At 49.4% G+C, this 144,179-nt stretch overlaps 2 long non-coding RNA genes across 2 annotated transcripts; both read right to left on the bottom strand.

The window, feature by feature from the left end:
- Nucleotides 1–2,723: 2,723 nt before the first annotated feature.
- On the bottom strand, nt 2,724–5,004 carry LOC140400123 (uncharacterized). The gene is made up of 2 exons (XR_011938057.1): nt 4,733–5,004; nt 2,724–3,358 (listed from the first exon to the last, which is right to left on the bottom strand). It is a non-coding gene; the product is annotated as an uncharacterized lncRNA (long non-coding RNA).
- A 26,310-nt stretch (nt 5,005–31,314) lies between these two features.
- Nucleotides 31,315–120,044, bottom strand: LOC140400122 (uncharacterized). The gene is made up of 3 exons (XR_011938056.1): nt 120,010–120,044; nt 69,385–69,469; nt 31,315–31,385 (listed from the first exon to the last, which is right to left on the bottom strand). It is a non-coding gene; the product is annotated as an uncharacterized lncRNA (long non-coding RNA).
- Nucleotides 120,045–144,179: the final 24,135 nt, after the last annotated feature.

Genomic DNA, 144,179 nt, shown 5'->3' with positions numbered 1-144,179 from the left:
TGAAAACGCTGTGATTTTTAGCTTTTGTCGGAGGGCTTGGGCAGTGAATAGTCGAACACTGTCCATATTATTTCACTCCTCGCTGTACTTGCCACTAAATTCCGAGTGAGAAACTTTCTCTTCCTCAGTTTGAAACTCACAAAGAGGTGCAAAATTTGCGAATTTATTATTGCGATGGCAGAGAATCGAACCCGGGTCAACTGCTTGGAAGGCAGCTATGCTCACCACTATACCACCATCACTCACTGATTAGAACGTATCCTTTTGGTTCTTTAGATCAGTTTGATTTACTGTTTCGTAACAAATACTTACTTTGCGTCAGTTATTTCACTCCAATTTAAAATGCTCCTGAATGAAAGTGTCCGTGTCGCACGGCTCCTGTTCAGCCAGGAGATGGCACCAGTCCACAATAAATGTACTTTCTATGTGTCATTACATAGGACACTTACTCTGGCCTGAGACCTTAACTTGTCCTTGTGTCCTGGATGCTGCCATTTTCACCCTATTTCAGTAATCATAGAATGCCTCCAGTGCGGAAGGAGGCCATTCGGCCCATCGAGTCGGCACCGACCCTCGGAAAGAGCACCCGATTTCGGCCCAAACGCACCTTACCTTTCGAATAAGTCAGGATGGCCGAGCGCAGGTCGCAGTCTCCTCTGGAGGTCAGGGCTCGAATCCCACTCCTGAAATTGACTTTTCCTCCGCGAGGCACCATCCAAACCTGGAACCCCTCCCTAACAGCACTGTGTGTGTACATACACCATATGGACTTGCAGCGGTTCCAGAATCCCCTCACCGCCCATTCTCGCGGCCAATTAATGAGAGATTGTAAATGTTTGGCCGAATCAGCGACAATCACAGCCAGAGAGACCTGCAATAACCCTCAGAGCAGGAAAGGCAACTCATTGTCCTTTGACCCAAAACCAAAATACTGCGGATGCTGCAAATCTGAAACAAAGACAGAAAATGCTGGAAATATTCAGCTGATCCGGCAGCTTCTGTGGAGAGAGAAACAGGTCGTTCCAACGCAAGGTCAGGTTGTGAAATGTTAACTATTTCTCTTTTCACAGATACTACAGATCCGTACAGTATTTCCAGCATTCCCTTGTGATTAGCAGAACATCCTCAGACTCTGTAGCTTCGTCCGGTAAAGTGTCTGTTCACTGAAGAAAAATCTGGACTCAAATCCCAGCCCAGCCTTATTCCGTTTGACCACCTGTGCGATTGAGAACTTGTTCCACAACAGGGGGAAATGTGTTGGAGTTCTAGTTGGAAAATATGCCTTTTGCAGGTTTCAATTCAGTAGAATATCTACAGAGATTGTAACGCGAGGACTGATTTCAGCTGCCATCATCCAGTTGTTAAATCTTTCCACTAGAAATCCACTGGATTTTCCCCTTTGACTTGAGTCCTGCTCCCAGAGGATCAGTTCAGTATTTTCAGTAATATTATATTTTGAATGCTCTATTTCCGCAGAATTGTGACGCTGAAATTGCTCACACTTCTCTCCATTTTTATCTACTCTGCAGGTATTGACGACACCGTCTAATGGAGACATGCTCGCAGGGCTGTGAGAGAGGCTTTCTTTCAGGCTTGAGACCTCTTTTGGTCCATCACCAGCAACCGGATGTACGCAGAGGAACTCGGAATACGGAGCCCCTCTTCCCAGGATGGACTTAATCAGGGACAAGGTGTTGTTTGAAGAGAGAATCAAAGGTCTGAAGAATTGGTCTGAGATTCCTGGCGTTTTGTGAAGAGACCAAGGTGGTGGAGCAATGTGACAATAGCAGGATACGAGTTTGGGATATTATCCAGTTTGTGCTGGGGGGCCTGCGGGAAGGACGTTGTCTTGTCTGCCCACCCAAGCTGAATGTTGGGATTGAGGTGGTGATCAGATTCCGAGAGGAGGGTGAAATCCTTTCACTGAGTTTCAAGCTCACAGTTCGGTTGAGTGTCTTGAGTTACAAGAAGATACAGACGGGATGGTCAAATGGGCAGAAAAGTGGCTGATGGAATTTAACGCTGAAAAATGAGATGTGATCCATTTGGTAGGGGGTTTTCATAGTAACTTCATTGCAGTGTTAATATAAGCCTATTTGTGACAATAAAGAATATTATATTATTATTATTGGATTAATGTGAATGGCCTGACACTGGGAAGTCCTGAGGAACAAACGGACCTTGGAGTGTTTGTCCAGAGATCTCTGAAGGCAGAAGGACAGGTTAATAGGGTGGTGGAAAAGACATTTGAGATACTTGTCTTTATCATTCGGGGCATGGATTACAAAAGCAGAGAGGTCATGGTGGAGTTGTATAGAATGTTGGGGAGGTCACAGCTGGAGTACCGTGTGCAATTCTGGTCACCACATTCTAGGAAATATGTGACTGCACTGGATGGGGTGCAGAGGTGATTCAGCTGGATGTTGCTTGGGATGGAGCATTTAGGATATGAAGAGAGGTGGATAGGCTTGTTTTCTCTCTCTCGCGGCAACAGAGATGATTGAGGGGTGATCTCATCGAGGTGTACAAGATTATGATAGGTATAGACAGGGCAGATAGGGAGCACCTGTTCCCTCAGTCACAAGGGGACACTATTGTTCTGTGATTCTGTTACAGATCAGATCTTGGAGGTATCGCTGCTGTATTCCCAGGAGGCGGTGGTCTGATTCGGAGAGCAAAAGCTTCCATCGAGGACGGGGTTCTCAATAAGAACAAACTGGAGGTGTGGGATGTTAGAATCTGCTCAGCACTGATTCATTTTTATTCATTGTTGTGTCCTAGAATAAACACGTGGATTGTAGCTGTCCATTCAAAACAAAAATAGAATTCGGAAGTTTCTGGCCAGTAACTTCGCCATGTCCACGTTACATCACTCAGCATCCTCAGCTGCATCACATCTGGTCCACGTTTCCACAGCAGAGAGCACAGTTTCACAGCAGAGAGTACATTTCCACTGGAGAGATCGCAGTTTCTCAGCAGAGCACACAGTTCACGGCAGAGAATACAGTCCCACAGCAGAGAACACAGTAACACAGCAGAGAGCACAGTTTCACAGCAGAGAACACAGTCCCACAGCAGAGCACACAGTTCACGGCAGAGAACACAGTCCCACAGCAGAGCACACAGTTCACGGCAGAGAACACAGTCCCACAGCAGAGCACACAGTTCACGGCAGAGAGCACAGTCCCACAGCAGAGAGCACAGTAACACAGCAGAGAGTACATTTCCACAGGAGTGGTCGCCGTTTCCCAGCAGAGGCACAGTTCACAGCAGAGATCATATTCCACAGCAGAGAGCAGTTACACAGTAGAGATCTCGGTTCCACAGTAGAAATCACAGTTCAGCGGGAGAGAATATACTGAAATATCGGAAAGCAGTTTAATTAACATCAGGGAAGACCTTTCAATAACAGAGTGAAGATGCAGATAACACAGTTACACAAGAGGAAAGAGGGGAGATTTTACAACAAAGAACAAAGACAAAGAAAAGTACAGCAGAGGAACAGGCCCTTCGGCCCTCCAAGCCTGTGCCGACCATGCTGTCCATCTGAGCTAAAATCTTCTAGTCTTCCTGGGTCCGTATCCCTATATTCCCATCCTATTCATGTATTTGTCAAGATGCCCTTAAATGTCACTTCCACCACCTCATCCGGCAGCGAGATCCAGGCACCCACTACCCTCTGTGTAAAAAACTTGCCTCGTACATCTCCTGTAAACCTTGCCCCTCTCACCTTAAACCTACGCCCCCCAGTAATTGACCCCTCTACCCTAGGAAAAAGCCTCTGACTATCCACTCTGTCTATGCCACTCACAATTTTGCAGACCTCTTTCAGGTCACCCCTCAACCTCCGTCGTTCCAGTGAGAACAAACTAAATGTATTTAACTGCTCCTCATAGCTAATGCCCTCCATACCAGGCAACATCCTGGCAAATTTCTTCTTCTGCACCCTCTCTAAAGCCTCCACATCCTTCTGGTAGTGTGGCGACCAGAATTGAACACTGTACTCCAAGTGTGGCCTAACTAAGGTCCTATACAGCTGCAACATGACTTGCCAATTCTTATAGTCAATTGCCCGGCCAATGAAGGCAAGCATGCCGTATGCCTTCTTGACTACCTTCTCCACCTGTGTTCCCCCTTTCAATGACCTGTGGATTAAACTCCATCTGCCATCTCTCCACCCAAGTCTCCAAACGATCTAAATCCTGCTGTATCCTCTGACAGTCCTCACGCTATCCGCAATTCCACCAACCTTTTTGTCGTCTGCAAACTTACTAATCAGACCCGTTACATTTTCCTCCAAATCATTTATTTATGCGACTAACAGCAAAGGTCCCAGCACTGAACCCTGCGGAACACCACTAGTCACAGCGCTCCAATTAAAAAAGCATCCTTCCATTGCTACTCTCTGCCTTCTATGACCTAGCCAGGTCTGTATCCATCTTGCCAGCTCACCCCTGATCCCATGTGACTTCACCTTTTGTACCAGTCTGCCATGAGGGACCTTGTCAAATGCTTTACTGAAGTCCATGTAGACAACATCCACTGCCCTCCCTGCATCAATCATCTTCCAAAAACTCTATCAAGTTAGTGCGACATGACCTCCCCTTCACAAAACCGTGCTGCCTCTCTCTAATACGTCCAATTGCTTCCAAATGGGAGTAGATCCTGTCTCGAAGAATTCTCTCCAGTAATTTCCCTACCACTGACGTAAGGCTCACCGGTGCGTAGGTACCTGCATTATCCTTGCTCCCATTCTTAAACAAAGGAACAACATTGGCTATTCTCCAATCCTCCGGGGCGTCACCTGAAGGCAGAGAACACTGGAACTTAATGGGAACACTTTCTATATATGATCAGTCAGTCGATGCTTGTGTGCGTGTAAAGTGACAGTGTCCAGCTGCTGCGTGTGTGTGTGTGTGTTCAATTGTTGGTGAGTTACACAGTGGAATTGTGCCGCCAGGGTGCGCTGTCGAGCACATGTCGTCCTGATGAACAACACTGCCGAAGTGAGGAATTGTGTCGCTTCAACGCAATAATAACCATTAGAGCTGAGTGGCGCAGCGGAAGCGTGCTGGGCCCATAACCCAGAGGTTGATGGATCGAAACCATTCTCTGCTAGTTATTTTTTATACTTTACGTTACTGTAAAAAGAAACATTTATCTTCTTGCCACAAGTATATCTGACATTTCTTTCCAGGAAACGGGTTTTTTACTCGGCTGGAAGGGGGTTCCATCAAACACTTAATTTGTGCAACCAATGTCTGAAATGGCATTTACTCCCACAGGGACACGCTGTAAATGCTGCAAACACACACAGGCTTTCCATGATTGCAGAATGTTCAGCACCATTCACAACTCCTCTGTTAATGAAACAGTCCATGTCCAAATGCAGCAACCTGGACAATATCCAGGCTTGGGCTGAAAAGTTCCAGGCAAAGACCATCTCTAATAAGTCAGAATCTAACCATCGCCCCTTGACATTCACCGGAATTCCCATCACTGAAACCCCACTGCCAACATCTGACTGATTGCCATTGGCCAGAAACTGAACTGGTCATATAAACACTGTGGCTAGAAGGCAGGCCAAAGACTCGGACTCCTGTGGCGAGGCACTCACTCCCTGACTCCCCAAACCCTGTCGACACAGCATAAATCAGGAATGTATTGGAATAATTTCCATTTCCTTTAACAGTTGCAATTTCAACAACACTGAATAGGTTTGACACCATCTAGGACAAGGCATCCTGCTTGATCGGTACCCCATCCATAAACACTCACTCGCTCCACCACTGATGCAGAGTGGCAGCGTGTATACCAGCTACAGGATTTACTGCAGGAAGTCACCAAGGCTCCTTTGGCAACACCTTCCAAACCCACATCCACCACCATCGAGAGAGAACAAAGAACAAAGAACAAAGAAATGTACAGCACAGGAACAGGCCCTTCGGCCCTCCAAGCCCGTGCCGACCATGCTGCCCAACTAAACTACAATCTTCTACACTTCCCGGGTCCGGATCCCTCTATTCCCATCCTATTCATGTCTTTGTCAAGATGCCCCTTAAATGGCACTATCATCCCTGTTTCCACCACCTCCCCTGGTAGCGAGTTCCAGGCACCCACTACCCTCTGTGTAAAACACTTGCCTCGTACATCTACTCTAAACCTTGCCCCTCTCACCTTAAACCTATGCCCCCTAGTAATTGGCGCCTCTACCCTGGGGAAAAGCCTCTCACTATCCACTCTGTCTATGCCCCTCATAATTTTGTAGACCTCTATCAGGTCTCCCCTCAACGTCCTTGGTTCCAGTGAGAACAAACCGAGTTTATTCAACCGATCCTCATAGCTAATGCCCTCCATACCAGGCAACATTCTGGTAAATCTCTTCTGCACCCTCTCTAAAGCCTCCACATCCTTCTGGTAGTGTGGCGACCAGAATTGAACACTATACTCCAAGTGTGGCCTAACTAAGGTTCTATACAGCTGCAACATGACTTGCCAATTCTTATACTCAATGCCCCGGCCAATGAAGGCAAGCATGCCGTATGCCTTCTTGACTACCTTCTCCACCTGTGTTGCCCCTTTCAATAACCTGTGGACCTGTACTCCTTGATCTCTTTGACTTTCAATACTCTTGAGGGTTCTACCATTCACTGTATATTCCCTACCTGTATTAGACCTTCCAAAATGCATTACCTCACATTTGTCCGGATTAAACTCCATCTGCCATCTCTCTGCCCAAGTCTCCAAACAATCTAAATCCTGCTGTATCCTCTGACAGTCCTCATCGCTATCCGCAATTCCACCAACCTTTGTGTCGTCTGCAAACTTACTAATCAGACCAGTTACATTTTCCTCCAAATCATGTATATATACTACAAGGGCGGCCGACACATAGCGACACCGCGACCTGGAGGCTCTACTCCAGCCACTCACCATCCTGTATTAGAACTGTTACTTCACTGTAGCTGGATTAATTTTATTTCTCTGATGTAATGTATCTGTCTCTGTCTGTGTGCACATGCGTGTTTCTATATATATGTGTGTATCTGAGAATATGTGTGAATGTTTATGTGCCTGTGTCTGTATACCTGTGTTTGCGGGTGTGTACAACTGTGTGTGTATAATGCGTGTGACTCTGTGTACTGTGTGTGTACACGTGTATATACCTGTGTGTGTATGTTTGTGTATCTGTGTGTGCGCAACTCTGTGTATAATGTGTGTGGGCCTGTACACTGTGTGCATACGTGTGATTGTATGTCATTATTGTTTCCTCTCTGAGAGTCTTTTAACCATTTCTAAATCTCTCAGAGGCACAATTGTTGAGTCTGATTGCTTTTTGTGATTGCTATTTATGAGTGAGTACAGTGTATTTCAGCATTTTACTCTGAACAACCGTTTGAGAATAATCCTGAATCTGTCATGCTCCACGACTCAGTGTCATGATGGATCTTAGTCTGAACATGTGTTTGAGGATTATCCTGTACCTGTCAGGCTCTGTGACTCAGTGTGAAGATGCGGTTCAGGATGTGACCTTTCAATCTCTGGGACAGTTTATAAGTTTGCCTTCATTCCACGTAATTTTCCAGCACAGAAAGAAACCATTGCTGTGGGAGGCTTGAAGCAAACAATGTGAGAGTTTTGGACCAGCATTTAATATCAGAACACAATTGTGAAAGATAATGTAACCTTCAACCTGATACTGGATTGCTCTGGAAGTTTAACTCAGGCTGGACACATTGATTTGATCTGTGAGACTCAGTCTGATTCTGAGTCAGAATTTTGACATGAATGTAAAATGGACCACAGCCTGGAATTGCTGCAGTATCTTCCATCCGGAACAGAGTGAGTGAGGATTTTGCAATAGTTTGCAAGTTACAGCTCAGTTCATAGTCAGCGAAATTATATTGCATCTTTTATTTTCATAAATTAGGTGAGTTTTAAACGAGAATCAGAGTTTGTATCTTTGTCGCTTTCAGCATATCTCAATCTGAGAATGCACCTGATATTTGTGTTTGCAGCTAATGTATTTGTGAGGACACAGTCTGAGGATTAGTACAGCCACCCCTGATGTGAGTGATGTGGCTGGTATTTCACTCTATTCACAGAGTACATTATTACGGTTAATTGTGTAATTCTAAACCGGAATCCATGTGTCAGTTTTCTCTGATATTGATTATTTCACTAAGCTGCTCCATTGTGGAACTGATACAGTGATGATGAGAATGGGTGAGAATTTGCACTGGGATTTATGGGGCCTCCTGTCAGTGGTACTGTGTTAGGGTGACATGGACACAGCATCTGTCTCTCCTGCTGTTTGATTGATGGGTTGAAATGTGTCTCTAGAACTGTTTCTGCTGCCTGAGTCTGTGGAACTGATAACCTGTCTGTGTCTCTTTGCTCTGTCAGTGACAATGTACGGATTGTGTGTGGGAAGGAGCTTGCGACACTCTTCCCTGTAACTTGTGTGGAGGAAACATCACATTTATTCATCTTCAGAATATTCTGTTTTTTGTCTGTGGAAACAAATTATATTTTAAAACTCAAGTACAGTTAACAATTAACCAATCACAGGCCAGGGAGCAGAATGTGGAGGTTTTGATTGGCTGACATTTTCAAATTCGAAACTCCCGCCAATTTCAGTGCAGGAAAATCCCAAATAACGGAACGGCTCAATGTTCAGGAAACTATTTGAATCTCCCACTTGGTGATCTGTTTATTGATTTTTCCATCCCAGAATCCGGGCGCTATTTTCGGAACAGTTTTAATTTGTCAATCTCTTATCTGTAACCGGCGGTAATAAGACCCCGTTCAGCAATTTAAAACGGAGCAAATCTCAGCTCACTGCAAAAGCAGAAACAGATTACCAACCAACTCCTTCACACAGGCTTCACAGGGACAGGGAGAAAGGGCTGATTTCTGAGCCTCTCCTGAAAGCGGCCGGGAATGTTACACTGGGAAGTGTGGAGAGAATCCCCGACTCTATCCAGCCGGTGGAACAGGCAGCTTTGTGTCCGGAGAATAGGGAGGGCCGGGGAGAGGCAGATCTTAAAGCGCTGCAATGGACTCAGGTCCTGTGTGTGCTCAAATCTTGATGATTCCGTCCCTGGGAAAATTGCGGAATAAACAGATCAGCGCGAAAATAACCTCTTCATTCCCGCCTTTACTGTGTCCCGAGAGCGGGAAACACATCACCCGAGAGAAAAAATAATAATTTCCTTATGAATTTAACTCACCAGTTGTTAAACTCTGAATATAGGGACCATTAAATTTAAATAATTCCCTCCTGAAATTGTGTTTCTCCTCATTGTCCGTCACAAATGCCAGACTGGGTTTAAAATCCGCTCTCAATTCTGTTTGATTGTCTCTTCTGTGTGAAACGGTCTGTGACGGGCGGGTATGAAGCCACATTCACAACATTCTGGAACGGGACAAATCTCTATCCTCCACAAAGAGTTTTCTCATCAAGTCAATGCGGGAAAAGATGGTGCAGCTTTTTCACAGAGATTGTGGGTGGCTCTTAAAAGAGCCGTTGTGTTTGGGGTGGTTTTGAGTCCATTGTGGAGTTTTACTTGGAGCTGGTGTACTTGGTCACCGCCTTTGTCCCTTCCGACACGGCGTGCTTGGCCAGTTCCCCGGGCAGCAGCAGGCGCACGGCGGTCTGGATCTCCCGGGAGCTGATGGTTCTGCGCTTGTTGTAATGGGCCAGGCGGGAAGCCTCACCCGCGATGCGCTCGAAAATATCGCTGACGAACGAATTCATGATGCTCATGGCCTTGGAGGAGATGCCAGTGTCGGGGTGAACCTGCTTCATCACTTTGTAGATGTAGATGGAGTAACTCTCCTTCCTCGACCTTCGCCGCTTCTTGCCGCCCTTTACTGCCGGTTTCTTAATGACTTTCTTGGCTCCCTTCTTGGAAGCTGGTTTCGATGTTGGTTTCTTCTCGTCAGCCATCGTCAATTTCACCCAGAAATAAAGCAAACCCCTTCCGAGCGCTGATTAAATAGACAGAGCCTCACATCTATGCTAATGAGGAATGGGGAAAGGAATGATTGTGATTGGACATTGTGAGAATGAGGACAGCCAGTTATGTTCTGTTTATTTGATTGGATATAACAACAGACCAATCGGATTTAGGATTTTCCACCAATCAGAAACCAGCTTACTACAAACAGGAAATCCATTTCAGAAAGAATGTCTCCATTCCCAGTTTGTCAGTGTGTAAAGATTCACCGGGAAAAGTGACTTGGCTGTCGGTGAGAGGGACCCTTCACCACAGAGGGACTTACAACACCAGGTTAAAGTCCAACAGTTTTGTTTCGATGTCACTAGCTTTCGGAGCACTGCACCTTCCTCAGGTGAATGTAGAGGTATGTTGCAGAAACATATATATAGACAAATTCAAAGATGTCAGACAATGCTTAGAATGTGAGCATTAGCAGATGATCCCGTACCAGCCTCCCCGAACAGGCGCCGGAATGTGGCGACTAGGGGTTTTTCACAGTAACTTCATTGAAGCCTTCTTGCGACAATAAGCGATTTTCATTTCATTTTTTTCATTTCATTAAATCTTTACAGATCGAGACATGGGGTAACCCCAGGTTAAAGAGGTGTGAATTGTGTGAAGTGAATTGTGACACAATTCAACCCCCTTTAACCCGGGGTTACCCCATCTCTGGATCTGTAAAGATTGTCTGGCATCTTTGAATCTGTCTATATATATGTTTCTGGAACATACCTCTTCATTCACCTGAGGAAGGAGCAGCGCTCCGAAAGCTAGTGACATCGAAACAAACCTTTTGGACTTTAACCTGGTGTTGTAAGACTTCGTACTGTGCTCACCCCAGTCCAACGCCGGCATCTCCACATCATCACAGAGGGACTGTGCAGGAGTGTGGGATTCCTTCAGGAACTGTGAGTGTCTTGTAAAATGTGAGAGTGTGGGATTTACTCACTCTCTGATCCAGTGTGTGTGTGGGATTTACTCACTCTCTGATACTGTGTGTGTGAGTGGTATTTACTCACTCTCTGATACAGTGTGAGAGTGTGGGATTTACTCACTCTCTGATACAGTGTGTGAGTGTGGGATTTACTCACTCTCTGATACAGTGTGAGAGTGTGGGATTTACTCACTCTCTGATACAGTGTGTGTGAGTGGGATTCATTCACTCTCTGATACAGTGTGAAGAGTGTGGGATTTACTCACTCTCTGATACAGTGTGTGAGTAGGATTTACTCACTCTCTGATACTGAGAGTGTGGGATTTAATCACTCTCTGATACAGTGTGTGAGTGTGGGATTTACTCACTCTCTGATACAGTGTGTGAGTGTGGGATTTACTCACTCTGACAGTGTGAGTGTGGGATTTAATAACTCGCTGATACAATGAGAGTATGGGATTTACTCACTCACTGATATTGTCTGAGAGTGTGGGATTTACTCACTCTCTGATACAGTGTGTGTGTGTGGGATTTACTCACTTACTGATACAGTGTGCGAGTGTGGGATTTACTCACTCTGATACAGTGTGTGTGTGGGGGATTTACTCACTCTCTGATACAGTGTGTGAGTGTGGGATTTACTCACTCTGATACAGTGTGTGAGTGTGGGATTTACTCACTCTCTGATACAGTGTGTGTGTGGGATTTACTCATTCTCTGATACAGTGTGTGTGTGTGGGATTTACTCACTCTCTGATACAGTGTGTGTGTGGGATTTACTCACTCTCTGATACAGTGTGTGTGTGGAATTTACTCACTGTGATACAGTGTGTGAGTGGGATTTACTCATTCTCTGATACAGTGTGTGAGTGTGGGATTTACTCACTCCCTGATACAGTGTGAGAGTGTGGGATTTACTCACTCTCTGATACAGTGTGTGAGTGGGATTTACTCACTCTCTGATGCAGTGTGTTAGTGGGGGATTTACTCACTCACTGATACAGTGTGTGAGTGTGGGATTTACTCACTCCCTGATACAGTGTGAGAGTGTGGGATTTACTCACTCTCAGATACAGTGTGTGTGGGGGATTTACTCCCTCTCTGACACAATTTGAGTGCGGGATTTACTCACTCTCTGATACAGTATGTGTGTGGGATTTACTCACTCTCTGATACAGTGTGTGAGTGTGGGATTTACTCACTCTCTGATACAGTGTGAGTGGGATTTACTCACTCTCTGATACAGTGTGTGTGGGGGATTTACTCACTCTCTGATACAGTGTGTGAGTGTGGGATTTACTCACTCTCCGATACAGTGTGTGAGTGTGGGATTTACTCACTCTTTGATACAGTGTGTGAGTGCGGGATTTACTCACTCTCTGATACAGTGTGAGTGGGATTTACTCACTCTCTGAAACAGTGTGTGTGGGGGATTTACTCACTCTCTGATACAGTGTGTGAGTGTGGGATTTACTCACTCTCCGATACAGTGTGTGAGTGTGGGATTTACTCACTCTCTGATACAGTGTGAGTGTGGGATTTACTCACTATCTGATACAGTGTGTGAGTGTGGGATTTACTCACTCTCTGATACAGTGTGAGTGTGATTGTATTACTCCAGCTGTGGCCTAACCAACGTTTTACAGTTCCAGCAGAACCTGCCTCTTCTTAACTCTGTGCCTCGGCTAATAGAGACAAGTGTACCATCGGCCTGGCATTTTTAAGCTCAGTGTCGTGTCCTGTGGGTGGATCTCGGGAAGGTTCCAGGATGTTGGCGGTAATCAAGATTGCAGAAGGAATGGCCAATGGTCACGACCAGCTTTTAAAAGTGCTGGCCGTGATGGCCGTTTTAAGATTAACGGCCATCCCGCGCGTTCCTGCCTTATCAAGTAGTGCGCAAGGTGGACAGGCTCCTCCTGATGTCAGTGCACAGTCCCACGCCAGTTATTTTCAGCAAATTCTGGACTCCTCCCACCGGAGGCGGCGCCAGCGAGCAGGTCACACGCCCCATACGCTGACATCACGTGTTCTGGGCCCGAGCCAGATTCCTCCATTTTGCAGCTGCCAGCAGTGCTGGAGTGAACTCCAGGGCCTCTGGTGAACAACCCATGAAGAAGCTGAAAACAGGAACAAAGCAGCACAATGATGAGTATTTGAGGGGTGGGTTTATAAATTGTGCCACTGCAATCAGGAGTCAAATTTCATGGGTGTTACATGTCGGGAATTACTGGCAAATGAAAGTTTAAAACCTCAAATTGTCAAAGACATTTGAAGAGTAAGCAGGGCGAGTTCCAGGACAAACCTCTGTATTTTTTTCAATGGATGCAGTGAGATCTTAAATCATCAGCTGGAGTCATTATCAGAAATGTAACATTGAATAACAAAGCAAGTGAGATCGTGGGGACCAAGCAGGCCCACCTGTCACATTAAAGTCAAGTGAAAATGGTGGGTCGCGATGATCAGCCGGAGATGGTCGCAAAGGCCGCCCAGCGAGGGTCCCGAAGGATGGCAGGTTGGTAAAAATGGGACCCCAGTTAAAAAGTTTGATCCACACTGCCATAGGCTTCCTTAACCAATGTATCCAGCTGCTCTGCTACCTTAAGGTACTGGTGTACATGCACACCAAGATCCCTCCGGTCCTTCGAGCCTCCCAGCGTCCTGCCATTTATCATGTATTCTCTTGTCTTGTTTGTCCTGCCCAAGTGCATCTCTTCCAGATTGAATTCCGTTTGCCACTGATCAGTCCATCTGTGTCCTCCTGTATTCAGAGGCTATCCTCCTCAACATTTACCACCCCACCAAATTTCATATTTGCAGCAAACTTACTGATCAACCCTCCTATATTCATATCTAAAGCATTTGTATCAACCACAAACAGCAAGGGCCTCAACACTGATCCCTGTGGGAAACCACTGGACACGATCTTCCAATCAGAGGCTAGGGGCTGGTTTAGCACAGTGGACTAAACAGCGGAACAATGCCAGCAGCGCGGGTTCAATTCCCGTACCGGCCTCCCCGAACTGGTGCCGGAATGTGGCGACTTGGTGCTTTTCACAGTAACTTCATTGAAGCCTACTTGTGACAATAAGCGATTATTATTATTATTAGAAAGACACTCCTCCACCAACAGCCTCTGCTTCCTGCCACTCAGCAATTTTGGATCCAATTTGCCAAATGTCCTTCGGTCCCTTGGGCATGTGTCTTCACATCAGTCTCCCATGTGGTACCTGATGAAAAGCCTTGCTGAAGTCCAAGTAGATTACGTCAAATGCATTTCACTCGTCTACACACCTGTTCACCTCTTTGAAAAATTCAATCAAGTTGGTCAGACATGTCCTCCCCTGAACCAAACCACGCTGACCTTTTAATCTCTGCCTCTACAAATGCAGATTAATTCTGTGTCTCAGATTTGCTTCCAATAGTTTCCCCACCACACAGGTTAGACTGACTGGGCTGTAGTTTCCTGGTTTATCCTTTCCTCCCTTCTTCAATAATGGTACCACATTGGCGATCCTGCAGTCCGCCAGCGCCTCTCCTGTGGCCAGAGAGGAATTGAAAATTATTGCTAGTGTCCCTGCTATTTCCTCGCTTGTCTCACTCATCAGCCTGGGACACATTTCATCTGGCCCTGGAGCTTTGTCTACTTTGCAGCCTCCCACTCAGAACCTCCTCTCTGTCTATATTAATCTCTTTAATTTTATTACAATCCTTCTCCCTGATTTCTATACCCACACTGTCCTTCTCACGGGTGAACACTGACACAAAGTACCCATTGAGAACCCCACCTACATCCCCCGGCTCCACACACAAGTTACCACTGTGATCCGTCATGGGCCTTACTCTGCCCCAAGTTATTATTTTACCCTTAATGTACTTGTAGAACAACTTAACAACTTTATTTTACCTGCCAGTATCCTTTCAGTATCTGGTGTGACCGCATTTGGAGTATTGCGTGCAATTCTGGTCGCCGCATTATAGGAAGGATGTGGAAGCATTGGAAAGGGTGCAGAGGAGATTCACCAGAATGTTGCCTGGTATGGAGGGACGATCTTTTGAGGAAAGGCTGAGGGACTTGAGGCTGTTTTCGTTAGAGAGAAGGTTAAGAGGTGACCTAATTGAGGCATACAATAGGGCAGCACGGTGGCACAGTGTGTTAGCCCTGCTGCCTCACGGCGCTGAGGTCCCAGGTTCGATCCTGGCTCTGGGTCATTGTCCGTGTGGAGTTTGCACATTCTCCCCATGTTTGCATGGGTTTCGCCCCCACAACCCAAAGATGTGCAGGTTAGGTGGATTGGTCCCACCAAATTTCCCCTTAATTAGAAAAAATGAATAGGGTACACTTAAAAAAAACAAAAAAAAATTGAGGCATACAAGATGATCAGAGGATGGACAGTGAGAGCCTTTTTCCTTGGATGGTGATGTCGAGCACGAGGGGACTTAGATTTAAATTGAGGGGAGATAGATATAGGACAGATGTCAGAGGTAGGTTCTTTACTCAGAGAGTAGTAAGGGTGTGGAATGCCCTGCCTGCAACAGTAGTGGACTCGCCAACACTAAGGGCATTCAAATGGTCATTGGATAGACATATGGACGATAAGGGAATAGTGTAGATGGCATTTAGAGTGCTTTCACAGGTCGGCACAACATCGAGGGCCGAAGGGCCTGTACTGCGCTGTAATGTTCAATGTTCATGTCTCCTTTTTATTCTCCTCATTTCCGTTTTAAGTCCCCTCTTGCACATTCTGTACACCTCTAGCACTTCTGCTGTTTTGAGCCCATGATATCTGCCACAAACCTCCCCTTTTCTACTTATCCAACACTGTATATCCCTCAATATACATGGTTGACTGGATTTGTTGGTCCCACCCTTTTCTTGATTGGTACATGTTGGCCGTGTACTCTCCCTATTTCCTTGTTGAATGTGTCCCACTGTTCTGTCACAGATTTACCTAAAGGTGTCTGCTCCCTATCAACTCTGGCCAGATCATATCTGATCTTATTAAAATCAGCCTTCCTCCACTCGTGAACTTTGATCTCAGGTCCATCCATCTCCTTTTCCAGAACTATCTTGAATCTAATGAAGTTATGATCACTGTCTGCAAAATGCTCCCCCAGCGATACTTCAACCACATGTCCAGCTTCGTTACTGAAAGTGAAGTCCAAGACCGCTCCTCTCTTGTCTGTCCTTCTACGTACTGGCTTAAAAAGTTCACATGGATGCATTTTAAGAATTACGCTCCCTCTAAACCGTTCACACTATGACTATCCCAGTTCATATTGAGGAAGTTGAGATCCCCCACTGTTCCCACTATCACACCCCTATTACTTTTCCACTTCTCTGAAATTTGCCTCCATATTCACTCTTCTTTTTCTCTCGGATGGTTAGGGGGCAAATGGAACACTCCAGCAATGTGATTGCTCCTTTTTGGTTTTTAAGTTCTACCCATTTGGCTTCAGTATAGTTCTAATATCTGGGCCCCGCAAGGCTGCCTACTTAGCCCCTTACTATCCTCCTTGTACACACATGACTGCGTGGCAAAATTTGGTTCCAACCCCATCTACAGGTTTGCTGACGATACGATCATAGTGGGCTGGATCGCGAAAAATGACGAGTCAGAATACAGGAGGGAGATCGTGAACCTAGTGGAGTGGTGTAGCGACAACAACCTCTCCCTCAATGCCAGCAAAACTAAAGAGCCGGTCATTGACTTCAGAAAGCTAAGAACTGGACACACCACTGTCAGCATCTATGAGGCCGAGGTGGAGATTGTTCGCAGTTTCAAATTCCTAGTACACCGCTCCAAAAATCTGTCCTGGTCCACCCACATCAACGCTATCACCAAGAAATCTCAACAGGGCCTTTACTTCCTCAGGAAACTAAGGAAATTCAGCATGTCCACATTAACTCGTACCAACTTTTACAGATGCACCATAGAAAGCATCCTAGCTGCTGCATCACGGCCTGGTATGGCAACCGCTCGGCCCAAAACCGCAAGACACTTCAGAGAGTCGTGAACACCGCCCAGTCCATCACACGAACCTGCCTCCCATCCATTGACTCCATCTACACCTCCCGCTGCCTGGGGAAAGCGTCAAGCACAATCAAAGACCCCTCCCACCCGGCTTACTCACTCTTCCAACTTCTTCCATCGGGCAGGAGATACAAAAGTCTGGGAACACGCACAAACAAACTCAAACAGCTTCTTCCCCACTGTTACCGGACTCCTAAACCACCCTCTTATGGACTGAACTCATTAATACTACACTCCTGTATGCTTCACCCGATGCCGGTGTCTATGTAGTTACATTGTGTACCTTGTGTTGCCCGATTATGTATTTTCTTTTATTTCCTTTTCTTTTCATGTACTTGATGATCTGTTGAGCTGCTCGCAGAAAAATATTTTTCACTGTACCTCGGTCCACGTGACAATGAACAAAATCCAATCCAGTTGAAGAGCTTTCTAAGATGTCATCTCTCCTTACTGCTGTAATTCATTCTCTGATCAAAATTGTGACATTCCCTCCTCTTTTACCTCCTGCCCTATCTCTGCTGGAGATCCTGTATCCTGGAATATTGAGATCCCAATCCTTCCCCTCTCCCAAGCGTGATACAGTGACAGCAAATACATCATAACCCCATGTTCTCACTTCATCTGCCTTGTTCGTCAGACTCCCAATCTCGCTGTGATACATAAAGCATACTTACTGTTTACTGCTAAGTTAGTGGTGTGTGTGAGTTTTATCCTCAATGTCCCTGTGATATATAATGCATATTTTACTGCATCCTGCTCAGTTACTGGTGTGTCAGAGTGAGAGAATGTGAGTGTGTGCGTGTGTTTTATTTTCAATGTCACTCTATGATATATAACACGTATTTTACTGCTTACTGATCAGTTATTGATGAGTGAGTGTGTGTTTGTGGGTGTGAGAGAGTGTGAGTGACCGCATTAATGTGTGTGAAAGTGTGTATCACCCTCACTGTCTCTCCTTGATACAGAACACATATTTTACTGCTTGCTGCGCAGGTACTGGTGTGAGTGTACGTGAGAGAATGTGTGTGAGAGAGAGGGCATGTGTGTGAGAGCGAGCACGTGCGTGTGAGAAAGCGGGCGCGCGTGTGAGAAAGCGGGCGCGCGTGTGAGAAAGCGGGCGCGCGTGTGAGAAAGCGGGCGCGCGTGTGAGAAAGCGGGCGCGCGTGTGAGAGCGAGCGCACGTGAGAGCGAGCGCGCGTGAGAGCGAGCGCGCGTGAGAGCGAGCACGCGCGAGAGCGAGCACGCGCGAGAGCGAGCGCGCGCGAGAGCGAGCGCGCGTGTGAGAGCGCGCATGTGAGAGCGCGCATGTGAGAGCGCGCGTGTGAGAGCGAGCGCGCCTGTGAGAGTGAGCGCGCCTGTGAGAGGGAGCGTGCGTGCAAGAGGGAGCGCGCAGGGGCGTGCGATAGAGAGCGCGCGTGCGAGAGGGAGCGCGCGTGCGAGAGGGAGCGCGCGTGCGAGAGGGAGCGCGCGTGCGAGAGGGACCGCGCGTGCGAGAGGGACCGCGCTTGCGAGGGGGAGCGCGCGTGCGAGGGGGAGCGCGCGTGCGAGAGGGAGCGAGCGTGCGAGAGGGAGCGCGGGTGCGAGAGGGAGCGCGGGTGCGAGAGGCAGCGCGGGTGCGAGAGGGAGCGGGTGTGCGAGAGGGAGCGCGTGTGTGAGAGTGCGTGTGTGTGAGCATGTGTGTGTGAGCATCTGTGTGTGTGAGCATGTTTGCATTTTACCCTCTTTATCTCTCTTTGATATATTACACATATTTTACTGTTCATGCCCAGTTACTGGTGTGTGTGAGAGAGAGAGTGCGAGCGTGTGTTTTCCCATCATTGTCTCTCTATGATAGATGATGCATTTTTTACTCAGGAACTGTTGTGTCAGAGAGTGTGAGTGTCAGAAAGTGTGTGAATATGAAAGAGTGCGAGTGTGTGAGGGAGCGTGTGCAAGTGAGTGTGTCAGTCTGTGTCAGGGAGAGTGAGAGAAATAGTCTGCAGGAGTGTGAGCGTGTGGGGAGAGAGTGTGTGTTTTACCTTCATTGTCTCTCTGTGATATATAACATATTTTACTGCTCAGTCACAGGTGTGTGAGTGTGTTTTATCCTCACTGTCTGTCTATCAGAAATAACATATTTCACTGCTTACTGCTCAGTAACTGGTGTGTGTGTGAGAGATTGTGGGGAGAGCGCGTGTGAGCATGTGTTGTACCCTCACTGTCCCTCTGTGAAATCAGCAAGAAGTCTTGCTGGAGAGGGATAGGGCCATACGGCAGGGCAAGGTTTATAATTGGGGGAGGGGGGAATTTCCGGTTGCGGCTATGCGGAGCTAAGTCGCACATTCGGCGGTTCCCGCAAAAACAGACTTTTGGGCTCTTTTCAGGGCCCCTAACGGCACTTTTTCGACGTTTCCCGGTGTGGGAAGGAGTCTACAACAGCTCCCCGTCAGTATATGGCTTCAACTAGGAGCGAGGCGAAAAAAAAGGTGGTGGTGGACCTGACGAAGGTGTGAGGGAAGAAGGACAAAATGGCGGCGGGCGGAGACCAGGCAGCGTGGATGCAGTGGGCGGAAGAGCAGCAGGAGGGTATCCAGCGCTGCTTCAGAGAGATTAAAACGGACCTGCTAGAGCCGATGAAGGCGTCGATTGATAAGCTGCTGGAGACACAGACGGCCCAGGGAGTGGCGATCCGCGAGGCTCGACAAAAGATCTCTGACAATGAAGACGAGATCTCAGGCCTGCCGGTAAAGGTGGAGGCGCACGAGGCGCTCCACAAGAAATGGCAGGAGCGGTTCGAGGAGATGGAGAATCGGTCGAGGCGGAAGAATCTGCGGATTCTGGGCCTCCCGGAGGGGCTGGAGGGGCCGGACGTGGGGGCCTACGTGGTCACCATGTTGAACTCACTGATGGGTGCGGGGTCCTTCTAGGAGCCCCTGGAGCTGGAAGGGGCCCATCGAGTGCTGGCGAGGAGGCCCAAGGCTAACGAGCCTCTGCAGGCGGTGCTGGTGAGGTTCCATCGGTTCGTCGATCGGGAGTGTGTGTTCAGGTGGGCCAAGAAGGAGAGGAGCAGCAGGTGGGAGAACGCGGAGGTTCGGATATATCAGGACTGGAGAGCGGAGGTGGCGAAGAGGAGGGCCGGGTACAATCGAGCGAAGGCGGTGCTGCACAGGAAGGGGGTGAAGTTTGGCATGTTGCAGCCGGCGCGACTGTGGGTTACCTACAAGGACCGGCACCACTATTTTGAGTCTCCGGAGGAGGTGTGGGCCTTTGTTCAGGTCGAGACGTTGGACACAGATTGAGGGTCGGGACGAGCGATTGGGGACTACGGTTGATATGCTGTGTTTATTTTTGTTTCGAGGGGGGGGCTTTTGTATTGCTCCGGGTTTCTTTTTCTTTGTGTTTTTCCTCTTTTGGGTCGGAGAAGGTGGCTGGGGCGGGTTGGGCACTGTTTTGGTTGGGTTGGTCGGGGGGGCTCTTGAAGGTGAGATGGGGCCTTGCGGGGGAGGGGGAGGCCCGAGTCAGGGGTGAGGGGAGAGGGCCTGTAAAAGGAGCTGCGTCAGAGGTGGCGGGACCTGGTAGGTAGAAAGCGCGGGCTTTATCCCACGCTGAAGACTGGAGGGGGCGGGGCCGGGGCAGGGAAGTGAGGGTTGTTTCCCGCGCTTAGAACAGAAGGGGGAGGGGGAGAGCCTATGGATGGGGACGTGAGAGGAGGGTGTGCCACACAATGGGAGGAGTCGAAGGAGAGGCGGGAGTGGCCGGGGTCAGCAGGCGTCAGCTGACTTGCGGAAGGGCAATGGGGGGAGTAAATCAGCTAGGATGGGTCCTAACCGGGGGAGGGGGGTTGGGTGGGGGGGGGGGGAATCGAGTTGCCGCTGCTATGGTCAAGGAGGGGCTGGAGCGAGTGAGGGGGGGTCGAGACGGGGGTATGCCGCTGTGGGGAACGTTCCGGGTGTGGGGTGTGGGCACGTGGCTGGCCGAGGAGGGGTCATGGCTCGTCGGCGGGGGAGGGGGCGGGTAGCCCCCTGATCCGGCTGATAACCTGGAATGTAAGGGGACTGAATGGGCCGGTTAAGCGGGCCTGCGTGTTCGCACACCTGAAGGGGCTCAAGGCGGATGTGGTTATGCTTCAGGAGACACACCTGAAGGTGGCAGACCAAGTAAGATTGAGGAAAGGGTGGGTAGGTCAGGTGTTTCACTCGGGGCTGGATGCCAAAAATCGAGGGGTGGCGATCTTTGTGGGAAAGAAGGTGTCGTTTGAGGCGTCGAGCATTGTGGGAGATAATGGCGGCAGGTAAATAATGGTAAGTGGTAAGTTGCAGGGAGAGAGGGTGGTACTGGTCAATGTGTATGCTCCGAACTGGGACGATGCAGGTTTTATGCGGCGTATGTTGGGTCGGATCCCAGACTTGGAAGTGGGGGGCCTGATAATGGGGGGAGACTTGAACACGGTGCTGGACCCGGCACTGGATCGCTCCAGGTCTAGGATGGGTAGGAAGCCGGTGGTGGCTAGAGTGCTGAGGGGGGTTTATGGACCAGATGGGAGGGGTGGACCCTTGGGGATTTGCAAGGCCGGGGGCTAGGGAATTTTCATTCTTCTCACATGTCCATAAGGCTTATTCCCGAATCGACTTTTTCACCTTGAGTAGGGCGTTGATAGCGAGAGTAGAGGATACTCAGTATTCGGCAATAGCCATTTCGGACCACGCCCCGCATTGGGTGGACTTGGAGATGGGGGAGGAGAGGGACCAGCGCCCGCTGTGGCGCTTGGAGGTGGGGCTGTTGGCGGACGAGGAGGTGAGCGAGTGGATCCGAGGAAGTATAGAGAGGTACGTGGAGACCAACGCCAACGGGGAGGTCTGAGTGGGGATGGTATGGGAGGCACTGAAGGTGGTGGTGAGGGGAGAGCTGATCTCCATTAGGGCCCACAAGGATCGGAGGGAGTGGGGGAAGAGGCTGGTGGGGGAGATGGTGAGGGTAGACAGGAGGTATGCGGAGGAGCCCGAGGAAGGATTGTTGAGGAAGAGACGTAGCCTCCAGGCAGAATTCGACCTGGTGACCACCAGGAAGGCGGGGGTGCAGTAGAGGAATGCCCAGGGGGCGATTTAAGAGTATGGGGAAAAGGCAAGCCGGATGCTGGCGCATCAGCTTCAGAAGCGGGACGCAGCTAAGTTAAGGACAGGGGGGGGGGGGGCGGAGTGGAGCTGGCTTCAATGGGGTCTTCAGGGACTTCGACGAGGAATTGTACTGATCCGAGCCCCCACGGGAGGAGGGAGGGATGGGCCGCTTCCTGGACCAATTGAGGTTTCCAAAGGTGGAAGAGGGACTGGTGGCGGGATTGGGGGCCCCGATTGGGCTGGAGGAGCTGATCAAAGGGATAGGAAGCATGCAGGCGGGGTATGCACCGGTGCCGGACGGTTTCCCGGTCAAATTCTACAAAAGGTATATGGACCTGTTGGGCCCGCTGTTAGTTGTTAGTTAGGACCTTCAATGAGGCAAAGGAGGGGGGGGGCCTTGCCCCCGACGATGTCCCGGGCACTGATCTCCTTGATCCTGAAGCGGGACAAGGATCCCCTGCAGTGTGGGTCTTACAGACCGATTTCCTTGCTAAATGTAGATGCCAAGGTGCTGGCGAAGGTCTTAGCCTTGAGGATTGAGGATTGTGTGCCGCAGATCATCCATGAAGACCAGACGGGGTTTGTGAAGGGGAGGCAGTTGAACGCGAATGTGCGAAGGCTTTTGAACGTTATCATGATGCCGGCGAGGGAGTGGGAGGCGGAGATAGTGGTAGCGATGGACGCTGAGAGAGCCTTCGATAGGGTAGAGTGGGGGTATCTGTGGGAGGTGCTGAAGAGGTTCGGGTTTGGGGAGGGGTTTGTCAGGTGGGTTAGGCTGTTGTATGAGGTCCCGATGGCGAGTGTGGCCACAAACAGGAAGAGGTCCGAGTACTTTCGGTTGCACCGAGGGACGAGACAGGGGTGTCCCCTATCCCCCCTGCTCTTCGCACTGGCGATTGAACCCCTGGCTTTGGCACTGAGGGAGTCAAGGAACTGGAGGGGGTTGGTGCGGGGTGGGGAGGAGCATAGGGTGTCACTTTATGCGGACGACCTGCTGCTGTCTGTGGTGGACCCGGTGGGAGGAATGCCGGAGGTAATGAGGATTCGTAGGGAATTCAGGGACTTTTCAGGGTACAACCTCAACATGGGGAAGAGCAAGCTGTTCGTAGTTCACCCATGGGACCAGGAGATGGGGATTGGCGAGCTCCCACTAAAAAAAGCAGAGAGGAGCTTCAGGTATCTGGGAGTCCAGGTGGCCAGGAGCTGGGGGGCCCTGCATCGGCTTAACTTTACAAGGCTGGTGGAGCAAATAGGGGAGGAGTTCAAGAGGTGGGACGCGTTGCCGCTGTCCTTGGCGGGTAGGGTGCAGTCAATCAAAATGAAGGTGCTCCCAAGGTTTTTGTTCCTGTTCCAGTGCCTCCCCGTGTTTATCCCGAAGGCTTTTTTCAGGCGGGTTAACAGGAGTATAATGGGGTTTGTGTGGGCGCGACGAACTTCGAGGGTGAGAAGGGTGTTCCTGGAGCGGAGTACAGATAGGGGGGCACTGGCGCTGCCCAACCTCTGTGGATACTTTTGGGCCGCCAATGCGACGATGGTGTGCAAGTGGGTGATGGAGGGGGAGGGGGCCGCATGGAAGAGGCTGGAGACGGCATCTTGTGTGGGTACGAGTCTGGGGGCGATGGCAACAGCGCCGCTTCCGCTCCCTCCAAGGAGGTATACCACGAGCCTGGTGGTGCTGGCTGCCCTCAAAATTTGGGGGCAGTGGAGGTGGCACGGGGGGGAAGTGGCGGCCTCGGCGGGGACCCCATTACGGGGGAACCACAGGTTCGCCCCAAGAAGAACAGGTGGAGGGTTTGCGGGGTGGCACAGGGCAGGGATATGAAAGTTGGGGGACCTATTTGTGGACAGGAAGTTTGCGAGCCTGGGTGAGCAGGAGGAGAAGTACGGGCTCTCCCCAGGGAACACCTTCAGGTACTTACAGGTAAGGGTGTTTACATGACGGCAGGTGACGGAATTCCCACGGCTACGGCCACACACAGTACAGGACAGGGTGCTCTCGGGGGGGTGGGTGGGAGTTGGGAAGATCTCGGAAACTTACCAGGTGATGCAGGAGGAGGAGAAGACCTCGGTGGTGGAGGTAAAGGGTAAGTGGGAAGAGGATTTGGGAGAGGAAATTGAGGAAGGGACGTGGGCAGACGCCCTGGGGAGGGTGAACCGTTCCTCATCGTTCGCGAGGCTCAGCCTCATACAGTTTAAGGTGCTGCACAGGGCACACACACCGGGACAAGGATGAGTCGGTTTTTTTGGGGTGAGGACAGGTGTGTTAGGTGCTCAGGGAGCCCAGCAAACCACACCCATATGTTCTGGGCATGCCCAGTGCTGGAGGAATTTTGGAAGGGCGTTGCGAGGACGGTGTCGAGGGTGGTAGGATCCAGGGTCAAGCCGGGCTGGGGGCTCGCAATATTTGGGGCAGCAGAGGATCCGGGAATGCAGGAGGAGAAAGAGGCCGGAATTCTGGCCTTTGCGTCCCTGGTAGCCCGGCGAAGGATTCTTCTTCAGTGGAAGGATGTGAGGCCGCCAAGCGTGGAATCCTGGATCAACGATACGGCGGGGTTTATTAAGTTGGAGAGGGTGAAATTCGCCTTGAGAGGGTCGGTACAAGGGTTCTTTAGGCGGTGGTAACCGTTCTTAGACTTCCTGGCAGAGCGGGAGACATTGGTCAATGGCAGCAGCAACTCGGGGGGGAGGGGGTCACTTTATTTTTTTGTTTTTGTTATTTACACTGGAGGGTCTCAGGGGTTGTATATACTTGTTGTATTAAGTCAGGGCGTTAATCTTAATTTATTATTCATGTACAGGGTGGGGGGGGAGGGGATATGGAGGGTTGTTTTTCTGGACTGTGTTTTGTACTTAACCCTGGTGGGTTTCTTTTTCATTTTGTTATTGATAGTTTATGAAAACCTTTAATAAAAATGTTTTAAAATAAAAAAAATAATTGTGGGAGGGTTCATGATGATGTGATTAGGCAAGAATTAGGAAGCATAAGATGGGAACAGAAACTGTCAGGGAAAAGCACAAATGAAAAGTGGAGCTTGGTCAAGGAACAAATACTGCGTGTCCTTGATAGGTATGTCCCTGTCTGGCAGGGAGCAAATGGCCGTGTGAGGGGACCATGGTTCACAAAAGAGGTTGAATGTCTTGTCAAGAGGAAAAAGGAAGCGTATGTAAGGATGAGAAAACAAGGTTCAGTAGGGTCGCTTGAGGGTTAGAAGGTGGCAAGGAATGAGCTTAAAAAAGGGCTTAGGAGAGCTAGGAGGGGGCAGGAGAAGTACTTGGCGGGTCGGATCAAGGAAAACCCCAAGGCATTTTACTCTTATGTGAGAAATAAAAGAATGACCAGGGTGAGGTTAGGGCCGGTCCAGGACAGTAGTGGAAACTTCTGTGTGGCATCGGGATAGGAGAGGCGTTGAATGAATACTTTTCTTCAGTATTCACCGAAGAGAACGGCTATGCTATTTGTGATTTTAATAAATGACTTGGAGGAGGGGACTGAAGGGTGGGTCAGTAAATTTGCTGCTGACACCAAGATTGGTGGAGTAGTGGATGAGGTGGAGTGCTGTTGTAGGCTGCAAAGAGACATTGATATGATGCAGAGCTGGGCCGAAAAATGGCAGATGGAGTTTAACCCCTGCTAAGTGCGAGGTGATTCATTTTGGTCGGACAAATTTGAATGCGGATTACAGGGTCAACGGCAGGGTTCTGAGGAATGTGAAGGAACAGAGAGGTCTTGGGGTTCATGTCCACAGATCTCTGAAGGTTGCCACTCAAGTGGACAGAGCCGTGAAGCAGACCGATAGTGTGTTAGTGTTTATTAACAGGGCCTTGAGTTTAAGAGCCGTGCGGTTATGCTGCAACTGTACAGGACCCTGATGAGACCACATTTGGAGTATTGTATGCAGTTCTGGTCACCTCATTATAGGAAGGATGTGGAAGTATTGGAAAGGGTGCAGAGGAGATTTACCAGGATACTGCCTGGATTGGAGGGTAGGTTTATGAGGAAAGGTTGATGGATCTAGAGCTTTTCTCATAGGAGTGAAGGAGGATGAGAGGCGACTTAATCGAGGTTGAAAGATGATGAGGGGGATAGATAGAGCGGACGTTCAGAGACTATTTCCTCGGGTGGATGTAGCTGTTACAAGGGGGCATAACTATAAGGTTTGGGGTGGGAGATATAGGAGGGATGTCCGAGGTAGGTTCTTTACTCAGAGAGTGGTTAGAGTGTGGAGTGGACTGCCTGCTGTGATAGTGGAGTCGGACATTTAAGAACTTTCAAGCGGTTATTGGATAGGCACATGGAGCACACCAGAATGACAGGCAGTGGGATAGCTTGATCTTGGTTTCGGACAAAGCCCGGCACAACATCGAGGGCCGAAGGGCCTGTTCTGTGCTGTGCTGTTCTATGTTCTAACAACACCAGGTTCAAGTCCCACAGGTGGTGCTTCGAAACAAACCTTTTGGACTTTAACCTGGTGTTGTAAGACTTCTTACTGTGCTCACCCTAGTCCAACGGTGGCATCTCCACATCATTTCTGTGATATATAACACATTTTACTGCTCAGTAACAGGTGTTGGAGAGTGTGCGAGTGTGTGTTTTACCCTCACTGTCTGTCTATCATACACAACATATTTTGCTGCTCCCTGCTCAGTTGCTGGAGTGTGTGAGTATGTGAGAGTGGCGAGAGTGTGTTTTACCCTCACTGTCCCCCTGAGACATACAATGCATATTTAACTGCTTACTGCTCAGTGACTGGTGTGTGTGAGAGAGCTTGAGTGTGTGTGAGAGACAGTTTCTGTATGAGAGTGTGAAGTTGTGATTTGCCCTCATTGTTTCTCTGTGATATATGATGCTTACTGGTGTGTGTGAGAGTGTGTGTGAGTGAGAGAGTGTGTGAGATCTCTCAGTGATGTCTAACACATTGTAATATTCTGTTACCGGTGTGTGTGTGAGCGAGAGAGTGTGAGCAGAAGTGTGTGTGTGGGTATCAGTTTTCTCCTCACTGTCTCTGTGATATATAATGCATATATTAGTGTCTGCTGCTCAGTCACTGATATGTTTCAGACTGGGTGTGCGTGAGAGAGAGCTGGTGTGCATGAGGAGAGCGGGTGTGCGTGAGAGAGAGCGGGTGTGCGTGAGAGAGAGCGGGTGTGCGTGAGAGAGAGCGGGTGTGCGTGAGAGAGAGCGGGTGTGCGTGAGAGAGAGCGGGTGTGCGTGAGAGAGAGCAGGTGTGCGTGAGAGAGAGCGGGTGTGCGTGAGAGTGGGTGTGCGAGCGAGTAAGTCTATGTGTATTTAACCCTCATTGTCTCTCTTTGATATATAACACATTTTGCTGTTGCTGCTCAGTTACTGGGGTGTATGGTGAGTGTGTGAGAGAGAGTGAGAATGTGTTTGACCATCACTGACTCTGTGATATATGATGCAGATTTTACTGCTCACTGCTCAGTTACTGTTGTGAGAGTGTGTGAATATGAGAGTATGTGAATATGAGAGTGTGTGTGAGAGAATGTGTCACTGTGTGTTTGGGAGTGTCTGAGTGGGAGAAATAGTCTGTGTGAGTGTGTGTGTGTTTTACCTTCATTGTCTCGGTGATAAAAAACACATATTTTACTGCTCAGTTACTGGTGTGCGAGTGTGTGTTTTACCCCCACTGACCCTCTGCGATATAAAACGCATATTTAACTGCTTACTGCTCAGTGACTGGTGTGTATGTGTGTGTGTGAGAGAGAGTCTGCGAAAGAAGCAGCAAGAGTGAGAGAGAGAGACAGCGTGAGTGTGTGGGAGAGTTAGTGTTTGCAAGAGAAATAGAGTGTGAGTGTGTGTTTTACCCGCACTGTCTCTCCGCGATATATAATGCATATTTTTCCGCTCAGTTACTGGTGTGAGTGTGTGAATGAGATAGCGTATGAGTGTGTGAGAGACAGAATGTGTGTGAGAGAAGTAAATATGAGTTATATAGCATAAAGAGTCAGTGAGGGTAAAGACACACTCTCACTCTCAACATTCACTATCTCTCACACACACAGACCTGTAACTGAGCAGGAAGCACAAGAATATTCATTATATGTCACAGAGAGACAGTGAGGTAAAAACACACACTCATGGATAGATAGTCCCAAAAGACGTGCTGTTAGGTAATTTGGACATTCTGAATTCTCCCTCCGAGTACCCAAACAGGTGCCAGAATGTGGCGCCTAGGGAATTTTCACAGGAACTTCATTGCCGTGTTAATGGAAGCCTATTTGTGACAATAAAGATTAGAGGATAGAGTCATATTAACCTCAATGTCTCTCTGCGATATATAATGAACATTTTACTGCTTACTGCTCAGTTAATGGTGTGTGTGGGAGAGCATGAGTGAGATAGTGTGTGTGAGATGGAGGGAGTGTGGGTGAGATTTTTATCCTCACTGTCTCTCTATGATATAGACACATATTTTACAGCGTACTGCTCAGATAATGGTGTGTGTGAGTGCCAGTGTGTGTGTGGGAGAGATTGAGTGGAAGTTTTATCCTCACTGTCTCTGTGATGTATTACACATATTTTACTGCTTATGGCTCAATTCCTGGTGTGAGAGAGTGTGTGTGAGAGAGTGAGTCTGTGAGTATGTGTGAGGGATGGTGAATGTGTGTGAGAGCAACAGGGTGAAAAGTTGATGTGCTGTTGATGGGCAGCAGGGTGGCACAGTGGTTAGCACTGCTGCCTCACAGCACCAGAGGCTGGGTTTGATTCTGACCTCAGGCCCCTGTCTGTGCGGAGTTTGGGTTTCCTCCGGGTGCTCCAGTTTCCTCCCACAGTCCAAAGAAGTGTAGGTTAGGTGGATTCAATATGCTAAACTGTCCCTTGGTAGGGTTACAAGGAGATGGTGGGAGATTGGTCTTCGGGTAGCATGCTCATTCAAAAGGTCAATCCAGACACGATGGGTTGAATGGCCTCCTTCTGCACTGTAGGGTTTCTATGAGAGAGAGTGTTTTACCCCCTCCCCCCCCCCCACCCCATCTCCTTTGATACACTTCGTCCTGAGTGCTAAATCTATCTGTTTCTTAAAAAGGGCAGCACGGTAGCATTGTGGATAGCACAATTGCTTCACGGGTCCCAGGTTCGATTCCGGCTTGGGTCACTGTCTGTGCGGAGTCTGCACATCCTCCCCGTATGTGCGTGGGTTTTCTCCGGGTGCTCCGGTTTCCTCCCAAAATCCAAAGATGTGCAGGTTAGGTGGATTGGCCATGATAAATTGCACTTAGTGTCCAAAATTTCCCTTAGTGTTGGGTGGGGTTACTGGGTTATGGGGATAGGGTGGAGGTGTGGGATTAAGTAGGATGCTCTTTCCAAGAGCCGGTACAGACTCGATGGGCTGAATGGCCTCCTTCTGCACTGTAAATTCAATGATAAAAAAAAAGACCCTCACTGATTCTCTCTGATTTATAACAAATATTTTACTGCTTACAGCACACACACACTCTCTCCCTCTCACACACACACTCCAGTCACTGAGCAGTAATCAATTAAATATGCAATATATACCACAGAGATACAGCGAGGGTAAAACATGCACTCACTCTCTCACTCACACTCACTCAGTCACACAGCAGTAACTGAGCAATAAGCTGTAAAATATGTGTTATACATCATAGAGAGACAGTGAGGGTAAAGCACACACACACATATTTTACAGCTTACTGCTCAGTTACTGCTGTGTGACTGAGTGAGTGTGAGTGACAGAGTGAGTGCATGTTTTACCCTCACTGTATCTCTGTGATATATGTCACATATTTAATTGATTACTGCTCAGTGACTGGTGTGTGTGTGTGAGAGAGGGAGAATGTGTGTGTGAGAGAGAGAATGTGAGTGAGTGTGTATTAACCTCACAGTCTCTGTGATATACAATTAATATATTCTTGATTACTGCTCAGTTATTGATTTGTGAGTGTGTGGGAGAGACAGTGCGTGGGTGTGTGTGAGAGTGTATGAGAGACAGAGTGTGAGTGAGTGTGTATAAACCTCTCTGTTTCTGTGTGCGATATATGACATATTTTACTGCTTAATGCTCAGTTATTGGTGTGTGTGTGTGTTTCACCCTCAGACTCCCTGTGATATTCACTGCATATATAGTGCTTCCTGCTGAGTTACTTGTGAGTGAGCATGTGCATGAGAAAACGTGAGTGTGTGTTTTACCCCCACTGTCTATTTATGATATATGGCATATTTTACTGCTTACTGCTCAGTTGTTGGTGTCTGAATGTGTGAGAGTGTGTTTTCCACGGTAGCTGTCTGTCTCAGTTATGGGTCAAGTGTTAGGGGGAAACTTAATTTGACTCACTAACACTCTGTCTCTGTGCTTGCATTTGTAGCTGTCTGTCTCTGTTATGGGATTCTGGGTTTAATCTCCGTCTGTAATATTATTTACATTTACACGAGAAGACAGGTAATCTCAGTCTGTCCACCTCTCTGATGTGCAAGATTTTATTGTGTTTTCTGTACTTGTCAATACCTGTTTTGTGAGTTAAGGGTGAACATTCTGTTCAGTATTCATCCTCCATTATTACTTTTAGTGATAACATTGATATGTTAAATGATCTATTTCCATGTCTGTTTCATGAGAATGACACTGTACCATTATATCTGAGATTGTGTGAGATATTTGGATGGGAATTTTATATTTTGTTTTGGGAGGTGTCTCGGTAGAAGTTTATGATTAATTCGGCACTTTTCAATAAGCTGTACTATCCGACCTTTTACTTGTACCAAAGGTTCACAACTTGTGAGATGAAAGGATGGCCTGACAATTTGATAAGTGTCCCTTTGGAGAACAATTTAAATGTATCATTTTTCTGTTAATGCCTTATTCAAGTGCTTTGCTTCTGAAATATTTTAAACTAAGAAAGTTACAAAAAAGTGCCAATGGATACTTGCACATTGATTGCTGAATCTATAGCCTAATTAATACTATACTGATTACTTTACAGATGAAACGCTGTTGTCAAAAGTTGATCCAACATTCCATGAGAGAGTAGGGGTGAATTGTGGAAAATTATCCCACCTGCCCTCTCGTGTATCTGTAAATAATATTTACATTTTCTCCAGAAGTCCAGATTTACTTGAATTTCTTCAATTGGATAAAGAGGACTGTTGGATTGGACATGTTCATCTGGGACTTGAGGTCTCTGCGAATCTGACTGCTTCTGCTCAGTGACGGTGGAGATGATGTTGTGTTTGTGTCTCTGCAATGTTGCATTAATATTGTACTTACTGTCAGTTAGAAGGAGACGGCTGCACATTCACGTTGCTGAGGAATCATCATCATCATCTTGGAACTCATCTTTTCGTCTGTTGAACGAGGAAGAAGAAAACAAATTTCTTGTAAGTTAGGGTCAGATGAGGTCAATGATAGATCAATCCATTCTTTCAACTGATAATCAGTAAAATAAAGAAAATACTCTCCAAAACCTGACCCAGAATCAGACAAATAAACCAGGCCCAGAAAAAGCTCTCCCTCCGCCCGCTCACTCCAAGTCCCGGAACAAGATCGTGCTCCGCTGCGCCTCTTGCAAACAGCCCCCGATTTTCCCTGAACACCCCCCGAGTCAGTAATGATCTCTGAGCCTCTTTGCTCACACTCCCAGATGGAGGTGCTGCTGCAATGAGAACGCTGTTTCCTCGCTGACCTGGGCCCTGACATTGACATTTCCCTCAGTTTCAACAAAGCGATTCCACTCACTGACCAAATGGAGTGTGCGGGAGAGGGGCTGCGCATGCGCTCTAAATACCTGAATGACGACAGGCAAGCGGTTACGCCGGGCATGCGCAGATCCCCAAGCAATTCCGCGTTGAGAATCAATGGGAGTATTCCCCATTTCACTGTCATCGCATAGAGAGCAAAACCTCCTACCGAGCCCGTGTTGGGGGGACTGTGTGTGTGTGGCTGCAAGTGGCCCTGCGCCCTCGGGCTCAACCAATCACCTTTGTAGCTGTGTGTTTGTCCCAATGAGAGATTCAATTTGCAGTCATTGCCTGCAGCTTGTTTGTTATTACTCTGTCACTCAGCCCCTCAAACTCACACTTTCTGCAAACTACCATTTCACTGACTGACTTCATTTTTCATAGAAGCACACAAGTTATTTTCAAAAATATACTTCATTTATAAAATCCCTTGAAATAAACATGGTCAAACATTTCAAATTGTCATCACAATAACATCGTTTCGTACAATAATATTTACATTTTCTCCAGAGGTCCAGATTTACTTGAATTTCTTCAGTTGGATAATGAGGACATTACACACATTTCAATATTTACATTACAATTCTTCTCAAAATATCTACATCAGTCATGTTCCACCCTGTAAAGCTTCAATAATTTTAAACATTTAGTGTTAATCACACATACGAGGTGGATTTTACACAGTTACCAGCCCCTCTTTAGGGTTACTCACACAGACCGAGGGGTTTTACCCGGTTACCAGCCTCTTGGTGTACATTTGCTGCAAGAACTTACACAGTGGCCTCTCCCCATTGAGCCTTGGTGCCGGGTACCCCAAGCTTGAGTGCGTCCCTCAGCACGTAGTCCTGGACTTTGGAATGTGCCAGTCTGCAACACTCAGTCGAGGACAATTCTTTACCCTGGAAGATCAACAGGTTACAGGCAGACCAAAGAGAGTCTTTCACCGAGTTTATGATCCTCAAGCAGCAGTTGATGTTTGTCTCAGTGTCCCCCCCTGGGAATAGCCCGTAGAGCACAGATTCCTGTGTCACAGAGCTGCTCGGGCTGAACCTGGACAAATCCCACTGCATCTCTCAAACAAAGAACAATACAGCACAGGAGCAGGACCTTCGGCCGTCCAAACCTGTACCGGTCATGATACCAAACTTTGCCAAAACCCTCAGCACTTCCTTGTGCCGTATCCCTCTCTACCCATCCGATCCATGTGTTTGTCAAGATGATTTTTGACCGCCGTAATGTAGCTGCTACCACAACCTCCCCTGGCAACGCGGTCCATGCTCTCCCCACTGTCTGTGTAAAAAAACCTGCCTCGCACATCCTCTGTAAACTTTACCCTGTACACCTTAAATTTATGCCCCCTGGTGACTGGCCCCTCCACCCTGGGAAAGATTGCCTGCCCATTCACTCTATCCATGCCGCTCATAATTTGGTCGGCCTTTATCAGATCACATCTCTGTCTTTCTAATGAAAACAGTCCGAGTCTATTCAGCCTCTCCATAAAGCTCACTTTCCAGACCAGGCAACAGCCTGATAAACCTCCTCTGCATCCTCTCCAAAGCCTGCACAGCCTTCTGGTAAGGTGGCGACCAGAATTGTGCACAATATTCCATTTGCATCCTTACCAACGTTCTGTACAGCTGTAGCATAACTTGCCAGTTTTTATATTTAATGCCCCGTCCAATGAAAGCTGGCATTCCGTCTGCTTTGTTGACGACCTTGTCCACTTCCATTGCCACCTTCAAAGATCTGTGGACCTGCGTGTCCAGATCTCTCCGACTTTCTATATTCCTAAGAGTTTTGCCATTTACGGTATATTTCCCCTCTATGTTAAACCTACCAAAATGCATTACCTCCCATTTGTCCAGATTAAACTCCATTTGCCATTTCTCTGCCCAAGTCTCCATCCTTTGTATGTCCTGCTGTATCCTCTGACAATCCTCAACACTCTCTGCCACTCACACCAACCTTGGTGTCATCCATGAACTTTCACTCTCCAGACCTTTTTTGGAAAGGCACATTCCACATGGAGGTGAGTGACCATTTCGCGCCTCCCCCCCCCCCCCCCCCCAGCCACTTCGCGAGCAGCGTGTGACGGCGTTGAGACTTCGGGAGTGCATGAAGGATCTGCCGGGAGAGCCCTGCTCACCACCAGCCAAGCTGGGGCTTGGTGCGTGTTTGAAAGTTCTGGTGATGAGATGATCTGCCAGATGCCTCTGAGAGTCTGCTCAGGGGAACCATCTGACATGATCCACCGTCTCTTTTTCCATAAGGGCCTCGAGGACATTACGTGCAGACCACTGCTTGACCGCCTTGTGGTCAAAGGTGTTTTCCAGAACAAATGTTTCCATGAGGGACAGGTGTTACGACATGGTCCAACTACCAGAGCATCCTGCGGCAATGAGGCCAGACACATCGTTCGTAACACCGGGGACACGTAGAACCTCAGTACGTAGTGACACTTGGTGTTTGTGTACTGGGGGTACACGCACAGCTTGATGTAGTCACACACAAAGGTGAACATCGGGGAGGCCGGCCTTGTGTATGTTTCTCCCTCCATTATCCAGAGATTTGTACATGCTGTCCCTTCTGTTTGTATATGGGTCCCTGTGATCTCCAGATGAACCTGATGATGACTCGGGTGACTGCTGCGCGCAGGACTGGGGAATGGGCCAGACCTGCGCCACGTCCAGCAACACCGAGATCCTTCCCATATAATTACTACAGTGCAGGAGGCCATTCAGTCCATCGAGTCCACAGCGACTCTCTGAAAGAGCAAACCTACCCAGGCCCACTCCCTCGCAACTCCACCTAATACACACCCGGAGACACAAAGGGTTAATTTAGCATGGCCAATCCACCGAATCTGCGTATCTTTGTGGGAGGAAACCCACACAGACACAGAATGTCAGGGTCAGAGTGAACCCGGGTCCCTGGCGCTGTGAGGCAGCAGTGCTGACCACTGTGCAGCCCATCATGTTGCAGTTGTACGTGTTGTTCAGCGCGCTCTTTTCACTTCTGTTTGGAATATAAAATGTGGGTTGGAGCAGGCAGGAGGAGGAGCTGGCTGATCAAAGACATTTCACTGCTCTGTCTGTCACTCAGTCTGTTCTCCGCCTCTCTTTCTCAGTCAGGTCGGGGCGGGCTGTATAATAAAGGAAAGAGCAGCAGCTCGTCTCTCATTCGGCAGCGATTTGACTGAACAAGCATCATGTCTGGCAGAGGGAAAGGAGGCAAAGGACTGGGCAAAGGTGGAGCAAAGCGGCACCGCAAAGTGCTTCGTGATAACATCCAGGGCATCACCAAACCAGCAATCCGCCGCCTGGCTCGCCGTGGCGGCGTCAAGCGCATCTCGGGTTTGATCTATGAGGAGACTCGCGGGGTGCTGAAGGTTTTCCTGGAGAATGTGATCAGGGACGCAGTCACCTACACTGAACACGCCAAGCGCAAGACCGTCACCGCCATGGATGTGGTTTACGCTCTCAAACGCCAGGGCCGCACTCTCTATGGATTCGGCGGCTGAGAAAATCCATTTGACAATTTAACAAATCCCAAAGGCTCTTTTAAGAGCCGCCCAAATCCTCACATTGAGAGCACTGACCTGAGAATGGCAGCAGCATAATGTACCGAGCTGGTTTACGAGTAAGGAGGCAGTGTAGCGTTAAAATACACCAATATTTCCCATCATTGATCTCTCTTTTCACATTCCAAGGCGACATGAATCTGCTGTAGAGTCTGAATCACAAAAGCTTTCTCCCAAGTCAGACCTGAACCGCACATAGTGAACATTGTAATGAGAGCGGGAATGAAATCTGAAACCCCGCTCACCCATTGCACATAAATGGTCAGTTTAGGAAAGCCTGCCCGCTAAAAATTGCCGTCCCCCGGTAAATACCAACAATACAGGGGAAGCTCATTCCAGCCGGAAGCCTCTGGGAAATTCTCACAAACACGGCACTAAGCGGATCGAGAACAGGTCACCCTTTTTCAGATAAAGTGAGTGGCTCTGAAAAGAGCCTTTGTGTTATTAGATTAAAGAATGGTCGCTTCACTTCTTGCCGGCGCCAGCGCTGGTTTTCTTGGGCAGCAGCACGGCCTGGATATTAGGCAGCACCCCGCCCTGAGCGATGGTCACCCCTCCCAGCAGCTTGTTGAGCTCCTCGTCGTTGCGGACGGCCAGCTGCAGGTGCCTGGGGATGATGCGGGTCTTCTTGTTGTCCCGGGCCGCGTTGCCGGCCAGCTCGAGGATTTCAGCGGTCAGATACTCGAGCACAGCAGCCAGATAGACCGGGGCTCCGGCCCCCACACGCTGGGCATAGTTGCCCTTTCTCAGGAGCCTGTGAACACGACCCACCGGGAACTGCAGTCCAGCCCGGGAGGAGCGAGACTTGGCCTTGGCCCGAGCTTTACCGCCGGTCTTTCCTCTTCCAGACATTGTCCCAATGTCACAAACACTTTCAAACAGAATGAGGAAACTCGCCCACATTCACTTCTCTTATAGCTTCAGGAGGAATGGCGGTGCACACATTGCTGATTGGTTATCTGAACAACATTGTGGAGCCTGGCACAAACTGACCAATCAGATGTCTGTTTGAAGCACCAATCAGGAGACTCCACGGTGCTGAGGGCGGAAAGTTTGGGCGCCAAATGTTCAGATTCCAACCGAATATTTATTTCAAAGCTTAAAAGAGCGCCAAAAGATAAGAGATAAAATTGAACAGGGACCGTAAAACATGTGAATAAATCATTTGAGTTTTGAGTATAAGATTGTTGGATTTTCTCTCTTTCCCGAGTCTAGTTTCCCTTTATCTGTCAGTTTCTGATTTCGGGTTTTCTCTCTAACAGAACAAACCAAAAATAAATTAAAGCAAAATAATGCGGATGCTGCAAATGTGAATTAATGAGAGAATGCTGGAAAAACTCAGCATATCTGGGAGAATCTGTGGAGAGAAACGTTTAAGATCTGTAGAAGGGACATTGAGATCCGAAACGTGAACTGTCTCCACAGGTTTAATCCGGCTGCTGTTTAAAACGCTCTCAGCCGTCGGCAGTGTCTAATTTAGATCCACCTGCAAACAATAACATTTGTTCCCATTGCAGACTGCTCCCGCTTCCTTAGTGTTAAAAGTGGAGTGAGCAGTTTGGAGCTAGTGTCAGTATTGAAATGGAGTTTTCCCACCACCGGGGTGCTCCAAATAAACTGATCGATTATTGAGAGTAAACCCGAACATAAATGCAAAGGGAGATTTTGGAGTTCTATTCTCTCCAAATCCAGCTACAGCGCCGAGTATGAACGAGTCAGAGGCCAAAGAGTCACCGAGCAGTAACTAAATGATGGGACTTTATAGACAAGACACAAAGATCGACAGGACGATAACTCGGCATTACACAGGATGCTGTTCTAGTGAAACGCTATTAAAACAGGTTTGGCTATTCATAATAGAAATAAACCAGTAATTAAAAAAATGATGGTTTGGCTGCTTTCCAGAAGTTGTGAGTGGCTCTTAAAAGAGCCGTTGGGTTTGATGAGTTTGAGAACAGTTTTACTTGGAGCTGGTGTACTTGGTCACCGCCTTTGTCCCTTCCGACACGGCATGCTTGGCCAGTTCCCCGGGCAGCAGCAGGCGCACGGCGGTCTGGATCTCCCGGGAGCTGATGGTGCTGCGCTTGTTGTAATGGGCCAGGCGGGAAGCCTCACCCGCGATGCGCTCGAAAATATCGTTGACGAAGGAGTTCATGATGCTCATGGCCTTGGAGGAGATGCCGGTGTCGGGGTGAACCTGCTTCATCACTTTGTAGATGTAGATGGAGTAACTCTCCTTCCTCGACTTTCGCCGCTTCTTGCCGCCCTTTACTGCCGGTTTCTTAATGACTTTCTTGGCTCCTTTCTTGGAAGCTGGTTTCGATGTTGGTTTCTTCTCGTCAGCCATCGTCAATATCACCCAGAAATAAAGCAAACCCCTTCCGAGCGCTGATTAAATAGACAGAGCCTGACATCTATGCTAATGAGGAATGGGGAAAGGAATGATTGTGATTGGACATTGTGAGAATGAGGACAACCAGTTATGTTCCGTTTATTTGACTGGATATAAAAACAGACGAATCAGAATTAGGATTTTGCACCAATCATGAACCTCAGATTACAATCATATTCCAGTACGAAGTCTTACAACACCAGGTTAAAGTCCATCAGGTTTGTTTCGATGTCACTAGCTTTCGGAGCGCTGCTCCTTCCTCCGGTGTACTCACTCTCTGATACAGTGTGTGTGTGGAATACACTTATGCTCTGATACAGTCTGTGAGGATTTAGTCACCTGAGGAAGGAGCAGCGCTCCGAAAGCTAGTGACATCGAAACAAACCTGTTCGACTTTAACCTGGTGTTGTAAGACTTCGTACTGTGCTCACCCCAGTCCAACGCCGGCATCTCCACATCATGGCAATCATATTACAAACAAGGAATACATTTCAGAAAGAATGGCTCCAGTCCCAGTTTGTCAATGTGTAAAGATCCACCGGGAAAAGTCACCTGGCTGTCGGTGAGAGGGACCCTTCAGCACAGAGAGACAGTGCGGGAGTGTGGGATTCATTCAGGAACTGTGAGTGTCTTGTAATATGTGAGAGTGTGGGATTTACTCACTTTGACACAGTTTGTGAGTGTGGGATTTACTCACTCTCTGATACAGTGTGTGAGTGTGGGATTTACTCACTCTCTGATATTGTGTGAGAGTGTGGGATTTACTCACTCTCTGATACAGTGTGAGTGTGTGGGATTTACTCACTCTGATACAGCTTGTGAGTGTGGGATTTACTCACACTCTGATACAGTGTGTGAGTGTGGGATTTACTCACTCTGATACAGTTTGTGAGTGTGGGATTTACTCACTCTCTGATACAGTGTGTGAGAGTGCGATTTACTCACTCTCTAACACAGTGTGAGAGTGTGGGATTTACTCACTCTCTGATACAGTGTGTAAGTGTGGGATTTAATCACTCTCTGATACAGTGTGTAAGTGAGGGATTTACTCACGCTCTGATACAGTGTGAGAGTGTGGGATTTACTCACTCTCTGATACACTGTGAGTGTGGGATTTACTCACTCTCTGATATAGTGTGTGAGTGGGATTTACTCACTCTCTGATAAAGTGTGTGAGTGTGGGATTTACTCACTCTCTGACACAGTGTGTGAATGTGGGATTTACTCACTCTCTGATAGTGTGAGAGTGTGGGATTTACTCTCTCTGATACAGTGTGAGAGTGTGGGATTTACTCACTCTCTGATACAGTGTGAGTGTGTGGGATTTACTCACTCTGATACAGTTTGTGAGTGTGGGATTTACTCACTCTCTGATACAGTGTGGGATTTACTCACTCTCTGATACAGTGTGGGATTTACTCACTCTCTGATACGGTGTGTGAGTGTGGGATTTACTCACTCTCTGATACAGTGTGTGAGTGTGGGATTTACTCACTCTCTGATACAGTGTGTGAGTGTGGGATTTACTCACTCTCTGATAATGTGAGAGTGTGGGATTTAATCACTCTGATACAGTGTGTGAGTGTGGGATTTACTCACTCTCTGATACAGTGTGAGTGTGGGATTTACTCACTCTCTGATACAGCGTGTGAGTGTGGGATTTACTCACTCTCTGATACAGTGTGTGAGTGTGGGATTTACTCACTCTCTGATAGTGTGAGTGTGGGATTTACTCACTCTCTGACACTGTGTGTGTGTGGGATTTACTCACTCTCTGATACAGTGTGAGTGTGTGGGATTTACTCACTCTCTGATACAGTGTGTGAGTGTGGGATTTACTCACTCTCTGATACAGTTTGTGAGTGTGGGATTTACTCACTCTCTGATACAGTGAGGGATTTACTCACTCTCTGATACGGTGTGTGAGTGTGGGATTTACTCACTCTCTGATACAGTGTGAGAGTGTGGGATTTACTCACTCTCTGATACAGTGTGTGAGAGTGCGATTTACTCTCTCTCTAACACAGTGAGAGAGTGTGGGATTTACTCACTCTCTGATACAGTGTGTGTGGGATTTACTAACTCTCTGATCCTGTGTGAGTGTGGGATTTAATCATTCTCTGACACAGTGTGTGTGTGTGGGGGGGGGGGTTACTCTCTCTCTGATCCTGTGTGAGTGTGTGATTTAGTCATTCTCTGACACTGTGTGTGAGTGTGGGATTTACTCACTCTCTGTTACAGTGTGTGAGTGTGGGATTTACTCACTCTGATACAGTGAGTGTGGAATTTACTCACTCACAGGTACAGTGTGAGTGTGTGATTTACTGACTCTCTGATACAGGGTGTGAGTGTGGGATTTACTCACTCTCTGATGAAGTGTGAGAGTGTGGGATTTACTCACTCTCTGAGACAGTGTGTCAGTGTGGGATTTACTCACTCTCTGATATAGTGTGTGAGTGTGGGATTTACTCACTCTCAGATACAGTGTGTGTCTGGGAATTACTCACTCTCTGATACAGTGTGTGAGTGTGGGATTTACTCACTCTCTGACACAGTGTGTGAGTGTGGGATTTATTCACTCTCTGATACAGTGTGTGAGTGTGGGATTTACTCACTCTCTGATACAGTGTGTGGGTGTGGGATTTACTCACTCTCTGATACAGAGTGTGAGTGTGGGATTTACTCACTCTCTGATACAGTGTGTGAGTGTGGGATTTACTCACTGTCTGATACAGTGTGTGTGTGAGTATTACTCTAGCTAAGGCCTAACCAATGTTTTATACAGTTCCTGCATAACCTGCCTTTTCTTAAACTCTGTGCCTCGGCGAATAGAGACAAGGATACCATAGGCCCGGGGTTTTCAAGCTCAGGGTCGTGACCTGTGGGTCGATCTCATGAAGGTTTCAGGAGGGTTGTAGTTATCCAGATCGCGGAAGGAATGGCCAATGGTCACGACTAGTGTTTACAAATGCCAACCATGATGGACGTTTGAGATTGTCGGCCATTCCGCGCATGTGTCTCTTATCAAGTAGTGCGCAGGCCTGGAGCCCAGCAAGTTGGACTGGCTCCTCCTGATGTCAGTGCGTTGTCCCGGGCCTGTTTTGTTCAGCAAATTCTGGACTACTCCCACCGGAGGCGGCGCCAGCGAGCAGGTCACACGCCCCGTACGCTGACATCACGTGTTCTGGGCCCGAGAGAGATTCCTCCATTTTGCAGCTGCCAGCAGTGCTGGAGTGAACTCCAGGGTCTCTGGTGAACAACCCATGAAGAAGCTGAAAACAGGAACAAAGCAGCACAATGATGATTATTTGAGCGGTGGGTTTATAAATTGTGCCACTGCAATCAGGAGTCAAATTTCATGGGTGTTACATGTCGGGAATTACTGGCAAATGAAAGTTTAAAACCCTCAAAATGTCAAAGACATTTGAAGAGTAAGCAGGGCGAGTTCCAGGACAAACCTCTGTATTTTTTTCAATGGATGCAGTGAGATCTTCAATCATCAGCTGGAGTCAGTATCAGAAATGTAACATTGAACAACAAAGCAAGTGAGATCGTGGGGACCGAGCAGGCTCACCTGTCACATTAAAGGCAAGTGAAAATGGTGGGTGTGTGTGAGAGAGAGTGGGTGTGTGTGAGAGAGAGAGTGGATGAGTGTGAGAGAGAGAGAGTGGGTGTGTGTGAGAGAGAGTGTGTGTGTGTGAGAGAGAGTGGGTGTGTGTGAGAGAGAGAGTGGGATTTACTCAGACTGTGACACAGTGTGTGCGTGTGGGATTTACTCACTCTCTGTTACAGTGTGTGAGTGTGGGATTTACTCACTCTCCAATAGTGTGCGAGTGTGGGATTTACTCACTCTCTGATACAGTGTGAGAGTGTGGGATTTACTCACTCTCTGATACAGTGTGTGTGGGATTTACTCACTCTCTGATACAGTGTGTGTGGGATTTACTCACTCTCTGATACAGTGCGTGAGTGTGAGATTTACTCACTCTCTGATACAGTGTGTGAGTATGGGATTTACTCACTCTCTGATACAGTGTGTGAGTGTGTGATTTACTCACTCTCAGATACCGTGTGTGTCTGGGAATTACTCACTCTCTGATACAGTGTGTGAGTGTGGGATTTACTCACTCTCTGATACAGTGTGTGAGTGTGTGATTTACTCACTCTCTGATACAGTGTGTGGGGGATTTACTCACTCTCTGATCCTGTGTGAGTGTGGGATTTAGTCATTCTCTGACACAGTGTGTGTGGGGGGGGATTTACTCACTCTCTGTTACAGTGTGTGAGTGTGGGATTTACTCACTCTCCAATAGTGTGTGAGTGTGGGATTTACTCACTCTCCAATAGTGTGTGAGTGTGGGATTTACTCACTCTCCAATAGTGTGTGAGCATGGGATTTACTCACTCTGATACAGTGAGTGTGGAATTTACTCACTCACAGGTACAGTGTGAGTGTGTGAATTACTGACTCTCTGATACAGGGTGTGAGTGTGGGATTTACTCACTCTCTGATGAAGTGTGAGAGTGTGGGATTTACTCACTCTCTGAGACAGTGTGTCAGTGTGTGATTTACTGACTCTCTGATACAGGGTGTGAGTGTGGGATTTACTCACTCTTTGATACAGAGTGTGAGTGTGGGATTTACTCACTCTCTGATACAGTGTGTGAGTGTGGGATTTACTCACTCTCTGATACAGTGTGAGAGTGTGGGATTTACTCACTCTCTGATACAGTGTGTGAGTGTGGGATTTACTCACTCTCTGATACAGTGTGTGAGTGTGGGATTTACTCACTCTCTGATACAGTGTGTGAGTGTGGCATTTATTCACTCTCTGATACAGTGTGTGAGTGTGGGACTTACTCACTCACTGATAGTGTGTGAGTGTGGGATTTACTCACTCTCTGATACAGAGTGTGAGTGTGGGATTTACTCACTCTGATACAGTGTGTGAGTGTGGGATTTACTCACTCTCTGATACAGTGTGAGAGTGTGGGATTTACTCAATCTCTGATCCTGTGTGAGTGTGGGATTTAGTCATTCTCTGACACAGTGTGTGTGGGGGGGATTTACTCACTCTCTGTTACAGTGTGTGAGTGTGGGATTTACTCACTCTCCAATAGTGTGTGAGTGTGGGATTTACTCACTCTCCAATAGTGTGTGAGTGTGGGATTTACTCACTCTCCAATAGTGTGTGAGTGTGGGATTTACTCACTCTGATACACTGAGTGTGGAATTTACTCACTCACAGGTACAGTGTGAGTGTGTGATTTACTGACTCTCTGATACAGGGTGTGAGTGTGGGATTTACTCACTCTCTGATGAAGTGTGAGAGTGTGGGATTTACTCACTCTCTGAGACAGTGTGTCAGTGTGGGATTTACTCACTCTCTGATATAGTGTGTGAGTGTGGGATTTACTCACTCTCAGATACAGTGTGTGTCTGGGAATTACTCACTCTCTGATACAGTGTGTGAGTGTGGGATTTATTCACTCTCTGATACAGTGTGAGAGTGTGGGATTTACTCACTGTCTGATACAGTGTGTGAGTGTGGGATTTACTCACTCTCCAATAGTGTGCGAGTGTGGGATTTACTCACTCTCTGATACAGTGTGAGAGTGTGGGATTTACTCACTCTCTGATACAGTGTGTGTGGGATTTACTCACTCTCTGATACAGTGTGTGTGGGATTTACTCACTCTCTGATACAGTGCGTGAGTGTGAGATTTACTCACTCTCTGAAACAGTGTGTGAGTATGGGATTTACTCACTCTCTGATACAGTGTGTGAGTGTGTGATTTACTCACTCTCAGATACCGTGTGTGTCTGGGAATTACTCACTCTCTGATACAGTGTGTGAGTGTGGGATTTACTCACTCTCTGATACAGTGTGTGAGTGTGTGATTTACTCACTCTCTGATACAGTGTGTGGGGGATTTACTCACTCTCTGATCCTGTGTGAGTGTGGGATTTAGTCATTCTCTGACACAGTGTGTGTGGGGGGGGGATTTACTCACTCTCTGTTACAGTGTGTGAGTGTGGGATTTACTCACTCTCCAATAGTGTGTGAGTGTGGGATTTACTCACTCTCCAATAGTGTGTGAGTGTGGGATTTACTCACTCTCCAATAGTGTGTGAGCATGGGATTTACTCACTCTGATACAGTGAGTGTGGAATTTACTCACTCACAGGTACAGTGTGAGTGTGTGATTTACTGACTCTCTGATACAGGGTGTGAGTGTGGGATTTACTCACTCTCTGATGAAGTGTGAGAGTGTGGGATTTACTCACTCTCTGAGACAGTGTGTCAGTGTCGGATTTACTCACTCTATGATATAGTGTGTGAGTGTGGGATTTACTCACTCTCAGATACAGTGTGTGTCTGGGAATTACTCACTCTCTGATACAGTGTGTGAGTGTGGGATTTACTCACTCTCTGATACAGTGTGAGAGTGTGGGATTTACTCACTGTCTGATACAGAGTGTGAGTGTGTGATTTACTGACTCTCTGATACAGGGTGTGAGTGTGGGATTTACTCACTCTCTGATACAGTGTGTGAGTGTGGGATTTACTCACTCTCTGATACAGTGTGTGAGTGTGGGATTTATTCACTCTCTGATACAGTGTGTGAGTGTGGGATTTACTCACTCACTGATACAGTGTGTGAGTGTGGGATTTACTCACTCTCTGATACAGAGTGTGAGTGTGGGATTTACTCACTCTCTGATACAGTGTGTGAGTGTGGGATTTACTCACTCTCTGATACAGTGTGAGAGTGTGGGATTTACTCACTCTCTGATACAGTGTGTGAGTGTGGGATTTACTCACTCTCTGATACAGTGTGTGTGTGTGGGATTTACTCACTCTCTGATACAGTGTGTGAGTGTGGGATTTATTCACTCTCTGATACAGTGTGTGAGTGTGGGATTTACTCACTCACTGATACAGTGTGTGAGTGTGGGATTTACTCACTCTCTGATACAGAGTGTGAGTGTGGGATTTACTCACTCTCTGATACAGTGTGTGAGTGTGGGATTTACTCACTCTCTGATACAGTGTGAGAGTGTGGGATTTACTCACTCTCTGATCCTGTGCGAGTGTGGGATTTAGTCATTCTCTGACACAGAGTGTGTGGGGGGGATTTACTCACTCTCTGTTACAGTGTGTGAGTGTGGGATTTACTCACTCTCCAATAGTGTGTGAGTGTGGGATTTACTCACTCTCCAATAGTGTGTGAGTGTGGGATTTACTCACTCTCCAATAGTGTGTGAGTGTGGGATTTACTCACTCTGATACAGTGAGTGTGGAATTTACTCACTCACAGGTACAGTGTGAGTGTGTGATTTACTGACTCTCTGATACAGGGTGTGAGTGTGGGATTTACTCACTCTCTGATACAGTGTGTGAGTGTGGGATTTATTCACTCTCTGATACAGTGTGAGAGTGTGGGATTTACTCACGGTCTGATACAGTGTGTGAGTGTGGGATTTACTCACTCTCTGATACAGAGTGTGAGTGTGGGATTTACTCACTCTCTGATACAGTGTGAGAGTGTGGGATTTACTCACTCTCTGATACAGTGTGAGTGTGGGATTTACTCACTCTCTGATACAGAGTGTGAGTGTGGGATTTACTCACTCTGTGATACAGTATGTGAGTTTGGGATTTACTCACTCTCTGATACAGTGTGTGAGTGTGGGATTTACTCACTCTCTGATACAGTGTGTGAGTGTGGGATTTACTCACTGTCTGATACAGTGTGTGTGTGTGGGATTTACTCACTCTTCAATAGTGTGTGAGTGTGGGATTTACTCACTCTGATACAGTGAGTGTGGAATTTACTCACTCACAGGTACAGTGTGAGTGTGGGATTTACTGACTCTCTGATACAGGGTGTGAGTGTGGGATTTACTCACTCTCTGATGAAGTGTGAGAGTGTCGGATTTACTCACTCTCTGAGACAGTGTGTCAGTGTGGGAATTATTCACTCTCTGATATAGTGTGTGAGTGTGGGATTTACTCACTCTCAGATACAGTGTGTGTCTGGGAATTACTCACTCTCTGATACAGTGTGTGAGTGTGGGATTTATTCACTCTCTGATACAGTGTGTGAGTGTGGGATTTATTCACTCTCTGATACAGTGTGTGAGTGTGGGATTTACTCACTCTCTGATACAGTGTGTGAGTGTGGGATTTACTCACTCTCTGATACAGAGTGTGAGTGTGGGATTTACTCACTCTCTGATACAGTTTGTGAGTGTGGGATTTACTCACTCTCCAATAGTGTGTGAGTGTTGGATTTACTCACTCTCCAATAGTGTGAGTGTGTGGGATTTACTCACTCTCTGATACAGTGTGAGAGTGTGGGATTTACTCACTCTGTGATACAGTGTGTGTGGGATTTACTCACTCTCTGATACAGTGTGTGTGGGATTTACTCACTCTCTGATACAGTGCGTGAGTGTGAGATTTACTCACTCTCCGATACAGTGTGTGTGTATGGGATTTACTCACTCTCTGATACAGTGTGAGAGTGTGGGATTTACTCACTCTCTGATACAGTGTGTGGGGGATTTACTCACTCTCTGATCCTGTGTGAGTGTGGGATTTAGTTATTCTCTGACACAGTGTGTGTGGGGGGGATTTACTCACTCTCTGTTACAGTGTGTGAGTGTGGGATTTACTCACTCTCCAATAGTGTGTGAGTGTGGGATTTACTCACTCTCCAATAGTGTGTGAGTGTGGGATTTACTCACTCTCCAATAGTGTGTGAGTGTGGGATTTACTCATTCTCCAATTTGTGTGAGTGCGGGAATTACTCACTCTCTGATACAGTGTGTGAGTGTGGGATTTATTCACTCTCTGATACAGTGTGTGAGTGTGGGATTTACTCACTCACTGATACAGTGTGTGAGTGTGGGATTTACTCACTCTCTGATACAGAGTGTGAGTGTGGGATTTACTCACTCTCTGATACAGTGTGTGAGTGTGGGATTTACTCAATCTCTGATACAGTGTGAGAGTGTGGGATTTACTCACTCTCTGATACAGTGTGTGAGTGTGGGATTTACTCACTCTCTGATACAGTGTGTGAGTGTGGGATTTACTCACTCTCTGATACAGTGTGTGAGTGTGGGATTTATTCACTCTCTGATACAGTGTGTGAGTGTGGGATTTACTCACTCACTGATACAGTGTGTGAGTGTGGGATTTACTCACTCTCTGATACAGAGTGTGAGTGTGGGATTTACTCACTCTCTGATACAGTGTGTGAGTGTGGGATTTACTCACTCTCTGATACAGTGTGAGAGTGTGGGATTTACTCACTCTCTGATCCTGTGTGAGTGTGGGATTTAGTCATTCTCTGACACAGTGTGTGTGGGGGGGATTTACTCACTCTCTGTTACAGTGTGTGAGTGTGGGATTTACTCACTCTCCAATAGTGTGTGAGTGTGGGATTTACTCACTCTCCAATAGTGTGTGAGTGTGGGATTTACTCACTCTCCAATAGTGTGTGAGTGTGGGATTTACTCACTCTGATACAGTGAGTGTGGAATTTACTCACTCACAGGTACAGTGTGAGTGTGTGATTTACTGACTCTCTGATACAGGGTGTGAGTGTGGGATTTACTCACTCTCTGATGAAGTGTGAGAGTGTGGGATTTACTCACTCTCTGAGACAGTGTGTCAGTGTGGGATTTACTCACTCTCTGATATAGTGTGTGAGTGTGGGATTTACTCACTCTCAGATACAGTGTGAGAGTGTGGGATTTACTCACTGTCTGATACAGTGTGTGAGTGTGGGATTTACTCACTCTGATACAGTGAGTGTGGAATTTACTCACTCACAGGTACAGTGTGAGTGTGTGATTTACTGACTCTCTGATACAGGGTGTGAGTGTGGGATTTACTCACTCTCTGATGAAGTGTGAGAGTGTGGGATTTACTCACTCTCTGAGACAGTGTGTCAGTGTGGGATTTACTCACTCTCTGATATAGTGTGTGAGTGTGGGATTTACTCACTCTCAGATACAGTGTGAGAGTGTGGGATTTACTCACTGTCTGATATAGTGTGTGAGTGTGGGATTTACTCACTCTCAGATACTGTGTGCGAGTGTGGGATTTACTCACTCTCTGATACAGTGTGAGAGTGTGGGATTTACTCACTCTCTGATACAGTGTGTGTGGGATTTACTCACTCTCTGATACAGTGTCTGTGGGATTTACTCACTCTCTGATACAGTGCGTGAGTGTGAGATTTACTCACTCTCTGATACAGTGTGTGAGTATGGGATTTACTCACTCTCTGATACAGTGTGTGAGTGTGTGATTTACTCACTCTCAGATACCGTGTGTGTCTGGGAATTACTCACTCTCTGATACAGTGTGTGAGTGTGGGATTTACTCACTCTCTGATACAGTGTGTGGGGGATTTACTCACTCACTGATCCTGTGTGAGTGTGGGATTTAGTCATTCTCTGACACAGTGTGTGTGGGGGGGGGATTTACTCACTCTCTGTTACAGTGTGTGAGTGTGGGATTTACTCACTCTCCAATAGTGTGTGAGTGTGGGATTTACTCACTCTCCAATAGTGTGTGAGTGTGGGATTTACTCACTCTCCAATAGTGTGTGAGCATGGGATTTACTCACTCTGATACAGTGAGTGTGGAATTTACTCACTCACAGGTACAGTGTGAGTGTGTGATTTACTGACTCTCTCATACAGGGTGTGAGTGTGGGATTTACTCACTCTCTGATGAAGTGTGAGAGTGTGGGATTTACTCACTCTCTGAGACAGTGTGTCAGTGTGGGATTTACTCACTCTCTGATATAGTGTGTGAGTGTGGGATTTACTCACTCTCAGATACAGTGTGTGTCTGGGAATTACTCACTCTCTGATACAGTGTGTGAGTGTGGGATTTACTCACTCTCTGATACAGTGTGAGAGTGTGGGATTTATTCACTGTCTGATACAGAGTGTGAGTGTGTGATTTACTGACTCTCTGATACAGGGTGTGAGTGTGGGATTTACTCACTCTCTGATACAGTGTGTGAGTGTGGGATTTACTCACTCTCTGATACAGTGTGTGAGTGTGGGATTTATTCACTCTCTGATACAGTGTGTGAGTGTGGGATTTACTCACTCACTGATACAGTGTGTGAGTGTGGGATTTACTCACTCTCTGATACAGAGTGTGAGTGTCGGATTTACTCACTCTCTGATACAGTGTGTGAGTGTGGGATTTACTCACTCTCTGATACAGTGTGAGAGTGTGGGATTTACTCACTCTCTGATACAGTGTGTGAGTGTGGGATTTACTCACTCTCTGATACAGTGTGTGAGTGTGGGATTTACTCACTCTCTGATACAGTGTGTGAGTGTGGGATTTACTCACTCACTGATACAGTGTGTGAGTGTGGGATTTACTCACTCTCTGATACAGAGTGTGAGTGTGGGATTTACTCACTCTCTGATACAGTGTGTGAGTGTGGGATTTACTCACTCTCTGATACAGTGTGAGAGTGTGGGATTTACTCACTCTCTGATCCTGTGTGAGTGTGGGATTTAGTCATTCTCTGACACAGAGTGTGTGGGGGGGATTTACTCACTCTCTGTTACAGTGTGTGAGTGTGGGATTTACTCACTCTCCAATAGTGTGTGAGTGTGGGATTTACTCACTCTCCAATAGTGTGTGAGTGTGGGATTTACTCACTCTCCAATAGTGTGTGAGTGTGGGATTTACTCACTCTGATACAGTGAGTGTGGAATTTACTCACTCACAGGTACAGTGTGAGTGTGTGATTTACTGACTCGCTGATACAGGGTGTGAGTGTGGGATTTACTCACTCTCTGATGAAGTGTGAGAGTGTGGGATTTACTCACTCTCTGAGACAGTGTGTCAGTGTGGGATTTACTCACTCTCTGATATAGTGTGTGAGTGTGGGATTTACTCACTCTCAGATACAGTGTGTGTCTGGGAATTACTCACTCTCTGATACAGTGTGTGAGTGTGGGATTTATTCACTCTCTGATACAGTGTGAGAGTGTGGGATTTACTCACTGTCTGATACAGTGTGTGAGTGTGGGATTTACTCACTCTCTGATACAGAGTGTGAGTGTGGGATTTACTCACTCTCTGATACGGTGTGTGAGTGTGGGATTTACTCACTCTCTGATACAGTGTGAGAGTGTGGGATTTACTCACTCTCTGATACAGTGTGAGTGTGGGATTTACTCACTCTCTGATACAGAGTGTGAGTGTGGGATTTACTCACTCTGTGATACAGTATGTGAGTTTGGGATTTACTCACTCTCTGATACAGTGTGTGAGTGTGGGATTTACTCACTCTCTGATACAGTGTGTGAGTGTGGGATTTACTCACTGTCTGATACAGTGTGTGTGTGTGGGATTTACTCACTCTCCAATAGTGTGTGAGTGTGGGATTTACTCACTCTGATACAGTGAGTGTGGAATTTACTCACTCACAGGTACAGTGTGAGTGTGTGATTTACTGACTCTTTGATACAGGGTGTGAGTGTGGGATTTACTCACTCTCTGATGAAGTGTGAGAGTGTCGGATTTACTCACTCTCTGAGACAGTGTGTCAGTGCGGGATTTATTCACTCTCTGATATAGTGTGAGAGTGTGGGATTTACTCACTCTCAGATACAGTGTGTGTCTGGGAATTACTCACTCTCTGATACAGTGTGTGAGTGTGGGATTTATTCACTCTCTGATACAGTGTGTGAGTGTGGGATTTATTCACTCTCTGATACAGTGTGTGAGTGTGGGATTTACTCACTCTCTGATACAGTGTGTGAGTGTGGGATTTACTCACTCTCTGATACAGAGTGTGAGTGTGGGATTTACTCACTCTCTGATACAGTTTGTGAGTGTGGGATTTACTCACTCTCCAATAGTGTGTGAGTGTGGGATTTACTCACTCTCCAATAGTGTGAGTGTGTGGGATTTACTCACTCTCTGATACAGTGTGAGAGTGTGGGATTTACTCACTCTGTGATACAGTGTGTGTGGGATTTACTCACTCTCTGATACAGTGTGTGTGGGATTTACTCACTCTCTGATACTGTGCGTGAGTGTGAGATTTACTCACTCTCCGATACAGTGTGTGTGTATGGGATTTACTCACTCTCTGATACAGTGTGAGAGTGTGGGATTTACTCACTCTCTGATACAGTGTGTGGGGGATTTACTCACTCTCTGATCCTGTGTGAGTGTGGGATTTAGTTATTCTCTGACACAGTGTGTGTGCGGGGGGATTTACTCACTCTCTGTTACAGTGTGTGAGTGTGGGATTTACTCACTCTCCAATAGTGTGTGAGTGTGGGATTTACTCACTCTCCAATAGTGTGTGAGTGTGGGAATTACTCACTCTCTGATACAGTGTGTGAGTGTGGGATTTACTCACTCTCTGATACAGTGTGAGAGTGTGGGATTTACTCACTGTCTGATACAGAGTGAGAGTGTGGGATTTACTCACTCTCTGATACAGTGTGTGAGTGTGGGATTTACTCACTCTCTGATACAGTGTGTGAGTGTGGGATTTACTCACTCTGTGTTACAGTGTGTGAGTGTGGGATTTACTCACTCCCTGATACTGTGTGAGAGTATGGGATTTACTCACTCTCTGATACAGTGTGAGTGTGGGATTTACTCACTCTCTGATACAGAGTGTGAGTGTGGGATTTACTCACTCTGTGATACAGTGTGTGAGTTTGGGATTTACTCACTCTCTGATACAGTGTGTGAGTGTGGGATTTACTCACTCTCTGATACAGTGTGTGAGTGTGGGACTTACTCACTGTCTGATACAGTGTGTGTGTGTGGGATTTACTCACTCTCCAATAGTGTGTGAGTGTGGGATTTACTCACTCTGATACAGTGAGTGTGGAATTTACTCACTCACAGGTACAGTGTGAGTGTGGGATTTACTCACTCTCTGATACAGTGTGTGAGTGTGGGATTTACTCACTCTCTGATACAGTGTGTGAGTGTGGGATTTATTCACTCTCTGATACAGTGTGTGAGTGTGGGATTTACTCACTCTCTGATACAGTGTGTGAGTGTGGGATTTACTCACTCTCTGATACAGTGTGAGAGTGTGGGATTTACTCACTCTCTGATACAGTGTGAGTGTGGGATTTACTCACTCTGTGATACAGTGTGTGAGTTTGGGATTTACCCACTCTCTGATACAGTGTGTGAGTGTGGGATTTACTCACTCTCTGATAGAGTGTGTGAGTGTGGGATTTACTCACTGTCTGATACAGTGTGTGTGTGGGATTTACTCACTCTCCAATAGTGTGTGAGTGTGGGATTTACTCACTCTGATACAGTGAGTGTGGAATTTACTCACTCACAGGTGCAGTGTGAGTGTGTGATTTACTGACTCTCTGATACAGGGTGTGAGTGTGGGATTTACTCACTCTCTGATGAAGTGTGAGAGTGTGGGATTTACTCACTCTCTGAGACAGTGTGTCAGTGTGGGATTTACTCACTCTCTGATACAGTGTGTGAGTGTGGGATTTACTCACTCGCTGATACAGTGTGTGAGTGTGGGATTTACTCACTCTCTGATACAGTGTGTAAGTGTGGGATTTACTCACTCTCTGATACAGTGTGTGAGTGTGGGATTTACTCACTCTCTGATACAGTGTGAGAGTGTGGGATTTACTCACTCTCTGATACAGTGTGAGTGTGGGATTTACTCACTCTCTGATACAGTGTGTGTGTGTGGGATTTACTCACTCTGATACAGTGTGTGAGTGTGGGATTTACTCACTCTCTGATACAGTGTGAGTTTGGGATTTACTCACTCTCTGATAGAGTGTGTGAGTGTGGGATTTACTCACTCTCTGATACAGTGTGTGAGTGTGGGATTTACTCACTCTCTGATACAGTGTGAGTGTGTGGGATTTACTCACTCTGATACAGTTTGTGAGTGTGGGATTTACTCACTCTCTGATACAGTGTGTGTGGGAGTTACTCACTCTCTGATCCTGTGTGAGTGTGGGATTTAGTCATTCTCTGACACAGTGTGTGTGTGTGGGGGGGGGTTTACTCTCTCTGTGATCCTGTGTGAGTGTGGAATCTAGTCATTCTCTGACACAGTGTGTGAGTGTGGGATTTACTCACTCTCTGTTACAGTGTGTGAGTGTGGGATTTACTCACTCTCCAATAGTGTGTGAGTGTGGGATTTACTCACTCTGATACAGTGAGTGTGGAATTTACTCAGTCACAGGTACAGTGTGAGTGTGTGATTTACTGACTCTCTGATACAGGATGTGAGTGTGGGATTTACTCACTCTCTGATACAGTGTGTGTGGGATTTACTCACTCTCTGAGCCTGTGTGAGTGTGGGATTTAGTCATTCTCTGACACAGTGTGTGTGGGGGGGATTTCCTCAGACTGTGACACAGTGTGTGAGTGTGGGATTTACTCACTCTCTGTTACAGTGTGTGAGTGTGGGATTTACTCACTTTCCAATAGTGTGTGACTGTGGGATTTACTCACTCTCCAATAGTGTGAGTGTGTGGGATTTACTCACTCTCTGATACAGAGTGAGAGTGTGGGATTTACCCACTCTCTGATACAATGTGTGTGGGATTTACTCACTCTCTGATACAGTGTGTGTGGGATTTACTCACTCTCTGATACAGTGCGTGAGTGTGAGATTTACTCACTCTCTGATACAGTGTGTGAGTATGGGATTTACTCACTCTCTGATACAGTGTGTGAGTGTGGGATTTACTCTCTCTGATACAGTGTGTGAGTGTGGGATTTACTCACTCTCTGATACAGTGTGTGAGTGTGGCATTTACTCACTCTCTGATACAGTGTGTGGGGGATTTACTCTCTCTCTGATCCTGTGTGAGTGTGGGATTTAGTCATTCTCTGACACAGTGTGTGTGGGGGGGGGATTTACTCACTCTCTGTTACAGTGTGTGAGTGTGGGATTTACTCACTCTCCAATAGTGTGTGAGTGTGGAATTTACTCACTCTCCAATAGTGTGTGAGTGTGGGATTTACTCACTCTCCAATAGTGTGAGAGTGTGGGATTTACTCACTCTCTGAGACAGTGTGTCAGTGTGGGATTTACTCACTCTCTGATATAATGTGTGAGTGTGGGATTTACTCACTCTCAGATACAGTGTGTGTCTGGGAATTACTCACTCTCTGATACAGTGTGTGAGTGTGGGATTTACTCACTCTCTGATACAGTGTGAGAGTGTGGGATTTACTCACTGTCTGATACAGAGTGTGAGTGTGGGATTTACTCACTCTGTGATACAGTGTGTGAGTGTGGGATTGATTCACTCTCTGATACAGTGTGTGAGTGTGGGATTTACTCACTCTCTGATACAGTGTGTGAGTGTGGGATTTACTCACTCTCAGATACAGTGTGTGAGTGTGGGATTTACTCACTCTCTGATACAGAGTGTGAGTGTGGGATTTACTCACTCTCTGATACAGTGTGAGAGTGTGGGATTTACTCACTCTCTGATACAGTGTGAGTGTGGGATTTACTCACTCTCTGATACAGAGTGTGAGTGTGGGATTTACTCACTCTGTGATACAGTGTGTGAGTTTGGGATTTACTCCCTCTCTGATACAGTGTGTGAGTGTGGGATTTACTCACTCACTGATGCAGTGTGTGAGTGTGGGATTTACTCACTGTCTGATACAGTGTGTGTGTGTGGGATTTACTGACTCTCCAATAGTGTGTGAGTGTGGGATTTACTCACTCTGATACAGTGAGTGTAGAATTTACTCACTCACAGGTACAGTGTGAGTGTGTGATTTACTGACTCTCTGATACAGGGTGTGAGTGTGGGATTTACTCACTCTCTGATGAAGTGTGAGAGTGTGGGATTTACGCACTCTCTGAGACAGTGTGTCAGTGTGGGATTTACTCACTCTCTGATATAGTGTGTGAGTGTGGGATTTACTCACTCTCAGATACAGTGTGTGTCTGGGATTTACTCACTCTCCAATAGTGTGAGAGTGTGGGATTTACTCACTCTCTGAGACAGTGTGTCAGTGTGGGATTTACTCACTCTCTGATATAGTGTGTGAGTGTGGGATTTACTCACTCTCAGATACAGTGTGTGTCTGGGAATTACTCACTCTCTGATACAGTGTGTGAGTGTGGGATTTACTCACTTTCTGATACAGTGTGAGAGTGTGGGATTTACTCACTGTCTGATACAGAGTGTGAGTGTGGGATTTACTCATTTTGTGATACAGTGTGTGAGTGTGGGATTTATTCACTCTCTGATACAGTGTGTGAGTGTGGGATTTACTCACTCTCTGATACAGTGTGTGAGTGTGGGATTTACTCACTCTCAGATACAGTGTGTGAGTGTGGGATTTACTCACTCTCTGATACAGAGTGTGAGTGTGGGATTTACTCACTCTCTGATACAGTGTGTGAGTGTGGGATTTACTCACTCACTGATGCAGTGTGTGAGTGTGGGATTTACTCACTGTCTGATACAGTGTGTGTGTGTGGGATTTACTGACTCTCCAATAGTGTGTGAGTGTGGGATTTACTCACTCTGATACAGTGAGTGTAGAATTTACTCACTCACAGGTACAGTGTGAGTGTGTGATTTACTGACTCTCTGATACAGGGTGTGAGTGTGGGATTTACTCACTCTCTGATGAAGTGTGAGAGTGTGGGATTTACTCACTCTCTGAGACAGTGTGTCAGTGTGGGATTTACTCACTCTCTGATATAGTGTGTGAGTGTGGGATTGACTCACTCTCAGATACAGTGTGTGTCTGGGATTTACTCACTCTCCAATAGTGTGAGAGTGTGGGATTTACTCACTCTCTGAGACAGTGTGTCAGTGTGGGATTTACTCACTCTCTGATATAGTGTGTGAGTGTGGGATTTACTCACTCTCAGATACAGTGTGTGTCTGGGAATTACTCACTCTCTGATACAGTGTGTGAGTGTGGGATTTACTCACTCTCTGATACAGTGTGAGAGTGTGGGATTTACTCACTGTCTGATACAGAGTGTGAGTGTGGGATTTACTCACTCTGTGATACAGTGTGTGAGTGTGGGATTTATTCACTCTCTGATACAGTGTGTGAGTGTGGGATTTACTCACTCTCTGATACAGTGTGTGAGTGTGGGATTTACTCACTCTCAGATACACTGTGTGAGTGTGGGATTTACTCACTCTCTGATACAGAGTGTGAGTGTGGGATTTACTCACTCTCTGATACAGTGTGAGAGTGTGGGATTTACTCACTCTCTGATACAGTGTGAGTGTGGGATTTACTCACTCTCTGATACAGAGTGTGAGTGTGGGATTTACTCACTCTGTGATACAGTGTGTGAGTTTGGGATTTACTAACTCTCTGATACAGTGTGTGAGTGTGGGATTTACTCACTCACTGATGCAGTGTCTGAGTGTGGGATTTACTCACTGTCTGATACAGTGTGTGTGTGTGGGATTTACTGACTCTCCAATAGTGTGTGAGTGTGGGATTTACTCACTCTGATACAGTGAGTGTAGAATTTACTTACTCACAGGTACAGTGTGAGTGTGTGATTTACTGACTCTCTGATACAGGGTGTGAGTGTGGGATTTACTCACTCTCTGATGAAGTGTGAGAGTGTGGGATTTACTCACTCTCTGAGACAGTGTGTCAGTGTGGGATTTACTCACTCTCTGATATAGTGTGTGAGTGTGGGATTTAGTCACTCTCAGATACAGTGTGTGTCTGGGATTTACTCACTCTCTGATACAGTGTGTCAGTGTGGGATTTACTCACTCTCAGATACAGTGTGTGTCTGGGAATTACTCACTCTCTGATACAGTGTGTGAGTGTGGGATTTACTCACTTTCTGATACAGTGTGAGAGTGTGGGATTTACTCACTGTCTGATACAGAGTGTGAGTGTGGGATTTACTCATTCTGTGATACAGTGTGTGAGTGTGGGATTTATTCACTCTCAGATACAGTGTGTGTCTGGGATTTACTCACTCTCTGATACAGTGTGTCAGTGTGGGATTTACTCACTCGCAGATACAGTGTGTGTCTGGGAATTACTCACTCTCTGATACAGTGTGAGAGTGTGGGATTTACTCACTCTCTGAGACAGTGTGTCAGTGTGGGATTTACTCACTCTCAGATACAGTGTGTGTCTGGGAATTACTCACTCTCTGATACAGTGTGTGAGTGTGGGATTTACTCACTTTCAGATACAGTGTGAGAGTGTGGGATTTACTCACTGTCTGATACAGAGTGTGAGTGTGGGACTTACTCATTCTGTGATACAGTGTGTGAGTGTGGGATTTATTCACTCTCTGATACAGTGTGTGAGTGTGGGATTTACTCACTCTCTGATACAGTGTGTGAGTGTGGGATTTACTCACTCTCAGATACAGTGTGTGAGTGTGGGATTTACTCACTCTCTGATACAGAGTGTGAGTGTGGGATTTACTCACTCTCTGATACAGTGTGTGAGTGTGGGATTTACTCACTCACTGATGCAGTGTGTGAGTGTGGGATTTCCTCACTGTCTGATACAGTGTGTGTGTGTGGGATTTACTGCCTCTCCAATAGTGTGTGAGTGTGGGATTTACTCACTCTGATACAGTGAGTGTAGAATTTACTCACTCACAGGTACAGTGTGAGTGTGTGATTTACTGACTCTCTGATACAGGGTGTGAGTGTGGGATTTACTCACTCTCTGATGAAGTGTGAGAGTGTGGGATTTACTCACTCTCTGAGACAGTGTGTCAGTGTGGGATTTACTCACTCTCTGATACAGTGTGTGAGTGTGGGATTTACTCACTCTCAGATACAGTGTGTGTCTGGGATTTACTCACTCTCCAATAGTGTGAGAGTGTGGGATTTACTCACTCTCTGAGACAGTGTGTCAGTGTGGGATTTACTCACTCTCTGATATAGTGTGTGAGTGTGGGATTTACTCACTCTCAGATACAGTGTGTGTCTGGGAATTACTCACTCTCTGATACAGTGTGTGATTGTGGGATTTACTCACTCTCTGATACAGTGTGAGAGTGTGGGATTTACTCACTGTCTGATACAGAGTGTGAGTGTGGGATTTACTCACTCTGTGATACAGTGTGTGAGTGTGGGATGTATTCACTCTCTGATACAGTGTGTGAGTGTGGGATTTACTCACTCTCTGATACAGTGTGTGAGTGTGGGATTTACTCACTCTCAGATACAGTGTGTGAGTGTGGAATTTACTCACTCTCTGATACAGAGTGTGAGTGTGGGATTTACTCACTCTCTGATACAGTGTGAGAGTGTGGGATTTACTCACTCTCTGATACAGTGTGAGTGTGGGATTTACTCACTCTCTGATACAGTGTGAGAGTGTGGGATTTACTCACTCTGTGATACAGTGTGTGAGTTTGGGATTTACTCACTCTCTGATACAGTGTGTGAGTGTGGGATTTACTCACTCACTGATGCAGTGTGTGAGTGTGGGATTTACTCACTGTCTGATACAGTGTGTGTGTGTGTGGGATTTACTGACTCTCCAATAGTGTGTGAGTGTGGGATTTACTCACTCTGATACAGTGAGTGTAGAATTTACTCACTCACAGGTACAGTGTGAGTGTGTGATTTACTGACTCTCTGATACAGGGTGTGAGTGTGGGATTTACTCACTCTCTGATGAAGTGTGAGAGTGTGGGATTTACTCACTCTCTGAGACAGTGTGTCAGTGTGGGATTTACTCACTCTCTGATATAGTGTGTGAGTGTGGGATTTACTCACTCTCAGATACAGTGTGTGTCTGGGAATTACTCACTCTCTGATACAGTGTGTGAGTGTGGGATTTACTCACTCTCTGATACAGTGTGTGAGTGTGGGATTTATTCACTCTCTGATACAGTGTGTGAGTGTGGGATTTACTCACTCTCTGATACAGTGTGTGGGTGTGGGATTTACTCACTCTCTGATACAGAGTGTGAGTGTGGGATTTACTCACTCTCTGATACAGTGTGTGAGTGTGGGATTTACTCACTGTCTGATACAGTGTGTGTGTGAGTATTACTCTAGCTAAGGCCTAACCAATGTTTTATACAGTTCCTGCATAACCTGCCTTTTCTTAAACTCTGTGCCTCGGCGAATAGAGACAAGGATACCATAGGCCCGGGGTTTTCAAGCTCAGGGTCGTGACCTGTGGGTCGATCTCATGAAGGTTTCAGGAGGGTGGTAGTTATCCAGATCGCGGAAGGAATGGCCAATGGTCACGACTAGTGTTTACAAATGCCAACCATGATGGACGTTTGAGATTGTCGGCCATTCCGCGCATGTGTCTCTTATCAAGTAGTGCGCAGGCCTGGAGCCCAGCAAGTTGGACTGGCTCCTCCTGATGTCAGTGCGTTGTCCCGGGCCTGTTTTGTTCAGCAAATTCTGGACTACTCCCACCGGAGGCGGCGCCAGCGAGCAGGTCACACGCCCCGTACGCTGACATCACGTGTTCTGGGCCCGAGAGAGATTCCTCCATTTTTCAGCTGCCAGCAGTGCTGGAGTGAACTCCAGGGTCTCTGGTGAACAATCCATGAAGAAGCTGAAAACAGGAACAAAGCAGCACAATGATGATTATTTGAGGGGTGGGTTTATAAATTGTGCCACTGCAATCAGGAGTCAAATTTCATGGGTGTTACATGCAGGGAATTACTGGCAAATGAAAGTTTAAAACCCTCAAAATGTCAAAGACATTTGAAGAGTAAGCAGGGCGAGTTCCAGGACAAACCTCTGTATTTTTTTCAATGGATGCAGTGAGATCTTCAATCATCAGCTGGAGTCAGTATCAGAAATGTAACATTGAACAACAAAGCAAGTGAGATCGTGGGGACCGAGCAGGCTCACCTGTCACATTAAAGGCAAGTGAAAATGGTGGGTGTGTGTGAGAGAGAGTGGGTGTGTGTGAGAGAGAGAGTGGATGAGTGTGAGAGAGAGAGAGTGGGTGTGTGTGAGAGAGAGTGTGTGTGCGTGAGAGAGAGTGGGTGTGTGTGAGAGAGAGAGTGGATGAGTGTGAGAGACAGAGAGTGGGTGTGTGTGCGAGAGAGAGTGGGTGTGTGTGAGAGAGAGTGGGTGTGTGTGAGAGAGAGTGGGTTTGTGTGAGAGAGAGTGGGTGGGTGTGAGAGAGTGGGTGGGTGTGAGAGAGTGGGTGGGTGTGAGAGAGTGGGTGCGTGTGAGAGAGAGTGTGTGTGTGTGTGAGAGAGAGTCGGTGTGTATGAGAGAGTGGGTGTGTGAGAGAGCGGGTGGGTGTGTGAGAGAGTGGGTGTGTGTGAGAGAGAGTGGGTGTGTGTGAGAGAGAGTGGGTGTGTGTGAGAGAGAGTGGGTGTGTGTGAGAGAGAGTGGGTGGGTGTGAGAGAGTGGGTGTGTGTGTGACAGAGAGTGGGTGTGTGTGAGAGAGAGTGGGTGTGTGTGAGAGAGTGGGGGTGTGTGTGAGAGAGACTGGGTGCGTGTGAGAGAGAGTGGGTGCGTGTGAGAGAGTGTGTGTGTGTGAGAGAGAGTGGGTGTGTGTGGAGAGTGGGTGTGTGTGAGAGAGAGTGGGTGTGTGTGAGAGAGAGTGGGTGTGTGTGAGAGAGAGTGGGTGTGTGTGAGAGAGAGTGGGTGTGTGTGAGAGAGAGTGGGTGTGTGTGAGAGAGAGTGGGTGTGTGTGAGAGAGAGTGGGTGTGTGTGAGAGAGAGTGGGTGTGTGTGAGAGAGAGTGGGTGTGTGTGAGAGAGTGGTTGTGTGTGAGATAGAGTGGGTGGGTGTGAGAAAGTAGGTGTGTGTGAGAGAGAGTGGGTGTGTGTGGAGAGTGGGTGTGTGTGAGAGAGAGTGGGTGGGTGTGAGAGAGAGTGGGTGTGTGTGAGAGAGAGAGTGGGTATGTGTGAGAGAGAGAGGGGATGTGTGTGTGTGAGAGAGAGTGGGTGTGTGTGAGAGAGAGGCGATGTGTGTGTGTGAGAGAGAGTGCCTGTGTGTGAGAGTGGGTGTGTGTGAGAGAGTGGGTGTGTGTGAGAGAGAGTGGGTGTGTGTGAGAGAGAGTGGGTGTGTGTGAGAGAGAGTGGGTGTGTGTGAGAGAGTGGGTGTGTGTGAGAGAGAGTGGGTGTGTGTAGAGAGAGTGGGTGTGTGTGAGAGTGGATGTGTGTGTGAGTGTGTTTGTGAGAGAGTGGGTGTGTGTGAGAGTGCATGTGTGTGAGAGAGTGGGTGTGTGTGTGAGAGAGTGTGTGTGTGTGAGAGAGACTGGGTGCATGTGAGAGAGACTGGGTGCATGTGAGAGAGACTGGGTGCAGTGTGAGAGACTGGGTGCATGTGAGAGAGAGTGGGTGTGTGAGAGAGAGTGGGTGTGTGTGAGAGAGAGTGGGTGTGTGAGAGAGAGAGTGGGTGTGTGAGAGAGAGTGGGTGGATGTGTGTGTGAGTGGGTGTGTGCGAGAGAGTTGGTGTGTGAGAGAGAGAGAGTGGATGTGTGTGTGAGTGTGTTTGTGAGAGAGTGGGTGTGTGTGAGAGAGAGAGTGGGTGGATGTGTGTGTGAGTGGGTGTGTGCGAGAGAGTTGGTGTGTGAGAGAGAGAGAGAGTGGATGTGTGTGTGAGTGTGTTTGTGAGAGAGTGGGTGTGTGTGAGAGTGCGTTTGTGAGAGAGAGAGTGGGTGTGTGAGAGAGTGCGTGTGTGAGCGAGTGAGCCTCTGTATTTTACATTGTCACTCTTTGATATGTAACACATATTTTACTCTTGCTGCTCTGTTACTGGGGTGTGTGTGTCTGTGAGAGAGAGAGTGTGTTTTACCATCACGGTCTCTGTGATATATGATGCATATTTTACTGCTTACTGCTCAGTTACTGTTGTGTCAAAGAGTGTGTGAATATCAAAGTTTGTGAATACGTGAGTGTGTGTGAGGAAGTGTGTGCGAGGGAATGTGTCACTATGTCTGCAAGAGTGTATGAGTGTGAAAAATAGTCTGCGTGAGTGTGTGTGTGTTTTACCTTCATTGTCTCTGTGATGTTTCACACATATTTTACTGCTCAGTTACTGGTGTGCGAGTGTGTTTATCCTCACTATCTGGCTATCACATATAATATATTTTACTGCTTACTGCTCAGTTACTTCAGTGTGAGAGTGGCGAGAGTGTGTTTTACCCTCACTGTCCCTCTGCGATATATAACACATATTTAACTGCTTACTGCTCAGTGACTGGTGTGTCCATGTGTGAGGCAGTCTGAGAGAGAGGGACTAGGAGTGTGAGAGAATGAGTGTGTGTGAGAGTTAGTGTTTGCCAGAGAAATAGTGAGTGTGTGTCACACTGTCTCTCATTGTCCCTCTATGATATATAAAGCATATTTTACCACTCAGTTACTGGTGTGTGTGTGTGTGTGAAGAGAGAGTGTATGAGTGTGTGTGAGAGAGAATGTGTGAGAGAGAGTGAAATACGAGTAATATAGCACAGAGACAGTGAGGGTTAACACAAACTTACACTCTCTCTCTCACACCATCTCTCATACACACGCACTCTCTCTCTCTCTCTCACACACCAGTTACTGAGCAATAAGCAGTAGAATATTCAATATATATCGCAGAGAGACAGTGGTTACTATCACAGAGGTTACTGCACACACTCATAGGTCGATTGTCCCGAAAGACGAGCTGTTCGGTAATTTGGACATTCTGAATTCTCCCTCCCTGTGCCCAAACAGGCGCCAGAATGTGGCGACTTGGGGCTTTTCACAGAAACTTCATTGCAGTGTTAATGTAAGCCTACTTGTGACAATAAAAATTATTATAAGACAGAGTCATAGTCTATCTGTGACCCTATCTGTGTGTATGTGTTAACTTCACTGTCTCTCTGTGATATATAATGAATATTTTACTGCTTACTGCTGTGTGGGTGTGTGAGTGAGACAGTGTGTTTGGGAGTGAGACAGTGTGTTTGGGAGTGTGTGTGTGAGTGAGACAGTGTGTTTGGGAATGTGTGTGTGAGTGAGACAGTGTGTTTGGGAGTGTGTGCGTGAGTGAGACAGTGTGTTTGGGAGTGTGTGCGTGAGTGAGACAGTGTGTTTGGGAGTGTGTGCGTGAGTGAGTCAGTGTGTTTGGGAGTGTGTGTGTGAGTGAGGCAGTGTGTTTGGGAGTGAGACAGTGTGTTTGGGAGAGTGTGTGTGAGTGAGACAGTGTGTTTGGCAGTGTGTGTGTGAGTGAGACAGTGTGTTTGGGAGTGAGACAGTGTGTTTGGGAATGTGTGTGTGAGTGAGACAGTGTGTTTGGGAGTGTGTGTGTGAGTGAGACAGTGTTTTTGGGAGTGTGTGTGCGAGTCAGACAGTGTGTTTGGGAGTGTGTGTGCGAGTGAGACAGTGTGTTTGGGAGAGTGTGCGTGAGTGAGTCAGTGTGTTTGGGAGTGTGTGTGTGAGTGAGGCAGTGTGTTTGGGAGTGAGACAGTGTGTTTGGGAGTGTGTGTGTGAGTGAGACAGTGAGTTTGGCAGTGTGTGTGTGAGTGAGACAGTGTGTTTGGGAGTGAGACAGTGTGTTTGGGAGTGTGTGTGTGAGTGAGACAGTGTGTTTGGGAGAGTGTGTGTGAGTGAGACAGTGTGTTTGGGAGTGTGTGTGTGAGTGAGACAGTGTGTTTGGGAGTGTGTTTGTTAGTGAGACAGGGTGTTTGGGAGTGTGTGTGTGAGTGAGACAGTGTGTTTGGGAGTGTGTGTGTGAGTGAGACAGTGTGTTTGGGAGAGTGTGTGTGAGTGAGACATTGTGTTTGGAGTGTGTTTGGGAGTGAGGGAGTGTGTTTGGGAGTGAGACAGTGTGTTTGGGAGTGTGTGTGTGAGTGAGACAGTGTGTTTGGGAGTGTGTGTGTGAGTGAGACTGTGTGTTTTGGAGTGAATGTGTGAGTGAGACAGTGTGTTTGGGAGTGTGTTTGTGAGTGAGACAGTGTGTTTGGGAGTGTGTGTGAGTGAGACAGTGTTTGGGAGTGAGACAGTGTGTTTGGGAGTGTGTTTGGGAGTGAGATAGTGTGTTTGGGAGTGTGTGTAAGTGAGACAGTGTGTTTGGGAGTGTGTGTGTGAGTGAGACAGTGTGCTTGTCAGTGAGACAGTGTGTTTGGGAGTGTGTGTGTGAGTGAGACAGTGTGTTTGGCAGTGTGTGTGTGAGTGAGACAGTGTGTTTGGGAGTGTGTGTGAGTGAGACAGTGTTTGGGAGTGAGACAGTGTGTTTTGGAGTGTGTGAGTGAGGCAGTGTGTTTGGGAGTGTGTGTGTGAGTGCGACAGTGTGTTTGGGAGTGTGTTTGTGAGTGAGACAGTGTGTTTGGGAGTGTGTGTGAGTGAGACAGTGTTTGGGAGTGAGACAGTGTGTTTGGGAGTGTGTTTGGGAGTGAGATAGTGTGTTTGGGAGTGTGTGTAAGTGAGACAGTGTGTTTGGGAGTGTGTGCGTGAGTGAGTCAGTGTGTTTGGGAGTGTGTGTGTGAGTGAGACAGTGTGTTTGGGAGTGTGTTTGGGAGTGAGACAGTGTGTTTGGGAGTGTGTGTGAGTGGGACAGTGTGTTTGGCAGTGTGGGTGTGAGTGAGACAGGGTGTTTGGGAGCGAGAAAGTGTTTTTGGGAATGTGTGTATGAGTGAGACAGTGTGTTTGGGAGTGTGTGTGTGAGTGAGACAGTGTGTTTGGGAGTGTGTGTGTGAGTGAGACAGTGTGTTTGGGAGTGTGTGCGTGAGTGAGTCAGTGTGTTTGGGTGTGTGTGTGAGTGAGACAGTGTGTTTGGGCGTGTGTTTGGGAGTGAGACAGTGTGTTTGGGAGTGTGTGTGTGAGTTTGACAGTGAGTTTGGCAGTGTGTGTGTGAGTGAGACAGTGTGTTTGGGAGTGAGACAGTGTGTTTGGGAGTGTGTGTGTGAGTGAGACAGTGTGTTTGGGAGTGTGTGTGTGAGTGAGACAGTGTGTTTGGGAGTGTGATTGTTAGTGAGACAGTGTGTTTGGGAGTGTGTGTGTGAGTGAGACAGTGTGTTTGTGAATGTGTTTGTGAGTGAGACAGTGTGTTTGGGAATGTGTTTGTGAGTGAGACAGTGTGTTTGGGAGAGTGTGTGTGAGTGAGACAGTGTGTTTGGGAGTGTGTTTGGGAGTGAGACAGTGTGTTTGGGAGTGTGTGTGTGAGTGAGACAGTGTGTTTGGGATTGTGTTTGTGAGTGAGACAGTGTGTTTGCGAGTGTGTGCGTGAGTGAGACAGTGTGTTTTGGAGTGTGTGAGTGAGACAGTGTGTTTGGGAGTGTGTGTGTGAGTGAGACAGTGTGTTTGGGAGTGTGTTTGTTAGTGAGACAGTGTGTTTGGGAGTGTGTGTGTGAGTGAGACAGTGTTTGGGAGTGAGACAGTGTGTTTGGGAATGTGTTTGGGAGTGAGACAGTGTGTTTGGGAGTGTGTGTAAGTGAGACAGTGTGTTTGGGAGTGTGTTTGTGAGTGAGACAGTGTGTTTGGGAGTGTGTGTGTGAGTGAGACAGTGTGTTTGGGAGTGTGTGTGTGAGTGAGACAGTTTGTTTGGGAGTGTGTGTGTGAGTGAGATAGTGTGTTTGGGAGTGTGTTTGTGAGTGAGATAATGTCTTTGGGAGAGTGTGTGTGAGTGAGACAGTGTGTTTGGGAGTGTGTGTGTGAGTGAGACAGTGTGTTTGGGAGTGTGTGTGTGAGTGAGACAGTGTGTTTGGGAGTGAGACAGTGTGTTTGGGAGTGTGTGTAAGTGAGACAGTGTGTTTGGGAGTGTGTTTGTGAGTGAGACAGTGTGTTTGGGAGTGGGTTTGTGAGTGAGACAGTGTATTTGGGAGTGTGTGTGTGAGTGAGACAGTGTGTTTGGGAGTGTGTGTGTGAGTGAGACAGTGTGTTTGGGAGTGTGTGTGTGAGTGAGACAGTGTTTTTGGGAGTGTGTGTGTGAGTGAGACAGTGTGTTTGGGAGTGTGTGTGAGTGAGACAGTGTGTTTGGGAGGGTGTGTGTGAGTGAGACAATGTGTTTGGGTGTGTGTGTGTGAGTGAGACAGTGTGTTTGGGCGTGTGTGTGTGAGTGAGACAGTGTGTTTGGGAGTGTGTGTGAGTGAGACAGTGTGTTTGGGAGTGTGTGTGTGAGTGAGACAGTGTGTTTGCGTGTGTGTGTGTGAATGAAACAGTGTGTTTGGGAGTGTGTGTTTTACCCTCACAATGTATCTGTGATATATAACACATATTTTACTCTTACAGGTGTGTGTGAGTTTTACCCTCACTATGTATCTGTGATATATAACACATATTTTACTCTTACAGGTGTGTGTGAGTTTTACCCTTACTATGTATCTGTGATATATAACACATATTTTACTCTTACAGGAGTCTGTGTGTTTTATCCTCACTATGTATCTGTGATATATAACACATATTTTACTCTTACAGGTGTGTGTGTGTTTTACCCTCACTGTGTATCTGTGATATATAACACATAATTTACTCTTACAGGTGTGTGTGTGTGTTTTACCCTCACAATGTATCTGTGATATATAACACATATTTTACTCTTACAGGTGTGTGTGTGTTTTACCCTCACTATGCATCTGTGATATATAACACATATTTTACTCTTAAAGGTGTGTGTGTGTTTTACCCTCACTATTTATCTGTGATATATAACACATATTTTACTCTTACAGGTGTGTGTGTGAGCTTTACCCTCGCTATGTATCTGTGATATATAACACATATTTTACTCTTACAGGTGTGTGTGTGTTTTACCCTCACTATGTATCTGTGATATATAATGCATATTTTACTCTTACAGGTGTGTGAGTGTGTTTACTGCTCGCTATGTATCTGTGATATATAACACATATTTTACTCTTACAGGTGTGTATGTGTTTTACCCTCACTATGTATCTGCGATATATAACACATATTTTACTCTTACAGATGTGTGTGTGTGTGTTTAATGCTCACTATGTATCTGTGATATATAACACAGATTTTACTCTTACAGGTGTGTGTGTGTGTTTTACCCTCGCTATGTATCTGTGATATATAACACATATTTTACTCTTACAGGTGTGTGTGTGTTTTACCCTCACTATGTATCTGTGATTATATAACACATAATTTACTCTTACAGGTGTGTGTGTGTGTTTTACCCTCACTATGTATCTGTGATATATAAAACTTATTTAACTGCTTACTGCTCAGTGACTGGTATTTTTGTGAGTGAGAGTGACTGAGTGTGTGTGAGAGAGGAAACATCTGTGTGTGAGAGAGAGTGTAAGTGTGTGTGACAGTCATGCGAGTGTGTGTATTGCCCTCATTGTTTCTCTGTGATATATAACAAATATTATACAGCGTACTGCTCAGTTAATAGTGTGTGTGTGAGTTAGATAGTGTGTGAGAGTTAGGTAGTGTGTGTGAGTGAGATAGTGTGTGTGAGTGAGATAGTGTGTGTGAGTGAGTGAGTGTGTGAGAGGGAGTGAGTGTGTGAGAGGGAGTGAGATAGTGTGAGAGAGAGGCAGGGAGTGATTGTGTGTGTGTGAGAGGGAGTGAATGTGAGTTAGATAGTGTGTGTAAGTGAGAGTGTGTGAGTGACTGTCTGTGATATCTACCACACATTTTACTGTTGACTGCTCAGTTATTGGTGTGTGAGTCAGTGTGAGAGTTTGTGTGAGAGTGTGCATGTGTGTGTGTGAAAGAGAGTGTGTAAGTTTGTGTTTTACCCTCACTGTCTTTCTCTGATGTATTACACATATTTTACTGCTTATGGCCTAGTTCCTGGTGTGAGAGTGTGTGTGTGTGTGTGAGAGAGAGTGAGTGAGTGTGTGTGTGAGGGAGAGTCTGTGTGAGGGCTAATGAGTGTATGTGTGTGTGAGAGCAATAGAGTGAAAAGTGGATGTGCTGCTGATAGGCAGCAGGGTGGCACGGTGGTTAGCACTGCTGCCTCACAGCATCAGAGACCTGGGTTTGATTCCGACCTCGGCGACTGTGCGGAGTTTGTACATTCTTCCCGTGTCTGTTTGGGTTTCCTCCGGGTGCTCCGGTTCCCTCCCACAGTCCAAAGATATGCAGGTTACGGGGGTTTGGATATGCTGAACTGTCCCTAGGTGGGGTGACAAGGAGGGGGTGTGAGATTGGTCTTAGCGTGGCGTGCTCATTCAGAGGGTCAATGCAGACACAATGGGTTGAATGGCCTCCTTCTGCACTGTAGGGTTTCTGTGAGAGAGAGAGTGTTTGTGAGTGTGTGAAAGAGACAGTGTGTGTGTGTTTTACCCTCACTGTTTTTCTCTGATATATAACAAATATTTCACTGCTTACTGCTCAGTTACTGCTGTGTGTCTGTCTGAGTGAGCAAGTGAGTGAGAGAGTGAGTGCATGTTTTACCCTCACTGTATCTCTGTGACATATGTCACATATTTAATTGCTTACTGCTCAGTGACTGGTGTGTGTGTGAGAGAGAGTGTGTATGTGGGAGAGAGTGAGTGTGAGTGAGTGTGTGTGTATTAACCTCTGTGATATACAATTTATATTTTCACAGAATTTACAGTGCAGAAGGAGGCCATTCGGCCCATCGAGTCTGCACCGGCTCTTGGAACGAGCACCCTACCCAAGATCCACACCTTCACCCTATCCCCATAACCCAGTAACCCCACCCAACACTAAGGGCAATTTTATTGATTACTGCTGTGTTCTGGATTTGTGAGTGAGTGTGGGAGAGACAGTGCATGGATGTGTGAGAGAGAGAGAAAGTGTATGAGAGACAGAGTGTGAGTGAGTGTGTACAAACCTCACTGTTACTCTGTGCTCTATATAACATATATTTTACTGCTTCAGTGATTGGTGTGTGTGTGTGTGTGTTTCCCCCTCAGACACTCAGCGATATATAATGCATATGTAATGCTTACTGCTAAGTTACCTGTGAGTGATCATGTGCATGAGAAAATGTGAGTGTATATGATATATGGCATATTTTACTGCTTACTGCTCAGTTGTTGGTGTGCGAGTGTGAGTGTGTGTTTTCCACTGCAGCTGTCTGTCTCTGTTATGGGTCAAATGTTAGGGGAAAATCTATTTGATTCTGTAACTCTGTCTCTGTTCTGTGTGCTTGCATTTGTAGCTGTCTGTCTCTGTTATGGGATTCTGGGTTTAATCTCTACCTGTCCACCTCTCTGATGTGTGTGATTTTATTGTGTTTTCTGTACTTGTCAATATCTGTTCTGTGAATTAATGGTGAACTTTCTGTTCAATATTGATCTTCCATTATTACTTTTAGTGATAACATTGATATAACAAATGATTTGTATCCACGTCCGTTTCCTACTTGTGACAATAAGCGATTATTATTATTATGTATTTTGACCTAAGAAAGTTGTAAAAAAGTGCAAATGGATTGCATCCACATTGATTGCTGAATCTGCAGCCACATTAATACTGTGCTGATTACTTTACAGATGAAACGCTGTTAACACAAGTTGATCCAACGTTCCATGATATGGAGGGGGGGGGGTGAATTGTGGAAAATTACCCCACCTGCCCTCTCGTGTATCACTGTTGGATTGGACATATTTATCTGGGACTTGAGGTCAATGTGAGTCTGACTGCTTCTTTTCTCTGTGACGGTGGAGATGATGTTGTGTCTGTGTCTCTGCAATGTTGGATTAATATTGTACTTACTGTCAGTTAGAAGGAGATGGCAGCACATAAATTTTGCTGAGGAATCATCATCTTGTTCTTGGAACTCATCTCTTCATCTGTTGAACTAGGGGGAAGAAAGCATATCTCTTGTAAATCAGGGTCAAATGAGGCCAATGATAAATCAATCTATTCTTTCAACTGATAATCACAGAATTTACAGTGCAGAAGGAGGCCATTCGGTCCATCGAGCCCATCTTTGTAAAGAGCATCTCACGCCTCCACCCTAACCCAGTAATCCATGCCTCCACCCTAACCCAGTAACCCATGCCTCCACCCTAACCCAGTAACCCATGCCTCCACCCTAACCCAGTAACCCCACCTAACCTTTTTGGACACTAAGTGCAATTTATTAGGGCCAATCCACCTAACCTGCACATCTTAGGACTGTGGGAGGAAACCGGAGCACCCGGAGGAAACCCACGCAGATACGGGGAGAACGTGCAGACTCCGCAGATAGCAACTCAAGCCTGGAAATCGAACCTGGTACCATAGAGTTGCGAAGCAGCCGTGCTAACCACTATGCTACCTTGCTGCCCCTAATCAGTAAAAGAAAGAAAATACTCTCCAAATCCTAACCCAGAATCAGACAAATAAGCCAGGCCCAAAAAGAGCTCTCCCTTCACATTGAATGTAATGTGACATGAATCCCAGGTATTACATTCATCCCCCACCATCTGGCCTGCAAAATCCTACCAACAGTCCTGGCTTGACATAATTCACACCTCCTTAACCTGGGGTTACCCCATCTCTGGATCTGTAAAGATTTAATCACCTGCTAATGGTCACATTCCAAGCATTGTGTGGCATCTTTGAATCTGTCTCTATTTATATTTCTGGAACATACCTCTTCATTCACCTGAGGAAGGAGCAGCGCTCCGAAAGCTAGTGACATCGAAACAAACCTGCTGGTCTTTAACCTGGTGTTGTAAGACTTCTTACTGTGCTCACCCCAGTCCAACGCCGGCATCTCCACATCACGACTAGCAGGGGCGGGGTTACACCGGGCATGCGCACATCCCCGCAGCAATTCCGCATTGAGAATCAATGGGAACATTCCCCATTTCATAGTCATCACATGTGGAGCAAAACCTCCTTTCGAGCCCGTGTTGGGGGGACTGTGTGTGTGTGGCTGCAAGTGGCCCTGCGCCCTAGGGCTCAACCAATCACCTTTGTAGCTGTGTGCTTGTCCCAATGAGAGATTCAATTTGCAGTCATTGCCTGCAGCTTGTTTGTTATTACACTGTCACTCAGCCCCTCAAACTCACACTTTCTGCAAACTACCTTTCCACTGATTTACTTCATTTTCCTGAGAACCATAGAATTACCACATTGCAGAAGGAGGCAATCTGGCCCATCGAGTCTGCACTGACACTCAGAAAGAGCAGCCCACCTAGGACCACTCCCCACCCGACCACCATAAATCTGTATCCCTACGTAATCTACACACCCTTTGATACAAAGCGGTAATTCAGCATCGCCAATCCATCTAACCTGCACATCTTTGGCTTGTGGGAGAAAAACAGAGCACCCGGAGGAAATCTACACAGACACAGGCAGAATATGCAAACTCCAGACAGACAGTCACCCAACGCTGGAATTGAACCAGGATCCCTGGCACAGTGAGGCAGCAGTGAAACCAATGTTCCCCCTCCAAATGTATTCACTCCCCTGGTTCACTCGCTCTCCAGGTTTACTCGCTATCCAGGTTCACTCACTCCCCTGGTTCACTCACTCCCCTGGTTCACTCACTCCCCTGATTCACTCACTCTCCTGGTTTACTCACACCCCTGGTTTACTCACACCCCTGGTTCACTCGCTCCCCTGGTTCACTCGCTCTCCTGGTTCACTCACTCCCCTGGTTCACTCACTCCCCTGGTTCACTCACTCCCCTGATTCACTCACTCTCCTGGTTTACTCACACCCCTGGTTCACTCGCTCCCCTGGTTCACTCACTCTCCTGGTTCACTCACTCCCCTGGTTCACTCCAAGATCGATACCGGCAGCCATCAGCAGAAAGAACAAAACACCATCCATCTGCATATTAATGAGCAATCCCCGGGAACAATGAGCAACATTTAGACACATGAAGCCAAACCAGACTCTTTGGCGCCAGCAGAAGCCTACACAATGGGAGGTGAACGACTACCTCAGACCGCCCATCGATCAGGGAACCGGTGCAGCATTGGAGAAAATCGAACCAAGTGATTGGGACAAAGTCCAATCACTTGGAACCAGGTACAGGGTCCGCCCCGAAAGGCGGGAAGCCCCTGGGGACTATCAGAATCAAGCTCAAGTTCAAATCGCCCCTCTGCTTGACCGGGTCACTCAGCAACGCGAACCAACCCTCGACAGTGACCGGTCCAGCCACCGCTGATATCTAGTAAGTCTCACTTCAACGCTCACTACGAGATAGGCGCTCCTAGCTACCAATCTGTACCAACTTCGAATCCCCAGGCTCAGAACACGAACGAAAGGCCATTCGTTTCCCTGACCTGGTGGGCCAGTTCCAAGTTAAGTATTGGCCTGTTCGTCGTAGAAGTAGCTCACACGGAGAATTTGTACATGAGTAGTGATTACTGTGTATAATAAATGTGCTTTGATTTAAATCTTACTAAGCGGAGTATTGGATTATTGATCATTACTCGGACTTGAACCACATGGCGGTATCAGAAAGATACCTGGCGACTCAAGAGCAAAGGTGATAAAAAAAAGAGCAATTAAACTAAGGCAAAAGTTAGCAACAGCCCTCACTGTGAACACTGGACACAGTGATAACACGTGTAACACTGGCCCTCACTGTGAACACTGGACACAGTGGTTACACGTGTAACACTGGCTCTCGCTGTGAACACAGCTGCCGTGTCGTGGGTGAAACGGTCACTGTCCCTCCTCTACACAGAAAGTCCAGGTCTATCAGATCATCTTTATTTTTAAAATTTGCTGTTTGTATCAGAATGGTCAGAATCTGTGTCACTGTGAAAAGCTCCACTGTCAGAGCGGGTGGGATTATTCTTTAACTGGGGGTCCCTGCTTGTTGAGTTTGCGGTTCAGTGTTACCGGGCAGTGCAGGAGGATAACATTAAACCGGAAAATCTCCACTGATAGAGAGGAGATCAATTGTATTTTCACCTTCAAGGGAGGTGTGTCATCAATGAATTTAGATTTTAAAATATGACTGGCTGCTGCCGGGTATTTAGGTAAACAGAAAATAGGGAGCAGAAAACTCAGAGAGTTGAACAGTAATTAAGACACGGGTTGGGAACAAGTGTTGAGAAGAGGGAGAATTCTGCCCTGGGAAATGTCATTTCCAGACCTTGTGTGTGGATGTGAATATTGTGGAAGAGAGAGTGTGTGAAAGGGGCGGGCCAAACAGGAGAAACCAACTGTGTTTGTGTGTCCGCTCTGACCAGGAGATCTCCCAATCCCTCTGGGACTAAATGGAAATATTTTTCATTCCAACAATCCCCCTGTTCCCCTCCTACTTTTCCAAGTTGGATTTCAGGGCAGTTTCGATGCTGCTTTCCAGATTTCTGTGGAAAGGTTGGGAAAATGAGAGCGATCGGGTGAGAGAGCGCGAACAGTGCATCAGTAAAACGGGTTTAAATGCAAAATGGAGCCTTCAAATCGCGTGAAACCTTTTCTACAGCAAACATGAGAGTGTGAGAGACAGGAAGGAATTATCCTGGGACACTGTGGAGCTGGAATTTGAGTGGAATTGGAGAGTTTGGGACGAGAGAAAAACACAGAGAGGCAGCAGCAGCCTGGAGCTGAGAGCAGGTTGTCTCCGCCCCGTCCGCTCGCTGCCTTTAAGTTGCTCAGTGCCGCCACCAGAGGCTTCATTTCTCACCCACATTGACGGAGAGATTTTGTGCAGAGTCTCGGACATGAGCGATAGTGCAGCCGCCGAAACGGCTCCTCCAGCCGCCGCCCCAGTCAAGGCTGTCAAGAAGCAGAAGGCGGTTCCCCGGAAGAAACAAGAAGGTCCCGGGCTGGGCGAGCTGATCCTCCAGATTGTGGCGGAAAGCGGCGATCGCAAGGGGGCTTCCTTACAGGCCATAAAGAAGGCGCTGCGGAGCAAAGGGGTCGATGTGGATAAACGGGGGGCCCAGATCAAGCAAAGTGTCAGGAGGAGTGTGGACAACGGCAACTTGGCTCAGGTCAAGGGCACGGGCGCCTCCGGCTCCTTCAAGATCGTTAAGAAGACAACCGGGGGGAAAGTGAGAAAGACCGGAGCAGGCCAGAAACCTTCAGTGAAGAAAACAGCAGCCAAGAAATCTCCCAAAAAAACAGCAGCCAAGAAATCTCCCAAGAAACCAGCAACCAAGAAATCTCCCAAGAAACCAGCAGCCAAGAAATCTCCCAAGAAACCAGCAACCAAGAAATCTCCCAAGAAACCAGCAGCCAAGAAGGCGGCAACTCCCAAAAAGAGCGCGAAGAAAGCAGCCCCGAAGAAAAAGTCACTTGTGAAAAAGACCACGGGCAGAATAAATCCGACCCAATTGAAGGCCAAGCCCAAAGTGAAATCAGCAACGGCTAAGAAACCAGCAAAGAAGTGAAAGAAGGCGAGCAAATTGTAAACCTCTGAACCAAAAGGCTCTTCTCAGAGCCACCCACATCTCTCAGGAAAGAGCTGATCCCCCGACCAATGAATCGCTGTCCCGGTGCTGGGAGCAGATTTCAGACAGAAATGTCAATCCAGTATTGCCGCTCACTCGCTGACATGCTCTGCACCGGGCCTCTCCCCCCACTCTGCACTAAAACACAGGGATGTTGCTGCCTCTTCCTAAACGGGGATGTGTCCGGGGGAACAGTCACAGTTTGTGTTAGTTTCATTATTCACAGATTCAGGGGAGAGTCTGTAAAAGAGTTAACATGGCGGAGAAATCCCGCCTCACAACTTAAACACTATATCAGCTGGAAGGGGTGTTAGTAAAATTCCCAACCGTCTGGGAGAGGAGTTGTGGAGATGGAATCGGAGCTGGGGTTGAAATGGGAGCAGATAGTTGGGCTGGTTCTTGAAAGGAGTGAACTGAGGCGGGAATATTACTGACAAGTCTGGATTTAATAGATCCGCGTTTCTAACTAGCTGCTGTCTGATGTTGCAGTTTGTACGTGTTGTTCAGCGCCCTCTTTTCACTTCTGTTTGGAATATAAAATGTGGGTTGGAGCAGGCAGGAGGAGGAGCTGGATGATCAAAGACATTTCACTGCTCTGTCACTCAGTCCGCTCCCCGCCTCTCTCCCTGACTCAGTCAGGTCGGGGCGGACTGGATAATAAAGGAATGGAAGGACTTGGTTTCACGCGTCATAAATGAGATACCACGATTTTGTTAAAGTTTGTACTGTTATAACAGGAACTCCTTTCCTATCACTGATTTCTCTTTTCACATTATAAGGCGACATTGATGTGCTGCTGTACAGTCTGAAACAAAACCTTTCTCCAAAGTCAAACCTGTAACCGCACATAGTGAACACTGACATTGTAACGAGAGCGGGAATGAATACCTGCACAGTTTTATGCATCGAATGTGACAAAAAAGGGACCAGGAATCATCGAGAAGTTTTTGATGTTTCCAATTTGGGACTGATTTTCTCAAATATCCGTTACTTGTCCCTGTGAAATTGTACCTGCTGGATTTTATTAGTCTACTTTCGGACATGAATGTTCAGCGTCAGAATTTGATCAGAAGCTCGGTTTACATAACTGATCTGTAAACACCGCCTCCTCCTTCCATCTCCCCCAGAACAGTCGCTGAACGAATCAGCCAATTTTCCCTTTAATATCTATCGCTCTTTGCATTGAAAGAACCGATATCGCTGATCAGATAAAAATGAGACAGAATTCCGCCCCTCAATACGAGCTTTATCCCAGTCTGTTGTAGAACAATCAGGGAGTGAATCTGAATTTAATCCGGGTGCTCAGGCAGTGGGTCGAATCTGAGACAAAAATGGGACCAGGAATCATTGAGAAGTTTTTGATATTTACAACTTGAGGTTGAGTTTGTCAGTTTTCTCAAATATCCGTTCCTTGTCCCTGTGAAATTGGCGGGCTTTTTGAAATTGATGGGGTGTCAGTTGCAGGTCCACCAATCAGGGCCCTGATATCCTTCCCAATCATCGCTCTTTTCAAACTTGTCCACGGGATCGGGCTGCATCCAATGAGGAGAAGTGGGCGGTCACTATAATGTCTTAAATAGGCAGCGAGAGAGCGGCGCCAGCATTCTCAGCGTGTGCGTTTCCCCCAGTTTCACATCATGGCCAGGACCAAGCAGACAGCGCGCAAATCGACCGGAGGCAAAGCTCCTCGCAAACAGCTGGCTACCAAAGCGGCCCGCAAGAGCGCTCCAGCCACGGGCGGAGTGAAGAAGCCCCATCGCTACAGACCCGGCACTGTGGCTCTGAGGGAGATCCGCCGCTACCAGAAATCCACCGAGCTGCTGATCCGCAAACTGCCCTTCCAGCGCCTGGTGCGAGAGATCGCTCAGGACTTCAAGACAGACCTGCGCTTCCAGAGCTCCGCCGTCATGGCCCTGCAGGAGGCCAGCGAGGCTTACCTGGTGGGGCTCTTTGAGGACACCAACCTGTGCGCCATCCACGCCAAGCGAGTCACCATCATGCCCAAAGACATCCAGCTGGCCCGCCGCATCCGCGGGGAACGCGCCTAAAGCCCGGATTCACCAATAACAACAACAAAGGCTCTTTTAAGAGCCACCAAGTCTGTCAGGAAAAGAGCTTCAACACCCAATCCCTCAGTAGAGATGCGGTGATTTAGAATATTATCATCGGCAGTATCTCTGCATTCGGAAGCTTTAGTGACAGAATTAAGCGAATGGACAACAGGTCACCCTTGTCCGGAGGGAGTGGGTGGCTCTGAAAGAGCCTTTGGGTTATTGGATTCTTCCCGGTCCCAGCGCTGGTTCAGAGCCGCTCAATCGACAAATAAAAGCTGCGACCTCCTGTTACTGATTCCAATGCCTCCAAGTTACAATTAACGCTTCATTGCAATGGAGTTTCTCTCGTCTCATGGCTCCGACTAAGAAACGAATCACATACATTAACCCAGATAGTTATTGCAGAAACATCTCCACATTAAGTAGCAGAACAGAAACTTCCGGATAGATATCATGAAGCGTGAAACATTTGCACATTAAGTAGCAGAGCAGAATCTGAGTGACACAAAACAATTAGCTCTTTTTCAGATCAAGTGAGTGGCTCTGAAAAGAGCCTTTGTGTTATTAGATTAAAGAATGGTCGCTTCACTTCTTGCCGGCGCCAGCGCTGCTTTTCTTGGGCAGCAGCACGGCCTGGATATTAGGCAGCACCCCCACATTCACTTCGCTTCAGGAGGAATGGCGGTGCACACATTGCTGATTGGTTATCTGAACAACATTGTGGAGTCTGCCACAAACTGGCCAATCAGATGTCTGTTTGACGCACCAATCAGGAGACTCCACGGTGCTGAGGGCGGAAAGGTTAGGCGCCAAATGTTCAGATTCCAACCGAATATTTATTTTAAAGTTTAAAAGAGCGCGAAAAGATAAAAGAGATAAATTGAACAGGGACCGTAAAACATGTGAATAAATCACTGAGTATAAGATTGTTGGATTCTCTGTCCGTAATCTACAGTTTCCCTTTATCTGTCAGTTTCTGATTTCGGGTTTTCTCTCTAACAGAACAAACCCAAAATGAATTAAAGCAAAATAATGCGGATGCTGCAAATACGAATTGAAGAGAAATGCTGGATAAACTCAGCATGTCTGGGAGAATCTGTGGAAATGTTTCGGATTTATAAAAGGGGCATTTAGATCCGAAACTGTCTCCACAGATTTTTACAATCTGGAGTCCAATCGAGTTTAATCTGGCTGCTGTTTAAAACGCTCTCAGCCGCAGACAGAATGTCTAATTTACAGCCAACTACAAAACTTATTTTAAAAATTCCATATTGTAGACTACTTCAGTGTTAAAAGTGGAGTGAGCAATTTGGAGCTCGTGTCAGTATTGAAATGGAGTTTTCCCACAACACTGGTGTGCTCTCAATAAACTGATCGATTATTGAGGAAGCCTGAAAGAGAAAGGGAGGTTTTTGGAAACCTGAACACAAATTGAAAGGGAGGTTTTGGAGTTCTATTGTCTCTCCAAATCTAGCGACAGGGACCAAATATGACCAAGTCAGAAACCAAAGACACACAGGGACACCGAGCAGTCACTAAATGATGAGACTTATTTTCAAGGCACGAAGATCGACCGGGCGATAACTGGACATCACCCAGGATGTTATGTTCCAGTGAAACCCTATTTGAACCGATTTGGCTATTCATAATCCAATAATGATTTAAAAACGATGGTTTGGCTGCTTTCCAGAAGTTGTGAGTGGTTCTTAAAAGAGCCGTTGGGTTTTGATGAGTTTGAGAACAGTTTCACTTGGAGCTGGTGTACTTGGTCACCACCTTTGTCGCTTCCGACACGGCATGCTTGGCCAGTTCCCCGGGCAGCAGCAGGCGCACGGCGGTCTGGATCTCCCGGGAGCTGATGGTGCTGCGCTTGTTGTAATGGGCCAGGCGGGAAGCCTCACCCGCAATGCGCTCGAAAATATCGTTGACGAACGAGTTCATGATGCTCATGGCCTTGGAGGAGATGCCGGTGTCGGGGTGAACCTGCTTCATCACTTTGTAGATGTAGATGGAGTAACTCTCCTTCCTGGCTCGTCTCCTCTTCTTGTTGCCTTTTACTGGTACCTTCTTCTGGGTTTTCTTAGCGCCCTTCTTGGGAGCTGGAGCTTTCTTGTCCTCAGCCATGGTCGGAGCAAACTGCAGACACACAATAACTGAGAACTGCCACACCTGCCCTTTTCCAGAAAAATCCGCATTAGCTATGAGGAGCGGTTGAGGAAACTCGGTTTGTTCTCACTGGAACGACAGGTTGGGGGCGACCTGATAGAAGTCTACAAAATTATGAGGGGCATAGACAGAGTGGATACTCAGAGGCTATTCCCCAGGGTAGAGGGGTCAATTACGAGGGGGCATAGGTTTAAGGTGTGATGGGCAAGGGTTAGAGGAGATGTACGAGGCAAGCTTTTTTACACAGAGGGTAGTGGGTGCCTGGAACGCGCTGCCAGAGGAGGTGGTGGAAGTAGGGTGGAAGCTGGCCAGTCAGATTCCCCCTAATTGACACATTGCTTTGACTCTGGGCCTCCCTCTGCAGCAGCACATTCTCTCTGCTGGTAATAACACGTCACTCTCCAGGGTCTGTCCTGGGTGCCGGCTATACCGCGCATGCGTGCCCACTCAGCCCGATCAGGCAGTGCGCAGGCGAGGTACACAGCGGGCCGGACCACCTCCTCCTGACGTGGATGATTGCTTATGGCGGTGAAGAATTTGATGCTTTCCAAAAGTAATTGAACGTTAGGAAACTGCGCGTAGAAAGCCAAACCTACTACATGTTCCCCACACTGCAATGACATATTCAAGAAAATGGTTAGTAAGGGAACTGCCAATACACTGGCTGCGCTGAACAACAGTTTTATCGCTATTTTCCAGAGGAGAAGTTTCAGATTTTGAGGGAGAATTGATTGGTGAAAACTGCTTCGAGACCCCAGACTCAAATACTAACTTAAAACTGACTCCAAATGTACAAACTGAGCTTCTCTTACCTGTGACAGCACATTAAAAATACGGCACAACTCCATGAGGTTTTCAGAGTTCCAGCGTAGCGTGTCCGAGGAGTGCCCAGTACGGAGTAAAACAAGCATTCTTTTGCTATTACACATCACAAGGATCCACATGTTCAAGGTTGGATTTTTCATCCTCAAAAGGATGAAGACAGCACAAAGGAACCAACTGAACTCTGCACCTGATACACGCACTACCCTCTCCTCTAAACCTGATTGGAAAGAGATCATAAGGACCAAGCAAGTTCACCTACTGGATTAAAGGTAAGAGAACATAGTGGGTCATGGAGGTCAGCTGGTGTGGGACCAAAAGGCTGGCCAGCATGGGTCCCAAAGGATGGCCGGTTGGTTAAAATGGGTCGCAGGTAAAATACAGTTTAAAAGTACTGCTCTGTAAAATACTGCTGATTCAGTTCATCCATTTTCCCTTCATTTACCAGGACTAACTGATGTTTATTAATCCCGCCCTTCATCCGGAAGTAGAATCCAGAATGTTTGATTTCAAACTGGGGCTCATGTGAACATTGCTGTGAATGTTTTTGGATAAAATGTGAGAAGAGCAGTGACAACAACATTGTGAAAAACCTGACTGAAATAAAACCCTGCTGTGGGTTTATGGGCCACCTGTCTGTTTACAATCCATATGTACGGACTCATCTGTAATACACATTTTTTTGTTTATTACACTATTCCATAATGCTCAGATTCTGGCAGAGAATGATTTATTTTAACTCCAGCATTTTGCCCGTGTATTCTGCGTGGCTTTAAAATGAATATGATAGTTGCACAAATCTGGCAGCTCCTAATCGATGTGTGTAAGTTTACTATGAAAACTTCTTGGAACACATGAACTGGAGTCGCAGATATTAAAGATATTCTCAATGTATTACGGCTGGAATGTATTTTTCAATTATACAAAAAATGTCAGCAAAATCCAGCTCCATCACTGTGCCATAGACAGTATCGGTCATTGATGTAGTACATACTAATGTCATTGATGTAGTACATACGTTACAGATAAGAACATTCATACCTTAAGCAGAATGGAAAAGGCAGTTTCAGACACCAGGACGAGACCAGGTCTCATGCTACAAGAGCCCTGAGCAATGACATATTATTACTGGTAAACATGCAGTCACGGAAGAAGAAACTGAAGAAGAATTTTAAAATCCAGGTTTGGCAGTATGTCATGGTGCACCTGACAGAGAAAGTGCTGCAAGCTGCTCAGAACTGGATGTCAACTATTCAAGTGGGGACTGGAGAAGCTTTCAACTGGAGCAGAGTTCATAGATTTCATAGCATTTACAGTGCAGAATGTGGCCATTCGGCCCATCAAGTCTGGAATGGCCCTTGGAAAGAGCAAACTAATAATAATAATCGCTTATTGTCACAAGTCGGCTTCAATTAAGTTACTGAAAAACCCCTCGTCGCCACATTTCAGCGCCTGTTCGGGGAGGCCGGTACGGGAATTGAACCCACGCTGCTGGCCTTGTTCTGCATTACAAGCCAGCTGTTTAGCTCACTGTGCTAAACCAGCCCCACAACTACCTAAGCCCACACCTCAACCCTCTCCCCGGAAACCTTCCCTAACCTTTTTTGGACACGAAGGACAATTTAGCATAGCCAATCCACATAACCTGCGCATCTTTGGACTGGGAGGAAACCGGAGCACCCAAAGGAAACATGGGGAGAACGTGTGACTCAGTTGACTGTGTAAACCAGGGGAGTGTTCAAATCATATTCAATTACAAATTGGAAACCAGGGGAGTGACTACATCAGTGGTGTGGGTAAACCAGGGAGTGTGGAAATCAGGGGAGTGTTTAAAACCAGGGGACTGTCCAAGACCAGCCAATTGTCCAAAGCCACTGAAATGTATCAGCCAGCGCACTGTGTGAGCCAGGATAGTGTATAAACTAAATTCAATTTCAAATTGGAAAGGGGTGAAAATGAAGTCAATCAATGAAATGTTTTGCTGCTGGAGGAGAGAGTGGGACCACCTGGGGCCGGTAGCTGCCCCCTCCCGGGGTGAAGACCCTGCCTCCAGCCTTTTGTCTTTCCACCGCCGTGCCTGAGGTGGGAGTGGGTCCACCTGGGGACTGTTGCTGTGCCCCCTCCCTGGGTGAAGGCCCTGACCTCTGTCCTCCCCCCCCTCTGCCTGAGGTAGGACCACCTGGGGCCTGGTGCTGTTCCCCCTCCCGGGGTGAAGACCCTGCCTTTTGTCCTCCCGCCCCTCTGCCTGAGGTGGGAGTGGGACCGCTTGAGGCTGCTGTGAAGACAAAGGACTTTGTCTTGGGCCCCCACAGGGCTGAAGAGCGCCGTCCGCCCACTTCTTTCACCCCCTGTGGCGGGTGTGGCAGTTGCCACTCTGCTTCAGGCCCCTCCGGGTCTGAAGAGCGCTGCCCGTTTACAGTGACTATCTGCTGTTGCCCTGCAGCACCTTCCCCTGTGGCACCTGCTGTTGTGCCACGTCCTTCCCCCAGTACTCGGATTTCAGTTACATGGCTGTGCTGTACCAAGTGTGGGCATGGTCAGTACCCCAGGGGCATCCTCCACTCTGCCGGGGGCAGGGCGGCCAAGAATCTATGCGGGGGCAACAGCCTCTCGACCCTCGGCGGCCCCCTCGCCCTTCCGCCTACTAACGCGGCAACTTGGGGTCAAATGTTATGCCCACCCCACCATGGCCATCGAGGCGTGCACTCGTGCGATGGCCGAGGTCATTGGCCTCTTGGCCATCGTAGCCGCCTCTAGGATGTACGGCAAAGCCGTGTTTTTCCTGCGGGCCGAGCAGGCGGTCTACCGTGTCCTGGAAAGGGGGCTCACAGTGGGTGGGACACACATGGCCGTGGACCCGCTGGAGGCCATCGCCGAACGTGTCTCCTCCTCCCCCATCTCAACCTCCTGGGGGAGGTCAGGTCCGGGGTGGCGCTGCTGACACTCGGCCTCGGGACCCTTCCCTCCGTCATGTATACTCGGAGCGTCAGGCTTTTGCCCGCCTGACCCGGGAGGAGGTCACGCTGGGAGGTTTTGTGGTTCCCCACCAAGGGAAGGATCATAAAGTGATCTGGTCTGCGGTGCCATGCCTGAAGTGGGCTGGGGCATATTCGCCGGAACTGCCCCACCCTAACGGCCGCTGCCAACACCATCTCCAGGTCGGCCGTGGCTGGCACTGCCCCCCTCTCCTCTACCACCTCTTCGTCTGCCCAGCAGCCGGCCCCTGACAACACCGCGGCTGCTGGCAGGGGGAGAGGGAGACTCCACTAGACCAGAGGCAGCCTAAAAAGGCCAAACGGAAGACGGCGTGACGGTCAGACCGAATCCATCCACACCTTGGCCCCATCACTAGTACTGACCCCGTGCCCGTCCAGGGGCCTGCGGCAGCCACCAGAGTCCCTATATCTTCGGGTCGTGGGCGGGCGACGGCGAGGAAGGCTCCCCGCTCACAAGGCCCAAGTAGACGATGCCCGGAGCCCAGGATCCATTCCGGAGCTGTTCCCGGGGGTCTTTCCGGGTCTCTCCGAGGGCCCGGCATCGGCGGCGGGGTCAGTGTTGCCACGGACTCTGAATCGAGGGGGGGAGCCTGCGAGGAACCCGCCTGAGGGTGATCCTGGGGGTGGGATCGACTCGGACCAGGGGGAGCAGCGACAGGCTGTTCTGTTCCTCGGGGGGCTCCTGAGGGAGTGGAGGGGGCAACAACCCTCTACTCCCTCTGAGCAGAGTTATGGGTGATTGGTGAAGGACACACGCTACAACTGACTTGGAGGTAACCATAGCCAGACTCAACATCCACGGCAGCATCACCGTTTCCAGTGCTTCTCTGTCCTCCGGGACGCAAAGTACGGGGTGTGCTTCCTGCAAGAAACCCACGCCATTCCGGGGGACAAAGCTAAGTGGACCCTGGAGTGGCAAGGGGGAGTCTTCATGAGTCACTTTGCCCCACGTTCGGGCGGGGTGGCTATCTTGTTGGCTCCACATTTTCAGCCAGAGAGCTGGAGGGTCAAGGAGCCAGTGCCAGGCCGTCTGTTGCATTTAACGGTCCTCGACGGGGACGTGGTGCGTCACTTTGTGAATGTATACGCTCCCTGGCCGGGCCGCAGCAAACAACATTCTTTGACAAAGTGTCCACTCTTCTTGGCACCATTCCTGTGGGCGAGTGCATCATCCTTGGAGGGGATTTCAATTGCACCCTCCAGGACAAGGACCGTGGTAGAGTCCAGTGCAGCACGCAGGCGGTGATGAAGTTAAGGGACCTGGTCAGGTCCTACGACTTGGTGGGTGCCTGGAGAACTCTCCATCCTGAATCGCAGGTGGACACATTTGTGGGCCCTCAATTGGGAGCGTCCAGAATCGACCGTCTTTACATTTCCTGGACGTACTTGCCCAGCGTTCCGACGGCCTCTGTGGAGCAGGTGCCGTACTCAAATGACCACCTGGTGTGGGCGGGGCTCGGCCAGCTCCGCGCTCAGGCACGGTCCGCGTACTGGCACTTTAACAACCTGCTGCTGGAGGACAAGAGGTTCCTGGAATCGCTTCGCCATTTCTGGGCCGGCTGGAGAAAGAAGCAGGGTGGCTTCCCCTCCTTGAGGCTATGGTGGGACGTGGGCAAGACCCATGCCCGCGCCTTCTGTCAGAGGTACACAAAGTGGTCGATGCCAGGGCTGAAGAAGTCTTCCATCTGGAGTCACGTCTTTCTCACCCCGATGAGGACCCGGCCCTGGGGCTGCTGTACAGGGAGAAGACGGGCGTGCTGCGGGACCTGCAACTTGTCGGGTCCCACGACGCGTATGTGAGGTCGCGGATCAGTTTGTGACAGACATGGACCGTGTCTCCCCCTTCTACTCGCTGGAAAGAGGATGCAGGGCCCGTCAGCCGATGACGGTCCCTCGTCTCGGATCCGGAGGGGGTCAGGACCCTAATCAGGGACTTTTATTCTGACCTCTATACTCCGGATCCATGCAGCGAGGACGCTTGCAGAGTTCTGTGGGAGGACCTGCCGCAGGTCGGCCCGGAGGGAGTCGGGAGGCTCGATCAAACCGTCAATCATCAAGACCGGCGCCCTCGACAGCTTGTCAAGGGGCAAGACCACAGGGCTGGACGGGCTGACCATGGAGATCTTCAGTGCGTGCTGGGACGTCCTGGGGAGCGACTACGCGGGGGTCCTGGGGAATGTATCGTGACCGGTGAGATGCCCCTTTCGTGGCGCAGGGCTGTTATTGCCCTGCTGCCCAAGAAGGGGGATCTCCGCCGACTCAAAAACAGGCGAGCGGTCTCCCTCCTCAGCACGGACTACAAAATATTTGCCAAGGTCATGTCTTTGCGCCGTGGCCCTGTGCTGGACCACATGATCCACCCTGACAGTCCCACACCGTCCCGGACCGCACCATTAACCATGATCCACCCTGACAGTCCCACACCGTCCTGGACTGCACCATTTACCATGATCCACCCCGACAGTCCCACACCGTCCCGGACCGCACCATTTACCATGATCCACCCTGACAGTCCCACATCATCCCGGACCGCAGCATTTACCATGATCCACCCTGACAGTCCCACATCATCCCGGACCGCACCATTTACCATGATCCACCCTGACAGTCCCACACCGTCCCGGACCGCACCATTTACCATGATCCACCCTGACAGTCCCACACCGTCCCGGACCACACCATTTACCATGATCCACCCTGACAGTCCCACACCGTCCCGGACCGCACCATTTACCATGATCCACCCTGACAGTCCCACATCGTCCCGGACCGCACCATTTACCATGATCCACCCTGACAGTCCCACACCGTCCCAAACCGCACCATTGACCATGATCCACCCTGACAGTCCCACATCATCCCGCACCGCAGCATTTACCATAATATCCATCTGGTCCGGGACATCCATCATTCCCAGACGACAGGGATGTTGAGCTCCTTCCGGTCTCTTGACCAGGAGAGGGCGTTCGACAGGGTGGGGCACGAGTATTTGCTCGGGACTCTGCGAGCCTTCTGGTTCAGGACGCACTTTGTCTACTGGATCCGATTACTGTACGCTACCTCGGAGTGTCTGATTAAGGTTAACCTGTCCCTGACGGCGCCCCTTCGCTTTGGGAGAGGAGTGCGTCAGGGCTGCCCAACTTTATTCTCTCTGCGTGGAGCCTTTCCTGCGCCTCCTGCGGAGGAGGTTGTCGGGGCTGGTTCTGTGCGATCCGGGCATGGCGGTTGTAGCCATCTGGGATAGCCACTTCCAGAATACAAAATGGACTCTCGCAAAGAATATAGGGAAGTGTGGACAATGCTAGAAAACAAGCAGACACAGAGCCTGAATGGATATTTGGGAAACAGCTCCCAGACGGAATTGAAACTATGGGTCGATTAGCATATTGATGGCCCATCTCTGGGAAACAAAGGAATGACACTCAGGTCACCGATACTATTGCAGACATCCCGGCGCCAGTTCCCCAACCGAAAAGCACAAACAAAGCAAGGCCAACGGCCACCTGAGACACGCCCAGCCATCAGGGCACCCACCCCTTTATTGGTCAAGATCGATAACAGTGATCGAGAAGTGGCCCAATTAATTGGGACCAAGTTTAAGGCCCACCTAAAAGCGCGCGGAGCCCCTCCAAGGATAAGAAGGAACCCCCAGGAGAGATTCACTCTCTTGGACTTGGCTCTCAAAGCACAGAGACCCATCCACCAGCATCACCAGAAGCAAGTAAGTTCAAGGTCAACGCTCGCGACCAGACGGACGACCTTCGCTGTTCTCCTGTGTATCTTCAAACCCAACAGCCTCAGATCCAAACAACGGCCATTGTTCCTCTGACAAAGTGGGCACCCGAAGTTAAGTACAGGCGTTAGCGTTAGAGATAGTTTAGTTTGTAGTACTGTTGTGCATGAGTAGATCTTACCGTGTGTGTAAATATATACTATTGACTTTGAACTAACGAACTGGTGTATTGGCTCTTTGATCAGTATTCGGGTTTGAACCTTGTGGCGGTATCGAGAGATACCTGGCGACTCTAAAGTAAACATAATTAGGATTAAGGAAGGCGACCATATTGACCGCCATATTTATAACCAGATAAACAGAGCAACACGGTGGTCCTTTCGGCTTACGCTGATGATGTGCTGCTCATGTTCATTGACCCCGGTGACCTGCGGAGGATGCGAGAGTGCCAGGCTGTGTACTCCGCCGCATCTTCTACTGGGATCAACCGGGCTAATTGTTCCGGACTCCTGGTCGGTCCGTGGCAGATGGACCCCCTCCCAGAGGAGCTCAGGCCCTTCAGCTGAAGCCGGACCAACATCCTCTACTTGGACCAACATCCTCGACTTGGGAGTCTATCTTTGCCCGGCAGAGGAAGCCGGGCCGGCGAACTGGCAGGAGTTGGCAACCAAGGTCACCGCTCGCCTGGGACGCTGGACAGGACTGCTCCGAGTGATGTCCTACAGGGGTCGAGTTCTCATCATAAACCAGCTGATAGCCTCCATGTTGTGGTACCGGCTGGTCACTTTGACCCCTCCCCCTGTCTTTGTCACAGGCATCCAGAGAACTCTGATTCAGTTCTTCTGGGACAATGGATTGCACTGGGTCGCTGAGGAGGTCTTGAGTCTCCCGCTTGCGGAGGGCGGTCAGACGCTGGTGTGCCTTTGCATCCAGATCACGACTTTACACCTTCAGACTCTGCAGCGATACCTGGACGTTGAGCCTCCTCCACGATGGTGTGCCCGGGCGAAGTATTTCTTCCCCCAGGTGCACGGCCTGAACTACGATGTGCAGCTCCTGTTCGTTGACCAGCAAGGTCTTCAGAATTCTTTGTTGACGCTGCCAGTCTTGTACCAGGACCGTCTCAAAGTCAGGAACAGGGTCCCCACGTGCCACAGCTCTTCGCTGTCAGGAGTAGTGGCTCTCGTAAGGGAGCCGCTGCTCAGGAATCCGCACCTCCGTCAATATCCATTCCGGTGGCTGGTGGAGCGGAGGGCTGTGGATGCCGGGGTGACCAGGATCGGGGACATGCAGGGTGGCAGAGGAGTGGACTGGATGACGCCCTACGAGCTCTCCGAGCACGGTGCTGTGTCCATCCAGCACGCGGCCAAGCCCATCCGAGGCCTCAAAACGGTCGTGCTCGGCCCCTTGGACTCGAGACGGCGCAGTTGTGCGGTGGCATCCCGTCTGAGCGGACCCCTGCTGAGACGGAATTCCATGTTGGTCTCAGGCCCCGGAACCCCCTCTGGCCGCCGGTACCCCACAAACCCAGCCGCCACACGGAAACACCCCCCGTGACTTTTCATACCGCGCAGATGGGTTTCCTGTACGGTCTGCTCCCAACTGGGACAACGTAAAATTCATGAAAAAGACCATGGCAGAAATATCCTACATAGCGACGCACCGACTGATCATGGTGGGGGGTGGGGGGACTTTAACTGTGTCCAGGACCCAAGAACAGACAGGTCAAACCCCAGAGCAGGGAAGACCTTGAACATGGAGAAGGAACCCAGTCGCTTCATGGGGCAGAAGAGGGTGGTGGACACATGGAGGATCACCCACCCAGGGGAGAAGGAGTTCTCCTTCTTCTCCTCAGTCCACAACGTATACTCGAGGATTGACTTCTTTGTGGTTGGAAAATCGGTGCTCCCAGGGCTGGTCAAGGCAGAGTACTCCGCAATCGTAATCTCCGATCACGCTCCACAGTACATGGAAGTGAGGTTGGGGACGGGCACTACCCAATGCCCCACAAGGAGGTTGGACACTGCCCGATTGGCCGACAAGGACTTGAGTGAGAGGTTATCACAGGCCATAGCGGAGTATACGACAAACAAGATTGGGAGAGGTCTCATCCTCCATGTTCTGGGAGACGCTGAAGGCCGTGATTAGAGGGGAAATTGGGCAGAACGGTGGCGCAGTGGGTTAGCACTGCGGCCTCACTGCGCCGAGGTCCCAGGTTTGATCTCGGCTCTCGGTCACTATGTGTGGAGTTTGCACATTCTACCCGTGTTTGTGTGGGCTTCGCCCCCACAACTCAAAGATGTGCAAGTTAGGTGGATTGGCCACGCTAAATTGCCCCTTAATTGGAAAAAAAAAAATGAATTGGGTACTCTAAATTTTTTTATTTTTTTTTAATTGGGGAAATTATTGCCTTTAAAGCGCAAAGGGAGAGAGAGGAGAGAGCGGCAAGGCCTCAACAGCAGAGCTCTTGGCGGAAAGGAAAAAGCTACAAATGGACTTTGACCTGCTCTCCACGAGGAAAGCAGTGCACCAACTCCGCCAGGCACGGGGACCGCTATAAAAAAACAGGGACAAAGCCAGCCGCCTGTTGGCACACCAGCTGAGAAAGCAGGCAGCCACCAGAGTGATCGCGCAAATTAGGGACAACAGAGGCACACTAGAAACAGACCCAAACAAGGTTAACAAGACCTTCGAGGACTTTGACTGGCGACTGTACACCTCAGAGCCCCCAACAGGGGGCTCAGGGATGAAACAGTTCCTTGATAGACTAGTCATGCCAGTCGTGGGGGAGGACAGAAAATGGGGCCTGGGAGCACCGCTAGAACTGGGAGAGATCATGGAGAGTATAAGCTCCATGCAGGCAGGTTCCGGCCGGACTTCTACGAAACATTTGTGACAGCACTGGCTCCACACCCGAGGAAGATGTTCACAGACTCGCTGGCAAGGGGCACACTGCCACCTATACTAGCACAAGCCTCAATCTCGCTAATACCTAAGAAAGACCCGACTGAATACGTTTCATACAGACCCATTTTGCTACGAAAAGTAGACACCAAAATATTGGCCAAGATCCTAGCCAAAAGAGTGGAAGACTGCGTACCAGAGGTGGTCGCAGAGGATCAAACGGGCTTTGTCAGAGGTAGACAGCTAACATCGAACATCAGGCACCTGCTGAACGTGATCATGATCCCATCTGGGGTCAGAGCACCTGAGGTGATCGTTTCCCTGGATGCAGAAAAGGCCTTCGACAGAGTCGAGTGGAAGTACCTTATAGGGGTGCTGGAGCAGTTCGGGCTTGGATCAGGGTTCACCTCCTGGGTGGAGCTCCTGTACAACGCTCCAATGGCGAGCGTATGGCGAAGCAACACCAGCTCCCAGTACTTCCAGCTCCACAAGGGCACCAGGCAGGGATGCCCGCTGTTACAGCTGCTGTTCGTTCCAGCGATCGAATAATTAGCGATCGCTCACAGAACAGCAAAGAACTGGAGAGGGATCCGAAGAGGAGGCAGAGAGCATAGTCTCACTCTTTGCAGATGGCCTGCTCCTCTACATCTTGGTCCCACAAAGCAGCATGAAAGGAATCATTGCGCTCCTGAAAGAGATTGGTGCCGTCTCGGCCGATTAAACACAATATGAGCAAAAGTGAGATTTTCCCGGTGAACCCGCAAGGGGGAGGGGCAGCACTGCTGGAAATGCTGTTTAAACAATCCCAACACAAATTCCACTACCTGGGGATCCTAATCGCTCATCGCTGGATGGGGATCAACAAGTAGAACCTGACCAGTCTGGCAGAGGAAGTCAAAAAGGACCTGCAGAGATGGAACACACTCCCACTCTCCCTGTTGGGGAGAGTACAGACAATCAAAATGAACGTTCTGCCCAGAAACCTCTTCCTATTCAGATTGATCCCAATCTATATCCCCAAGGCCATTTTAACTCACTGGACAAGTTAATCATGGCGTTTGTATAGGGGGAAAAGAATGCTAGGATCACAAAGAAGGTCCTACAGAAACCAAAATCCAGGGGAGTGCTTGCCCTCCCAAACCTTCAATTCTAACACTGGGCAGCGACAGCGGCATCTTTTACCAAGATGGCGCCGCAGCGAGGCAACTCTCTGCGAGCTCTCCCAAACAGATCCACTTTTTACTTAACTTATACTCGTTCTAATCTTTTAAAAATTAATTCTAAAACTAACATTATTACTATCCTCTCTCTTTTATCTTCTCTTGCAGGCTTGAACATCCTCCGAAGCCCTTGGAGACCTTTTGACCCGACCCGACCTGACCTCCGCGACCTGGAAGAAGATCGGGCCCAAACCGGAAGTGAAGCCCCGACCTCGATTTGGAGCCGACCCGGACCTCGGAGCTCCAAACACGGCCTAACTACCGACGCCAGCCCCCGGATCGCCTTGCCCAGTCCCCGGAGCTCCCGACCCGACCCCCGACGGCAAGACCCGGCCCAACGCGACCCCCAGAGACCCGCCCAGCGACCCGACCCGGAGAGGCCCGCCCAACAACCCGACCTACCTGGTGATGGAAGAAAGAAAAATCCACGTGGAGTCCCGACCGGGGTCACTTCAAGATCCGACCGCAGGAGCACCCAGGGAGGGAACAGACCATGGGACCCAGCCGAACCTGCCTCAGGAAACCCCTGCCCACGACCCAGGACTCCCGAAACGGCGGAGACCCCGTGCGAGGATCCAAAAGCGCTGCAAGGTATTCCCGTGCCCGCAGAAGGCCGGGACCCATCCGGATCGCAAACATGCCCCCCCCTTGCAACCCCTCTACCTCAACCAGCGCCCTGGACCCCGCCAGACACGACCACCTACTTTCCACAAGAACTGACATCTGCCATCGGATCCCAGGATCATCCAGCAGCAGCCGCCGACCGAGGAAGCGAGGGAAACGCGGCGGTCTGCAGGTTAGACTGAAGCAACGCGGTTTCAAGACCCCTCTCCCCAGCATACTCCTGGCAAACGTCCAAGCGATCGAAAACAAGCTGGATGAACTTAACACCAGACTTACCTCTCAGAGGGAAGTAAGAGACTGCTGTGTGCTCTGTTTCACAGAGACATGGCTCACCCCTGCCTCACCGGACTGTGCCATACAACCTGAAGGCTTCTCAATTCACCGGGTGGACCGCACGGCATCATCAGGCAAAGCAAAGGGTGGAGGGGTTTGCCTCCTCATCAATTCCTCCTGGTGCTTGGATGTGACGACTCTGGCGACCTACTGCTCCCAGACCTGGAATACCTGACCGCGAAGTGCCGCCCATATTATCTTCCACGTGAGTTCACTTCAGCCATTATCACAGCGGTCTGCATCCCACCCCAGGCAGTAGTGAGGAAGGCGCTGGACGAACTATACACAGTAATAAACAACTACGAAACAGAACACCCGGAGGCCTTGTTCATCGTGGCCGGAGACTTCAACAAGGCCAACCTCAAGAGTGTACTGCCAAAATTTCACCAGCACATCTCCTGTCCCACCAGAGGTAACAACACTCTTGACCACTGCTACTGAAAAATCAAGGGTGCCTACGGTTCCATCCCCCGACCGCACTTTGGGAAATCAGACCATAAGACGGTGTTCCTTCTCCCGGCATACAAGCAGAAACTCAAGCGGGAGAATCCAGCTAAGAAGGTTGTGCAGTGCTGGTCCGAGGAGACAGAAGAGCTCTTACGTGACGGCTTAGAGACAGTGGACTGGTCCATATTTAAGAACTCAGCGCCCAACTTAAATGAGTATGCCACCACCGTCACAGACTTCATCAGCAAATGTGTGGACGACTGCATGCCAAAGAAAGCAGTCAGTACGTGCGTTCCTCAACCGGAAACCATGGCTCAATCGCGAGATTGACTCCCGACTGAAGGACAGATCTGAGGCGTTCAAGGCAGACAACCCTGACCTATACAAAAAATCCAGGTACGACCTCCGCAAAGCCATCCGGAATGCCAAGAGAGAAGATCAAACCAAGATAGAGTCAGACAGACTCTCGGCGGCTGTGGCAAGGACTAAACAACATAATGGGCTACAAAGCGAAGCCGAACAGTATCTCTGGCAGCAGCGCACCCCTCCCCGATGAACTCAATGCATTCTATGCTCGGTTCGAGCAGGTAACCAACAATCTGCTGGCGAGTGCCCCAGCAGCCCATAATTCACCCATACCCACCATCACAGCTTCCGAAGTCAGCTTTGCCTTCCTGAAAGGGAACCCTCGGAAGGCGACGGGCCCAGACGGGATCCCTGGTCGTGCACTCAGAGCCTGCGCGGAGCAGCTGGCAGAGGTATTCACGGACATCTTTAACCTGTCCCTACTCCACTCCGAGGTCCCCACCTGCTTCAAGAAGACCACTATCACACCGGTACCAAAGAAGAACCAGGCAACGTGCCTCAATGACTACCGACCAGTGGCCCTGACTTCAGTCATAATGAAGTGCTTCGAGAGGTTGATCATGAAGCGCATCACCTCCATACTCCCAGAACGCCTTGATCCACTGCAATTCGCTTACCGCTGCAACCGGTCCACATCAGACACCATTTCCCTGGCCATACACTCATCCCTAGAGCATCTCGAAAACAAGGACTCCGACATTAGACTCCTATTTATTGACTACAGCTCCGCCTTCAACACCATAATCCCAGCCAAGCTCATATCAAAGCTCCAAAACCTAGGACTTGGCTCCCCACTCTGCAACTGGATCCTCGATTTTCTTACCAACAGACCACAATCAGTAAGAATGAACAACAACACCTCCTCCACAATAGTCCTCAACAACGGCGCCCCACAAGGCTGCGTACTTAGCACCCTACTCTACTCCCTGTACACACATGACTGCATGGCAAAACTTGGTTCCAGCTCCATCTACAAGTTTGCTGACGATACGACCATAGTGGGCCGGATCTCGAATAACAACAAGTCCGAATACAGGAGGGAGATAGAGAACATAGTGGAGTGGTGTCACGACAACAATCTCTCCCTCAATGCCAGCAAAACTAAAGAGCTGGTAATTGACTTCAGGAAGCCAAGTACTGTACACACCCCTGTCAGCATCAACGGGGCCGAGGTGGAGATGGTTAGCAGTTTGGAATTCCTAGGGGTGCACATCTCCAAAAATCTGTCGTGGTCCACCCACGTCGACACCACCACCAAGAAAGCACAACAGCGCCTATACTTCCTCAGGAAACTAAGGAAATTCGGCATGTCCACATTAGCCCTTACCAACTTTTACAGATGCACCATAGAAAGCATCCCATCAGGCTGCATCACAGCCTGGTATGGCAACTGCTCGGCCCAGGACCGCAAGAAACTTCAGAGAGTCGTGAACACCGCCCAGTCCATCACACAAACCTGCCTCCCATCCATTGACTCCATCTACACCTCCCGCTGCCTGGGGAAAGCGGGCAGTATAATCAAAGATCCCTCCCACCCGGCTTACTCACTCTTCCAACTTCTTCCATCGGGCAGGAGATACAGAAGTCTGAGAACACGCACAAACAGACTCAAAAACAGCTTCTTCCCCACTGTCACCAGACTCCTAAATGACCCTCTTATGGACTGACCTCATTAACACTACACCCTGTATGCTTCATAAGATGCCAGTGCTTATGTAGTTACATTGTGTGTTGCCCTATTATGTATTTTCTTTTATTCCCTTTTCTTCTCATATACTTTGCACTGTACCTCGGTACACGTGACGATAAACAAATCCAATCCAATCCAAGAGAGATGGGATGGACAAAGGAGGCAGAAGCCGAGTGGATGCACGCAGAGGAGACCCCCTCAAGGGGACCTCCCCCCGGGCCCTCGCCAAGGCAGCTCTCCCAAGAAACACTCCAGCAGCCCAGTGGTGATAGCCACCTCCAGACGTGGAACCAACTACGGCAGCAATTCGGACTGACCAAAATATCCGACAAAGCCCCCATCTGCAATAACCACAGGTTCACACCAGCACTCACCGATGCCACCTTCAAAAGGTGGAGACAGGATGTGGGGGACATTGACAGTCAGGGACCGATACACTGACGGTAGGGTCACAACACTGGAAGAACTGACGCAGAGATTCCAACCAGCTAAAGGCAACAAACTCAGATACCTGCAGCGACAAAACTTCCTCAAGGAAGGAGACAAGGACTTAACCACGACCACCATGACAGACACTATTGGAAGAGCTGCTGGGCGCAGACATCCTAGGCAGAGGGAACTGTAGTGACATGTACGAACAACTGCTAGAGAGGACCGACACCGAACTGGACACGACAAGGAGGAAATGGGAGGAAGACTTGGGGTTCGAAATTGGGTGGGGATTCTGGAGCGACGCACTGCACAGGGTCAACTCTCCCTCCGAGGCTCAACCTAACGCAGCTAAAAGTGGTACACAGAGCCCACTTGACCAGAACCCGAATGATCAGGTTCTTCCCAGAGGTGGAGGATAGATGTGAACCCTGCCAAGCAGGCCTGGCCAACCACGCCCACATGTTCTGGTCTTGCCCCAGACTTGGTGGGTACTGGACAGCCTTCTTCGAGGCAATGTCCAAAGTGTTAGGGATGAGAGTGAAGACATGCCCGAAAGTGGCAGTCTCTGGGGTATCAGACCAGCCAGATCTCTTCATGGGGAGGAGGGCGGATGCCTTTACCTCCCTGATCGGCCGCCGTAGAATTTTGCTCGGCTGGCGATCAGCAGCACCACCTAAAACTGCAGACTGGCTTCCCGGCCGATCGGAATTTCTCCAAATGGAGAATATCAAATTCACCATCCTTGGTCGGGAGAGCGCTTCCACAAAACATGGGAGCCATTCACCCGACTGCTCTGAGACCTGTTTGTGGCCAACACATGAATAAATAGCGAGTAGCCCAGGAGAAATAGCCAGGACGAGACAGAAAGAGGAAACCGAGGGAGGACCGGGGTGGAGGGGAAGGTGATGTAACAAAAGGCAGCCAGCAAGAAAGAATGGGGGCAGCAGTGAAGAAGGGGGATAGGAGTGAGGGGGGAGAACAAAAAAGGGGAGCAAGAAGGGGAAACGGATAAGGAAACAATAACGGGGGGAGGGGGAGGGCACAGGGGAAGACGACAGTAGGAGCAACCACAGCACGGTGAGGGAACACGAAGAAAAACGGGAAGGGGAGACGAGCAATAGCCCAGTTAGATAAATCGGCGAAAAGGAAAGAAGAGAGGGGAGGAAAGACACCTCCCATCCGGGTATATTTCCCAGAACCTGTGTTTTGCTTTGTCAGGTATATACCTGTATCCACAACGTGGACAAAACTGTATTTTAAATCAATTATTTAAAAAAAGGAGACAATCGGGGCGGGGGGGGGGGGGGGGTGTCAGGTGGAGGGGAGCTGGGTGGGGGGGGGGTTAGGGAGAGGGGAGCTGGGCGGGGGGTGGTTGGTCAGGGAGAGGGGAGCTGGGCGGGGGGGGGGATCAGGGAAGGGGAGCTGGGCGGAGGGGGGGGGTCAGGGAGAGGGGAGCTGGGCGGGGGGGGGGGGTCAGGGAGAGGGGAGCTGGGTGGGGGGGGTCAGGGAGAGGGGAGCTGGGTGGGGGGGGTCAGGGAGAGGGGAGCTGGGTGGGGGGGGTCAGGGAGAGGGGAGCTGGGCAGGGGGTGGGGGCGGGGGGGTCAGGGAGAGGGGAGCTGGGCGGTGAGGGGGGGGTCAGGGAGAGGGAAGCTGGGCGGGAGGGTGGGGGGGTCTGGGAGAGGGGAGCTGGGTGGGGGGGGTCATGGAGAGGGGAGCTGGGCGGGGGGGGTCAGGGAGAGGGGAGCTGGGCGGGGGGGGGTCAGGGAGAGGGCAGCTGGGTGGGGGGGTCAGGGAGAGGGGAGCTGGGCGGGGGGGGTCAGGGAGAGGGGAGCTGGGTGGGGGGGGGGTCAGGGAGAGGGGAGCTGGGCGGGGGAGCTGGGCGGGGGGGTCAGGGAGAGGGGAGCTGGGTGGGGGGGTCAGGGAGAGGGGAGCTGGGCGGGGGGGGGGTCAGGGAAAGGGGAGCTGGGCGGGGGGTCAGGGAGAGGGGTGCTGGGTGGGGGGGGGGGTCAGTGGGAGGCGAGCTGGGTGGGGGGGGAATAGGGAGGATTGTTTGCTGAGCCAGATGGCGACAGACTGTTATTAGAGAAAGCGAAGAAGAAGCCTTTGTTTCTGGACAATAAATGAAATCGAACGGCAATTTTTTTTGTTTTTTGAAAGTGTGAAAACAGAGGGATGTGCGCAACAAGAAAGTGTGGAAACCAGTGGAGCTTCTAAACGATTGGAAGTGGTTCAAGCAGGGGAGTGCACAAAGCAGGGGGATGTATGAAGCAGGGGGATGTATGAAGCAGGGGGGTGTATAAAGCAGGGGAGTGTATAAAGCAGGGGAGTGTATAAAGCAGGGGGGTGTACAAAGCAGGGGGGGTGCATAAAGCAGGGGAGTGTATAAAGCAGGGGAGTGTATAAAGCAGGGGAGTGCATAAAGCCGGGGGGGTGCATAAAGCAGGGGAGTGCATAAAGTAGGGGGGTGTATAAAGCAGGGGAGTGTATAAAGCAGGGGGGTGTTTAAAGCAGGGGGGTGTATTAGGCACGGGGGTGTATTAGGCACGGGGGTGTATTAAGCAGAGGAGTGTACGAAGCAGGGGGGTGTACGAAGCGGGGGGTGTACGAAGCAGGGGGGTGTACGAAGCAGGGGGGTGTACGAAGCAGGGGGGTGTACGAAGCAGGGGGTGTACGAAGCAGGGGGTGTACGAAGCAGGGGGGTGTACGAAGCAGGGGGGTGTACGAAGCAGGGGGGTGTACGAAGCAGGGGGGTGTACGAAGCAGGGGGGTGTACGAAGCAGGGGGGTGTACGAAGCAGGGGGGTGTACGAAGCAGGGGGGGATGTACGAAGCAGGGGGGGTGTACGAAGCAGGGGGGGTGTACGAAGCAGGGGGGTTGTACGAAGCAGGGGGGGTGTACGAAGCAGGGGGGGTGTATGAAGCAGGGGGGGGTGTATGAAGCAGGGGGGGTGTATGAAGCAGAGGACTGTGTAAAGCAGGGGGATGTATAAAGCAGGGAATGCATAAACCAGGGGAGTACATAAAGCAGGGGGAAGTATAAAGCAGAGGAGTGTGTAAAGCAGGAAGATGTACAAAGCAGGGGGATGTATCAAGCAGGGGAGTGTATCAAGCAGGGGAGTGTATCAAGCAGGGGAGTGTATCAAGCAGAGGAGTGCATCAAGCAGTGGGGTGTATCAAGCAGTGGGGTGTATCAAGCAGTGGGGTGTATCAAGCAGTGGGTTGTATCAAGCAGGGGGGTGTATCAAGCAGGGGTTGTATCAAGCAGGGGGGTGTATCAAGCAGGGGGATGTATAAAGCAGGGGGGTGTATCAAGAAGTGGGGTGTATCAAGCAGTGGGGTGTATCAAGCAGTGGGTTGTATCAAGCAGGGGGGTGTATCAAGCAGGGGTTGTATCAAGCAGGGGGGTGTATCAAGCAGGGGGGTGTATCAAGCAGGGGTGTGTATCAAGCAGGGGGGTTTATCAAGCAGGGGCGTGTATAAAGCAGGGGGGTGTATAAAGCAGGTGGATGTGTCATGCAGGGGATGTATAAAGCAGGGGATGTATAAAGCAGGGGAGTGTATCAAGCTGGGGGATGTATCAAGCAGGGGGATGTATCAAGCAGGGGGATGTATCATGCAGGGAAGTGTATAAAGCAGGGCGGTTTATAAAGCAGGGGAGTGCATAAAGAACTGGAGTGCCTAAAGCAGAGGGATGTATAAAGCAGAGAAGTGTAAAGCAGGGGGATGTATAAAGCAGTGGAGTGTATAACGCAGGGGGGTGCATAAAGCAGGGGGATGTACAAAGCAGGGCAGTGTATAAAGCAGGGGGGTATAAAGCAGGGGAGAGTGTAAAGCAGGGGGTGTATAAAGCAGGGGGGTGTATAAAGCAGGGGGGTGTATAAAGCAGGGGGGTGTATAAAGCAGGGGGGTGTATAAAGCAGGGGGGTGTATAAAGCAGGGGGGTGTATAAAGCAGGGGGGTGTATAAAGCAGGGGGGTGTATAAAGCAGGGGGGTGTATAAAGCAGGGGGTGTATAAAGCAGGGGGTGTATAAAGCAGGGGGGGGGGGGGAGTATAAAGCAGGGGGGTGTATAAAGCAGGGGGGTGGAAAAACAGGGGTGTGTATGAAGCAGGTAAGTGCATGAAGCAGGGGGATGTATACAGCAGGGGGGTGTATAAAGCAGGGGAGTGTATAAAGCAGGGGGAAGTATAAAGCAGGGGAGTGTGTAAAGCAGAGGTGTGTGTAAAGCAGGGGGACGTATAAAGCAGGGGAATCAATAAACTAGGGTGGTGTATAAAGCAGGGGATGTACAAAGCAGGGGAGTGTACGAAGCAGGGGGGTGTACGAAGCAGGGGGGTGTACGAAGCAGGGGGGTGTACGAAGCAGGGGGGTGTACGAAGCAGGGGGGTGTACGAAGCAGGGGGGTGTACGAAGCAGGGGGGTGTACGAAGCAGGGGGGGTGTACGAAGCAGGGGGGGTGTACGAAGCAGGGGGGGTGTACGAAGCAGGGGGGATGTACGAAGCAGGGGGGATGTACGAAGCAGGGGGGGTGTACGAAGCAGGGGGGGTGTACGAAGCAGGGGGGTGTACGAAGCAGGGGGGGTGTACGAAGCGGGGGGGGGTGTACGAAGCAGGGGGGGTGTGCGAAGCAGGGGGGGTGTACGAAGCAGGGGTGTGTACGAAGCAGGGGGGGATGTACGAAGCAGGGGGGGTGTACGAAGCAGGGGGGGTGTACGAAGCAGGGGGGTTGTACGAAGCAGGGGGGGTGTACGAAGCAGGGGGGGTGTATGAAGCAGGGGGGGGTGTATGAAGCAGGGGGGGTGTATGAAGCAGAGGACTGTGTAAAGCAGGGGGATGTATAAAGCAGGGAATGCATAAACCAGGGGAGTACATAAAGCAGGGGGAAGTATAAAGCAGAGGAGTGTGTAAAGCAGGAAGATGTACAAAGCAGGGGGATGTACAAAGCAGGGGGATGTACAAAGCAGGGGAGTGTGTCAAGCAGGGGAGTGTGTCAAGCAGGGGAGTGTGTCAAGCAGGGGAGTGTGTCAAGCAGGGGAGTGTGTCAAGCAGGGGAGTGTGTCAAGCAGGGGAGTGTGTCAAGCAGGGGAGTGTGTCAAGCAGGGGAGTGTGTCAAGCAGGGGAGTGTGTCAAGCAGGGGAGTGTGTCAAGCAGGGGAGTGTGTCAAGCAGGGGAGTGTGTCAAGCAGGGGAGTGTATAAGGCAGGGGAGTGCATAAGGCAGGGGAGTGCATAAGGCAGGGGAGTGCATAATGCAGGGTGATGTGCAAAGCAGGGGAGTGTACAAAGCAGCGGAGTGTACAAAGCAGTGGAGTGTACAAAGCAGGGGAGCGTATAAAGCAGGGGAGCGTATAAAGCAGGGGGGCGAAAAAGCAGGGGGTGTATAAAGCAGGGGAGTGTATCAAGCAGGGGGATGTATCAAGCAGGGAAGTGTATAAAGCAGGGCGAAGTATAAAGCAGGGGGAAGTATAAAGCAGGGGAGTGTATAAAGCAGAGGAGTGTGTAAAGCAGGAGGATGTATAAAGCAGTGGGATGTACAAAGCAGGCGGATGTACAAAGCAGGGCAGAGTATAAAGCAGGGGAGTGTGTAAAGCAGGGGAGTGTGGAAAGCAGGGGAGTGTGTAAAGCAGGGGAGTGTGTAAAGCAGGGGAGTGTGTAAAGCAGGGGAGTGTGTAAAGCAGGGGAGTGTATAAGGCAGGGGAGTGCATAAAGCAGGGGAGTGCATAATGCAGGGGGATGTATAAAGCAAGGGGAGTGGAAAAGCAGTGGAGTGTACAAAGCAGGGGATGTACAAAGCAGGGGAGTGTACAATGCAGGTGAGTGTACAAAGCAGGGGAGCGTACAAAGCAGGGGAGCGTACAAAGCTGGGGAGCGTACAAAGCAGGGGAGCGTACAAAGCAGGGGAGCGTACAAAGCAGGGGAGCGTACAAAGCAGGGGAGCGTACAAAGCAGGGGAGCGTACAAAGCAGGGGAGCGTACAAAGCAGGGGAGCGTACAAAGCAGGGGAGCGTACAAAGCAGGGGAGCGTACAAAGCAGGGGAGCGTACAAAGCAGGGGAGCGTACAAAGCAGGGGAGCGTACAAAGCAGCGGAGCATATAAAGCAGGGGGGCGTACAAAGCAGGGGAATGTACAAAGCAGGGCAGAGTATAAAGCAGGGGGGGTATAAAGCAGGGGAGTGTGTAAAGCAGGGGAGTGTATAAAGCAGGGGAGTGTATAAAGCAGGGGAGTGTACAAAAGCAGGGGATGTACAAAGCAGGGGATGTACAAAGCAGGGGAGTGTACAATGCAGGGGGATGTACAAAGCAGGGCAGAATATCAAGCAGGGGGCGGGTATAAAGCAGGGGAGTGTATAAAGCAGGGGAGTGCATAAAGCAGGGGAGTGCATAAAGCAGGGAAGTGCATGAAGCAGGGGGATGTATGAAGCAGGGGGATGTATAAAGCAGAGGAGTGTGTAAAGCAGGGGAGTGTATAAAGCAGGGGAGTGCATAAAGCAGGGAAGTGCATGAAGCAGGGGGATGTATGAAGCAGGGGGATGTATGAAGCAGGGGGATGTATGAAACAGGAGGGGTAAAAACCGGAGGAGTGTGTAAAGCAGGGGGATGTATAAAGCAGGGGGATGTATAAAGCAGGGGGGGGGTAAAAACCGGAGGAGTGTGCAAAGCAGGGGGATGTATAAAGCAGGGGAATGCATAAACCAGGGGAGTACATAAAGCAGGGGGAAGTATAAAGCAGGGGAGTGTGTAAAGCAGGGGAGTGTGTAAAGCAGGGGAGTGTGTAAAGCAGGGGAGTGTGTAAGGCAGGGGAGTGCATAAAGCAGGGGAGTGCATAATGCAGAGGGATGTATAAAGCAAGGGGAGTGTATAAAGCAGAGGAGTGTACAAAGCAGGGGATGTACAAAGCAGGGGATGTACAAAGCAGGGGATGTACAAAGCAGGGGATGTACAAAGCAGGGGATGTACAAAGCAGGGGGATGTACGAGGCAGGGGGGTGTACGAAGCAGGGGAATGTACGAAGCAGGGGGGATGTACGAAGCAGGGGGGTGTATAAAGCAGGGGGATGTATAAAGCAGGGGGGGGTAAAGCAGGGGGTTGTATAAAGCAGGGGGTGTATAAAGCAGGGGAGTGAATAAAGCAGGGGAGAGTATAAAGCAGGGGGGGGTAGATAGCAGGGGAGTGTATAAAGCAGGGGAGTGTATTAAGCAGGGGGGTGTATAAAGCAGGGGAGTGTATAAAGCAGGGGGGTGTATAATGCAGGGGGTTGTATAAAGCAGGGGTGTGTATAAAGCAGGGGGGCGTATAAAGCAGGGGGCGTATAAAGCAGGGGGGCGTATAAAGCAGGGGAGTGAACAGAGCAGGGGAGTGAACAGAGCAGGGGAGTGAATAAAGCAGGGGGGTGTATAAAGCAGGGGGGTGTATAAAGCAGGGGGGTGTATAAAGCAGGGGGGTGTATAAAGCAGGGGGGTGTATAAATCAGGGGGATGTATAAAGCAGGGGGATTAACAAAGCAGGGGAGTGTACAAAGCAGGGGAGTGTATAAAGCAGGGGAGTGTTTAAGCAGGGGAGTGTATAAAGCAGGGGAGCGTATAAAGCAGGGGAGCGTATAAAGCAGGGGGTGAAAAAGCATGGGATGTATCAAGCAGGGAAGTGTATAAAGCAGGGCGAAGTATAAAGCAGGGGGAAGTATAAAGCAGGGGAGCGTATAAAGCAGGGGAGCGTATAAAGCAGGGGAGCGTATAAAGCAGGGGCGCGTATAAAGCAAGGGGGCGAAAAAGCAGGGGGTGTATAAAGCAGGGGAGTGTATAAAGCAGGGGGATGTATCAAGCAGGGAAGTGTATAAAGCAGGGTGGAGTATAAAGCAGGGGGAAGTATAAAGCAGGGGAGTACATAAAGCAGGTGGAAGTATTAAGCAGGGGAGTGTATAAAGCAGAGGAGTGTGTAAAGCAGGAGGATGTATAAAGCAGTGGGATGTACAAAGCAGGGGGATGTACAAAGCAGGGCAAAGTGTAAAGCAGGGGAGTGTGTAAGGCAGGGGAGTGCATAAAGCAGGGGAGTGCATAAAGCAGGGGAGTGCATAATGCAGGGAGATGTATAAAGCAAGGGGAGTGTATAAAGCAGAGGAGTGTGTAAAGCAGGAGGATGTATAAAGCAGTGGGATGTACAAAGCAGGGGGATGTACAAAGCAGGGCAGAGTGTAAAGCAGGGGAGTGTGTAAAGCAGGGGAGTGTGAAAAGCAGGGGAGTGTGTAAAGCAGGGGAGTGTGTAAAGCAGGGGAGTGTGTAAAGCAGGGGAGTGTGTAAAGCAGGGGAGTGTGTAAAGCAGGGGAGTGTGTAAAGCAGGGGAGTGTGTAAAGCAGGGGAGTGCATAAGGCAGGGGAGTGCATAAAGCAGGGGAGTGCATAATTGAGGGAGATGTATAAAGCAGTGGAGTGTACAAAGCAGGGGATGTACAAAGCAGGGGAGTGTACAAAGCAGGGGAGCGGACAAAGCAGGGGAGCGTACAAAGCAGGGGAGCGTACAAAGCAGGGGAGCGTACAAAGCAGGGGAGCGTACAAAGCAGGGGAGCGTACAAAGCAGGGGAGCGTACAAAGCAGGGGAGCGTACAAAGCAGGGGAGCGTACAAAGCAGGGGAGCGTACAAAGCAGGGGAGCGTACAAAGCTGGGGAGCGTACAAAGCAGGGGAGCGTACAAAGCAGGGGAGCGTACAAAGCAGGGGAGCGTACAAAGCAGGGGAGCGTACAAAGCAGGGGAGCGTACAAAGCAGGGGAGCGTACAAAGCAGGGGAGCGTACAAAGCAGGGGAGCGTACAAAGCAGGGGAGCGCACAAAGCAGGGGGGCGTACAAAGCAGGGGGATGTACAAAGCAGGGCAGAGTATAAAGCAGGGGGGGGGGTATAAAGCAGGGGAGTGTGTAAAGTAGGGGAGTGTGTAAAGTAGGGGAGTGTATAAAGCAGGGGAGTGTATAAAGAAGGGGAGTGTACAAAAGCAGGGGATGTACAAAGCAGGGGATGTACAAAGCAGGGGATGTACAAAGCAGGGGATGTACAATGCAGGGGGATGTACAAAGCAGGGCAGAATATCAAGCAGGGGGGGGGTGTAAAGCAGGGGGATGTACGAGGCAGGGGGATGTACGAAGCAGGGGGATGTACGAAGCAGGGGGGATGTACGAAGCAGGGGGGATGTACGAAGCAGGGGGGGTGTACGAAGCAGGGGGGTGTATAAAGCAGGGGGATGTATAAAGCAGGGGGGGGGGTAAAGCAGGGGGTTGTATAAAGCAGGGGGTTGTATAAAGCAGTGGGGTGTATAAAGCAGGGGAGTGTATAAAGCAGGGGAGAGTATAAAGCAGGGGAGTGTATAAAGCAGGGGAGTACATAAAGCAGGTGCAAGTATTAAGCAGGGGAGTGTATAAAGCAGAGGAGTGTGTAAAGCAGGAGGATGTATAAAGCAGTGGGATGTACAAAGCAGGGGGATGTACAAAGCAGGGCAGAGTGTAAAGCAGGGGAGTGTGTAAAGCAGGGGAGTGTGTAAAGCAGGGGAGTGTGTAAAGCAGGGGAGTGTGTAAAGCAGGGGAGTGTGTAAAGCAGGGGAGTGTGTAAAGCAGGGGAGTGTATAAGGCAGGGGAGTGCATAAAGCAGGGGAGTGCATAATGCAGGGAGATGTACAAAGCAGGGGAGTGTATAAGGCAGGGGAGTGCATAAAGCAGGGGAGTGCATAATGCAGGGAGATGTACAAAGCAGGGGAGCGTACAAAGAAGGGGAGCGTACAAAGCAGGGGAGCGTACAAAGCAGGGGAGCGTACAAAGCAGGGGAGCGTACAAAGCAGGGGAGCGTACAAAGCAGGGGAGCGTACAAAGCAGGGGAGCGTACAAAGCAGGGGAGCGCACAAAGCAGGGGAGCGTATAAAGCAGGGGGGCGTACAAAGCAGGGGGATGTACAAAGCAGGGCAGAGTATAAAGCAGGGGGGGGGGTATAAAGCAGGGGAGTGTGTAAAGTAGGGGAGTGTGTAAAGTAGGGGAGTGTATAAAGCAGGGGAGTGTATAAAGCAGGGGAGTGTACAAAAGCAGGGGATGTACAAAGCAGGGGATGTACAAAGCAGGGGATGTACAAAGCAGGGGATGTACAATGCAGGGGGAAGTACAAAGCAGGGCAGAATATCAAGCAGGGGGGGGTGTAAAGCAGGGGGATGTACGAGGCAGGGGGATGTACGAAGCAGGGGGATGTACGAAGCAGGGGGATGTACGAAGCAGGGGGGATGTACGAAGCAGGGGGGTGTATAAAGCAGGGGGATGTATAAAGCAGGGGGGGGGTAAAGCAGGGGGTTGTATAAAGCAGGGGGTTGTATAAAGCAGGGGGGGGTAAAAACCGGAGGAGTGTGCAAAGCAGGGGGATGTATAAAGCAGGGGAATGCATAAACCAGGGGAGTACATAAAGCAGGAGGAAGTATAAAGCAGAGGAGTGTGTAAAGCAGGGGAGTGTGTAAAGCAGGGGAGTGTGTAAAGCAGGGGAGTGTGTAAGGCAGGGGAGTGCATAAAGCAGGGGAGTGCATAATGCAGAGGGATGTATAAAGCAAGGGGAGTGTATAAAGCAGAGGAGTGTACAAAGCAGGGGATGTACAAAGCAGGGGATGTACAAAGCAGGGGATGTACAAAGCAGGGGATGTACAAAGCAGGGGAGTGTACGAAGCAGGGGGATGTACGAAGCAGGGGATGTACGAGGCAGGGGGATGTACGAAGCAGGGGAATGTACGAAGCAGGGGGGATGTACGAAGCAGGGGGGTGTATAAAGCAGGGGGGGTAAAGCAGGGGGTTGTATAAAGCAGGGGGGTGTATAAAGCAGGGGAGTGAATAAAGCAGGGGAGAGTATAAAGCAGGGGGGTGTAGATAGCAGGGGAGTGTATAAAGCAGGGGAGTGTATTAAGCAGGGGGGTGTATAAAGCAGGGGAGTGTATAAAGCAGGGGGGTGTATAATGCAGGGGGGTGTATAAAGCAGGGGTGTGTATAAAGCAGGGGGGCGTATAAAGCAGGGGGCGTATAAAGCAGGGGGGCGTATAAAGCAGGGGAGTGAACAGAGCAGGGGAGTGAACAGAGCAGGGGAGTGAATAAAGCAGGGGGGTGTATAAAGCAGGGGGGTGTATAAAGCAGGGGGTGTATCAAGCAGGGGGGTGTATAAAGCAGGGGGGTGTATAAATCAGGGGGATGTATAAAGCAGGGGGATTAACAAAGCAGGGGAGTGTACAAAGCAGGGGAGTGTATAAAGCAGGGGAGTGTTTAAGCAGGGGAGTGTATAAAGCAGGGGAGCGTATAAAGCAGGGGAGCGTATAAAGCAGGGGGTGAAAAAGCATGGGATGTATCAAGCAGGGAAGTGTATAAAGCAGGGCGAAGTATAAAGCAGGGGGAAGTATAAAGCAGGGGAGCGTATAAAGCAGGGAAGCGTATAAAGCAGGGGACCGTATAAAGCAGGGGCGCGTATAAAGCAAGGGGGCGAAAAAGCAGGGGGTGTATAAAGCAGGGGAGTGTATAAAGCAGGGGGATGTATCAAGCAGGGAAGTGTATAAAGCAGGGTGAAGTATAAAGCAGGGGGAAGTATAAAGCAGGGGGAAGTATAAAGCAGGGGAGTACATAAAGCAGGTGGAAGTATTAAGCAGGGGAGTGGATAAAGCAGAGGAGTGTGTAAAGCAGGAGGATGTATAAAGCAGTGGGATGTACAAAGCAGGGGGATGTACAAAGCAGGGCAGAGTATAAAGCAGGGGAGTGTGTAAAGCAGGGGAGTGTGTAAAGCAGGGGAGTGTGTAAAGCAGGGGAGTGTGTAAGGCAGGGGAGTGCATAAAGCAGGGGAGTGCATAATGCAGGGAGATGTATAAAGCAAGGGGAGTGTATAAAGCAGAGGAGTGTGTAAAGCAGGAGGATGTATAAAGCAGTGGGATGTACAAAGCAGGGGGATGTACAAAGCAGGGCAGAGTGTAAAGCAGGGGAGTGTGTAAAGCAGGGGAGTGTGTAAAGCAGGGGAGTGTGTAAAGCAGGGGAGTGTGTAAAGCAGGGGTGTGTGTAAAGCAGGGGAGTGTGTAAAGAAGGGGAGTGTGTAAAGCAGGGGAGTGTGTAAAGCAGGGGAGTGTATAAGGCAGGGGAGTGCATAAAGCAGGGGAGTGCATAATTGAGGGAGATGTATAAAGCAAGGGGAGTGTTTCAAGCAGTGGAGTGTACAAAGCAGGGGATGTACAAAGCAGGGGAGTGTACAAAGCAGGGGAGCGGACAAAGCAGGGGAGCGTACAAAGCAGGGGAGCGTACAAAGCAGGGGAGCGTACAAAGCAGGGGAGCGTACAAAGCAGGGGAGCGTACAAAGCAGGGGAGCGTACAAAGCAGGGGAGCGTACAAAGCAGGGGAGCGTACAAAGCAGGGGAGCGTACAAAGCAGGGGAGCGTACAAAGCAGGGGAGCGTACAAAGCAGGGGAGCGTACAAAGCTGGGGAGCGTACAAAGCAGGGGAGCGTACAAAGCAGGGGAGCGTACAAAGCAGGGGAGCGTACAAAGCAGGGGAGCGTACAAAGCAGGGGAGCGTACAAAGCAGGGGAGCGTACAAAGCAGGGCAGAATATCAAGCAGGGGGGGGGTGTAAAGCAGGGGGATGTACGAGGCAGGGGGATGTACGAAGCAGGGGGATGTACGAAGCAGGGGGGATGTACGAAGCAGGGGGGATGTACGAAGCAGGGGGGTGTATAAAGCAGGGGGATGTATAAAGCAGGGGGGGGGTAAAGCAGGGGGTTGTATAAAGCAGGGGGTTGTATAAAGCAGGGGGGTGTATAAAGCAGGGGAGTGTATAAAGCAGGGGAGTGTATTAAGCGGGGGGTGTATAAAGCAGGGCGAAGTATAAAGCAGGGGGGAGTATAAAGCAGGGGAGTACATAAAGCAGGTGCAAGTATTAAGCAGGGGAGTGTATAAAGCAGAGGAGTGTGTAAAGCAGGAGGATGTATAAAGCAGTGGGATGTACAAAGCAGGGGGATGTACAAAGCAGGGCAGAGTGTAAAGCAGGGGAGTGTGTAAAGCAGGGGAGTGTGTAAAGCAGGAGAGTGTGTAAAGCAGGGGAGTGTGTAAAGCAGGGGAGTGTGTAAAGCAGGGGAGTGTGTAAAGCAGGGGAGTGTGTAAAGCAGGGGAGTGTGTAAAGCAGGGGAGTGTATAAGGCAGGGGAGTGCATAAAGCAGGGGAGTGCATAATGCAGGGAGATGTACAAAGCAGGGGAGTGTATAAGGCAGGGGAGTGCATAAAGCAGGGGAGTGCATAATGCAGGGAGATGTACAAAGCAGGGGAGCGTACAAAGCAGGGGAGCGTACAAAGCAGGGGAGCGTACAAAGCAGGGGAGCGTACAAAGCAGGGGAGCGTACAAAGCAGGGGAGCGTACAAAGCAGGGGAGCGTACAAAGCAGGGGAGCGTACAAAGCAGGGGAGCGTACAAAGCAGGGGAGCGTACAAAGCAGGGGAGCGCACAAAGCAGGGGAGCGTATAAAGCAGGGGGGCGTACAAAGCAGGGGGATGTACAAAGCAGGGCAGAGTATAAAGCAGGGGGGGGTATAAAGCAGGGGAGTGTGTAAAGTAGGGGAGTGTGTAAAGTAGGGGAGTGTATAAAGCAGGGGAGTGTATAAAGCAGGGGAGTGTACAAAAGCAGGGGATGTACAAAGCAGGGGATGTACAAAGCAGGGGATGTACAAAGCAGGGGATGTACAATGCAGGGGGATGTACAAAGCAGGGCAGAGTGTAAAGCAGGGGAGTGTGTAAAGCAGGGGAGTGTGTAAAGCAGGGGAGTGTGTAAAGCAGGGGAGTGTATAAGGCAGGGGAGTGCATAAAGCAGGGGAGTGCATAAAGCAGGGGAGTGCATAATGCAGGGAGATGTATAAAGCAAGGGGAGTGTATAAAGCAGTGGAGTGTATAAAGCAGGGGGGTGTATAAAGCAGGGGGGTGTATAAAGCAGGGGGGTGTATAAAGCAGGGGGGTGTATAAAGCAGGGGGGTGTATAAAGCAGGGGGGTGTATAAAGCAGGGGGGTGTATAAAGCAGGGGGTTGTATAAAACAGGGGGGTGTATAAAGCAGGGGGGTGTATAAAGCAGGGGGGTGTATAAAGCAGGGGGGTGTATAAAGCAGGGGGGTGTATAAAGCAGGGGAGTGTATAAAGCAGGGGAGTGTATAAAGCAGGGGAGAGTATAAAGCAGGGGGGTGTATATAGCAGGGGAGTGTATAAAGCAGGGGAGTGTATAAAGCAGGGGGGTGTATAAAGCAGGGGGGTGTATAAAGCAGGGCAGAGTATAAAGCAGGGGGGGCGTATAAAGCAGGGGGCGTATAAAGCAGGGGGGCGTATAAAGCAGGGGAGTGTATAAAGCAGGGGAGTGTATAAAGCAGGGGAGAGTATAAAGCAGGGGGGTGTATAAAGCAGGGGAGTGTATAAAGCAGGGGAGTGTATAAAGCAGGGGAGTGTATAAAGCAGGGGAGTGTATAAAGCAGGGGAGTGTATAAAGCAGGGGAGAGTATAAAGCAGGGGGGTGTATATAGCAGGGGAGTGTATAAAGCAGGGGAGTGTATAAAGCAGGGGGGTGTATAAAGCAGGGCAGAGTATAAAGCAGGGGGGGCGTATAAAGCAGGGGGCGTATAAAGCAGGGGGCGTATAAAGCACGGGAGTGAACAGAGCAGGGGAGTGAATAAAGCAGGGGAGTGAATAAAGCAGGGGGGTGTATAAAGCAGGGGGGTGTATAAAGCAGGGGGGCGTATAAAGCAGGGGGGCGTATAAAGCAGGGGGGTGTATAAAGCAGGGGGGTGTATAAAGCAGGGCGAAGTATAAAGCAGGGCGAAGTATAAAGCAGGGGGAAGTATAAAGCAGGGGAGTGTATAAAGCAGGGGAGCGTATAAAGCAGGGGAGCGTATAAAGCAGGGGGGCGAAAAAGCAGGGGAGTGTATAAAGCAGGGGAGTGTATAAAGCAGGGGGATGTATCAAGCAGGGAAGTGTATAAAGCAGGGCGAAGTATAAAGCAGGGCGAAGTATAAAGCAGGGGGAAGTATAAAGCAGGGGAGTACATAAAGCAGGTGGAAGTATTAAGCAGAGGAGTGTATAAAGCAGAGGAGTGTGTAAAGCAGGAGGATGCATAAAGCAGTGGGATGTACAAAGCAGGGGGATGTACAAAGCAGGGCAGAGTGTAAAGCAGGGGAGTGTGTACAGCAGGGGAGCGTGTAAAGCAGGGGAGCGTGTAAAGCAGGGGAGCGTACAAAGCAGGGGAGCGTACAAAGCAGGGGAGCGTACAAAGCAGGGGAGCGTACAAAGCAGGGGAGCGTACAAAGCAGGGGAGCGTACAAAGCAGGGGAGCGTACAAAGCAGGTGAGCGTACAAAGCAGGGGAGCGTACGAAGCAGGGGAGCGTACAAAGCAGGGGAGCGTACAAAGCAGGGGAGCGTACAAAGCAGGGGAGCGTACAAAGCAGGGGAGCGTACAAAGCAGGGGAGCGTACAAAGCAGGGGAGCGTACAAAGCAGGGGAGCGTACAAAGCAGGGGAGCCTGCAAAGCAGGGGAGCGTACAAAGCAGGGGAGCGTACAAAGCAGGGGGGCGTATAAAGCAGGGGGGCGTACAAAGCAGGGGGATGTATAAAGCAGGGCAGAGTATAAAGCAGGGGGGGTATAAAGCAGGGGAGTGTGTAAAGTAGGGGAGTGTATAAAGCAGGGGAGTGTATAAAGCAGGGGAGTGGACAAAAGCAGGGGATGTACAAAGCAGGGGATGTACAAAGCAGGGCAGAATATCAAGCAGGGGGGGGTATAAAGCAGGGGAGTGTATAAAGCAGGGGGGTGTATAAAGCAGGGAAGTGCATGAAGCAGGGGGATGCATGAAGCAGGGGGATGTACGAAGCAGGGGGGATGTACGAAGCAGGGGGGATGTACGAAGCAGGGGGGATGTACGAAGCAGGGGGGATGTACGAAGCAGGGGGGATGTACGAAGCAGGGGGGATGTACGAAGCAGGGGGGATGTACGAAGCAGGGGGGTGTATAAAGCAGGGGGGTGTATAAAGCAGGGGGATGTATAAATCAGGGGGGGTAAAGCAGGGGGTTGTATAAAGCAGGGGAGTGTATAAAGCAAGGGGGTGTATATAGCAGGGGAGTGTATCAAGCAGGGGAGTGTATCAAGCAGGTGGACGTATAAAGCAGGGGGGTGTACAAAGCAGGGGGGTGTATAAAGCAGGGTGGTGTATAAAGCAGGGGAGTGTATAAAGCGGCGGGTGTATAAAGCGGCGGGTGTATAAAGCGGGGCAGTGTATAAAGCACGGGAGTGTATAAAGCAGGGGGATGTATCATGCAGGGAAGTGTATAAAAGCAGGGCGGTTTATAAAGCAGGGGAGTGCATGAAGCAGTGGAGTGCATAAAGCAGAGGGATGTCTAAAACAGAGGAGTGTATAAAGCAGGGGGGTGTATAAAGCAGGGGAGTGCATAAAGCAGGGGGATGTACAAAGCAGGGCAGAGTATACAGCAGGGGGGGTATAAAGCAGGGGAGTGTGTAAAGCAGGGGAGTGTATAAGGCAGTGGAGTGCATAAAGCAGGGGAGTGCATAAAGCAGGGGGATGTATAAAGCAGGGGGATGTATAAAGCAGGGGGGTGTATAAAGCAGGGGGGTGTATAAAGCAGGGGGGTGTATAAAGCAGGGGAGTGTGTAAAGCAGGGGAGTGTATAAGGCAGTGGAGTGCATAAAGCAGGGGAGTGCATAAAGCAGGGGGATGTATAAAGCAGGGGGATGTATAAAGCAGGGGGGTGTATAAAGCAGGGGGGTGTATAAAGCAGGGGGGTGTATAAAGCAGGGGGGTGTATAAAGCAGGGGGGTGTATAAAGCAGGGGGGTGTATAAAGCAGGGGGGTGTATAAAGCAGGGGGGTGTATAAAGCAGGGGGGTGTATAAAGCAGGGGGGTGTATAAAGCAGGGGATGTATAAAGCAGGGGATGTATAAAGCAGGGGGGTGTATAAAGCAGGGCAGAGTATCAAGCAGGGGGATGTGTCAAGCAGGGAAGAGTATAAAGCAGGGGGATGTATAAAGCAGGGGAGTGTATAAATCAGGGGATTGTATAAAGCAGGGGATTGTATAAAGCAGGGGGGGTATAAAGCAGGGGGGGTATAAAGAAGGTGGGTGTATAAAGCAGGGGTGTGTATAAAGCAGGGGATTGTATAAAGCAGGGGATTGTATAAAGCAGGGGGGTTATAAAGCAGGGGGGGTATAAAGAGGGTGGGTGTATAAAGCAGGGGTGTGTATAAAGCAGGTGGGTGTATAAAGCAGGGGGATGTATGAAGCAGGGGCATGTATGAAGCAGGGGCATGTATGAAGCAGGGGGATGTATGAAGCAGGGGGATGTATGAAGCAGGGGGATGTATGAAGCAGGGGGATGTATGAAGCAGGGGGATGTCTGAAGCAGGGGGATGTATGAAGCAGGCGGATGTATGAAGCAGGCGGATGTATGAAGCAGGCGGATGTATGAAGCAGGCGGTTGTATAAAGCTGGGGGATGTATAACGCAGGGGAGTGTATAAAGCAGGGGAGTGTATAAAGCAAGGGAGTGTATAAAGCAGGGGAGTGGTTAAAGAAGGGTGGTGTATAAAGCAGGGGGGTGTATAAAGCAGGGGGGTGTATAAAGCAGGGGGGTGTATAAAGCAGGGGGGTGTATAAAGCAGGGGGGTGTATAAAGCAGGGGGGTGTATAAAGCAGGGGGGTGTATAAAGCAGGGGGGTGTATAAAGCAGGGGGGTGTATAAAGCAGGGGGGTGTATAAAGCAGGGGGGTGTATAAAGCAGGGGGGTGTATAAAGCAGGGGGGTGTATAAAGCAGGGGGGTGTATAAAGCAGGGGGTGTATAAAGCAGGGGGGTGTATAAAGCAGGGGTGTGTATAAAGCAGGGGAGTGTATAAAGCAGGGGAGTGTATAAAGCAAGGGGATGTATCAAGCAGGGGAGTGTATAAAGCAGAGGAGTGTATAAAGCAGGGGATGTACAAAGCAGGGGATGTACAAAGCAGGGGAGTGGTTAAAGCAGGGGGGTGTACAAAGCAGGGGGGTGTACAAAGCAGGGGGGTGTACAAAGCAGGGGGGTGTACAAAGCAGGGGGGTGTACAAAGCAGGGGGGTGTACAAAGCAGGGGGGTGTACAAAGCAGGGGGTGTACAAAGCAGGGTGGTGTACAAAGCAGGGGGGTGTACAATGCAGGGGAGCGTACAAAGCAGGGGAGCGTACAAAGAAGGGGAGAGTACAAAGCAGGGGAGCATATCTAGCAGGAGAGCGTATAAAGCAGGGGGTTGTATCAAGCAGGGGGATGTATCAAGCAGGGGGATGTATCAAGCAGGGGGATGTATCAAGCAGGGGGATGTATCAAGCAGGGGCATGTATGAAGCAGGGGGGTGTATGAAGTAGGGGGGTGTATGAAGCAGGAGGGTGTATGAAGCAGGGGAGTGTATAAAGCAGGGGAGTGTATAAAGCAGGGGAGTGTATAAAGCGGCGGGTGTATAAAGCGGGGGTGTATAAAGCAGGGGAGTGTATAAAGCACGGGAGTGTATAAAGCAGGGGATGTATCATGCAGGGAAGTGTATAAAGCAGGGCGGTTTATAAAGCAGGGGAGTGCATAAAGCAGTGGAGTGCATAAAGCAGAGGGATGTCTAAAACAGAGGAGTGTATAAAGCAGGGGGATGTATAAAGCAGGGGGATGTATAAAGCAGGGGGATGTATAAAGCAGGGGAGTGTATAAAGCAGAGGAGTGTATAAAGCAGGGGATGTACAAAGCAGGGCATGTACAAAGCAGGGGGGTGTACAAAGCAGGGGTGTGGTTAAAGCAGGGGGGTGTACAAAGCAGGGGGGTGTACAAAGCAGGGGGGTGTACAAAGCAGGGGGGTGTACAAAGCAGCGGGGTGTACAAAGCAGGGGGGTGTACAAAGCAGGGGGGTGTACAAAGCAGGGGGGTGTACAAAGCAGGGGGGTGTACAAAGCAGGGGGGTGTACAAAGCAGGGGGGTGTACAAAGCAGGGGGGTGTACAAAGCAGGGGGTGTACAAAGCAGGGGGGTGTACAAAGCAGGGGAGAGTACAAAGCAGGGGAGCGTATATAGCAGGAGAGCGTATAAAGCAGGGGGGCGTATAAAGCAGGGGGGCGTATAAAGCAGGGGGGCGTATAAAGCAGGGGGGCGTATAAAGCAGGGGGGCGTATAAAGAAGGGGGACGTATAAAGCAGGGGGGGGGATAAAGCAGGGGGATGTATGAAGCAGGGGGGTGTATGAAGCAAGGGAGTGTATGAAGCAGGGGAGTGTATGAAGCAGGGGAGTGTATAAAGCAGGGGGGTGTATAAAGCAGGGGGGTGTATAAAGCAGGGGGGTGTATAAAGCAGGGGGGTGTATAAAGCAGGGGTGTGTATAAAGCAGGGGGATGTACAAAGCAGGGAAGTGTGTAAAGCAGGGGAGTGTATAAGGCAGGGGAGTGCATAAAGCAGAGGGATGTCTAAAACAGAGGAGTGTATAAAGCAGGGGGGTGTATAAAGCAGGGGAGTGCATAAAGCAGGGGGATGTACAAAGCAGGGCAGAGTATAAAGCAGGGGGGTATAAAGCAGGGGAGTGTGTAAAGCAGGGGAGTGTATAAAGCAGGGGAGTGCATAAAGCAGGGGAGTGTATAAAGCAGGGGAGTGCATAAAGCAGGGGAGTGCATAAAGCAGGGGAGTGCATAATGCAGGGGGATGTATAAAGCAGGGGGTGTATAAAGCAGGGGGGTGTATAAAGCAGGGGGGTGTATAAAGCAGGGGGGTGTATAAAGCAGGGGGTTGTATAAAGCAGGGGGGTGTATAAAGCAGGGGGGTGTATAAAGCAGGGGGGTGTATAAAGCAGGGGGGTGTATAAAGCAGGGCAGAGTATCAAGCAGGGGGATGTATCAAGCAGGGAAGTGTATAAAGCAGGGGGATGTATAAAGCAGGGGATTGTATAAAGCAGGGGGGCTATAAAGCAGGGGGGTGTATAAAGAAGGTGGGTGTATAAAGCAGGTGGGTGTATAAAGTAGGGGGATGTATGAAGCAGGGGGATGTATGAAGCAGGGGGATGTATGAAGCAGGGGGATGTATGAAGCAGGGGGATGTATGAAGCAGGGGGATGTATGAAGGAGGCGGATGTATGAAGCAGGCGGATGTATAAAGCAGGCGGATGTATAAAGCTGGGGGATGTATAACGCAGGGGAGTGTATAAAGCAGGGGAGTGTATAAAGCAGGGGGGTGTATAAAGCAGGGGGGTGTATAAAGCAGGGGGGTGTATAAAGCAGGGGGGTGTATAAAGCAGGGGGATGTATAAAGCAGGGGAGTGTATCAAGCAGGGAAGTGTATCAAGCAGGGGGATGTATAAAGCAGGGTGGTGTATAAAGCAGTGGAGTGTATAAAGCAGTGGGGTGTATAAAGCAGGGGGGTGTATAAAGCAGGGGGGTGTATAAAGCAGTGGGGTGTATAAAGCAGGGGAGTGCAGAAAGCAGGGGGATGTACAAAGCAGGGCAGAGTATAAAGCAGGGAAGTGTGTAAAGCAGGGAACTGTGTAAAGCAGGGGAGTGTATAAGGCAGTGGAGTGCATAAAGCAGGGGAGTGCATAATACAGGGGGATGTATAAAGCAGGGGAGTGTTCGTCGGAGGAGGAGCAGTCTCTGTCAGGGAGAGAACCTGAGAACGTCTAAGACACTCAGAAGGTAAGTGATTTTTACTTTTATACCTTTTTCAAATTGTGTGTGTCGGGGGGAAACTGCAGTGACATCACAGAAAAGCTGTGGCCTGAGTGGCTGGTTGGGAATCTACACTAAATTAAAAAAATTAAGCATTGGTAACTAATTAAACATAATTACTTAAGTACAATTTAGTGGGATATCTAAGCCAGAGATCGGAGAGTACTATATTTAGCTTTCGTATTTCTATTAGAAATCTAGTGCTAGGAAACAGTAACTTTGAAATTTTAAAAAATATATTAAAAAATAAATAAAAATTTAAATTTTAATTTTAATTAATTGACGCAATGTCAGTTAGAGGGGTGCAGTGCTCTGACTGTGAGATGTGGCAGGTCCGGGAGGCTTCCAGCGTCCCGGATGGCTTCATCTGCAGAAAGTGCACCCAACTGGAGCTCCTCACAGACCGCATGGTTCGGTTGGAGCAGCAATTGGATGCACTTAGGAGCATGCAGGTGGCGGAAAGCGTCATAGATCGCAGTTATGTAAATGTGGTCACACCCAAGGTGCAGGCAGAGAAATGGGTGACCACCAGAAAGGGCAGGTAGTCAGTGCAGGAATCCCCTGTGGTTGTCCCCCTCTCGAACAGGTATACCCCTTTGGATACTGTCGGGGGGGGATAGCCTATCAGGGGAAAACAGCAGCAGCCAGAGCAGTGGCACCACGGCTGGCTCTGATGTTCAGAAGGGAGGGTCAAAGCGCAGAAGAGTAATAGTAATAGGGGACTCTATAGTCAGGGGCACAGATAGGCGCTTCTGTGGACGTGAAAGAGACTCCAGGATGGTATGTTGCCTCCCTGGTGCCAGGGTCCAGGATGTCTCCGAATGGGTAGAGGGCATCCTGAAGGGGGAGGGCAAACAGGCAGAGGTCATTGTACATATTGGTACTAACGACATAGGCAGGAAGGGGCATGAGGTCCTGCAGCAGGAGTTCAGGGAGCTAGGCAGAAAGTTAAAAGACAGGACCTCGAGGGTTGTAATCTCGGGATTACTCCCTGTGCCACGTGCCAGTGAGGCTAGAAATAGGAAGATAGAGCAGCTAAACACGTGGCTAAACAGCTGGTGTAGGAGGGAGGGTTTCCGTTATCTCGACCACTGGGAGCTCTTCCGGGGCAGGTGTGACCTGTATAAGAAGGACGGGCTGCATCTAAACCGGAGAGGCATAAATATCCTGGCCGCGAGGTTTGCGAGTGTCACACGGGAGGGTTTAAACTAGTATGGCAGGGGGGTGGGCACGGGAGCAATAGGTCAGAAGGTGAGAGCATTGAGGGAGAACTAGGGAATAGGGACAGTGTGGCTCTGAGGCAGAGCAGACAGGGAGAATTTCCTGAACACAGCGGGTCTGGTGGCCTGACGTGCATATGTTTTAATGCAAGAAGTATTACGGGTAAGGCAGATGAACTTAGAGCTTGGATTAGTACTTGGAACTATGATGTTGTTGCCATTACAGAGACCTGGTTGAGGGAAGGGCAAGATTGGCAGCTAAACGTTCCAGGATTTAGATGTTTCAGGCGGGATAGAGGGGGATGTAAAAGGAGAGGCGGAGTTGCGCTACTGGTTCGGGAGAATATCACAGCTGTACTGCAGGAGGACACCTCAGAGGGCAGTGAGGCTATATGGGTAGAGATCAGGAATAAGAAGGGTGCAGTCACAATGTTGGGGGTTTACTACAGGCCTCCCAACAGCCAGCGGGAGATAGAGGAGCAGATAGGTAGACAGATTTTGGAAAAGAGTAAAAACAACAGGGTTGTGGTGATGGGAGACTTCAACTTCCCCAATATTGACTGGGACTCACTTAGTGCCAGGGGCTTAGACGGGGCGGAGTTTGTAAGGAGCATCCAGGAGGGCTTCTTCAAACAATATGTAGACAGTCCAACTAGGGAAGGGGCGGTACTGGACCTGGTATTGGGGAATGAGCCCGGCCAGGTGGTAGATGTTTCAGTAGGGGAGCATTTCGGTAACAGTGACCACAATTCAGTAAGTTTTAAAGTACTGGTGGACAAGGATAAGAGTGGTCCTAGGATGAATGTGCTAAATTGGGGGAAGGTTAATTATAACAATATTAGGCGGGAACTGTTTGCACTGAGTGCTGAGGTTTGCACTGAGTGCTGAATTTGGTGCTTTTTGAGTGCTATAGTAAGAGTTTGGTGACCGAGGGAGTGCTGAATTTGGTGCTTTTTGAGTGCTATAGTAAGAGTTTGGTGACCGAGGGAGTGCTGAATTTGGTTCTTTTTGAGTGCTATAGTAAGAGTTTGGTGACCGAGGGAGTTAGGTGAGGAGGGAGTAAGGTGCTCCTTTCATTTTGTTTCCGACATTTCCGCAAAGATTGCGAAGAGAGCCAGGAGTTTACAGAAAGTGTAGCTGACTGGGAGCAGAGTCGGAGGGCGGAGATCTAGTTAGTCCACAGGGCAGCTATATTCTGTCAGGTAAGAAGGGATGGAGGCTAGGCCAGTTGCATGCTCCTCCTGTAGGATGTGGGTGGTGAGGGATACCACCGGTGTCCCCGCTGACTATACCTGCGGGAAGTGCACCCAACTTCAGCTCCTCAAAGACCGTGTTAGGGAACTGGAGCTGAAGCATAAGTCCCCAGGGCCTGATGGGATATACCCCAGAATACTGAAGGAGGCTGGAGAGGAAATTGCTGAGGCCTTGACAGAAATCTTTGGATCCTCGCTGTCTTCAGGGGATGTCCCGGAGGACTGGAGAATAGCCAATGTTGTTCCTCTGTTTAAGAAGGGTAGCAAGGATAATCCCGGGAACTACAGGCCGGTGAGACTTACTTCAGTGGTAGGGAAATTACTGGAGAGAATTCTTCGAGACAGGATCTACTCCCATTTGGAAGCAAATGGACGTATTCGTGAGAGGCAGCACGGTTTTGTGAAGGGAAGGTCGTGTCTCACTAACTTGATAGAGTTTTTCGAGGAGGTCACTAAGATGATTGATGCAGGTAGGGTAGTGGATGTTGTCTATATGGACTTCAGTAAGGCCTTTGACAAGGTCCCTCATGGTAGACTAGTACAAAAGGTGAAGTCACACGGGATCAGGGGTGAGCTGGCAAGGTGGATACAGAACTGGCTCGGCCATAGAAGGCAGAGAGTAGCAATGGAAGGATGCATTTCTAATTGGAGGGCTGTGAACAGTGGTGTTCCACAGGGATCAGTGCTGGGACCTTTGCTCTTTGTAGTATATATAAATGATTTGGAGGAAAATGTAACTGGTCTGATTAGTAAGTTTGCAGACGACACAAAGGTTGGTGGAATTGCAGATAGCGATGAGGACTGTCGGAGGATACAGCAGGATTTAGATTGTTTGGAGACTTGGGCGGAGAGATGGCAGATGGAGTTTAATCCGGACAAATGTGAGGTAATGCATTTTGGAAGGTCTAATGCAGTAGGGAATATACAGTGAATGGTAGAACCCTCAAGAGTATTGAAAGTCAAAGAGATCTAGGAGTACAGGTCCACAGGTCATTGAAAGGGGCAACACAGGTGGAGAAGGTAGTCAACAAGGCATACGGCATGCTTGCCTTCATTGGCCGGGGCATTGAGTATAAGAATTGGCAAGTCATGTTGCAGCTGTATAGAACCTTAGTTAGGCCACACTTGGAGTATAGTGTTCAATTCTGGTCGCCACACTACCAGAAGGATGTGGAGGCTTTAGAGAGGGTGCAGAAGAGATTTACCAGAATGTTGCCTGGTATGGAGGGCATTAGCTATGAGGAGCGGTTGAATAAACTCGGTTTGTTCTCACTGAAACAAAGGAGGTTGAGGGGAGACCTGATAGAGGTATACAAAATTATGAGGGGCATAGACAGAGTGGATAGTCAGAGGCTTTTCCCCAGGTTAGAGGGGTCAATTACTAGGGGGCATAGGTATAAGGTGAGAGGGGCAAGGTTTAGAGTAGATGTACGAGGCAAGTTTTTTACGCAGAGGGTAGTGGGTGCCTGGAACTCGCTACCGGAGGAGGTGGTGGAAGCAGGGACGATAGTGACATTTAAGGGGCATCTTGACAAATACATGAATAGGATGGGAATAGAGGGATACGGACCCAGGAAGTGTAGAAGATTGTAGTTTAGTCGGGCAGCATGGTTGGCACGGGCTTGGAGGGCCGAAGGGCCTGTTCCTGTGCTGTACATTTCTTTGTTCTTTGTTTGTTTGTATCAAGCAGGGGGGTGTATCAAGCAGGGGGGGGGTGTCAAGCAGGGGGGGGGGGGGGGGTGTCAAGCAGGGGGGGGGGGGTCAAGAAGGGGGGGGTGCGTCAAGCAGGGGGGGGGGGTGTCAAGCAGGGGGGAGGGGTGTCAAGCGGGGGGGGGGTGTCAAGCAGTGGGTTGGTGTCAAGCAGGGGGGGGGTGTCAAGCAGGGGGGGGGGGGTGTCAAGCAGGGGGGTGCGTCAAGCAGTGGGGTGCGTCAAGCAGGGGGGTGCGTCAAGCAGGGGGGTGCGTCAAGCAGGGGGGTGCGTCAAGCAGGGGGGTGCGTCAAGCAGGGGGGTGCGTCAAGCAGGGGGGTGCGTCAAGCAGGGGGGTGCGTCAAGCAGGGGGGTGCGTCAAGCAGGGGGGTGCGTCAAGCAGGGGGGTGCGTCAAGCAGGGGGGTGCGTCAAGCAGGGGGGGGTGCGTCAAGCAGGGGGGGTGCGTAAAGCAGGGGGGGTGCGTAAAGCAGGGGGGGTGCGTAAAGCCGGGGAGTGCGTAAAGCCGGGGAGTGTGTATCCCAATGGAGTGTATAAACCAGGGGAGTGTATGGAACCAGGGGAGGATGCACAACAAGAGTGTGTGTAAAATGAGGAGAGTGTACAGCAGTTGAGTGCTCAAACCAGATGAGTGTGAAACCAGGACAGCATGTAAACCAGAGGAGTGTGTGAAACTAGCGTGGTGTAAACCAGGGGATTGTGTAAATCAGGGGATTGCTTCACAGTGCCAGGTTCCAAGGTTTGATTCCCGCTTGGGTCGCTGCCTGTGCAGAGTCTGCACGTTTTCCCTGTGTCTGTGTGGGTTTCCTCCGGATGCTACGGTTTCCTCCCACAAGTCCCGAAAGACATGCTTGTTATGTGAATTGGACATTCCCCCAATATTTTGTTTTCTGACTTGTCTCAGTAGAAACTTACGAATAATTCTGTATTTTTATATCAGCTGTACTATCTGAGTTTTTACTTGCACCAAAGGTTCACAACTTGTGAGATTAAAGTGCTTCTGATACATTTTAATCCAACAAAGTTACAAAAAAATGCAAATGGATACTTACACATTGCTGAATCTGTACCTAATTAATTCTACACTGATTACTTTACGAAAAGCTATTATCACAAGTTGATCCAACGTTCCATGATATGGCGTGGGGGCGAATTGTGGAAAATTATCCCACCTGCCCTCTCGTGTATCACTGTTGGATTGAACATGTTTATCTGGGACTTGAGGTCAATGTGAGTCTGACTGCTTCTGTTCTCTGTGACGGTGGAGTTGATGTTGTGTTTGTGTCTCTGCAATGTTGGATTAATATTGTACTTACTGTCAGTTAGAAGGAGACGTGTACATTCACGTTGCTGCAGAATCATCATCTTGGAACTCATCTCTTCATCTGTTGAACTGGGCGGAAGATAACATATCTCTTGTAAATCAGGGCCAGATGAGGCCAATGATAGATCAATCTATTCTTTCAATTGATAATCAGTAAAATAAAGAAAATACTCTCCAAATCCTAACCCAGAATCAGACAAATAAGCCAGGCCCAGAAAGAGCTCTCCCCTCCCCCCGCTCACTCCAAGTCCCGGAACAAGATCGTGCTCCGCTGTGCCTCTTGCAAACAGCCCCTGATTCTCCCTGAACTCCCCCCGAGTCAGTAATGATCTCTGAGCCTCTTTGCTCACACTCCCAGATGGATGTGCTGCTGCAATGAGAACGCTGTTCCTGGGCTGGAGGGGCTGCACATGCGCTCTCACCCTCAGTGACGACAGGCAGGGGGCGGGGTTACGCCGGGCGTGCGCAGATCCCCGCAGCAATTCCGCATTGAGAACCAATGGGAATATTCCCCATTTCACTGTCATCACATATAGAGCAAAACCTCCTATAGAGCCCGTGTTGGGGGCAGTGTGTGTGGGTTTTTTTTGGGGGTTTAACAACTGTCATAATATTTTTGTGGTTTGTTTTTTTTCCCTTGTGTTTTTTTTCCTCGTGAGTGATAACCTGCTGCATTTATCTCCACGCAGCAGGATTAAAACCCTGCATCCACCGACTATTCTGGAGTGATGCACGGCGTGACAACGAAAGTAAAAGAACAAAAATTAACTGAGGGACAAAAGCAAACCGGGGGGGTGCTCCAAAAAGAAAGCAATCTGGAGCAGAGCCCAAAAAGGAATCAGAAAGGAAACGGAAACGTAACAAAACCCGTTAAATTAAAGTGTGAAAATCAGGGTTGATGAGGCAGTCCAACCCCGACGGCGGCCACCGAGCACGGAAGGCCTCAAGTGTGCTCGTGGTCACCACAAGCTCCCACTCCAGGGACACCCGGCCACGAACGAGGCTGCGGAGGAGGGGCAGACAGTCAGGCCGGACGACCCCCTCGGTCGCCCGCTGCCTGGACCTATTAATGGCAAGTGTGGCCAGGAACAGGAGCAGGTTCACAAGGAGGTCCTCCGCCTTCCCCGCTTCCCCACCTTCCCACACCAGATGTCCATCGATCAGGAGCGTGGGGCTTAAGTGCAAAGAAAACCTCAACAACAATATCGTCAAAAAACTAAATAAGGAGTGCAGCCTAAGACAGACAACAAACACATGCTCCACGGTCTCCACCAGGCCGCAAAAGTGGCAGGTCTCTGGGGAGGCCGTGTGGCGATTTAACCGATGGTTGCACGACACTGCCTTCTGCAGCACCCTCCACCCCAGGTCCCCAAGTCTTATAGGGAAGACGCCTCCGTAGAGGGAACTCCAGTTGGGACCTCCGCTGCTGGACAGCAACAAGGCACGCCAAGCCGTGTCCGGATGGCGGGCGAGGGCAAGGAGGTGGAAGGTGTGCAGCAGCAGGCCATACAGGAAACACATCTGCGCGGTACGAAAAGGCAGGGGGGGTGTCGACATGAAGCGACTGGGGTTGTGGGGTACCGGCGCCTGAAAGGGGTTCCGGGGCCTGGGACCAACGTGGCATTCCGTCCGAGCAGGGGTCCGCTCAGACGGGATGCCACCGCACAACTGCGCCGTCTCGAGTCCAAGGGGCCGAGCACGACCGTTTTGAGGCCTCGGATGGGCTTGGCCGCGTGCTGGATGGACACAGCACCGCGCTCGGAGAGCTCGTAGGGCGTCATCCAGTCCACTCCTCTGCCACCCTGCACGTCCCCGATCCTGGTCACCCCGGCATCCACAGCCCTCCGCTCCGCCAGCCACCGGAATGGATATTGGCTGAGGTGCGGATTCCTGAGCAGCGGCTCCCTTATGAGAGCCACTACTCCTGACAGCGGAGAGCTGTGGCACGTGGGGACCCTGTTCCAGACTTTGAGACGGTCCTGGTACAAGACGGGCAGCGCCAACAAAGAATTCTGAAGACCTTGCTGGTCAACATCGTAGTTCAGGCTGTGCACCTGGCAGAAGAAATATGTCGCCAAGGCACACCATCGTGGAGGAGGCTCAATGTACAGGTATCGCTGCAGAGTCTGAAGGCGTAAAGTCGTGATCTGGATGCGAAGGCACACCAGCGCCTGACCGCCCTCCGTAAGCGGGAGACTCCAGACCTCCGCAGCGACCCAGTGCAATACATTTTCCCAGAAGAACCGAATCAGAGTTCTCTGGATGCCTGTGACAAAGTCAGGGGGAGGGGTCAAAGTGACCAGCCAGTACCACAACATGCAGTCTATCAGCTGGTTTATGATGAGAACTCGACCCCTGTAGGACATCACTCGGAGCAGTCCTGTCCAGCGACCCAGGCGAGCGGTGACCTTGGTCTCCAACTCCTGCCAGTTCGCCGGCCAGGCTTCCTTTGCTGGGCAAAGATAGACTCTCAAGTCGAGGATGTTGGTCCAAGTAGAGGATGTTGGTCCGGCTCCAACTGAAGGGCCTGAGCTCCTCTGGGAGGGGGTCCATCTGCCACGGACCGACCAGGAGTCCGGAACAATTAGCCCGGTTGATCCCAGTAGAAGATGCGGCGGAGTACACAGCCTGGCACTCTCGCATCCTTCGCAGGTCACCGGGGTCAATGAACATGAGCAGCACATCATCAGCGTAAGCCAAAACGACCACCGCCATGCCCAGCTCACGCAGAACCAGCCCCGACAACCTCTTCCGCAGGAGGCGCAGGAAAGGCTCCACGCAGAGAGAATAAAGTTGGCCGGGCAAGGGGCAGCCCTGACGCACACCTCTCCCAAAGCGAAGGGGCGCTGTCAGGGACAGGTTAACCTTAATCAGACACTCCGAGGCAGCGTACAGTAATCGGATCCGGGCGACAAAGTGCGTCCTGAACCAGAAGGCTCGCAGAGGCCCGAGCAAATAATCGTGCCCCACCCTGTCGAACGCCCTCTCCTGGTCAAGAGACAGGTAGGCGCTCAACATCCCAGTGATCTGGGAATGATGGATGTCCCCGACCAGATGGATATTATGGTAAATGGTGCGGTCCGGGACGGTGTGGGACTGTCAGGGTGGATCATGGTAAATGGTGCGGTCCGTGACGGTGTGGGACTGTCAGGGTGGATCATGGTAAATGGTGCGGTCCGGGACGGTGTGGGACTGTCAGGGTGGATCATGGTAAATGGTGCGGTCCGTGACGGTGTGGGACTGTCAGGGTGGATCATGGTAAATGGTGCGGTCCGGGACGGTGTAGGACTGTCAGGGTGGATCATGTGGTCCAGCACAGGGCCACGGCGCAAAGACATGACCGTGGCAATTATTTTGTAGTCCGTGCTGAGGAGGGAGACCGCTCGCCTGTTTTTGGGTCGGCGGAAATCCCCTTTCTTGGGCAGCAGGGCAACAACGGCCCTGCGCCACGAAAGGGGCATCTCCCCGGTCACGATACATTCCCCAGGACCCCCGCGTAGTCGCTCCCCAGGATGTCCCAGCATGCACTGAAGAACTCCGCGGTCAGCCCATCCAGCCCTGGGGTCTTGCCCCTTGACAAGCTGTCGAGGGCGCCGGTCTTGATGATTGACGGTTTGGTCGAGACCCCGACGCCCTCCGGGCCGACCTGCGGCAGGTCCTCCCACAGCACTCTGCAAGCGTCCTCGCTGCACGGTTCCGGAGTATAGAGGTCAGGATAAAAGTCCCTGATTAGGGTCCTGACCCCCTCCGGATCCGAGACGAGGGACCGTCGTCGGCCGACTGGCCCTGCATCCTCTTTCCAGCGAGTAGAAGGGGGAGCCACGGTCCATGTCTGTCAGGAGACGGATCCGTGACCTCACATACGCGCCGTGGGACCCGACCAGTTGCAGGTCCCGCAGCGCGCCCGTCTTCTCCCTGTACAGCAGCCCCAGGGCCGGGTCCTCATCCGGCTGAGGGAGACGTGACTCCAGATGGAAGACTTCTTCAGCCAATTTGGCGATCATGTATTTCCGCCCCGGCATCGACCGCTTCGTGTACCCCTGACAGAAGGCGCGGACATGAGTCTTGCCCAAGTCCCACCATAGCCTCAAGGAGGGGAAGCCACCCTGCTTCTTTCTCCAGCCGGCCCAGAAACGGCAAAGCGATTCCAGGAACCTCTTGTCCTCCAGCAGCAGGTTGTTAAAGTGCCAGTACGCGGACCGTGCCTGAGCGCGGAGCTGGCCGAGCCCCGCCCACACCAGGAGTCCCCCGAGGAACAGAACAGCCTGTCGCTGCTCCCCCTGGTCCGAGTCGATCCCACCCCCAGGATCACCCTCAGGCGGGTTCCTCGCAGGCCCCCCCCCCCCCTCGATTCAGAGTCCGTGGTGACACCGACCCCGCCATCGATGCCGGGCCCTCGGAAAGACCCCCTGGAACAGCTCCGGGATGGATCCTGGGCTCCTTCGCATCGTCTGCTTGGGCCTTGTGAGCGGGGAGCCTTCCTCGCCGTCGCCCGCCCACGACCCGAAGATATAGGGGCTCTGATGGCTGCCGCAGGCCCCCAGCGATGAACACAAGGTATTCGGGGAGTAAAACTGCACCGGGCAGAACAAGCATTTGGGGGGTCACGTCTCCGCCCGCCCCCAGGCCTCCCTGCTCGGGGGACGACGGCAGCTCGGTCACATCAGCGGCTGCTTTGGCCTTCTTTTTAACGGGGCTGGGCATCAGGGTGATGGAAATAAACACAGGAGATACCCAACCCCGCTCGCCTGGGGAGGGGGTAGCAAGATCCACCACCACCTCCAACCCAGGCCGCTGACGCTTGCGGTGGGCAAGCTGATGTTGCTGCGGGGCCACTACTGCTGGAAGGCCCTCGGCAGCAACCCCCCCCACCCACTGCAATGCCCACCCCCCCTCCGCATCGCCGAGCCCCTGGGACTGTGGTGGGGCCGGAACAGCATCCAGCTCGGGACTGTACACAGGGTCCCCACCGCCCGTGTGTTGGTCTCTCCAGACCCCTCATGTTGTTGTGAGGTGGCGGCGGCATCGCGAGGTGAGGCTGCGGCCTCTGTGTTGGTTGGGACGGGCACGGGGTCAGTACTCGTGATGGGGCCAAGGTGTGGGTGGGCCCCGTCCGACCATCGCGCCGTCTTCCGTTTGGCCTTTTTAGGCCGCCAACAGCCGAGGTGTTGTCAGGGGCCGGCTGCTGGGCAGACAGAGGTGGTAGAGGAGAGGGGGGCAGTGCCTGCCGTGGCCGCCCTGGAGATGTTGTTGGCAGTGGCCGTTAGGGTGGGGCAGTTCCGGCGAATATGCCCCAGCCCACTTCAGGCATGGCACCGCATGCCATCCGCAGACCAGATCACTTTATGGTCCTTCCCTTGGTGGGGAGCCACAAATCCTCCCTCCATGACCTCCTCCCGGGTCAGGCAGACAAAACCCTGATGCCGGAAGGAGTATTCATGACTGAGGGAAGTGTCCCGCAGGCCGAGTGTCAGCGGCGCCACCCCGGACCTGACCTCCCCCAGGAAGTTGAGATGGGGGAGGAGGAGCTCGGTGGGGAGGTAGAGCGGGACGTTTGAAGGAGTGACACATTCGGCGGTGGCCTCCAGTGGGTCCACCACCACGTGTGCCCCACCCACTGTGAGCCCCCTTTCCAGGACACGGTAGACCGCCTGCTCGGCCCGCAGGAAAAACACGGCCTGACCGGAAGATTTCCGGGGAGGGTGGAGGTGTGGGGCTAGGGTTCAGGTGTGAGCTTAGGTAGTTGGGGAGGGCTGGTTTAGCACAGTGGGCTAAGCACCTGGCTTGTAATGCAGAACACGTCCAGCAGCGTGGGTTCAATTCCCATGCCGGACTCCCCGAACAGGCGCCGGAATGTGGCGACTGGGGCTTTTCACAGTAACTTCATTGAAGCCTACTTGTGACAATCTATTATTATTAACATGCTCTTTCCAAGGGCCGTTGCAGACTTGATGGGCCGAATGGCCACTGTAGACTCGATGAAATCTATGAACTCAGCTCCAGCTCCAGTTGAAAGCTTCTCCAGTCTCCACTTGAATTGTTGACAAACAGTTCGGAGCAGTTTGCAGCACTTTCTCTGTAATGAGCACCATGACATACTGACAAAGCTGGATTTTAAAATTCTTCTTCAGTAACTGCATGTTTACCAATAATAATTCTTATAATGTTTCATTGCTCAGGTCTCTTCTTGTAGTATGAGACCTGGTCTTGTCCTAATGTCTGAAACTGCCTTTTCCATTCTGCTTCAGTTATAAATGTTCTTATCTGTAACATATGTACTGCATCAATGACATTAGATCAGTTAGTCCTGGTAAATGAAGGAAAAGTGGATGAACTGAATCAGCAGAATTTTACAGAGCAGTACTTTTAAACCGTTTTTACCTGCGACCCATTTTAACCAACCGGCTATCCCTTGGGACCCATGCTGGCCAGCCTTTGGGACCCACACCAGCTGACCTCCGTGACCCACTATGTTCTCTTACCTTCAATCCAGTAGGTGAACTTGCTTGGTCCTTATGATCTCTTTCCAATCAGGTTTAGAGGAGAGGGCAGTGCATGTATCAGGTGCAGAGTTCAGCTGGTTCCTGTGTGCTGTCTTCATCCTTTTGAGGATGAAAAATCCAACCTTGAACATGTAGATCCTTGTGATGTGGAATAGCAAAAGAATGTTTGCTTTACTCCGTACTGGGTACTCCTCGGAGACGCTACGCTGGAACTCTGAAAACCTCATGGAGTTGTGCCGTATTTTTAATGTGCTGTCACAGGTAAGGTGCAGAAGCTCAGTTTGTACATTTGGAGTGAGCTATAAATCAGTAAATTGAGTCTGGGGTCTCGAACTCAAAGGGAGTTTTCACCAACTAATTCTCTCTCAAAATCTGAAACTTCTCCTCTGGGAAATAGCGATATAAACTGTTGTTCAGCGCAGCCAGTGTATCGACAGTTCCCTTCCTAACCGTTTTCTTCGAGATGTCATTGCAGTGTGGGGAACATGTAGTAGGTTTGGCTTTCTACGCGCAGTTGCCTAACATTCAATGACTTTTGGAAAGCATCAAATTCTTCACAGCGCCAAAAGCAATCATCCTCCTTCCCTGACAATTTGCGGTTCAGTGTGTTTAGAATTGAAAAGATGTCTGGAAGGCAAGACATAGAGAGCTTCCACGTTTCATCAGCAAACAAATCAGCCAGAGGGGATCCTGATTTGCATTGGCACAATTTATAAAGACATACCTTCAAATATCACCTTTATTCTGCTGTGTTCCTGTTTCCAGCTTCTTCTTAATGGGTTGTTGAGCAGAGGCCGTGGAACTCACCCCAGCTCTGCTTTGTGTTGCTGTGGACTCTCCTCAGCGACTCTCTCCCACAGATTTAGATGTGTGGTCCGGGCCTGTTTGTGTCTCTGACCCTCTCTCCCTTATTACAAAACCGTCCATTTTCAATTCTTCACAGCTGCCAGCTACAAAATGGAGGATCTGCTCTCTGGCGCCGCTTCAACCTGCTGTTGCTTCAAAGAAACTGCCCTTCGACAGCCCGGTGACGTCAGGAGGAGACGGTCCGGCCCGCCGTGTACCGCGCCTGCGCACTGTCTGAGTCTGATCGGGCTGAGCGGGCACGCATGCGTGGTATAGCCGGCACCAGGGACAGTCCCTGGAGAGTGACGTGTTATTACCAGCAGAGAGAATGTGCTGCTGCCGGCAGAGGGAGGCCCAGAGTCAGAGCAATGTGTCAATTAGGGGAATCTGACTGGCCACCGAGGTTTGTGGATGGGCGGGGCAGTTGCTCTAATTGGGTACCTGAAACAACCAATCAGATGCTCGTAGATGTCTGAGCATTCTAAATTCACCAATGGTGACTTGGTCTCTCACCCATCCTTCATTAACATAGTTCACTGAGTTAGTCGAGAAAAGAACAGTTGTGTGGCAGTTCTCAGTTATTGTGTGTCTGCAGTTTGCTCCGACCATGGCTGAGGACAAGAAAGCTCCAGCTCCCAAGAAGGGCGCTAAGAAAACCCAGAAGAAGGTACCAGTGAAGGGCAACAAGAAGAGGAGACGAGCCAGGAAGGAGAGTTACTCCATCTACATCTACAAAGTGATGAAGCAGGTTCACCCCGACACCGGCATCTCCTCCAAGGCCATGAGCATCATGAACTCGTTCGTCAACGATATTTTCGAGCGCATCGCGGGTGAGGCTTCCCGCCTGGCCCATTACAACAAGCGCAGCACCATCAGCTCCCGGGAGATCCAGACCGCCGTGCGCCTGCTGCTGCCCGGGGAACTGGCCAAGCACGCCGTGTCGGAAGGGACAAAGGCGGTGACCAAGTACACCAGCTCCAAGTAAAACTGTTCTCAAACTCATCAAAACCCAACGGCTCTTTTAAGAGCCACCCACAATTTCTGCAAAGCAGCCAAACTATCATATTTTCAAGTATCAGTTTAAGAATAGCCAAATCCGTTCAAATAGCGTTTCACTGGAACATAACATCCTTCGTGCCTTGATAATAAAGTCCCATCATTTCGTGACTGCTCGGTGACGCTGTGTGTCTTTGGTTTCTGACTTGGTCATATTCGGTCCCTGTCGCTAGATTTGGAGAGACAATAGAACTCCAAAACCTCCCTTTCAATTTGTGTTCAGGTTCCGAAAAACCTCCCTTTCCATTTATGTTCAGGTTTACTCAATAATCGATCAGTTTATTGAGAGCACACCAGTGGTGTGGGAAAACTCCATTTCAATACTGACACGAGCTCCAAATTGCTCACTCCACTTTTAACACTGAGGAAGCAGTATACAATATGGAAACAAATTATAAAATTTTCACTTGGCCGTATATTTGACATTCTGTCGGCGACTGAGAGCGTTTTAAACAGCAGCCAGATTAAACCCGACTGGACTGCAAATTGTAAAAATATTTGAAGACAGTTTCGGATCTAAATCCACGTTCTGCAGATTCAAAACGTTTACAAAGATGCCCCCGGACATGCTGAGTTTATACAGCACGTTCTCCTTAATTCACATTTGCAGCAACGCATTATTTTGCTTTAATTTATTTTGGGTTTGTCAGTTACAGAGAAAGCACGAAATCAGAAACTGACAGATTAAGAGAAACTGTGGTCTAGGGATAGAGAGAGAATCCAACATTTTTACACTCAAAATTCATCGATGTATTCACATTTTTCTCTTTTTTAAATCTTTTCGCGCTCTTTTAAGCTTTGAAATCAATCTTCGGTTGGAATCTGGACATTTGGCGCCCACACTTTCCGACCTCAGTACCCTGGATCCCCCTGATTGGTGCTTCAAACAGATATCTGATTGGTCAGTTTGTGCCAGGCTCCACAATGTTGTTCAGATAACCAATCAGCAATGTGTGCACCGCCATTCCTCCTGAAGCTATAAGAGAAGTGAATGTGGGCGGGTTTCCTCATTCTGTGTGAAAGTGTTTGTGAGATTGGGAAATGTCTGGAAGAGGAAAGACCGGTGGTAAAGCTCGGGCCAAGGCCAAGTCTCGCTCCTCCCGGGCTGGACTGCAATTCCCGGTGGGCCGTGTTCACAGGCACCTGAGAAAGGGCAACTATGCCCAGCGTGTGGGGGCCGGAGCCCCGGTCTATCTGGCTGCTGTGCTCGAGTATCTGACCGCTGAAATCCTCGAGCTGGCCGGCAACGCGGCCCGGGACAACAAGAAGACCCGCATCATCCCCAGGCACCTGCAGCTGGCCGTCCGCAACGACGAGGAGCTCAACAAGCTGCTGGGAGGGGTGACCATCGCTCAGGGCGGGGTGCTGCCTAATATCCAGGCCGTGCTGCTGCCCAAGAAAACCAGCGCTGGCGCCGGCAAGAAGTGAAGCGACCATTCTTTAATCTAATAACCCAAAAGGCTCTTTTCAGAGCCACTCACTTGATCTGAAAAAGAGCGAATTATTTTTTGACACGAGATTCTGCTCTGCTACTTAATATGAAAATATTTAACGCTTTATGGTATCAATCCGTAGCGCGTTCCAATAATATTGAAATAAGGAAGCCTGCGATCTGATCTATCCTGTAGAGTTTCTGCAATGGCTATCTAAGTGGGTTACTATGTGACTCGTTTCTTACTCAGGACCGGGAATAATCTAATCCGGGCTGGTTTAACACAGGGCTGGTTTTTAAAGCAGACGAAAGGCCAGCAGGACGGTTCAATTCCCTTCCAGCGTCCCCGAACATGCGGCGGAATGTGGTCTTGTCACAGTAACTTTATTTGAAGCCTACTACCGATGCTTATATTCGAAATCACGTCAAATTAGTGTTGGGTGTTGAAGCTCTTTTCCTGACAGACTTGGTGGCTCTTAAAAGAGCCTTTGTTGCTGTTGGTGATGAAGCCGGGCTTTAGGCGCGTTCCCCGCGGATGCGGCGGGCCAGCTGGATGTCTTTGGGCATGATGGTGACTCGCTTGGCGTGGATGGCGCACAGGTTGGTGTCCTCAAAGAGCCCCACCAGGTAAGCCTCGCTGGCCTCCTGCAGGGCCATGACGGCGGAGCTCTGGAAGCGCAGGTCTGTCTTGAAGTCCTGAGCGATCTCTCGCACCAGGCGCTGGAAGGGCAGTTTGCGGATCAGCAGCTCGGTGGATTTCTGGTAGCGGCGGATCTCCCTCAGAGCCACAGTGCCGGGTCTGTAGCGATGGGGCTTCTTCACTCCGCCCGTGGCTGGAGCGCTCTTGCGGGCCGCTTTGGTAGCCAGCTGTTTGCGAGGAGCTTTGCCTCCGGTCGATTTGCGCGCTGTCTGCTTGGTCCTGGCCATGATGTGAAACTGGCGGAAACGCACACGCTGAGAATGCTGGCGCCGCTCTCTCGCTGCCTATTTAAGACATTATAGTGACCGCCCACTTCTCCTCATTGGATGCAGCCCGAACCCGTGGACAAGTTTGAAAAGAGCGATGAGCGGCAAGGATATCAGGGCCCTGATTGGTGGACCTGCAACTGACACCCCATCAATTTCAAAAAGCCCGCCAATTTCACAGGGACAAAGAACGGATATTTGAGAAAACTGAAAAAATCAAAACTCAATCTCAAGTTGTAAATGTGAAAAACTTCTCAATGATTCCTGGTCCCATTTTTGTCTCCGATTCGACCCACTGCCTGAGCACCCGGATTAAATTCAGATTCACTCCCTGATTGTTCTACAACAGACTGGGATAAAGCTCCTATTGAGGGGCGGAATTCTGTCTCATTTTTATCTGATCAGCGATATCGGTTCTTTCAATGCAAAGAGCGATAGATATTAAAGAGAAAATTGGCTGATTCTTTTAGCGACTGTTCTGGGGGAGATGGATGGAGGAGGCGGTCTTTACAGATCAGTTATGTAAACCGAGCTTCTGATCAAATTCTGACGCTGAACATTCATGTCCGAAAGTAGATTAATAAAATCCAGCAGGTACAATTTCACAGGAACAAGTAACGGATATTTGAGAAAATCAATCCCAAATTGGAAACATCAAAAACTTCTCGATGATTCCTGGTCCCTTTTTTGTCACATTCGATTCATAAAATCGTGCAGGTATTCATTCCCGCTCTCATCACAATGTCAGTGTTCACTATGTGCGGTTACAGGTTTGACCTCGGAGAAAGGTTTTGTGTTTCAGACTCTACAGCACATCAATGTCGCCTTATAATGTGAAAAGAGAAATCAATGATAGGAAAGGAGTTCCTGTTATAACAGCACAAACTTTAACATAAAATCGTGGTATCTCATTTATGATGCGTAAAACCAAGTCCATACATTCCTTTATTATCCAGTCCACCCCGACCTGACTGAGTCAGGGAGAGAGAGAGAGAGGCGGGGAGCGAACTGAGTGACAGAGCAGTGAAAGGCTTTGATCAGCCAGCTCCTGCCTGCTCCAACCCACATTTTATATTCCAAACAGAAGTGAAAAGAGGGCGCTGAACAACACGTACAAACTGCAACATCAGACAGCAGCTAGTTAGAAACGCAGATCTATTAAATCCAGACTTGTCAGTAATATTCCCGCCTCAGTTCACTCCTTTCTCGAACCAGCCCAACTATCTGCTCCCATTTGAACCCCAGCTCCTATTCCATCCCCACACAACTCCTCTCCCAGACGGGTTGGGAATTTTACTAACATCCCTTCCAGCGGATATAAAGTGTTTAAGTTGTGAGGCGGGATTTCTCCGCCATGTTAACTCTTTTACAGACTCTCCCCTGAATCTGTGAATAATGAAACTAACACAAACTGTGACTGTTCCCCCGGACACATCCCCGTTTAGGAAGAGGCAGCAACATCCCTGTGTTTTAGTGCAGAGTGGGGGGAGAGGCCCGGTGCAGAGCATGTCAGCGAGTGAGCGGCAATACTGGATTGACATTTCTGTCTGAAATCTGCTCCCAGCACCGGGACAGCGATTCATTGGTCGGGGGGTCAGCTCTTTCCTGAGAGATGTGGGTGGCTCTGAGAAGAGCCTTTGGGTTCAGAGGTTTACAATTTGCTCGCCTTCTTTCACTTCTTTGCTGGTTTCTTAGCCGTTGCTGATTTCACTTTGGGCTTGGCCTTCAATTGGGTCGGATTTATTCTGCCCGTGGTCTTTTTCACAAGTGACTTTTTCTTCGGGGCTGCTTTCTTCGCGCTCTTTTTGGGAGTTGCCGCCTTCTTAGCTGCTGGTTTCTTGGGAGATTTCTTGGCTGCTGGTTTCTTGGGAGATTTCTTGGCTGCTGGTTTCTTGAGAGATTTCCTAGCTGCTGGTTTCTTGAGAGATTTCTTGGCTGCTGTTTTCTTCACTGAAGGTTTCTTGCCTGCTCCGGTCTTTCTCACTTTCCCCCCCGGTTGTCTTCTTAACGATCTTGAAGGAGCCGGAGGCGCCCGTGCCCTTGACCTGAGCCAAGCTGCCGTTGTCCACACTCCTCCTGACACTTTGCTTGATCTGGGCCCCCCGTTTATCCACATCGACCCCTTTGCTCCGCAGCGCCTTCTTTATGGCCTGTAAGGAAGCCCCCTTGCGATCGCCGCTTTCCGCCACAATCTGGAGGATCAGCTCGCCCAGCCCGGGACCTTCTTGTTTCTTCCGGGGAACCGCCTTCTGCTTCTTGACAGCCTTGACTGGGGCGGCGGCTGGAGGAGCCGTTTCGGCGGCTGCACTGTCGCTCATGTCCGAGACTCTGCACAAAATCTCTCCGTCAATGTGGGTGAGAAATGAAGCCTCTGGTGGCGGCACTGAGCAACTTAAAGGCAGCGAGCGGACGGGGCGGAGACAACCTGCTCTCAGCTCCAGGCTGCTGCTGCCTCTCTGTGTTTTTCTCTCGTCCCAAACTCTCCAATTCCACTCAAATTCCAGCTCCACAGTGTCCAGGATCAACCGTTCCTGTCTCTCACACCCTAATGTTTGCTGTAGAAAAGGTTTCACGCGATTTGAAGGCTCCATTTTGTATTTAAACCCGTTTTACTGATGCACTGTTCGCGCTCTCATTTTCCCAACCTTTCCACAGAAATCTGGAAAGCAGCATCGAAACTGCCCTGAAATACAACTTGGAAAAGTAGGAGGGGAACAAGGGGGTTGTTGGAATGAAAAATATTTCCATTTAGTCCCAGAGGGATTGGGAGATCTCCTGGTCAGAGCGGACACACAAACACAGTTGGTTTCTCCTGTTTGGCCCGCCCCTTTCACACACTCTCTCTTCCACAATATTCACATCCACACACAAGGTCTGGAAATGACATTTCCCAGGGCCGAATTCTCCCTCTTCTCAACACTTGTTTCCCAACCCGTGTCTTAATTACTGTTCAACTCTCTGAGTTTTCTGCTCCCTATTTTCTGTTTACCTAAATACCCGGCAGCAGCCAGTCATATTTTAAAATCTAAATTCATTGATGACACACCTCCCTTGAAGGTGAAAATACAATTGATCTCCTCTCTATCAGTGGAGATTTTCCGGTTTAATGTTATCCTCCTGCACTGCCCGGTAACACTGAACCCCAAACTCAACAAGCAGGGACCCCCAGTTAAAGAATAATCCCACCCCCTCTGAGAGTGGAGATTTTCACAGTGACACAGATTCTGACCATTCTGATCCAAACAGCAAATTTTAAAAATAAAGATGATCTGATAGACCTGGACTTTCTGTGTGGAGGAGGGACAGTGACCGTTTCACCCACAACACGGCAGCTGTGTTCACAGCGAAAGCCAGTGTTACACGTGTTATCACTGTGCCCAGTGTTCACAGTGAGGGCCAGTGTTACACGTGTTATCACTGTGTCCAGTGTTCACAGCGAGTGCCAGTGTTACACGTGTTATCACTGTGTCCAGTGTTCACAGTGAGGGCCAGTGTTACACGTGTTATCACTGTGTCCAGTGTTCACAGCGAGTGCCAGTGTTACACGTGTTATCACTGTGTCCCAAACACACTGTCTCACTCACACACACACTCCCAAACACACTGTCTCACTCCCAAACACACTGTCTCACACACACACTCCCAAACACACTGTCTCACTCACACACACACACTCCCAAACACACTGTCTCACTCACACACACACACACTCCCAAACACACTGTCTCACTCACACACACACTGTCTCACTCACACACACACTCCCAAACACACTGTCTCACTCACACACACACTCCCAAACACACTGTCTCACTCACACTCACACTCCCAAACACACTGTCTCACTCACACACACACTCCCAAACACACTGTCTCACTCACACACACACTCCCAAACACACTGTCTCACTCACACACACACTCCCAAACACACTGTCTCACTCACACACACACTCCCAAACACTGTCTCACTCACACACACACTCCCAAACACACTGTCTCACTCACACACACACTCCCAAACACACTGTCTCACTCATACACACACACTCCCAAACACACTGTCTCACTCACACACACTCCCAAACACAGTCTCACTCACACACACACTCCCAAACACACTGTCTCTCACACACACACTCCCAAACACACTGTCTCACTCACAAACACACTGTCTCACTCACACACACACTCCCAAACACACTGTCTCACTCACAAACACACTGTCTCACTCACACACACACTCCCAAACACACTGTCTCACTCACAAACACACTGTCTCACTCACACACACACTCCCAAACACACTGTCTCACTCACAAACACACTGTCTCACTCACAAACACACTCCCAAACACACTTACTCGTAAACCTGCTCGGTACAGTATGCTGCTGCCATTCTCAGGTCAGTGCTCTCACTGTGAGGATTTGGGCGGCTCTTAAAAGAGCCTTTGGGTTTTGTTAAATTGTCAAATGGATCTCCTCAGCCGCCGAATCCATAGAGAGTGCGGCCCTGGCGTTTGAGAGCGTAAACCACATCCATGGCGGTGACGGTCTTGCGCTTGGCGTGTTCAGTGTAGGTGACGGCGTCCCTGATCACATTCTCCAGGAAAACCTTCAGCACTCCGCGAGTCTCCTCATAGATCAAACCCGAGATGCGCTTGACGCCGCCACGGCGAGCCAGGCGGCGGATTGCTGGTTTGGTGATGCCCTGGATGTTATCACGAAGCACTTTGCGGTGCCGCTTTGCTCCGCCTTTGCCCAGTCCTTTGCCTCCTTTCCCTCTGCCAGACATGATGCTTGTTCAGTCAAATCGCTGCCGAATGAGCGACGAGCTACTGCTCTTTCCTTTATTATACAGCCCGCCCCGACCTGACTGAGAAAGAGAGGCGGGGAGCAGACTGAGTGACAGACAGAGCAGTGAAATGTCTTTGATCATCCAGCTCCTCCTTCTGCCTGCTCCAACCCACATTTTATATTCCAAACAGAAGTGAAAAGAGCGCGCTGAACAACACGTACAACTGCAACATGATGGGCTGCACAGTGGTCAGCACTGCTGCCTCACAGCGCCAGGGACCCTGGTTCACTCTGACCCTAACATTCTGTGTCTGTGTGGGTTTCCTCCCACAGTCAAAGATACGCAGGTTCGGTGGATTGGCCATGCTAAATTAGCCCTTTGTGTCTCGGTGTGTGTTAGGTGGAGTTGCGAGGGAGTGGGCCTGGGTAGGTTTGCTCTTTCAGAGAGTCGCTGTGGACTCGATGGACTGATTGGCCTCCTGCACTGTAGTAATTATATGGGAAGGATCTCGGTGTTGCTGGACGTGGCGCAGGTCTGGCCCATTCCCCAGTCCTGTGCGCAGCAGTCACCCGAGCCATCATCAAGTTCATCTGGAGATCACAGGGACCCATATACAAACAGAAGGGACAGCATGTACAAATCTCTGGATAATGGAGGGAGAAACATACACAAGGCCGGCCTCCCCCTGATGTTCACCTTTGTGTGTGATTACATCAAGCTGTGCGTGTACCCCCAGTACACAAACACCAAGTGTCACTACGTACTGAGGTTCTACCTGTCCCCGGTGTTACGAACGATGGGTCTGGCCTCGTTGCCGCAGGATGCTCTGGTAGTTGGACCATGTCGTAACACCTGTCCCTCATGGAAACATTTGTTCAGGAAAACACCTTTGACCACAAGGCGATCAAGCAGTGGTCTTCACGTAATGTCCTCGAGGCCCTTTGGGAAAAAGAGACGGTGGATCATGTCAGATGGTTCCCCTGAGCGGACTCTCAGAGGCATCTGGCAGATCATCTCATCACCAGAACTTTCAAACAAGCACCAAGCCCCAGTTTGGCTGGTGGTGAGCAGGGCTCTCCCTGCAGATCCTTCCTGCACTCCCGAAGTCTCAACAATTCAGGTCGCCACCTTACCAGATGGATGTGCAGGCTTTGGAGAGGATGCAGAGGAGGTTTAACAGGCTGTTGCCTGGTCTGGAAAGTGAGCTTTATGGAGAGGCTGAATAGACTCGGACTGTTTTCATTAGAAAGACGGAGGTGTGATCTGATAAAGGCCGACCAAATTATGAGGGGCATGGACAGAGTGAATGGGCAGGCAATCTGTCCCAGGGTGGAGGGGTCTGTCACCAGGGGGCATAGATTTAAGGTGCACAGGGTAAAGTTTACAGAGGATGTGCGAGGCAGGTTTTTTTACACAGACAGTGGGGAGAGCATGGACCGCGTTGCCAGGGGAGGTTGTGGAAGCAGCTACATTACGGCGGTCAAAAATCATCTTGACAAACACATGGATCGGATGGGTAGAGAGGGATACGGCACAAGGAAGTGCTGAGGGTTTTGGCAAAGTTTGGTATCATGACCGGTACAGGTTTGGACGGCCGAAGGTCCTGCTCCTGTGCTGTATTGTTCTTTGTTTGAGAGATGCAGTGGGATTTGTCCAGGTTCAGCCCGAGCAGCTCTGTGACACAGGACTCTGTGCTCTACGGGCTATTCCCAGGTACACACTGAGACAAACATCAACTGCTGCTGGAGGATCATAAACTCGGTGAAAGACTCTCTTTGGTCTGCCCGTAACCTGTTGATCTTCCAGGGTAAAGAATTGTCCTCGACTGAGTGTTGCAGACTGGCACATTCCAAAGTCCAGGACTACGTGTTGAGGGACGCACTCAAGCTTGGGGTACCCAGCACCAAGGCTCAATGGGGAAAGGCCACTGTGTAAGTTCTTGCAGCAAATGTACACCGAGAGGCTGGTAACCGGGTAAAACCCCGGGTCTGTGTGAGTAACACTAAAGAGGGGCTGGTAACTGTGTAAAATCCACCTCGTATGTGTGATTAACACTAAATGTTTAAAATTATTGAAGCTTTACAGGGTGGAACATGACTGATGTAAATATTTTGAGAAGAATTGTAATGTAAATATTGAAATGTGTGTAATGTCCTCATTATCCAACTGAAGAAATTCAAGTGAATCTGGAGCTCTGGAGAAAATGTAAATATTATTGTACGAAACGATGTTATTGTGATGACAATTTGAAATGTTTGACCATGTTTATTTCAAGGGATTTTATAAATGAAGTATATTTTTGAAAATAAATTGTGTGCTTCTATGAAAAATGAAGTCAGTCAGTGAAATGGTAGTTTGCAGAAAGTGTGAGTTTGAGGGGCTGAGTGACAGTGTAATAACAAACAAGCTGCAGGCAATGACTGCAAATTGAATATCTCATTGGGACAAACACACAGCTACAAAAGGTGATTGGTTGAGCCCGAGGGCGCAGGGCCATTTGCAGCCACACACACAGTCCCCCCAACACGGTTTCTATAGGAGGTTTTGCTCCATTTGCGATGACAGTGAAATGGGGAATTGATTCTCAACGCGTAATTGCTGGGGGATGTGCGCATGCCCGGCGTAACCGCTTTCCTGTCGTCATTCAGATATTTAGAGCGCATGCGCAGCCCCTCCCCCACACACTCTCCATTTGGTCACTGAATCGCTTTGTTGAAGCTGAGGGAAATGTCAATGTCAGAGCCCAGGTCAGCGAGGAAACAGCGTTCTCGTTGCAGCAGCACATCCATCTGGGAGTGTGAGCAAAGAGGCTCAGAGATCATTTCTGACTCGGGGGGAGTTCAGGGAGAATCGGGGGCTGTTTGCAAGAGGCGCAGCGGAGCACGATCTTGTTCCGGGACTTGGAGTGAAGGGGGGGGAGAGCTTTTTCTGGGCCTGGCTTATTTGTCTGATTCTGGGTTAGGATTCGGAGAGTATTTTCTTTATTTTACTGATTATCAGTTGAAAGAATCGATTGATCTATCATTGGCCTCATCTGACCCTAACTTACAAGAAATTTGTTTTCTTCTTCCTCGTTCAACAAATGAAAAGATGAGTTCCACGATGATGATGATGATTCCTCAGCAACATAAATGTACAGCCGTCTCCTTCTAACTGACTGTAAGTACAATATTAATGCAACATTGCAGAGACACAGACACAACATCAGCTCCACCGTCACTGAGCAGAAGCAGTCAGATTCGCAGAGACCTCAAGTCCCAGATGAACATGTCCAATCCAACAGTCCTCATTATCCAATTGAAAAATTCAAGTAAATCTGAACTTCTGGAGAAAATGTAAATATTATTTACAGATACACGAGAGGGCAGGTGGGATAATTTTCCACAGTTCACCCCTACTCTCTCATGGAATGTTGGATCAACTTTTGACAACAGCGTTTCATCTGTAAAGTAATCAGTATAATATTAATTAGGCTATAGATTCAGCAATCAATGTGCAAGCATCCATTGGCACTTTTTTGTAACTTTCTTAGTTTAAAATATTTCAGAAGCAAAGCACTTGAATAAGGCATTAACAGAAAAATGATACATTTAAATTGTTCTCCAAAGGGACACTTATCAAATTGTCAGGCCATCCTTTATCTCACAAGTTGTGAACCTTTGGTACAAGTAAAAGGTCGGATAGTACAGCTTATTGAAAAGTGCAGAAATAATCATAAACTTCTACCGAGACACCTCCCAAAACAAAATATAAAATTCCCATCCAAATATCTCACACAATCTCAGATATAATGGTACAGTGTCATTCTCATGAAACAGACATGGAAATAGATAATTTAACATATCAATGTTATCACTAAAAGTAATAATGGAGGATGAATACTGAACAGAATGTTCACCCTTAACTCACAAAACAGATATTGACAAGTACAGAAAACACAGTAAAATCTTGCACATCAGAGAGCTGGACAGACTGAGATTACCTGTCCTCTCGTGTATCTGTAAATAATATTACAGATAGAGATTAAACCCAGAATCCCATAACAGAGACAGACAGCTACAAATGCAAACACAGAGACAGAGTGTTAGTGAGTCAAATTAAGTTTCCCCCTAACACTTGACCCATAACAGAGACAGACAGCTACCGTGGAAAACACACTCACACATTCAGACACCAACAACTGAGCAAGAAGCAGTAAAATATGCCATATATCATAAATAGACAGTGAGGGTAAAAAACACACTCGCGTTTTCTCATGCACATGCTCACTCACAAGTAACTTAGCAGGAAGCACTATATATGCAGTGAATATCACAGGGAGTCTGAGGGTGAAACACACACACACACCAATAACTGAGCATTAAGCAGTAAAATAAGTCATATATCGCACACAGAAACAGAGAGGTTTATACACACTCACTCACACTCTGTCTCTCATACACTCTCACACACACCCACGCACTGTCTCTCCCACACACTCACAAATCAATAACTGAGCAGTAATCAAGAATATATTAATTGTACATCACAGAGAGACTGTGAGGTTAATACACACTCACTCACACTCTCTCACACACACATTCTCTCTCTCTACACACACACACACACACCAGTCACTGAGCAGTAATCAATTAAATATGCAATATATACCACAGAGATATAGTGAGGGTAAAACATGCACTCACTCTCTCACTCATACTCTCTCACTCAGTCACACAGCAGTAACTGAGCAGTAAGCTGTAAAATATGTGAGTGTGTGTGCTTTACCCTCACTGTCTCTCTATGACGTATAACACATATTTTACAGCTTACTGCTCAGTTACTGCTGTGTGACTGAGTGAGTGTGAGTGAGAGAGTGAGTGCATGTTTTACCCTCGCTGTATCTCTGTGGTATATATTGCATATTTAATTGATAATTGCTCAGTGACTGGAGTGTGTGTGTGTGAGAGGGAGAGAGTGTGTGTGTGTGCTGTAAGCAGTAAAATATTTGATATGAATCAGTGAGGGTCTTTTTTTTTTAATCATTGAATTTACAGTGCAGAAGGAGGCCATTCAGCCCATCGAGCCTGTACCAGCTCTTGGAAAGAGCATCCTACTTAATCCCACACCTCCACCCTATCCCCATAACCCAGTAACCCCACCCAACACTAAGGGAAATTTTGGACACTAAGGGCAATTTATCATGGCCAATCCACCTAACCTGCACATCTTTGGATTTTGGGAGGAAACCGGAGCACCCGGAGAAAACCCACGCACATACGGGGAGGATGTGCAGACTCCGCACAGACAGTGACCCAAGCCGGAATCGAACCTGGGACTCTGGAGCTGTGAAGCAATTGTGCTATCCACAATGCTACCGTGCTGCCCTTTTTAAGAAACAGATAGATTTAGCACTCGGGACGAAGTGTATCAAAGGAGATGGGGTGGGGGGGGTAAAACACTCTCTCTCATAGAAATCCTACAGTGCAGCTGGAGGCCATTCAACCCATCGAGTCTGCATTGACCTTTTGAATGAGCATGCTACCCGAAGACCAATCTCCCACCATCTCCTTGTAACCCTACCAAGGGACAGTTTAGCATATTGAATCCACCTAACCTGTATATCTTTGGACTGTGGGAGGAAACTGGAGCACCCGGAGGAAACCCAAACTCCGCACAGACAGGCGCCTGAGATCAGAATCGAACCGAGCCTCTGGTGCTGTGAGGCAGCAGTGCTAACCACTGTGCCACCCTGCTGCCCATCAGCAGCACATCCACTTTTCACCCTGTTGCTCTCACACACATTCACCATCCCTCACACATACTCACAGACTCACCCTCTCACACACACTCTCTCACACCAGGAATTGAGCCATAAGCAGTAAAATATGTGTAATACATCACAGAGAGGCAGTGAGGATAAAACTTCCACTCAATGTCTCCCACACACACACTGGCACTCACACACACCATTAACTGAGCAGTACGCTGTAAAATATGTGTCTATATCATAGAGAGACAGTGAGGATAAAAATCTCACCCACACTCCCTCCATCTCACACACACTATCGCACTCATGCTCTCCCACACACACACACACATTAATTGAGCAGTAAGCTGTAAAATATTTGTTATATATCACAGAAAAACACACACTCGCACACTGTCTCACACACGCTATCTCTCACACACAGATGCTCCCTCTCTCATACACACTCACAGACTCTCTTTCACACACACTCAGTCACTCTCACTCACACACATACCGGTGGTAAGCAGTTAAATATGTCTAACACATTAACACAACAATAACTGAGCAGTAAGATATGTTTTATTTCATAGAAACACTGAGCATAAAACTCACACTTTCACTCACACACTCTCACTCACCAGCAACAGTGGTACAATAATCATTAAATATCAACTCTGTCTCTCTCTCACGCTCTCTCACTCTCTCTCACACACACCCATTCACTCTCACACACCAGTAACTGAGCAGTAAGTATTAAAATATGTGATATATATCATGGGGAGACATTAAGGATAAAACTCGCACACACTCTCTCTCACACGCCAGCAACTGAACAGTAAGAATAAACACACAAAAAGTCACTAATATACTCACACACTCTCGCTCACACACCCACACACCAGTAACTGAACAGTAAGCAGTAAAATATTCATTATATATCGCAGAGAGACATTGAGGTTAATATGACTCTATCTTCTAATAATCTTTATTGTCACAAGTAGGCTTACATTAACACTGCAATGAAGTTCCTGTGAAAATGCCCGAGTCGCCACATTCTGGCACCTGTTTGGGTACACGGAGGGAGAATTCAGAATGTCCAAATTACCTAACAGCACGCCTTTTGGGACTATCTATCCATGAGTGTGTGTAGTAACCTCACTGTCTCTCTGTGATATATAATGAATATTCTTGTGCTTCCTGCTCAGTTACAGGTCTATGTGTGTGTCTGTGTGTGCGAGAGATAGTGAGTGTTGAGAGTGTGTCTTTACCCTCACTGACTCTTTATGCTATATAACTCATATTTACTTCTCTCACACACATTCTGTCTCTCACACACTCATACGCTATCTCATTCACACACTCACACCAGTAACTGAGCGGAAAAATATGCATTATATATCGCGGCGAGACAATGCGGGTAAAACACACACTCACACTCTATTTCTCTTGCAAACACTAACTCTCCCACACACTCACGCTCGCTCTCTCTCACTCTTGCTGCTTCTTTCGCAGACTCTCTCTCACACACACATACACACCAGTCACTGAGCAGTAAGCAGTTAAATATGCGTTTTATATCGCAGAGGGTCAGTGGGGGTAAAACACACATTCGCACACCAGTAACTGAGCAGTAAAATATGTGTTTTTTATCACCGAGACAATGAAGGTAAAACACACACACACTCACACAGACTATTTCTCCCACTCAGACACTCCCAAACACACAGTGACACATTCTCTCACACACTCTCATATTCACATACTCTCATATTCACACACTCTCACAACAGTAACTGAGCAGTGAGCAGTAAAATATGCATCATATATCACAGAGACAGTGATGGTCAAACACATTCTCACTCTCTCTCTCACACACTCACCACACACCCCAGTAACTGAGCAGCAACAGCAAAATATGTGTTATATATCAAAGAGAGCCAATGAGGGTTAAATACACCTAGACTCACTCGCTCGCATACCCGCTCTCTCTCACGCACACCCGCTCTCTCTCACGCACACCCGCTCTCTCTCACGCACACCCGCTCTCTCTCACGCACACCCGCTCTCTCTCACGCACACCCGCTCTCTCTCACGCACACCCGCTCTCTCTCACGCACACCCGCTCTCTCTCACGCACACCCGCTCTCTCTCACGCACACCCGCTCTCTCTCACGCACACCCGCTCTCTCTCACGCACACCCGCTCTCTCTCACGCACACCCGCTCTCTCTCACGCACACCCGCTCTCTCTCACGCACACCCGCTCTCTCTCACGCACACCCGCTCTCTCTCACGCACACCCGCTCTCTCTCTCACGCACACCCGCTCTCTCTCTCACGCACACCCGCTCTCTCTCTCACGCACACCCGCTCTCTCTCTCACGCACACCCGCTCTCTCTCTCACGCACACCCGCTCTCTCTCTCACGCACACCCGCTCTCTCTCTCACGCACACCCGCTCTCTCTCTCACGCACACCCGCTCTCTCTCTCATGCACACCCGCTCTCTCTCTCATGCACACCCGCTCTCTCTCACGCACACCCAGTCTGAAACATATCAGTGACTGAGCAGCAGACACTAATATATGCATTATATATCACAGAGACAGTGAGGAGAAAAGTGATATCCACACACACACTTCTGCTCACAGTCTCTCGCTCACACACACACCGGTAACAAAATATTACAATGTGTTAGACATCACTGAGAGATCTCACACACTCTCTCACTCACACACACCAGTAAGCATCATATATCACAGAGAAACAATGAAGGCAAATCACACCTTCACACTCATACAGGCACTATCTCTCACACACACTCATGCTCTCT

This window comes from Scyliorhinus torazame, chromosome 24, assembly GCF_047496885.1.
Source record: "Scyliorhinus torazame isolate Kashiwa2021f chromosome 24, sScyTor2.1, whole genome shotgun sequence".
In the NCBI taxonomy this organism is placed as follows: Eukaryota; Metazoa; Chordata; class Chondrichthyes; order Carcharhiniformes; family Scyliorhinidae; genus Scyliorhinus; species Scyliorhinus torazame.
Note: the sequence above shows the minus strand (reverse complement) of the source record. Positions and strands in the feature narration are given on the sequence as shown.